At 44.0% G+C, this 143319-nt stretch overlaps 5 protein-coding genes across 11 annotated transcripts in view; 2 read left to right on the top strand and 3 right to left on the bottom strand.

Annotated features, from left to right (window-relative positions):
* Positions 1-17626, top strand: part of ME3 (malic enzyme 3) — a 117621-nt gene extending 99995 nt beyond the window's left edge. For both annotated transcript variants that reach the window (XM_077781325.2, XM_085574596.1), the window contains exons 7-14: positions 646-755; positions 11327-11424; positions 13245-13358; positions 14025-14130; positions 14698-14840; positions 15860-16033; positions 16454-16552; positions 17355-17626. In XM_077781325.2, coding sequence (XP_077637451.1) covers positions 646-755; positions 11327-11424; positions 13245-13358; positions 14025-14130; positions 14698-14840; positions 15860-16033; positions 16454-16552; positions 17355-17516 — 1006 coding nt within the window. In that variant the 3' untranslated portion in view covers positions 17517-17626. The remainder of the gene's footprint in view (positions 1-645; positions 756-11326; positions 11425-13244; positions 13359-14024; positions 14131-14697; positions 14841-15859; positions 16034-16453; positions 16553-17354) is intronic.
* Positions 17627-25571: 7945 nt separating this feature from the next.
* FAM181B (family with sequence similarity 181 member B) lies at positions 25572-27537 on the bottom strand. Its single transcript, XM_031506203.3, has one exon. It carries the CDS (start codon positions 27429-27431, stop codon positions 26406-26408), a length of 1026 nt encoding a protein of 341 aa, XP_031362063.3. The 5' UTR covers positions 27432-27537; the 3' UTR covers positions 25572-26405.
* A 23684-nt stretch (positions 27538-51221) lies between these two features.
* On the bottom strand, positions 51222-80149 carry PRCP (prolylcarboxypeptidase). The gene is made up of 9 exons (XM_021545033.4): positions 79952-80149; positions 64731-64871; positions 63539-63640; positions 63035-63216; positions 62180-62337; positions 61447-61619; positions 59912-60076; positions 58647-58834; positions 51222-54337 (listed from the first exon to the last, which is right to left on the bottom strand). The coding sequence occupies exons 1-9, from the start codon at positions 80075-80077 to the stop codon at positions 54133-54135; spliced, it is 1440 nt and encodes a 479-aa protein (XP_021400708.3). The 5' UTR covers positions 80078-80149; the 3' UTR covers positions 51222-54132.
* A 300-nt stretch (positions 80150-80449) lies between these two features.
* On the top strand, positions 80450-92071 carry DDIAS (DNA damage induced apoptosis suppressor). Of its 5 annotated transcripts, none has more exons than XM_021545037.3 (6): positions 80468-80718; positions 82630-82756; positions 83507-83668; positions 84763-84880; positions 86695-88804; positions 90681-92071. In XM_021545037.3, the coding sequence occupies exons 2-6, from the start codon at positions 82644-82646 to the stop codon at positions 90803-90805; spliced, it is 2628 nt and encodes an 875-aa protein (XP_021400712.3). In that variant the 5' UTR covers positions 80468-80718; positions 82630-82643; the 3' UTR covers positions 90806-92071. The 5 variants fall into 5 exon arrangements, with proteins under 5 accessions (XP_021400711.3, XP_021400712.3, XP_085449250.1 ...); XM_085593124.1 differs by having other exon boundaries at positions 86695-89059; XM_085593137.1 differs by having other exon boundaries at positions 86695-89059; positions 90578-92071.
* Positions 92072-93637: 1566 nt separating this feature from the next.
* Positions 93638-142018, bottom strand: RAB30 (RAB30, member RAS oncogene family). Of its 2 annotated transcripts, none has more exons than XM_021545041.4 (5): positions 141460-142018; positions 110393-110493; positions 108959-109042; positions 104067-104250; positions 93638-102148 (listed from the first exon to the last, which is right to left on the bottom strand). In XM_021545041.4, the coding sequence occupies exons 2-5, from the start codon at positions 110483-110485 to the stop codon at positions 101898-101900; spliced, it is 612 nt and encodes a 203-aa protein (XP_021400716.1). In that variant the 5' UTR covers positions 110486-110493; positions 141460-142018; the 3' UTR covers positions 93638-101897. The 2 variants fall into 2 exon arrangements, with proteins under 2 accessions (XP_021400716.1, XP_077637449.1); XM_077781323.2 differs by lacking the exon at positions 141460-142018 and adding an exon at positions 141064-141269.
* Positions 142019-143319: the final 1301 nt, after the last annotated feature.

Genomic DNA, 143319 nt, shown 5'->3' with positions numbered 1-143319 from the left:
TGGAAAGTTTGCAATTATTTCCTGCCTTTTCACTCTACAGGTCACTAGCTGTCATTGTGTGCTGGTTTCCTGCTAAACAACTCAGTGGAGAAAAACATTTCCAAACACAGAAGTGTGGCTGTGAAATCACACCATAAACCACTCAGTCCCACCATGAAACACTCACTCCATGTGATCCTACAAGCAGATTTTTTTTCATCTTTTGGCCACTTACAGCTGAAATGGGCCCCTGGTGGTGTCTCTTTAACTGGTGTCCCCTTTGCAGTCAGATTTGCTGTGATGCAGTGGGGCAGCTGCAATGCAAAGAGTGTCTCCCTTGCTTTGAGAACCTCCTCTGCAAACACACCACTGAAAACTTCTCATGCCAAAAGTCCAAAGATGCATGTACATTCTTAATATGTGTATATAAGTACACATATTAAGAAGCTACTTGAATTATGAATGCAATTTAATCCTGGTGTCCTGGTGACTCCACATTTCTCAGTGTGTGGACCTTGGGATGGGTGTGATCCTGTTTGCTGTTGCTGTTCTGCATTTCTGTCATAATACTTTTATTTCTGCACTACAGTGTCTAGCTACATTGCCTTAGTAAATGGTGTATATCTTGTCCTATTTATCCATTTTAAATTGCCCCTTAACGTGCAGGTACGGCATGAATTGTCTGATCCAGTTTGAAGATTTTGCCAATGCTAATGCTTTTCGTCTCCTCAATAAGTACCGCAACAGATACTGCACATTCAATGATGATATTCAGGGTAAGTACTGTTAGGAAAATCAAATTTAACCTTCACCTTGTCATGAGAAGCGGTGGTTAATATCACAAGACTGTTTATTATACAGTAGTCAGATGTCTGACAAATTTTAGAGTTTACACAGAAGCATTTAAAAATATAAACGAAAGCTCAGCCATCTGAGTTGAAAAGTGAGACTCCATTGTTCTTAGGAATTTAGCTGTTCATTGAAGAAACATCCAAGGGAGAAAATGGATCATATGCTTTAAATTATGCAGGTAACTTAGAGAGTTCCATTAATTTTCTATAATTTACCAAAAACAATGATGACGTTTTAACAGTTATGCAAGGCTTTTTGTTTGCATGAGCCAGGTGGTCATTAGCTGATCCTGGCATTTTCCCTCTATTGTTATACTCTTTACTACATGCACAAAAATAAAGGTAAACCAGCTTCTTTCCTCTCTGTGGATGCTAACTCTGCAGTAATCTGAGAACAGTTCTCCCCTAGTGTGGTTAACATAACTCTTCCAGCATCAAAGAGAAGTGACAGCAGCAAAGCTGGGTTATAACAAGCAAGTCTCCAGGCCCTGAGAGGCTCAGCAGTCAGCAGGATTGCTCAATGCCCACAGGGATGCACTCTGCATCCCCGTCTGATACTGACTTGAAGGGCTGTTTGCCCATTTGACAGGGACAGGATCTTCCCAAGTGTCTACAAACAACCAGTTCTTTTCTGAGTCCCTCCATCTTTTCTTTTGTCTAGTCCTGCTTGAAACATGCAGAAATTTCCAATGTTTGATTTAATTATTTGCAGTCAGTTGGGCTCATCCTCACTTGTTCTTGAAAGAGACTGAAAGAAACATCAGTGTTATTTTTCACACAATACTGGTTCTTTTGTGAGCAGACTTTACAGTGCTGTTTCTGCATCTGCTGCTTATCTAACAATATTTGGCAATGTGTATAGCAGCTTCTTCCTATCTGACACAAGGAGTAAGATCTGGTTTGGGGAAATGTGGTTGGTGTGGTGGGATGCATGGACCTGCTCAAGGACATTTTCATTAAGAGGGTTTAGAAGCACAGAATCTAAAGGCATTTCAGGGAAGGGCAGATGGATACTCCTGTACAATACGACTCATCAGGTGCTCTTGCCACCCCCAAAAACTCCCAGTGGAAAGAGAAGCACAGGAAAAGAAAATCCAGGAGACACATTTTTGTATTGAAGTATTGAATGGGGGAACCAAGCACTCAGACTTTTATGGAGATGGGCAGATAAAGGCCATAATAAGAAGCCAATGTTGTAAAGATTTCTTTAGGATTAGTTGTTCTCTCTGAAAAGTGGAAGGGGACTCAGCAGTCAAAAAGAGGCCAGGTGATGTGGCAAATCACACATCAGGGGCCTGGATGTAGCTTTTTTTGGCAGAACTGGAGTGAACAGCAAAGGTTTCTTGATGAATTTGAAAGGTTCCTTTGATAACAGGAGAAAAAGAGAATATTAAAGCTAAACTGCATATTCTGAGTGGGAAGCAGTAGACTATTTTTTATTGTTTTCTTTTGCCCATAGGTCATAGCTGAATGCCTCAGACAGTTCCTGGTAGTGACTACCCCAGAGCAGCAAACTAAATCCAGGAGGATGCTGTAAAACAGTATTATTATAAAATGGACCTTATCTGATCCTCCCCAGTTAGATACATGTCACAGTGCACAGGAGATGTCAAGTCTCCCAAAAATTCTTTGAAGTCCTGCCTTTTGAAAGAGTAGGATATTACCTCTTTGTAGTAAACCATGGTTATATTCTCAAATAAAGCATTTTGCTGGCACTGATTTCTCAGCAGTAGATAAGAAATCCTGCTGAGCTTTTGCACAACAAACAATGAGTTGAAGGAAGTAAGCACCTGTCTAGGCTTTTTTATGAAGCTGTCAGAAAGCAAGGGGAAATCCAAATTAGGGCTGTAGTCAGTAATTAGTTTGAGTACCTTTGGAATACTGAAGTAACATGGATCTACTCAGTTAATTCTGTCTTGGAGTCATTTCAGAGATAAAAGATTTGAATTAATGGGATGAGTAGTCTGATTTACCCTAATATATCCCTTTGTGTCCTCAGATATGAAAAAGGTAGAAAGTGGCATTTTCTCACTTATACCCCCCTGTTCTTTGGGTTTACACGAGACGCTCTCTTTTCTAAAGTGATGATCTTTCATGACTCACCTGCTTTAAAAAGTGTTAGAGTTCAATGTAAATGGTGTTGAAATGATTAATGAGAATTATACAAAGCCTTCTTAATGCAGGCCTGATTAATTTTACTCAAGCGAGACAGGAACAGATCTTCTGAGCCTGAATTATTCCAACTTGTGAGCTGGCAATATTTTAAGGATGTTGAATTAAAATCATCTTAGGTGCAAGCAGTGCAAGGTAGATGAGGCCTGAGCTATACTAATTAAACTCACTGACCATTGGTTAGTGGGACTGTGGATATAGTATGCTTACGCATACACATCCAGATGGGATGAGGAGAAAAGGTATAAATTGCTTCCCTTAAGATCCTTTAGGCCTCCCTGTTGCCGCCCCAGGGCCTACACAAAATGAAAAACAGTTTAAAATATTAATACCTACTTTTTTTTCCCTTTTTTTTCTCTTTTGTCTTACAAATTACTGTATTTCCAAATTCATCCTAACCCCAGAGAATGAAGGTGACTCAGACCCCTTCCAGTTGGAGCCAGCATGCTGATGCTGAGTGGGATGCCTGCCAGGTACCACCAACTGGGATGAGGTGACTGCTTGTTCTGAAAGCCATCAGCCTGGGATCTAGGCAGGAGCTGGCTCACAGTGCCCGTGTGTGGGAGCTCCCATTGAGGGAGTGCTTCTCCTTCCTCTAAGGGGGTGATGACATCAGTCCTTTCCCAGCTCTGTCTGGGTTCATGCAAGGGGCAACAGCTTCAATTACAGTTCTGAGGGAGAAAATTGATTGTCACTTTTTCCTTTTTCCCAGTAAAGTACAAGGGCAGGCTCTGAAGCACATAAGATTAGAGGTACATGAGAAGGCTTTAGCTCCTGCTCTTTCTCTTCCTTCTCTAACTTTGTTCCACTTAATTGTTCACAGTGTTAAAAGTCTTAAAAAGTTGTCAAGTCTGGTGAATCCTAGAAGCAGGCATCTCTGGATTCCTGCTTCATACAATAAATGACATAAAACCACTGAAGGCATTAGTTTGGAAGGGGCCTCTGGACATCAGCCAGCCCTCACTCAAATAAAGGGTGATTTCAAGCTTAGATCCAAGTTTTATATTATTTCAGGTTCCTCAGAGCCTTGTCCAGCCAAATACTTTGCCATATATACAAGGATGGGTATCCACAATCTCTTAGCACTACTTCTTCCAAAGTTTTCTTACCTTCCTTGTGCATTATTTTTCCTAATATCTAATTGGAAATTTACTAGATGCAACTTGTGTTCATTGTGCCTCATCTTTTTTTTGTACACCTCTAAGAAGAATCTGGCCTCTTTACAAACACTCCACAGAAATTAGATGTCCTCTTAGTCTTCTCCATCCCTTTCAAACCCAAGCTCCTCAGTCCTTTTTTGTATACCCTGGTCATATTTGTGTCCCTCCTCTGGACTTCCTCCAGTTTGTCATTGTGCTGAAAGCCCCAAATGCAACATGCTTGTCTAGGGAAGACCTCAAAAGTGCTGAAATAGAAAAGATTATAACTTTTTTTGACCTCCTGTTGATACAGTCTAGCAGGATGTTGACCTTCCGTGTCACAAGGGCTTATTCCTGGCTCATCTTCCACTTGCTGTCCACCATGACACCAAAGTTTTCTTCTGCAAAGCTGCAAGACTGCATTTGCCTTTGCTGACCCTCAGGAGGTTTCCCTGAGTCCCTTTCTCCAGCCTGCTGAGATCCCTGTGAATGACTGTCATACCACCACTGTGTCAATCACTATCCCCAGTTTGTAATCATCCATGAACTTTATGGAAGTGCACTCTGTTTTATAATCCACATTGTTATGAGAACTTAAATAGTATTGGCCTCTTTGTACCACTGACCACAAACCTTTGAGCCTACCAGACCAGCCACTTTTTCACCTGCTTGTTCAGTCTGTACCTCTCCAGTTTGGCTACAAGGATGTTTTGGGAGGTGATGTCAAAGGCCTCATGCAGATCAAGGAAAACATCCAGAGTTCTATTTCCATGATGAGAACTTTAGGCATGCAAAATTACAGCATCTCCATGGACTTTTGCCTATTTAGCAGGGATTGCTCAAGAGACAAAGTCCATGAGACCTGATGAAATGCATCTAAGGATTCATCTGAGGTATGTGGCCAACAGCATTACAAAGTCACTCTTTGAAAGGTTATGGTGATTGAGGAGATCCTAATTCCTGAAAAAAAAAGACAAATGTCACACCTAGCTTCCAGAAAAGTAAAAAGCAGGGAGTTTTAGCCCAACTAGCCTAACCACAGTGTCTGGGGATTACAAAGTTGGTCTTCTGGAAGCACACCTAAGAACATGAAGGTGAATGAGGACAGTATGGATGTCCCAAGGCAAATCATACCTGACCAACTTAGATGCTTTTTGAGATGTTTACTCAGTACTGAACAGCAGAAGTATTTCTGCAAGTGTAGTCAGAATTGCTGAAAACATAAAGAAATCTTTAATGTGTTATGTAATTAATTGTGTCAGATCATGTAATTCAAAAGTTTTTCACACATACAGGCAGGGCAAAGAGAACAGTGCACAGAAGCATAAAGCCTATCATCTAAAGTAATCTGCAGTCAATGCTCAGGGTTGCCCCTTTCACAGAACACCTCTGAGTCTTTTCCAAGTTATTGCAGCAATGATTCCCTTCGGTTGTAAGATGGGTGACTACTGATGATCCTCAAAATATCTCTTGACCTACCAACTACCTTTTCTCATTATCCTAGCAGATAACCTTTCCCTAACCTTCCCAAGATACTTCAGGAAGCAGTGCCTGGCCTGAAGCAACAGTGCTCCAGATCTCAGCTAAGGCTGGGAACCAGGCTGACTCCAGTGTCGCAAACCTGAGCAGCTTCAAACACTTGGGCAAGTTGGAAATCAATCATGTGCAAAGGAGGCCTGTTTCACAGGCACGTTTCCATGTGCTGTGAGAAACAGGCAAAGTGAGAGTCCTTGGCTCAGCAGTCAGTAATTTCAGGAGACTAAAATGGTACAGTATCTCACTTTGTTGTTTCAGCTGGCGTGGCAAATGCATGGGTAATTACCACAGGAAGCCAAGGAGAGGGAAGCACAATAGGAAGGGAGTGCGGGTCGGTACCGTGCAGTGGAACAAAGCAGGCAATGTCCTGCCAGGCAGCTCCTGAGCAGCACGCTTTCCCTGGGGATTGACCCAGCCTGGAGATAGATGTGGAGGTGTTCTCAGTCCTGCAGAGGTTCACTATTAACAGTCCCTCTAGACCTGCTGTGCTCCACAGCAGAAGAGGCTGCTGCATTTCCCCTTGCTGCTGCTGCCTTAACTATGTAAGGGCCAGCTCCTGGGTTTGTGTTGAATTCACACGCTGCTGCCATGGTCAGAACCCATCATTAAGTTTATACACAGTATAGTCCAAGCACATTACAGTGGAAAGATTAAAAGCAGGAACCTAGAGATTGCCTCACTAGGCTTCTCCATTGTCAGGCAGCTCATCTCCATGCCACCAACAATTCTGGGTCACCCTTCAGAGAGCAAGTTCCATCCCTGTATATCAGTGCTTTGCATTTTACTTCTCTTCTTGTTGACTAACTCTGCACCACTTCTAAGTTTATTTTCTTAATGTCTTACAGAAGCCCTCTGGGAAAGGGTATCACTAGCCCACAACTATGGAGGGGAAGACCCTGAGCTGCAAACACTTTGGCAGTTTTTTGCTCCAGCTTTGTTGTGTTTGACTTTTGAGTATGTATTTGGAGTGGATCTGGACAAGCTCCACTCTGCTTTCCAGTAATGGGCGGAACTGCTGCAGGGAGTTAATATGAACCAGAATTTGGAAAAGGCTTCCTCCTCATCCATAAATTTAGATATATTTCCTTGGCTGCCCTTTGCTGGAGCTGTTAAACTAGAGTTTGCTGTTCCCTGGGCCCTCATATTGGCATGGTTTTGACAGGGCAAAGCATAAGCAGGCAGGTCAAGAGTAAAACATAAAAGATCAAGCTGAATTTGGTCATCTTTTCCACCAGTGTACTGTGGAGAAGGGGGAATCACTCACACAGGTGTTGTGTGAGGAAACAGGCAGTGGTGTGGCTGCACGTTCCCATTGCTGCTGCTATTGGAAGGACTCAGCATGGTGGTGATGCTCAGCTCAGCTCAGTCAGCCCTCCAGGACAGGTGACAGGGCAGTGCCAGCCACCAGCATGAGAGGACTCCTGCCCCCAAGCACCCCCATGGTCCATGCTTTCCCCCATGTTCCCTGCTTAGCCACTGGTGCTGGCACCCACAGCACAGAGCACAGCCTTGACCTCGGCACTGGGCAGCTTTTCCCCAGGGACTCATGCAGTGCTTCCTGTAACTCCACGTGCAGAGCTGCTCACCCCTCTGCTTGCTCTCCCCACCCTGAGGAAGGGTCAGATCCCTAGGAATGGGAGTGTCTCTACTGCAGCCTTTCCCAAGCGATGCTGGGGTGCAGATCCTTTGCTCAGGTTATGCTCCAATGTACCTCCACTGACATCTACTGGGGCTTGTTCTCACTTGCAGTAGTACAAGTGGAATACCAACCCCACAGGGTTTTCCTTAATGTTTTACAATATTCTGTATTATACAATATTCTGCCCGTGTGTCAGAAATTGATTCCTGCAGAGATGGCCATGTTCCTGAGTGTGCCTTAGCTCTAAATGCCTCTTTTTTGTACTGGTTCTGTTGCTGTGGACTTCCCAGAGGGGTCCTGAGGTCTGCTTGCTATTTTGTGATATCATGTTTAGCACTCACTTTAAGTCTTGGATAGATAGGATGGTTTGCAAGCACTTTCTGTTCTTCTCTCTGTACCCCTCCATATCTCACCTCAGATACAGACCAGCCAAGCTGGCTCTTGCTAATTACTTAGGGAAGCAGTTATCTGCAATAGCAGCACTCATTCTCTTTGGAAAACAGATAGACCAACATGTTGAAGGATGGCTGGTTTTTTCTTGCCATGCTGAGGAGTTTCCTGCCCCAGTCTGACTTTCTTTCAGAACTGAAGCACAACGATTAGCCAATTATTTACATGAACCAGCTGTGAACCCTTCTCCACAGAGATACTCCATTGTTCCGTACTCAGAAATTGTAATTATCGAAGAAAAATATTGAGCTAAGGCCAAAGTACGAAAGTACAGTAACTTTATTACTTGAGTAATGGGGGTGAGATGGAATTTGGGAGACATGGAGGGATTAGAAACACGTTGGAACAAGAGAGGAGGATTAGGAGTGTCAGAGCTGAACAGAGCCCTGCTGTTAGTCAAAGCTGCAGTACAAGTGCAGGGGATGAGTAATGGCACACCCAGTCCCAGAGGTCTCTGCTCTGCAGACTGAGTCCGTGTCCCCTGTCTTTTCAGACACACCACTTGTCAAATTCCTGCTAGTGACACCTTTAAAAAGTACCTCAAGTACCTCCCTCTGTTGAATCTCTCAAGAGCATTTCCCACTTAAATGGGTTTGCAAATACCAGCATTTGTCCCATCAGACTTCTTGACAGTCGCAGGGTATAAAGCAGTTTTGCCTGGGTCAGGACCAAGAGAAACAAGATATTTCTCCAGTTACATGTCAGTCTTTTCAATGCTTTCCAGGCATCTATCAGTGCTAGTGCTATGACCTGACACACCATCACACTGTAATGGTTTCACTTCCAGTTTTTTAACTTTGATCATCCACTGAGGGATTTGGGGATTTCTGTGCAAAGTAAGCCTTGGAGATAGTGTGTGAACATGTGTGAGTGTACACACAGATGTTCATGCTCTACTGCATGTCATAAGCTTGGCATTACTGACAACTGGGGGACCCTGGTCTCTTCCCATTTCTTTGCAGTTCAGACTTTCAGGGTGGAATCTCTTCCTGCACAGATTAGATGTCTGCAACAGAAGTGCCTACATGTATTCCAGTTACCTTGTCTCTCTAAAAAACATATGGTAGTAGTGACTCTTCCAGGGTGTATTTCATTTGACCCAGTTCAGGGCTTCTTTAGCATAAGCAGGATCATACATGTTTTCTTTAGAGGAGTCCCATCCTCAGTGTCTGTCATGGCAGCACACCAAACAGTCCTACTGATTATAGACTCACCCTAACAAAGAGAATGAGGATACACTGGTTATGTGACACCCAAAAAACACAAAAGCTAAAAGTTAGGCAATTATCCAGTGTTCTTTTAAATTTCTTGGATGTTCATTATCTTCCTCTGTAATTTTCCTAGTCCAGTGGAATTTCACCAGGCAAATACACTACTCTAAAGAGATCATTAAAAGGCAGAGATGTAGTGCAGGAGGAGCAAGAGGAATTCCTTTGTACCCTTTCTTCAGTTGTGACATGTTAATACTGAAGCAACAAGGTGCTCAGTGGCTGCTTCCCTCCCCATCAAGTCCCTTTTAAACTGACTGAACTCAGATGGTCTGGGTCTGGAAATGTAATAGTAAAAACTTTTCTGAGGTGATGAAGGGAATTCATCCTTGGTGCTGAAACCAGTGTCTCAAGTGATTAATGCAAGAAAGAAGCTTACAAATTTATCAACCATCAGTCTAGTGTTTAAGGCATGAATGCTTGCAGTGCCCTCATGAAGTCATGGATGCCTCATCCCTGGGAGTGTTCAGGGACAGGTTGGATGGGGCTTGGAACAACCTGATCTAGTGGAAAATGTCCTTGCTTGTGTCAGGGAGTTGGAACTAAATGGTCTTTGAGGTCCCTTCCAACCCAAACCACTTTATGGCTCTATGAAATGATGCTGCCATTCTGTACCACTGTGCCACTGTGGACACCACATCTGTTGCAGAAGTATGGCTCCTGTCACCTATGCTAAACCAGAATCACTCTTAAGAGAGGCTAATTATTAGCTTTTGGAGACTAAATTAATCTGAGTTATAATCAGAAGTTGTTTCACATTGTACTGACAAATACTTCTGGCCTGGCCTATAAAGATTTTCTTTGTCAGAGTAGTGTATATAGATTCCCTAAACAAGGTAAGTCTTGTCAATAAAAGTACTTCTTTGACAGAGTACTTGTGCTTCCACTATACTTGCTGCTTGCTAGGAAATGATAAGAGTGTGAATCATTCCCCAGTAATATACCAGCAGATTCCTACTTGTCTGCAGCTTTTGCACTAAAGAAAAGGAGCAGGTACAGCTGAATTTGTTTTCTGGGTCCTTCGGAGATGAGGCAGCTCCATCTGCTGGTGTCACTGCTCGTGGTCATGTCTACACAGGCACTGCTGTTTCTCAACAGACTGCTGCTGATGCCCTGCAGCACTCCAGGCCTAAGGACCCTGAAGGGAACCTCAGTGAAGCATTGGCTACTTGAAACCCTGAACCATTGGCTGATTACATGGGCAGCAAAATAGGAAATGCTGTAAATTTGGTGAAATCAGGTGTATTAACTTAAAAGTGGTCATTGTTTGCCCCAGCCATGACCACCCCTGCAAGACCTCATTACTATCAGGTCTCCCTGATTTCTCACAAAGCTTCTAAAGATGAGCATGTAGAGACCAGAACTAGAGCTGGGAATAGATCAAAATTAGGACATATCCAAACTGATATTCTTTCAAATGCTAAGGAAGAATACTAATCAACTTTATGATCTTTACGGGTCCCTTCCAATTTTCCATATTCTGTGATCAAACGTCCACCTTCACTCCCAGGTCCCCTTTAATGTTGCATCCAGCTTGCCCAGGTGAGCTGACATATCACCAGTGAGTGTCTGAAACATTATTAGATTGTGCCTTATTTATTTCCACCACATTTCTTCACCTGGGACAGGACATTAGATGAATGTTGCATGTGATTTATGTGCGAGTTATGTGGGGTAAAGACAGGTTATTCAATCTGAACATTTGCCCCCCTTAATGCATGGAAAGCTGTAGATATCACAGTGGCTGTAATAGCAGGACTCTTCTCCATTTACTGCATTGTTTCTCACTAATCTGGGGCCAACTCCTGTTCTCAATGATTCCTTAGTGTTTAGCAGCAGGATGTGATGGCTGTAAGTCAGGGTATCAGGGTGTTAGAGGAGTAAAAAAATGGTGATACTGGGCTGTGAAGGTAAATAGGAGAAAAGGATGGTAATTCCGTAATCACAGAGTTTTTTGACAAAGGGACCCAAGTTCAAACCACTGCTCTGCTACAGGGGTCTTATGTGACCTTCGAGAAGTCAGATGCATCTTAAACCCTTGTAAATTAGGTATTAACTTCTTCTGACATTCTAGGATTTGGAGTCCCTTTGACTCTGCATGGAGGAAAATTTGTGTTCTCCAGCCTTGCAGGAGAATTTGAATGTTAATATTTCAGCATAGGGAAAACACTATGATCCTTCAGTGACAGAATTTAAGAGAATGATTCCTACCACAAGGTTTCTGACAGTACATCTGCAGGGTGGACATTGCATTTTCCAGGATGTCCATCTCATGGTGTTTCTCTCTTTCAGGCACAGCATCTGTTGCAGTCGCTGGCCTCATTGCAGCCTTAAGGATCACAAAGAGCAAGCTCTCTGACCAGAAGTTTGTTTTCCAGGGAGCTGGAGAGGTAGGAATGCTCCTGAGCTTGTACCTTGAAATGCTCCATCTTGAAATTTAGAGAGAGAAAAGTCATCTGTGAAACTTCCTGCAAGGCTTGGTCTCATGAGGATGAAGCACAGAAGCAGGAGTGAGCCCCATAGGTGGATCTTGCTGCTGTGTGGAAGTTACCAACAATCTTTTAGTGATTTCTTGGCCCATGAGTCCTGAGCAGACTCCATGGATACTACGAGGCTGCCCATGTGTCAGTGGGACTTCAAGTACCTTTAGGGAAGGTCCTTATGAGGCAGGAATATTAAGGAGGCTGGTTTGAGTTCTCAGGGTTGATGTCTAGGGTAAAGCAGAATTTCTTTAGCAGCAGAGTCCAAAGGATTCAAAGAGCTGTAAGAACACAACCTTTCTGTCTGGAGTCAGTCACAGTGCTCCATGGCAGAAGCCACGTCACCTGTATGGCACCTGCTCAAAGAGAGAGGAAGAAGAAGAACCCTCCAAAGCCTGGTCCATGGACTAAAGGTGTTGGTCTAGGGCCTGTCCCAGCTCTTGCCCACCTGTGAGACTTTGGGAAGGTCTGTTATTACTTGTCTATCCCTCACTGAGACAAAGATTGCTCTCTGTCTCTCCACCCCTGCTGGCAGATATGTCTGTGCTGGTCACCATCTCTGAGGCACAGAGGCCCTCCTGCCTTCTTAATCCCCATCTGGGCAGAAGGGCCAGGCATGGCTATAGGAGCACAAACACACAGAATGTCCAGGGCTGCTTTCCCAGGCAGGAATGGGAGAACACTTTCCTCATGGCCATATTTCAGATGCAGCAGTCCCACTTGGATTTGAGTTCCTCTGTACTGGTATTGCCACCAGCATTTTTTAAGTGTCTGCCCCTCTTTCTCCCCTGCAGCAGCTGGTTTAAACTATGGAAACAGCCCCTGCTTTTTCAGCCTCACCTGCTGTCGGAACTCAAAATGTCCCTCAGACATTTTTGGAGATTCCAGGCCTTGGTCAGAAGCATTTTAGACCCTGGCAGACAGCTGGAAACAGCTGTGATTTTGAGTTAGAGCCATGGAATGAGTTACCAACTTTGAAGGTGGAACAAGCAGTCACAAAGGGTTAGGTAGTATAGTAGAGGTAGTTACAAAGTAGAGGGGAAATTTTTTAGTATTGTACAGGGGGGTTTGTACTTTGTACATGGGGGTCAGTTTTAAGATGGAGAAAAGTGGGCCGATCCTGTTCTTCCTCCTTCCTTACCTCCATGTTCTTGGTGATGCTGGCACTTATGGATTGGTTTAGAGCAGAAAAGCACCTTGTAACATAGGTAGTAGGTATTGGGGAAAAACTGTAAACATATAACACGTAATATATCATATAAAAGATAGCAGCAGCCCTGGGCGGGGAGAGAGGAGAAGAAGAGGACAGCAGACAGAGAGGGTGTCAGGGTGTGTGTGTGTCTCTGCCCAGGCCGCTGACCAAGCAGCCGCAGCCCGAGAAGACAATCTGTTAGATAACTAACAATAAACTGCCTTGAGACCGAACAACAAGAGGCTGCGGAGTTTTTCTTTAGAAGCACGGGTTGGAGGAGAGACTTTACCACCACACGGAACCCCTGAACCAGGCCGGGGGTTCTGGTAACCTGCAACCTGCTCTGCTGAATGATTGTGGGGGTTTTTATTTATGGCAGCACCTACAATGCTAAAATCAGCCCCATGCCTTGGCACTGTACAACAGAAAGTCTCCCTGTTTTTACAGTGCTGGGGGATGACCCAACCCACCTGTCATTTAAAATCTTCCCCCAAAAGATAATGATATCCCAATGAAGTGTTTATATACTGTGTTCCAGGCTGCAATGGGCATAGCTCATCTCATCCTCATGGCCATGGAAAAGGAAGGAGTTTCACGAGAGGATGCTATCAAAAAAATTTGGATGGTGGACTCCAAGGGACTGATTGTGAAGGTGAATTTGTCTCCAGAGCTGAGCTCCACTCACCTCTCATCCATTGCCAGCTAGAGAAGCCAGAGGAGGCAGATACCATGGACCCCTGCTCAGCCCTGAAGTAAAGGCTGAAGTTTTATTGGTGTCAGCATTGCTGTTCCTGCTTTCAGAGGACTAGCTCTCATGGTGACAAGTGTGCCAGCAGCAGTGGCCACCCTAAAGGCAACACTTCAGGCTGGGCCTCTAAAGTGGAAGGGTACTCTGCTGGCCCTGGCCTCAAGCAGTGCTGGAAGTCTTGCACATCATATGGGGCATTATCACAGCAAAACTGTGCCCTGCTCAGTGACCCAGCCTGGCCCAGCTCCATTCTGCACTCCCTGTGTTCCCAGAGTGTCTGTCCTTGTCCCTCCTCAGACTGGAGGAGACTTGTGCTTTATGTAGAAGTGAAGGGCAGCCAGGTCCCTCCTCCACACAGTCAGAATACTTCAGTGGGTGAGAGGAGCAGAGGCCAGCCCAGTGTGACATCACACCCATTGCTCCATGCCTGGCTGGCTGGTGCTGAGCTCCTGCCATGTGGAATCTGCTTTTGGCAGAGGGCTGAGAGACGAAATGAGCTGAAGATGAGTAACTATGTTATGTGTCCACCTTTTGCCAACAGACCAAAGTTTGATTCCTTTTTCCTCACAGGGCAGGAGCCACCTGAACCATGAGAAGGAAATGTTTGCCCAGGACCACCCCAGTGTGGACACACTGGAAGAGGTTGTGGAGAAAGTGAAGCCTACAACAGTTATAGGTGGAGTTCACTTAATATGACCTTTTACTCAATTCAATTCTTAGGAAAGTTTCTGTCTTTCCTCCAGAGTCTCCTTTTGTTCTCCTAGTCAAAACAAAATGAGCTTTTTTCACTTCCATTTTGCCAGTTGAGTTCTCCATATCCTTTTTGTGTTAACTATGGGGCACAGGCTTCCTCACTTTTGGAGCTGTAGGAATTCTTTCACACAGAGCTGTAGAGGGAGTTGCTGGGGGAGGGAGGATCTGGGGCTCTCAAGCAACAGACTTGGCCCTATCATGCTGGGCAGGATGAGGATGACAACAGGCACCTCAGGAAGGTCTTTGGGAGTCAGAGTACTGCAGTCAGGCTGGCCAAAACACTTGTGCCCACTCTGCCTGGAGGAGCAGAGGACTTTATTTTGAGATAGGCTTTAAATCTCACTGTCATATGAGAAAGATGGTACCTGCATCACCAGAGATGAAGCTGTTTCCGTCCCACAGTTCATTTACCATTCCCAGAGGGACCAGCCCGATGCTCTGAAGTCGCACAGCGGGAAGGCACCGCCTCACTCTGCTGTTGCTGTTCCAGGTGTGGCGGCCGTTGCAGGCGCTTTCACTGAGAAGCTGCTGAAGGACATGGCAGCCTTCAATGAGAGGCCCATCGTGTTTGCCCTGAGCAACCCCACGAGCAAAGCAGAGTGCACAGCAGAGCAGTGCTACCGCCTCACCCAGGTACCACCTCACCCAGGTACCGCCTCACCCTGGTACTGCCTCAGCCTGGCACCTCCTCACCCTGATACCTCACCCTGGTACTGCCTCACCCAGGTATTTCACACTGGTACCTCACCCTGGTACCACCTCACCCTGGTACCTCACCCTGGTACCACAGCTCGGCACCAGGAGCTCGGGGCCTGGCTGGACCCAGGACATCACAGCAGGGCATGCTGGCAAACAAGTGACAGCCTACATAAATTGAAATAAGAGACATTTGAGCTGGGTCTAAAGAAAGACTTTGATGCTGTGAGGAAGGTCAGGAGGTGGAGCAGGGGGTGCTCATGCAGTCTCTGTCCTTGCAAGTTTTACAAGACCAGACTGGGTAAAGCTCTGAGCAACCTGGTCTGATTTCATAACTGACCTTGCTGGGAGCAGGAATTTGGATCCCTACCAGCCTGAACTACTTTGTGATCCTCTAAAGAAAGTGCTTGCCTCCTTCACCCACAGCTGTGTGAGATGTCCCATCCTCTCCAGTTTCTGTCCCCTGTGTACCCCAACCTAGTTGTTTATGTTACTATTCCATCACCCAACTTAGACTCAATGTCACTGAAGAATTACAGTCACGTGAATTGACTTGGCTTGAGAGAGGAGCCCTTGTCTCACTCTTTCCTTTGCCTTCCCCACCATCTGCCTATGGCCAGAGCAATCATACAGCCCCAGACCTTTATCCCACAAGTCTCTCTTCATATTCCATACACAGATGGTTGATAGACAGGTAGAAAGACTCCTCAGCAGAGCACTTGCAGTACAAACACATGCTCAGTACTTGGTGGCCCTTCCCATGGCCCTGATCATGGCTATGGGTGAGGTGGGCCTTCCCAAAGTGTCAGCTGGAGGTGGCTCTGGTGGAAATGCCCCTGCTGACGGAGTTTTGGCAACTTTGTCACCAGTGTCCCCAGAGCACAGGTCATGATAAGCAGCAGAAATATAAGACTTCTCTTCCAAATCTGAATGCTTTTTTCTGTCTCTTTGATCAGGGCCGGGGAATATTTGCAAGTGGAAGTCCATTCCCAAAGGTAACCCTGCCCAATGGACAGACCTTCTTCCCTGGCCAAGGAAACAACGCCTACGTCTTCCCAGGAGTGGCTTTGGGAGTCATTGCCGGCGGGGTCCGGCACATCTCTGATGAAATCTTCCTCATCACAGCAGAGGTTTCCAATTGACATTTAACTGATACTGTAAAAAAGATGATAAGAGGCACATGTATGTACTTCAGGTGTTTTAAAGAACCTGTCCCAGCACAATCAATGCGTGGAGGGGAAATAGCTCAGCAAAAAGCTGCAGCTTTCTCCTGGCTCAGGGAAAGCTCAGTTACACCTAGAGAGGTGCAGGAGCCATGACAGGGCTCTCCTCCACACCTGCTGCCCTGGCACAGCACTGCTCCACTCTGGCTCCAGTCTAAAGTCTGTGATGAAACGTGTACACATGTGTGTTTGAACAGGTCACGAGTTCCCACTCAGGACTATCCCAGCCCCGATGCTGCTGAGGTTTCAGCCACATACCATGTAATGTGAGGGAATGTGGTATGTGCTTGAGATCATCCCTAAAAACTGCCATCCTCTTCTTTCTAGACTATTGCTGCCGAGGTAACAGAGCAGAATCTTGCAGAAGGAAGACTCTATCCCCCCTTGGGCAGCATCAGAGAAGTGTCTCTCAAAATTGCTGTGAAAGTGAGTATTTCCATTCTTATTTCCACTTTTCATGATAGGAAGGGAAGGAATTGCCCTAGCATAATTTTTGATTTGTGGGGTTTTTTTAATTCAATTTATTCTAAAGTCTAAAGCAGTCATTCTCAGGAATTCTTCTGGCCATAATTGCTGCTTTGATTTCTTCCATCAATAAAACCCAGATGTGAAAAATGCATTCTGATTCTGGATGCCTCACAGCTTACAAAACTCTGCTTTATTGCTTGAAGCTGTGAATCTTCAGCACTTAAAAAAACGAGGTTTAGAGTCAAATTCAAACATGACTGAAATTGCCAAAAGATTTTAGGTTCCAAATTGCTATTTTGGAACCTTTCCTCGTATATTTAATAGGGACCTAAGTACATAAATACTATTCCAGACGTGGACTTGTCTAATTATGCGTTTGGTGCCCTGTATACATCAGATATCCAGTGAGAATCTCCTTGGGCTGCTCAGAGCTACTGCTGGATGCAGAGCATGGCCGAGGAGCTTACACGTGTGAGTGGAGCTGGCCAAAGGGCTGCTCTCCTCCTTCACCTGCACACCCCAACCATTCTTCCAGGGCAGGGGGTGCTTTTCTTACCAACCACTGCTTGCAGGCAGCTTACATTCCTTCACCCAACTGAGGGTGAAGTGCAGCTCACTCATAAAGAGAAAAATGAAAAAATCTGCGCAGATCTGAGAGGAGGAAAGAGGGAAAACACAAACGGGGCCAAACTGCAGTTGGTTTCAACTTCATAACATGCTAGCATTGTTTCAGCAGCTCATTTTGCTTATCTTTTTTCAGATTATTGACTGGGCATACAAGCATGGCCTCGCTTCTTTGTACCCCGAGCCAGCAGACAAGGAAGCCTTTGTGAAACAGCTCATGTACAGCTCTGACTACGATTCATTTGCTTTTGATGATTACAGGTGGCCCCCTGCAGCCATGCAAACACAAAGTATATAATGTTTTGTGAGAATTGTTCTCTCATTTTTGCCAGTAGTTCCTGTGGCCCATGTCATTGCTGATAAAACGCACCTCCAGGCTTGCAGAATGATAAAAGTAAATTAATCCAAGTTTTTTTTTTTTTTTACTTGCCACTGATTTTTGTCTGGGGGAGCATGTCAATGGGGAATAAAATGGAGTCTAGGGTGGGCAGTGGGTACTCCAAGAAGACTGGCTGCAGCCCATCCCAGTCAGTCAGCACTGCTGATTGCTGGTTGCTTAACATACTGCCTGCTCTCAGCTGCCTGAGATAAGCTACCTGGGCCACCTCAGAAGCACAGAATCCCATGGCTACTGGGACTGCCCATAGGAAGCTCAAATCCACATGAGCATCCCTCACACATGACAGCCACACTGCCTGTGGCTCCCTGGATGTAACGGGAAGTGTGTGCATTGCCCTGGGAGAGTTGCACACTTGGGAAGCACTACTCTTTTCTGTTTCTGGCGTCCCTGATGGTGGGGACTCTCAACCAACCCAAAGTGGTGCATGGCACTGTCATTTGCCACACCCCATGGGAGCAAACCCCAAAACCTCCTTCAGCCCCTCCCCTCTTCAATTCAGGTGGCCCTTCAAGATAACAAGAGTGAAGGAACACATAGGGGACGGCCAAGCCAGAGAGCAGGACACCCCCAAAACCACATACAGCCATCACATCGGTGCAGCTCCTGATGGACACTGCTAAGGATGCTCTGCCACCAGCCAAGGGCTCCCCTGGGAGTCTCTCTGTGTCACAGAGTTCCAGGGAGGCTTCCCCCAGCCTTGTGACATTGTCATGCCTCACCAAATATTATCCCAGCAGGATGGGTGCTCCTGAGCATAACTGGGAAAGAACAGAGGGATTGCTGACAACTCTTCCAGCACACACTCCCTGTGCTGGTGGGGCCAAGGGGAAGGTGGGCTGAAGGGAAGGTGGGATGAAGGGAAGGTGGACTGAAGGGAAGGTGGGATGAAGGGAAGGTGGGGATGAAGGGAAGGTGGGGATGAAGGGAAGGTGGGATGAAGGGAAGGTGGACTGAAGGGAAGGTGGACTGAAGGGAAGGTGGGATGAAGGGAAGGTGGAGCTGAAGGGAAGGTGGAGCTGAAGGGAAGGTGGAGCTGAAGGGAAGGTGGGATGAAGGGAAGGTGGAGCTGAAGGGAAGGTGGGATGAAGGGAAGGTGGAGCTGAAGGGAAGGTGGAGCTGAAGGGAAGGTGGGATGAAGGGAAGGTGGGATGAAGGGAAGGTGGGATGAAGGGAAGGTGGGATGAAGGGAAGGTGGGATGAAGGGAAGGTGGACTGAAGGGAAGGTGGGATGAAGGGAAGGTGGGATGAAGGGAAGGTGGGGCTGAAGGGAAGGTGGGATGAAGGGAAGGTGGGATGAAGGGAAGGTGTGCTCGGGGGAGCGCAGCAAGCTGGCTGGGAGCCTCTTAGGGCGGCAGGGCTGTGCCCGCAGCCCGGCGTTCCCACCGTGCAGGAGCCGCCAGGAGCCGCTGGAGGGCTGCAGAGGATTTCCACGAGCAGCTTCGCCCCAGGAGAGAGGTCCTGCCGGCCGTAGCTCGCATTTTACCAGGCACTTGAGCAGTGGCAGTGAATATCCTCTTCTTGTCCAGACTTGTACGAGAAAAGTCGCCCGCAGAGGGAATTCTTACTGGCGTTGGAGTTGCTGGGCATCTGCCCTACAAGGAACATCAGCTAATAAAAGAGACTAAATTGGTGTAGGAAAAACTCAAGTTGAATAGTGTGGGACTTACAGCTGCTGTGTTTTGTTTTCTAATTTAAAGCAAGGATATTTCTAGCAGATCATTTTGGATTTCTCTGTTCCCAGTTTTTCTCTCAGCAGCAGGAAAAAAATCTCAATTCTTAAATTGTTCTTTTTTCCTTCCTTTGAGAAACAAAGTAATTTGAAACCAGTGATGTAACTAGCATAAGCACAAGAAAAATATATCAATACACATCATAATTTGGCAATACTAATACCTATTTCAAGCTCAGAATCCAAACAGGAAAAACCCTCACTTCTCTTTGCCTCATCTTTAATGTATTTTCTCTTATTTAACAAAATTTCATCTTATTTATAATTCCAATTGGTCTGGATTAGCCAGGTAGCATTTGTCCTGTAGTAAAATATATTCTTCTTCCCCTGGCAGGGCCCATACATTGGCCAAGATAGCACATTACCAGTGTGTAGCTCTGACAACCCAAGGGGCTCTGGACAATGCAATAGAAATAAATTATATTGAAGTCAGGGCCCTCCTCCTCTGGCCTGACTTTTTACTTCAGCCCCTGTGCCTGGTGTTCTGTCAGCTAGCTCTAGGTGTTAAGGGTCATCTAAGCCATAAAAAATAAAAATCACAGACTTTAGGAAAAAAGTCAGGATGTCTGGTCATCACATTTGTATCACCACACCAGGTGTGTTCTTACAAGTATCCACCCCAAATTAAGCCTCTACCCTTTAAGTCATGTCCTGAGGCTTCTTCCTCACAAGCCCTGATTTGTGCAAATGGGAGACATTTGTTCTGCTGGCACTTCAAGGGTGTGATGACCTTTCCATCCTGAAAGGAAAATCTTGATAAAATCACTAATTAATGACTGAGCTTGAATCATTTGTCCCAGATATGTGGATAAACAAAGAAGCTAAAGGTCTGGCTATTAAACAGGAAAGAAAGGTTTTTCTTCATAGAGCGAGCTGTTCAAATACCTAAAATGGTGGTAATTGATTTATATGCAATTATTGGAGTGCACAGAAGCAATTATAGCTGTTATTTGAAGCCCAGTTCTACTGTGAGGTGCTTCTATGCAAACAAATATTAGTTACCCACTGATGAAAAATGGTGGTAGAAGGATGGAATTTCTCCTCATTTAAAGTTCATACCAAATTTTACCTCTCTGATCTCTGCTTTCTGTATCTTGAGAATAGCAGGGCTGTTTACTCCAGACCTAACAAATCCAGCTGACAAACCACTGGCAGAGAAGAGACTGTTGGCATGGAAGGGGATTTGATCACAGAACTGTAACGCTGCTGGTATTATTGAAACAAGATCTGTCAGAGTCTAGCTCAACTCACAGTCATCCAGGGCTGTATTCATACAGTCAGCAGTCAGAGCACTAAATGTTATTTAGTTATTTAGTCTGTAACTCCTGTAGATTGGTCTGGAAAGTCACTGAGGTGTCCAGAGGTCTCACAGACATGAACCTCCATCGCCTTTCAGGGTATTCAGCCTCAATACCCAAAGAAACATTCTGGTGAGCTTGGGAGATGAATGCGTTAAAGAGAGATAGGAAGAGAAGGAAATAAGAATGTCATGCTAAAGGAGGGTCCAGGACAGCTCTCAATGCCACCCTGGAGTGTTGTGTCCACCTGAACCCAGAGCAGAGTCCTGAGCATACCAGGCACAAGCTTAAGCTCTTCACTATAAGGTTTGGAAGACAGAAAGGGTCAGGTCTGCCACATAATTGAAATGAGTCATGGAAATCAGTCCCTGTGAATTTCTCCTTTACCCTGTGGTACAGAAGAGCTTCTATCACATTCTGCAATTAAGAAAAAAGGGACCACCACCTTTCCTGTGACACCATCCTTGGTCCAGCAGCTTCTCAGGCAGGATTCCTCTGACTGAAGAGTATTCTGGCAACATCAAATTAAATATCCTTCACTGAGCTTTCACCACAGTGGAGGTACAAAGGGTTGAAACTGTGGGCTTCTATATTTCATGAAGCCAAACAAAAATAAAATTAATAATGGTTATGGCCAGCTTCTCCAAGAAAGTGCAGTCTGTATTCCCCATCTACAGGTACCAATAAAGTGATTTGTCACACAGTGTTTTAGGTTTAACTCCCAGTCTGACAGGAGATTTGCTTCACTTAGCTGTGGCTGAAACGGCTGAGCTGAGCTCCAGCTATTCCTGAGCTAAGCCAAACTGCCCCCACCTCACTCCAAACCCTCCTTGAGGATGCTTGTGGGCACTGATCACAGGTTGTAGCAACAGACAGACAGGTACTGTTCTCTTCAGCACATAGCTAAGGGATGGCACCTATGGCAAAGAGGGCAGAAAATGGATTCAGTCATCTCTTCATCTGACACAGCAGGATTTGCCAGAATTTGTGCAGCAGAGCCCACAGACTGAATTATGATTAGCTGCTAAGGCTGAAGCAATCTAAAGTGCCCACCAGGAGACATCCTAGCACACAAAACATGCACTAGCAGGCACACTAGAATCCATTACTACAAATCCTGAATCCTCTCTTCCCTCCTTCAGTGCAGACCAGTCCACATTTTCTTATATGCCATTGCTGGGGAATACCTGAAGGGAGCACAGGGTAAATTGTGCAGTTTTAGCTGCCTCTGAAAGGGTGAAACAGATTGTATAAATAAGATGTGATTCCCCCATTTCAGAGAAGAAAAAATGAAGGCTTATTTGGGAAATGCTGCCTATTCCTCAAATCCCACACAGGCCAATTCAAGTAATAAAAAATACATTCCACTGACAGTAATGCAGTGACATTGAGTCTGCGATCTCTGGACAACCAAGGCCTGTGGACTATGATCCTAACAACCCTAAAGACACCTACTTTTCATATGGAGGGGGTCCAAAAAGCACAAAAGCCTAAAAACCTGCAGGCTGGTGAAGTAGTGCTTTGCCAGCAAGGGAGGGGAAAATCAGGTTTACAGTGAGGAATTGAAAAATATTATTAAATACCTTAATCATTCATAGTATTGCCTTTTGGCAATCTCCTGCCAATATTTACCCACATAGAACTGGGGGAAGAGCACTCATTATAACACAGTCTGGTTTTGCTGTTTTTGTAGATGCGTTACAAACACCACTGGATTTTAAGGAAGTGTTCAGCAGCCTCTTTGGCTGACACAAAGCTATCCTAAAAGCATTCCCAGCTCTCACTTCCTATAGTCAGGCTTGTAGGCTTAAACTCTCACAGTTCATCTGAATTTCTTGCACATCTCTATGGAATTGCTCCACCACCTTTTCCCTCCGGTTGCCAATAAGTGCAGAATGAGCTTCAGTTTTTGCAATGTTGCCAAAAGCAGTTCCTTTAGAAAGTCAAGAAACAAAAAGAGTTTACAATAAACTTCTGTATCTTTTTCACTTGCACACTTTGATCAACTATGTAAGCTCAACAAAGATAACTCATCATCAATGGCTAGGCTGTACTAGAGCATTCCCAAGCTCAGGCCATGAAATAGTTAATGAGCCTGTTTCAAAACACTTTTTTAAAAGGAATCTTTCTGCTTTCTGGAAGTGGCTTTGGAATAGACTCAGACCATTTAAGTCACAAAATACTGAGACACAGTAGTAATTATTCATGGTGAACCCTTACTTATTTGTCAGTAAATCACCATTAAAGAAAGGTTATGATTCCCTCATTTAAAACGAGAAGCAAGGGTTCTTGTCATCCCCCATTATCATCTTTGATTATATATAAAAAATTATTAACATGTGTATGCTTTCCCATCAAAATCTCCAGTAATATCAGGCAATATGTGTCAAATACACCAGCAGTAAAATGGAGTTTAGTGTGTCTGAAGAACTCAGTGCAGGCTTTGTAAAATGAAATAGTTTGGTAGTCCGACCTTGATCCAACCAAACAGAATCTGTTTCCTTTCAAGGAGAGACATTTCTTTTAAGAAAGAAAAGCTAAAAAGAATTAGCTTTAGTCCTTAGGGACAGACTCTTTATAGAAGTGCATTAAAAAAAATCAAAATATCTTGCGCAATTACAAAAGCTTTTATTCTTGCATATGCTTTAGATGATGATCTTCAGAGTTTCAGAGGAGAAAACAATTTCCCAAGAGTGTTTCTGAGTGAGACTGTTAGGTGATGTTTTCAGTGCCTGCACTACTCAAGCTGGGGCAAACAACCCAAGAAAAAGAGCTCATACATGCACAAAGGAGATCAAAGATGCAGCCTCACTAGATGGCAACCCCTGGGCTGTTCAGGTGCCCTCACCACCTCCACAGCATGGAGAGGGGCTCTAGTGCTCCTCAAGAGTTACACAGAAGTTCTTTGTTTGGTCTGTGTTGTGGGAAAAGCTGCTGTTAGCTGCTTTCCAGGCTCGTCATACTTCCCGTGCCAGGTACTCCTCGGATACAAATACATCCTCTGGCAGCAATGTAGCCATTCTTCAAAGAATGCTGATTTCTAGACTTTTTTTTTTTTTCTTTCAATGCAAACTCCTAGAATCTGAACTTCCCCCTTAAGGAACTGTAGAAGGGTAGAAGCTAAGCTGAAGAGACTTGTGCAGCTGCTGCTCAGTCAGTCTGATTCCCAGAGCCTGACCCAAAGCTCTTGCAAGCCCACAAAGAAACCTCCCAAACTGGCAGCACTGGGAATGAGGTGCCGGCCCAGCCTTGGATCAGCCCAGTTCTGCTGGCACCCACAGAGCTGCTTCTCCCACTGGTTATAGACAAGGTCTAACCCAAGAAGGCTGATTGATGCTCAGCTTCTGAGCAATACAGCTCACCAGCTACAAGGCAGCACAGCAGAGCACCAGATGAGTACAAAACACCAGCTGGTCACTTTCGTGGCCCTTTAGGGCTACTTAGAATAAGGTGAGGTCTGTGGGCAATCAGACTATTCAGGTTTGCAATGTCTGTCCCAGAACCAATTACTGGAAACCTTTTTTTTTACTTTTTCTGAGCAAAATCTCACTGACATCTGTGAGACAGCTGACATAATAGGCTATAAAGCCTTCAGGATTAGATCCCCAGTTAATACACATTTGCCTATTGATCTTATGAGATAAATAAATCCTCAAAAAAGTGGGTTTATTCCTTACCTGGGACCACTCCATTATCAGCTCTCCCATAATTTGCCTGGCCTGCTGAAAGCACAAATCTTAGGTACACAGCTCAGGGGAGTAAAACGGGCACTGAGATTATTAGCACAGCATCATCAAGCTGAAATAATTCCGAGCAGCTGTCAAGACACTGCAAATTCACATGCTTGAAGTAGGAGCTAAACAAACAAAATAAAAATACAACACATCTCCACCTGACGTAACTCCCCAGCTGGCCTTTCCCAGGTACTCTCAGATGCAGTTAGATGCAAGCTCTGCTGGGAGTTGGCAATGCGCAACTCACTAATGCAAGCTGGGAGGTTTGCCAAAGTGAAGAAGGCAGCACAGAACTTACAGAGCAGAACATTGTCCCATCATCAAAAACAGCAGCAGGGCAGGATTAACCTAATTTGTAGCTACCTTGGCTGCCCATTGATCCTCATACACGCTCTCGAGAAACTGAGTGAAATAAACTGCTGCAAAATTGTTCTTGAAAAGTGGATTTCCTCAGCACTCAGTTATCAAACGCTGGAGTGTTGTGGACTTTCATCCATGGTGGCTCCTTTCCGTACAGGTTGTGGACACCTTGGGCAGCTTGTGGGGAGGAAAGAGGAGGCAGCAGTTTCAGCTCTTGCCTATAAAAGTAACATTAAAATATTTGCCAAAACAAATTATCTCCATTTATCTCCAAAAGATTTTGCTTCACCTCTCCACACTTCCCAGCATGCTGACCCCAAATCTCTGAAAAGTTAAATCTGGGTAGAAGAATGAAAAAAAAAAAATTGCTTTACCTTCCACACTATCTTTTAAAACACAGAAGGCACGCAGATTTGCCACCACCACCGAGGGTAAAACCCCAGGCTGATCCCTGTGTGAATCCCGTTTAAAAAACAAACAATCCACTTGGGGCTGGCAGGGAGCCAGACTGCGGGATTGCCTTTGAAAACTTGCATCTCAATAGGAAAGCTCGGAGTATTTTGATCTGTTTTCATAACTGTAACAATCTTCATCCCTTGACTTTGTAGCATATTTTCGCTCCTTTCTTTCTACTAAGTTACAGAAACAGACAGTGCAAATGAAGGTTAAACAAGCACGGGTCGCTGTGGATAAAATACAGCATTTCAAAAGATTTAGAAAAGACAAAACCCGCTGCCTGTCTTAACTCCTGCCAAGAAACCATTACAGGAGATGGAGGCACGGTGAAAGCGCCCTGAATGCCGCGTCTCAACAGCAGTAACAACCACACATCTCGGATCTATTGTGCAGCTTTATTTTTATAGGACCTATCATAGACTCTTTTACATAACTTAAATGATTATCAAATAATCTCCTGTACACAATGAGACGGAGCCGCATCGCTTTCTGAGCTTTGACACATTCCTGGAAGAAATCCAACAGTCTCTAGGAATCACATGGCCTCAGTGGCTACAGTACATTTTTGTCCCGAACTTACACCATCAATTAACTTACGAATCGCTGCAAATTGCCGTTTTGCAAGATCCTGCTGGACGCTGTTAAAATTTCAGGACACTGAGTTTTGGTAGCAGCATTTTTGATTTTGCTTCACTTTTCTTGCCTTTGTGTCCTCAGCTGAACACCTGCCAGCATTTGTGACAAACGTGAGCCTGGGAAAAATGTTAAACGCACCTCAAGTGTTGACATGAGCTTTAGACTTAGACCGAAATAATTGAGGAGTGGTCCCCGCGGCCTCTGAGAGCGCAGCCCCTGTCCCCACGTCGCCTACAGGTACAGCAACACGTCTGCCTACAGCCAGCCAAGCCCTGGCCCCTAAGGAAGGAGATGAAAGGGGGGCACCGGCCGCTACAAAAACACCTGAAGAAACCCAAAGTTTCACATTTTATTTGCAGCGTCGCCCAAACCGCAGCAGGAGGACACTGGCAGTGCACAAGGGTGAATCCTGCGGGGGCCGCGGCCGCGGTTTCGGCCGCGGGGCTCTCAGGTGCGGCGGAGCGAGCGGAGCCCCGTGCGGCCCCCGCGCTGCCGCAGCGCCCGCCCGGCCCCGCGGGGCTCCGGGCTCCGCTCCCCGCCTCGCCGTCCCGGCGGGCCCCGAGCCGCGCCCGCCCTACAGCCCGGGGTAGCCCCCGCGGTGGTACCCGCCGCCGTAGTCGTAGGGCGGCTGCGGCGGGGGCAGCGGGCACTCGGGGAAGAAGGGGGCGAACCCCGCGGGCAGGTGCCCGCCGGGCTCCTCGCTGCCGCCGCCGCCGGGCACGGGCTCGGCGCCGCCGGGGTAGATGGGGCGCAGCGGCTCGGCCGGAGCCTTCCTGGGCGGGCTGCACGGCGCGGCCGGGCTCCAGGGCGGCTCGGGGTACAGCAGCCCGCCCAGCAGCGGGTGCGGCCCCGCGGGCAGCGGCAGCTCGTACAGCCCGGGCTCCAGCCCCAGCTCGGCGGGCAGGCGGCCGCCGAAGGCGTCGGTCGCGGCGGCGTGCTCGGGCAGCAGCGCGCCGTACTCGGGGCACAGCAGCTCGAAGAACTCGGCGGCCTCCGCGCTCCCGCCGCCCTTCTCCGGCTCCTTGGCGGGCGGCCCGCGGGCGGCGGGGCCGGGCAGCGCCGGCTCCGTGAAGAAGGAGGGCGGCAGGTTGCGGTCCCGCAGCGGCACCTTCCGCGGGCCGCCCGCCGCCTTCTCCCCGCCGCCCGCCTTGGGCTCGGCGCCGCCCGCCGCTGCCCGGCCCCGCGGCAGGGAGCCGAAGAGGGCGGCCAGGCTCCTGCTCTGCAGGCTGCTGCCGGCCGCCTGCGCGGGCTCCCGGCGCGGCGGGGGCCGGGCGGGGCAGGCGGCGGGCGGGCAGGCGGCGGGCGGCGGGGCGGCGGCGGCGATGATGCCGGTGCAGCGCTTGATCTGCTTCTGCAGGTACTTCCTATGGTTCACCTTCCGCCGGGACTTCACCGGCCGGTCCAGCGCCAGCTTGATGTTGCTGGAAGCCGAGTCGATGAAGCTCAGCAGGTCCCGGGTGGCTTCTCTAAAGTCCCCCGCGTCGCCGCCGCCGCCCTCGTAGCCCTTCTCCAGGTCGGCATAGCCCAGGAGCCCGCCGGCGGCGGGGAAGCAGAAGGAGAGGAGGTGGTGCGGGCTGAGCAGCGCGGCGGGCACGGCCATGGCCGGCGGCGAACGCCGCCGCCCCGAGGTCCGACAGAGTCCGCTGGGATGCGCCCGGCGGGCGGCGGTGGCGGCAGCGGGGAAAAGGCGGCGGGCGGGGAAGGAGGAGGAGGAGGAGGAGGAGGAGGAGGAGGAGGAGGAGGGATCAGAGCGGGGCTGGCCCGGCCCTCCCCGCCTCCCTGCCGGGAGCCCGGGGGCCGGGCTGGCTGCACCCACCAACCCACCGACCCGGGCGGGACCGCTGGCAGCGGCGGGGCGGGACGAGCATCACCCCGGGATTTGGACACGCCCGCCCTGGGACAGATACGCAGCCCCGCGGGACAGGTGTACACCCACAGCCCCTGGGACAGGTGCACAGGCATGCCCTGACCAGACACACCAGACAGGCACCCCAGAGCAGGTGCACAGCATCCTTCAGACCCCATCAGTCTTGTCCCCCACCCCGCAGCTGCTCAGCTGGCAGAAAACATGTTCCTCCGTCTCGGGTCAGTCCCGGCGCTTGCACGGCTCTGGGTGCGAGGGCACGGGGACATGCTCTTGCTCTTGACAGCCGCCAGGATACACACATTTAAATTGATTTGTAAAGGATGCTTTTTTCCAAGCTCATTGATATGCACATTACATAGCGTATTCTCTGTCTAGTCAAGTCCTAAGAAAATTCAGAGCTGTGATACAGTGATCCAGTAGGGATTTCGAATTACTGGAGTGCATGGAGTTAAAGTCACAGAATTATGTAATGGTTTGGATTGGTAGGGACTTTAAAGATCATCTAGTTCAACTCCCCTATATTAAGCACCTTCCACTAGACCACCTTGCTTGTGGTGTTGCATGAAGCAGCAGTATAAATCTTCTATAAAGAAGGTTAAAAAGTTAGTGAAGTGGCCACTTAAAGTACTGCTAGCAGCTCCTGAAGGAATTGTCTTGTCTTTTTTTAATGTCTTTTTTAAAGGTATTTCAATTTGACTTCAGAAGACTATGTTGATGCAGAACAGTCCTCAAACCAGCTCCAGATTTATGTTTAATGCTTTTATATGTCCAAATTTGAATGAAGATACATATCTGATTTGGAATTAAGTGAAGTGAGTTTTCCTGGTCTGCATCAGTTCATTAGAAATGCAGCAGATTTGTATTGAAAGGAAAAACAGAAAGCAAAACTGCAGAAGGAAAATGAGACAGGCTCCTTGGACTGTAATTGGTGGTAAAATGGAAAAACCAGCCAAGTTCACCTCACTGTGGTTTGAAACACTTGTTGAATGCAAAGCAAGTATTGCAAAAAGAAAAGAGGAGAAACACATATTTTGTGGGAGGAAAAGGAGGCTCAATATCCTCTACAAAATAAGATTGCTGATTTTCTTGATCTCTCACCAGCATCTCAGCAAGTCTCTGCAGGGTCCCAGGGGCAGGCAGAACCTCACAATCCCAGGCACAGCCTTGGTTCCAGTGCCAGCCCATCTGGACCGGGTCTCTTTTGCAAAACTTGCTCAGCTGGAGACTTCCAGAGTCTTGTATTTTGGGACTTGCTCTGAGTGTAACTGTGTAATTGAAGCAAAAAAAAACCCTGGTAGGCAGAGGGCTATGGGAAGTTTATGTATCTCTCCATGTCAGAATGAGTATGTCTACATAGACGGTGGATTTAAACTACTTAGCTCGAATACAACTGACAGGGATTAACGATCCGAGCTGCTACCCTCAGGCCCTGTCAAGCCCTGTCAAGCTTTGCAGCCCGCTCCAAGCTCCCTTATTGATGGGAAAATATAAAGAACAACATATACATCCCCTGTGTGCTCACTAGATAGTTTTGCAAACCCCGTGAGGCCACTTTGAACTGCACATGGGTCTAGAAAATGGGGGTCACTACTCTTCACGGGATGTGCAGACAGTCTGTGACTATTTCTTCTTATCTGAGCAACATGAAATTATTCAGAGTGGCAATGAAGTTGTCCTCAAATTAGTATCTGCTTCAGCATGGTAGCAGCAATATTCTGCAGCTTGTCTAAAGGGTTTGTTAATGAGTCTGGGTGGCATTATATGCAGAGTGGATAAATATCCGGTGGCTCAGATAAAAAGGAGCTGAAAGCCCCAGCTTCTCTTCTGTAAGGCTGAATTCATTCAATTAAACAGCTTTGAGAGCTCAGCTACGGTTTAGCGGGAGACTTTATTACCTCCTAAAACTTGGAGAGTATTAAAACAATTGTCAGGCATGCAAAGGAAAGTTTGCATTCAGTTGTGCTAAGCAGCTGAATTTACATATTCTCAACCAGATCTGGAGATTTAGAAAGCCTTCATAATTGCATTAAACATGCTTATTCTCTGTGTTCTCTCAGGCAGAGCTGATTACCCCAAGTTGGGCAGTGCCTGGAGGGAAATTTGCTAAGCCACATGATGTCAACAACTTGTAAAGAAACTTGATTTTTTTTCAAGGAAGTAGTAGTTTGGTTATTCCTGAAAAATATCTCTTTTCTGGCAGCTGTATGAGCCTGCTTGTCTTCTGCCTGTGCTCTTTCAGGATGCTGATGCTCAGCCCACTTGTGGTGATTCTCAGGTCCAGCTATCCACTTCAGCTCACTAGCAGGGTCTAATGTCCAGGAAATGCTGGGTTTAGACTCACAAAATAGCCCAAATCCCAGGGAAAATTTTGGACCAGATGTCCTTTTCCCTCCCCTTTACCCCTAACAGACTGGGGTGAGTAAAGTGGCTGCAGAATTGCTTCCACCACCCCAAACCTTCATCCCACAGGAGAGCGCTCAGTGCTTACTAATGGGCTCCAGGGGTTGTACTGCTATTTTTTGCCCCCCTTTGCGTAGGAAATGTATCTGGTTTTGTTTGTTTTCTTGCTTGTTATAGGGAGCAGCATCTCAACCACCTCTGGGGGTTGAACCAAGGCTTCTGAGAGTAATGCCCTTGGTATCAAGCTTGGTTTTTTTAGAAAATCAGGGGCACAGTCACTCTGAGAATCAAAGGAGGTAGGAGCATGCCCTATCACTAGCGCTTTGCTCTGGCCATAGATTGAGCTCATGGCCACATGATCAAGCCCTTCACAGGAAGAATAATTTCTTATCCTTGAAGATAAGGCTGGACAGAAAGGAGAGCAGTTTCTATAAGCAAGGAAGCCTTGCATAGGGCTGCGTTACAATACCAGCACTTCTGTGGAGCAGCTCCTCACTGGAGCCAGTCGCAGAAGCTCTGACTGCCCTCCTGATGCTCATGGCCCACCCATCTCAGTGTCCAGCCCCAGGGTAAATGCTCTGCCATGCCAGAGCAGGATCCCACTGGGATTCAGCCTGAAAGAAACATCTCACGTTGTGCCTCATCACTGAAAGGAAATAGATTCAGGCTGATAGAAGGCAGAAATGTCTTATGATGAGAGTTGTGAAACACTGGCACAAGTTGCCCAGAGAGGTGGTTGATTCCCCATCCCTGGAAGTGTTCAAGGCCAGGTTGGATGAGGCTTTGAGCAAGCTGGTCTTGTTGAAGATGTCCCCACTTACTACAGGGAGGTTGGAACCAGGTGATCTTTGCAGTCCTTTCCAACCCAGATTGTTCCATGATTTTATGACCACTAGGAAAAACTTCTCCTAGGGAAGGCAAACCAAATCCAGCACTGAGCCCAGCTCTTACAATTCGCAACACCCATTTTCCTTTCATCGTGGCATCAAGAAGGCAGCATGAAAGTAAGAAAATCTCTGCAACAAGGGAGGGAGGCCTTTTCTTCTTCCCCCCTTCCTGGTTGTATGGCCCATATGGTTATCGAGTTATGGGAAAATCTGGCTGCCCAAACAGGTGTCACCGCTCCCAACCTACAGACTCATTTCCTGATCGCGTCTTAATCGGCGAGTTGGTTGTGAAAGTTGATTTCTTGCACATTCTTATATCAGTGGGAATTTCTGCCCTTCCCTGACAAGTATTATAGGCAGCCTTTGACATACAGCCCTACAGGACCTAAATAGGCTGCTATTCTTTCCCTACACTGAAAGGGAGCTTTGTGCCAGGGATTCATTAAACTGCACTGCACAGCCCTTCATAAATGGGCTCAATAATGAACAGTCGATTTAACTGGAAAAGCTGCTGGAGCTGTTAAATTAAAGGGAAATAAAGTGCACTTCAGGCTCAGTCTGCCAGAAGAAAATGTTGACCTAAAAAAAAAAAATCTTTATTTTACTCAATCTCTTGCGAACAGGCTAAAATCTTCAGGAAGTTTGTGCTCACAACAGTGGGAACAATTTTGAAACACACTGATTTGCTTTCCTACTAATAAAGAAAGAATTGCAACAAAATACTCAATGAAATCAGGAGAAATGAAAGGTTATATTCCACTTAAGCCAAATTTAGTCCCCTTAATGTGAATTTAATATTTGTATGTAGATCCCTCATCCCATCAACTTTATATAGACAAAGTTTCCACTGGAGCTGAGTTCATAAAGTCACAAGGGAGATACTTTATTTCTGGTTTGCCAGTATTTTCTGAAATTCTGCGGTGCTGTGCAATCCAGTCCTTCAGTGTCCAGTTCTGCCATCGTGTTGCTCGTAATGCAGTGGTTGATTTGCCCATGTGAGCTGTGCAGGACTCAGCTGAAAAACAGGCACACATGGGAGACTACATTTAATCTTCTGGATGAATGCAAAAGTCCATCATTCAGCTGAGCCTGACCCAGCTCTTGGTTTTGGAGGACTGAAATTCCTTATTTCAGTGAGGTTACTCCAGTGTAAACCTGGAGCAGTGAACCAGTTCTTCCATGACAGCCCTCTCACTCTCCTTCATCTGGATAGTTTTAAATCCTGTTCCTCACTTGTGTTCTGTACTTTATACATGAAATATTGTGAAGAGAATCTATCTGTGTGAAGGTAGACTGGAAGCTTAAGGACAAGAAGATCAGAAGAAGTATGCAATGGGGAAGGGACTACGTCCAAATCTAATTCCTGGGGCAGCTCATTTGAAAAGAAACCTCAGCACCAGCTTAAAAAACTTTGTGCTGCTTTCACATTTCACTTTGTAGCTATTTTTTCCTTATGTAAACTTCCTGATTGAAGAAACCCTTATCTTCTTCATACTGTTGTGACTTTCGTTCAAATCTTGTATATACTATATAAGGTGATGGCAGCAGGCTTTAAGCTCTTTACTGAAGCTACCTTCAGTGATCTTAATATTTTTCATACTCTGAAAATATGGAGCATTCAGGAAGAATGCTGAAATTAGCTGAAATATGCCAGTCTTCCACCTAAATTGTCTAAAATTATTTAAAATTTGATTATAAATTACCTGGAGTAGATCAAAATCCTACAAGAATTGCAAAGTCATGAATTGTCTGTCAAAAAAATAGTGCATTTAATAAGTTGATAAGCCACCTCTTGTGCTGGTGACTCACCACTGCAAGAGCTGTGCAAAAAAACGCCACTGGCATCATCAGGAAATAGTTTTTGGGGGTTGAAATTATGATTTTTTTTTTTCATTAAATCCTCCTCATAATCTGGCACATAGCTACTGGTAGAAATATTCTATGAGGAAAGATTTACAAATACATAAAATTAATTAGAAAATAAACCAATTTTCATACTATTGAGATTTCTTTTTTTTATGTTCAGCTCTTTTGTATTACTCGAAATTTTCAGGGTTTTCTCTTCACTCAGAGACATTTCTGAAGGTAAATATGTAGGGGTCAGGATTGAATTCCTTCCTTTATTTCTCTAGTAGTGCAGGTTGCTGCTTGGAAGAAATGTGAAATGCTATCAGACAGCAAGTAATGTCAAGCACTGTCTTGTTTGCTGCAGACTATATTCCCTGTAATGGTTTTGTTGGGGTTTTTTTGCTTGGCAGAACCAGCTTGTTTGATCTCCTGGTCCCTGACAGGCTTTGAGGAGGTGCTACATGGCTTTGAGAAGGGGCTGCGCAGCTTTGGGGAAGACAAGAGCTCCTCAAACCTTACCTGATGCAAAGAGTGAGGGTTTAAAAATGCTGCAAAAGAGCCTTCATGTGTCTCAGGATGGCCACTGAGAGCAGAGGTGCTCGGTGTCCCTCAGAGCTCTGGCCATGCCCATCCACAGCACAGGGAAGAGCACAGGAGGGCTGTGGTCACGGCCACACACAGCTTGGCAGCACTGGTTCAGAAAGAAGCCTTCTCTTTCAGGATTTATGCTGTGAAGTAAGGACCTGGTCCCATTCCCAGTGAAACCATTTCCACTGAATTTCATTAAGTGATGAATATCTCTGGCCGATGGATCTAACGTTCACAATTGCTGGGCATCAGCAATTCTAATGACTCTGGTAAGACAGTCACTGTCCCTGCCTTCTGTTTGTGAATAATCAAATTTCTTGACCCAGGAAACCCCGTGTCAAAATCTTCATATGATTTGTGCCATCTTTGCTCCATGTAGCTGTGAGCTGAACTCTGTTTGTGCTTCCAGCTCTCCTGTGGCCTGGGATCAGCACTCTCTGCCACTCTGGGCAGCTCTCAAATGCTTCAGCCATGCTCACTTGGAGCTGACTTCTCTCTGACTTGAATGTGATTTTCAGGTACCTCTGATCACAGCAGTGTTATCATAACTTTTCCTACTCCTTTATGTCTCTCAGACAAACGTGGTGCAGCTCAGCTGATGGATCAGCCTGGAGAGGAGAAGGCTTCTGGAGAAATCTCCAAGCACCTTCCAGTACCTAAAGAGGCAACAAGGGAGACAGAGAGGGGCCTTTCACAAGTGCATGGAGTGACAAGACAAGAGGGAATGGCTTTATACTGAAAGAAGATAGGTTTAGGTTACATATAAAAAAGAAATTCTATACTGTGAGGGTGGTGAGGCTCTCAGAGAGGCTGTGGATGTCCCAACCTGGAAGTGTCCTAAGCCAGGTTGTATGAGGCTCTGAGGAATCTGCTCTAGTGGAAGGTGTCCCTGCCCATGGTAGGGGTTTGGAATTAGACTTTTAAAGTCTCTTCCAACCCAAACCATTCTGTGATTCTGTGTGACCCCATGGCAGACAAGAAGAGAGCCCAGTCCTCACAGATATTTACTCACAGGGTTTTTCTGGTGTGTTACAATTGTTATGAGATATTTGCAGGGCAAGTTCATCTGTAAAAATACCGTTCAGCAACATGTTCCAGTATTTAAATAAAAATAATTAGATAATTAATTCAAATAAATGAAAACTGGTTAAACCCTATTTCTTTACAAGAATCTTTTTCTCATAAAAAGAAAAACAACCATGGCAATTTTTATTGTTTTATTTTTAACTTAGAAAGCTATCAAAACTGTGTTCACTTTTGCCTATTAGAAAATTTAAAATCATCTTTAATAAGCTTAACTAAACAGGCAGATATGATTTTCTATTCCCAGCCTTGCCACCCATCCACTGCAGCACTGGGCTGCTCTGAGGGGCCCTCCAAGATCTGAAGCCAGACCAGGAATATGTTTTGGCCAGGGTGACATAAAGATCCATGTGAAAAATTATCAGGTGCAGGACAGCTGATGTTCCCTGTCTGAGCTGCCGCAGGGAGATCAAAATCCCAAATTAATTTCACAGTCTTCAGATACCAGGACCAATTTTATTAACTCCATATCTTTTCCCTCTTTGTTTTTCTCTCTTGCTGAGGTATGTCTGCAGGGAGTTTAATCTCATGGGGAACAGGAATTGGTCCCAAGACCCCTTTCTTACAGCAAAGATAATGTTCTCAGTGGTGCAGCACAGCCTGGAGGCTGAGATGGCCATGGTTCTGCAGGACCTGGGCACGGCAGGAGACTGCTCCTGCACAAAGAGCTTCCTTGGCCCACTCTTGGCCACGATATGTTCTCCCATGGGAAGCCCCAGACTGTAAATCACCACAACACCAGTGTCAGTCACCCAGGCAAAGCTCTGGGTTTCAATGGGTTCGTTCTACTGCTTAGCTTTGGGCATATCTTGCAGGACAAAAGACTTTGCTCACAGCAAGAGGGGTCAGAACCAGTTTGTGGGGCACAGCTGCCTTTTAAATGGTACCTGTCATAGGTTTAATTAGGAATTTAAATCCTAATATTTTATTTGCCTATAAATTGTCTAGATAAACATATAATAAAGACATATATAGCTAGAGTGGGAGTATATTGTGTTTAGGAGCTTTGCATACAGCCAATACTGTATATAGACTAAAATATAGACTAAAAATGCTGTTAAGACCTCTTTTTTTAAAGCTATAGCTGAGATAAATATTGCATTCTTGGTTACCAGAAATGTTTTCCTAACCAGATGTTTTCAGTCTTTTCATCACAGAGCCACTCACAGATTGTTCCCTGAATTATTTCATGTTTAGAAATGGTGTCTGGTTAAAAGAGAGAGGGAGATGGAGGGAGAGAGTCGCACAAACTGCCATTATCATGCAAATAGCTCCAGAGGAAAAAGGACAGTGAAAATGATAGCACTGATCTAATTATCTGCAGGCCAATATAGCTAAGTCACTGAAAGAGGCCCACAGAAAAGGCTGCCACAGAAACACAAAAAACAGCCAGAAAACAATAAGGAACTTAGCAACAGTATAAAAACGGACTTCTTTCTGTGCACAAAGACTAGTTTTATGAGCATTTTTCTTGCTTTCAGTTTGCAGAAAAGGTTAGAGCACATTTTAAATTCTATGCCAGGATATTCCCCCCCTTCAGCTCCTAAAGATCCTTTGGCACGCAGTCATATCGCGGCGTGCCCGGCGGTGGGAACGTGCTGCTCCTGCTTAGCGAGTCCGGACCGCCGGGCGTGAGGGGGCTGCGGGTCCATGCGAGGTGGGGTCTGGCAGCACCATCCTCCATGGCCTGGGCCTCCATCACCAGATTCAAGCCTTGCCCTTTTCATGTGTTGACGCTTTCATCTTCCTTCCTGCGCTCTCAGGGGTTCCCAGCTGGAGGATGGAGGGATTCTTTGCTTCCCACCCTCCCTCGGGTGAACTGTGCAAGGGTTTCTCATCGTCCCCTCTGTGTGGAGCCACAAGAGGAGCGCGGCTGTGCCAGCCTGAATGGGCACAGCCATCGCCACAGCCATCATCCAGCTCAGCAAGGGCCTCGATAAGGACCACAAGCCCCTGCCCACCAGATCGCCAAATACAGACACTGGCAACCAAACAAGAAATACTCAGAAGCCATTGATTTTGGCTGTCAAAGAGGACCCTACATGATCTCACCCCTAATCTCTTATTCCATGGGAGAAACAGGCAGCTCCAGAGTAACTTCCCTGCCCTATTTCAGTGATGCTGCTGACCTTGTTTTCCTGCTGACCATTATCAACCTAATCAAACTAATCTCAACCAGATCTGAAGAACTCAGGGCACCTGCCAACTTGTCCCAACATCCATTGGAGCTACAAGTGTCAAACCAGTGCAGGCAGTTGCCCAAAATGTCCTGGAAATGGTTTTTAGAAATTCAGAGGTCACCATTCTCTTTTTTTGAGGGGGACTGCCATCCAGTAATTACTTTTGTTCATTGCAGGTTTAAATTGGACTGGGACCAAAGCTGGAAAGGGAAAAAACAAAGAGCATCTCTCTCCAAAATCTTCAAGTCATCTAATCCCTCCTACTCCCATTTTTAGGTTTAGAAAGTCTACTGATATATCTAAATATCCATAATTAGCCTCATGCCAAGAATGTACAGACACTCCAACAAATAGTTGCCAGATGTAGTAAGCCTTGTTCATATGACTGGATGCTCAGGAAAATGAAAGTGAGGAAAGGCATTATCTTCCAAATAACTTTTAATTATTTCTTGTGGGTCTATGAAAGGGACTTTTAAAAAGGATCTGAAAGGGAATATGGAACCATCATTCAGTTTCAATGGGGAGACTCACCAATATTGACAAAATTCAATCTTCTAGTGGCATCACAGGAAGGAAGAATAGAAAAAAAATTCTTCACTGGAAAACCCTGAGGGATGAGAGGATTCAGACTACATCCTCAGACACAGGCAGGGTGGGCACTTTTGTCAATGACTCAAGCCAGTTCTGAGCCTGTCACCCTCACAAACAGCCAGACATGAAGGTATGGAAATACAAACACTATGCACTCAGTATCACCCAGAGGAAGTTATATATACCTGTTTTGAGTACATCTGGTAATATTTTTTGTGCAATACCATCTTTGAGACATCTCTGCAGTATGGAGCCTTCATCTCTGATCTTCAGGTGGGGACCATTAAGTGTGGACCACCGCAGAGTTATCACATGGCCTAGATGCACTATTTAAAGGTGGTTTTCCTTAGAAGCATGGTTTTGGTTCATGGGATGGTATGGGCTTCATCGAGGAAGAATCAGAAGGAGAAAGAGGGCAGAAGGACTGTTAACAGAATTTTGGAAGGGATGGGCAGACTCACTTGAAGAATTTCATTCTTGAGAAAGACAACTTAATTATCAGGTGCTTTAAAAAATCATTGTGGATAAAATGTTCCTGTATCTATCCAGCAAGGGCTCCATGAGATCCTGCCCAGTCTGTGTCCCAGAGGACAAACTGGGGGTTTATAATGCACATGACTTGAGTGGAGATCTATGGAAACTTGGGGCAGTTTCAGAGGGAATTGGTCCGGGCAGCAGAATCTTGTTAGATTAGAAATCTGCTGATGAGGCAGACCTGTTGTGGTCATGCCTTTTTCCCTGTCTCAATCCCAGCTCCCACTGCTGTCTGTAGCCAGCATCACACAGAGCCCCATGCTGAACTGCCCAAATTGCTGCTAAAAGATAAACCTGCCCTTTTTCAATCCTGACAGGTTCACCTGAACCCTGACCAAACTCCAGAGCTCTTTGCTACATTGCCAAACCCTTGTGCCAGCTTTTCCTACCTTACAGACCTCTTGGAAATAAAGAAAATCACAAAGGAAGCCCAGAAGTCAAGTTGGCATGAAGAGTATGGCAGGCAGCTCATTCTCCAGCATGGCCATCTAACTGCACAATGTCTCCCTGCATCTGAAGATACAACAGACAGCAGCAGAATAAAGAAATCAGATGAAGGAAACCACCACTAAAACAGAAATAACAAGCACTCAGCCCCTCCATCCAGGTCTCTGGGGCATTCATAACATCTTATTTTGATTTTGTAGTGTCTGCAAAACCAATATATTTTCTACAAGAGCTTTTTTAGTGTTTATGCTATTGTAGGGGGAGCTGTCATGTCTGTGAATAGTCAGCTAAAGTCAGAAAACAGATTTTGGTGGCAATATTGGCAGTGTCAGATAAATTTTAGTCATGGTGATTATCTGCCAGGGAATGTGAACAGGCTATAAAATGATAAGAGGAGCTGCTGGCACCAGAGATCAAGTTTAATTTTTTTTCCATGGAATTTAATTTATGCCATCTTTGCAAACAATACCTGACCACTGTGTGAGATGGTCCAGGACCAGAACAGCAGCTGCCAAACTGGTACCCAGCTGAACCCACCTCCTTGTTTGCTGCCCCAGAGAGAGACTGGAGGGGGGTTTGAGCCTTCTTCCTCACAATTCCCTGCATTCTTTGATCTTCTACATAAAAATCTCTCCCCACCTGATACTTCAGCAAGGAACTAGATCAAGCACTGCTTTGGTTAACAGGGGCCATGAAAACTAGACTTTATTGTCAATATCTAAACCACCCCCTTAACATTTCAGGAAGTGATGGGTTTAATTCCTTTCTGTGTTTCCCAGCTGCAGAATACACACCAGTAATCAGCTTGATGGAGGTGTGGAGATGAGCCTCACAGTCTGATGCTCACCATCCATTATTTGCTCCCTGACATGAAGGGTTCTGTAGAGAGGTCCAGCAATAACCCAATGGGGTATCAGTCTTTAGGGCTCTGAGACCAGAAGCAGCTTTGGGAGGATGCCCTGGGTCAGGCACCATCATTAAGAGCTGTCTGTCAAGGCGCCCTTCCCATCACCAAGAAAAAAATATGTCCTTTTAAAAAGTGTCTGGGATACACAGATCCCTTTCTTAGAGCATGGAATATATGTCTGTGTTGGTAGCCCAGGGAACCAGTTTCCAGCTACTTTGACTGATAGTCTGATATCTGACTTGCCCTTATCCTTGTCCCAGCTGATCCTGCTGGCCCTGGTCCACAGTTACTTGCCGAGGAGGGGATGGTTATACCTCTGTAATATTTGTCAAAGTTGGGCACTTGGGGCGACAGAGGCTGCCTGGGATGTTCAGACTGATGTTTAAGAAAACATTTCCAAGTCACTCTTACATGCTTTCCTCTGGGGATGGCTGAACACTTGCTTGCCTGTAGGAAGTGGGGAACAAATTCCTTATTTTGCTCTGCTTGTGTGTGCAGCTTTTTCTTCACCTATCAAACTTCATTTCTCACTTCTACCCTTCCCATTCTCTTCCCTGTGCTGCTAAGGGGGTGGGGGGAATGAATGGCTGTTGGGGGGCTGAGCTGCTGACTGGGGTTAAACCACAACAAAATTTCAGAACACAGTGCAGAATTTGACTTGCACCCCTCACACTGGTGTCCAAAAACTGAGGATCCATTGGGACAGCAAGCTGAAGAGCTCCTGTAGCTTTTGTGCCAAAGACTCCTGCATGGGTTGTGAAGCCCTGGGTGCAGGTATTGTGCTTTGTGTTCCCAGTGCTGCTTTTGTGTTTAATATGACAGATGAAGGTGCTGCCCACTTTCACTTCCATCGTGTCCATTACCTCCTTGATCAACAAAGACTGATGTACATCTTTGTATCTCCAGGAAGGACCTTCGTGTTCCCTTTAGCTGTCACAGCAACCCTCTGCCTTGAGGATGAGCCACAAAGACAAGGATGTTTGATACACTGGGGTTTTAGCTGCAGAGAAGGTGCAATTTGCTGCCCACAGGAATTTTCTTGTTAGGCCAAATCTTGAGGCTCAGATTCCTAAAAGTGTCCAACCCCTACCAGTTTTAGTATGACTCAGGGAATATTGCCTAAGGCCAGAGATGATCTGTGGTGGTAACTCTTCAGGGTTGTGAGACTTAAAGGAGAGTATGTGACACTTGGTCAGGTTCAAGCCAGCTATACTTTATAACTTTGGAATTTTATTCACATTTCCCAATTTTCCTTTTCCTTTTTCCCCAGTTTCCAGTCCATTCACCACATACATCACTGTACTTTTGCTTCTGAAAAAGAGAAAGTAAAATAGAAAAGAATGAAAAAATAGGGAAAGAGCAACCCCAGCTTAAAGAATAAAAATGTTTATTTTGCTAACACTTGGCAAAATGAATCTCATTTAGCACTCTCAGCCAACTCTTGGTAACAAGTTGCTCTAGGAGTAGTGCCATATTACTGGTTCTATTCCTCTGGCAGGCACATGGGCACACCATTCACACTGCCACTGCTGCCTTCCTCCACTGGCTACAGCCTTGCCTGGTCAGGGCCATCACAGAACCGTAGAATCATGGAATACTTTGGGTTGGAAGAGACCATTAAGGCCATCTGGCCCAACCACCCTGCAATGAGCACGAACACCTTCAACTGGATCACACTGGTCAGAGCTCCATCCAACCTGGCCTCAAATGTTTCCAAGGATGGGGCATCCACCTTCTCCCTGTGTCTCTATACCCTCATTACAAAGAACTTCTTTCTTTTACCTAATCTGACCAACACTCCTTCAACCCTTGGCTGCATGCTCTGAGAGTGTGTGGGCACGTGTAAATTCCCATTCTAAGCAAGGGGCTGCTGCAGTTGTGTCTTCTCTCAAGATGTGCCCGCATCACAGCTTGCTGCTGTCACTGTCCTCTTTTTTTTTTTTAACATAAAACCTTGCCCAAAAGCAGTGGTGTAAAGATTTAATCAGATAAGTGCTTGTACTTAGGATAACTTGGACAGAGAAAGGCTGGAGGACTGGTAATGTGGGACCCTTAACCACCTTGAGGACACAGCCTACTTATGGGGCCCAAAGCCACCAGCCCATTTTCAGGACCCAAAAATTTCCTGACAGGGCTAACCTGAGAGCAAGACCACAGTGGTCACTGTGCTGAAATCCTGCTCTTCCCACTGGATTTAAGCCCCCTGTGACCACGGTGGGAGCAGAGATACCCTGTGATAACTGATGTAACCCTGTGATAACTGATATAACCCTGTGATAGCACCAAGCCACGGGTCCCAGCCCTGCAGCAGCCACCTCCTGAGTCACTCTCCCAGGCTCTCAGGGCTGTTTCTCCAGGAGCCACTTACTGACTCGCCTCAACCCAAAACAACAACGTCCATCATCGCTCCTCTTCCCAGCTCAGTCCCTCGCCCCAGAGCAAGGAAAAGTGTGGAATAATCCTCCTCCTCCTCCTCCTCCTCCTCCTCCGTTCGTTCGGTGTGTGGTCTGCTGCTCGGTGTCGTCATGCAGACAGTGCAGAGACAGGGGGTCAGGAGGGTCATCAGAATGCTAATAAGAAATCTGATTGATGAGCCGGTGCCTCAGGGATGAATGGGATACTTAATTAATGACTTCTGCTCTATTTAAGAAAAAGTTTCCCTTAACTTCCATCTCTCTTTTTCTAGGGAAATAAAAAAAAAAAAAAAAAAAAAAAGAAGGAAAAGAAAAAAACAGAAAAAGAAAGAAGAAATCTCTATAATCCCAAGTTTTCCAAACAACATAAAGGGAACTTCAAAGACAGACATGGTCAGTTTTTATGTGTTGGGTTGGTTCAGTGATTCTTTCCTTTCTTTGTTTACAAGGGCAGCCAGGCTTGATTCCAAGGCTGAAAAATAAAAGGCCACATTGTTCAACCAGATTCTGGATTTTTACAAGAAATTTCCTCCTTCCCAGTAGGGTAATTAACTGCTTCATTTCTGGCTCTGCCAGTACCAAAACATGCCATCAGGCCTGTGAAACTCAGCAGAGGTCGGTTCCTGCCAAAACACTGCTCTGCTTTGGAAACAAGATGTACTATGGAGATGCTATTGTCCCATTAAATCCAACCAGTGATCCAGGACTGGTTGTTTCTGGGGTTTTTTGCAAGGAAATAAAAGCCCATCGGGAAAAGTACCTGGTAGGCACTTAGCTTAGGAACATTGGACTGTGTATTCAGGGCGATTTGAATGGGATTTCAAACCAGCAATTAACAATGGGAAAACAGCTACAGTTGCAAATTATCTCTTCCGGATTGATTTGGAGGGTTATTTCATGCTAAATGAATAGCAGCAGGAAAGAAGATGAAAAGGGAAGAAGGAAACCCACACAAATTATTTTTTTCCCTTTGAGGTTTTTTGGGTTTTTTTTAGGAACAAGCTCAGCTGCAGCATTGAGGGCAGAACAAACCGCTTGGTGTCAGCACCTGGGAAATGGGAAATAGCAAAGAAGGGATTGCAGGGAGTCATATTGGGTGCCACATGTTTCCCACACAAATTCATTCAGCCCCAGCAGCTGGCTCTGGTCTCCATGGGCCCAAGCACCACATGAAGCCAGGCCCACAGGCTCAGCAGATTTGTGGGCTCTTGAGCCCCTTTGTGGACCCAAGCAGGGAAGGAAGACGCATCCCTCAGTCTCACCCAGGCTTCACCAGCCCTTTGCTGGGGTTTAAGGGTGTCCCAAATGCTAGGCCCATTGCAAGCACATTTTGGTAGGCAGGAGCTGCTCATGCACCACTAGTCAGTGTGTATTTCAGTGCCTGGTTGATCTGAAACCCATGGGAGGAAGGCAAGGATCCTGACCAAGTCCATGGCTGCCCCTGGCAGTGATGCTCAGCTCAGGATCACAGCACCTGCAGGCTGCCTTTAGCTGGATTGCTAGAGCTGAATTTTGATGCTGGTATCTCATTTTTCACTTCTCCCTGTAGTAATCCTGTACATATCAAACATAACCTGTAAATATGTTCAGCTGTAGCTTTAAATACAATTAAAGGTAATTTATTTTTAAAATAGGCAAGAGATGCTGAGGACACAGAGAGTCAACATCAGACTGAAATTTGGGCGCATAATGAAATGTCCCAACTGCAGAAGAAGAAAGGGCAGGCATGGCTTTAACCTGGCAGCCTAGTGCACTATTTTCTTTTTAAAAAATTGTGCATGAATTTTCTAAGTGAGTGGGCACCTGCTTTGGCCTAAGGGTTTAGAGCACTGGTTACTCTCACCAGCCTCGCTAGTTTAAATCCCCCTTTTTCAAATTCCACTTGTGAGATATAGGAGTCACTCATTTAGGTAGTTTATTACCTAAAAATTCTGATTTATTTAAAGCAATGGGAAAGCTCAGAATCCTTCCTCCCTCTGATCTTGGGTCCCCAAAGCTGTGATTTTCTACTCATTTTTGTCCAAGGGATGAGCTGTGCAGAGCAGCAACAAAGCAGGAACATGCTGGCTCAACTGTTCTCATCTGGAACCAGTGTGGCCCATTATTTTAGGGAATTTGGGTGAGCTTTGGTTTACTTTTAGCCCTTCAGATCTTTCTACACAAAGGATTAATAAAGACACAAGTCGGGCAACAGGAGGAGGAGGAAGAGGAGAGCAGAGGTGTGGGAATGAAGCAGGTCTCTGACCCTCCTGGGGACCTCCCTTCGGACACACCAGCTAAAGGAAAAGGAGGAAAAGAAACAAGTGAGAAAAGACCTGCCAAGCAATGCTGGCCAGACAGAGTTAAAAAAACCCCAAAAACAAAACAAACAACAAACCAATGTCCCAGAGCTGATTTGCATTTGTATTGGGCACTTGGGGAATACGGATAAAACACTCTTTATTTTTCAGGGGAGTTCAGGGAATATCAGTAGCAACATCCGTGCATGAGCACAAAAGGGGAAATAGAGGTAATAGAAGTATTTTGGTAATCGTGTTCTTAGGCAGTAACAGTGATAACCTCACAAAAACATATCTCTTACCCCCTTTTCCCGGGTCTCATAAAGAGAAACAGCACAGGCACAAAATTGCAGTCACTTCTGACAGTGCTGTGTAGGAAAAGTCAAGGAAAGAGGTTAGATTGGTGGGGGGGGAGGTCACCAGCAATATATTGCTAGACTGTGAACAAAAGGAAGGGCCCAGAGTCTAAAACTAATATCAGAAGGCCCCCATACCTCCATCATCAATGCCTGCAATGCTCTGTGGACCTCCTGTCTGCCTGATGGGCACTGGCAGCACAAAAGCAAAGCAGAGCTGAAACCTGAAAAAGAGTGCTGATCTCTATTGAAATATTCTAATATTGAAAAAGATCACAGAAAGAAGTCATTTGTGGCCAGTGAACAATTTGTATGGCTTAGCTGCTTCTTAAACCTCAGGCTGTGACTGCTTACCATGGGTGTAGGACACACTATCCTACTTCCCCCTGGTTCCCAGCCAGAAATCCCATCACCACATTTCCTCAGATCAAATGAGTTGAGTTAGAAGGGACATTTAAAGACATCTACTCCATTCTCCTTGCCATGGATAGGGGCATCTTTCTTTAGATGGCTCAAAGCCCCACCCAACCCAACCTTGAACATTTCTAGGAATGAGGCATACACACAGTTATAGGGTTGTCCCTCCTTGCATTGCCCAAGTCATAAAATGCCTACCTGCTGGGATTCTCTCCAAGCCTGGTGGTTTTGCAGGTTCCTGGGCACTTCTCCTTGGCAGATGAACATTTATCAGCTGCTGGACCTCTGCTTAATTCGGATTTAGTTACACAGACATCTGGATTCTATCTATCCTATGAAAAAGCAGTGAATTGGCTGTGTTCACTCCTCACATGCCAGGTGTCCGCAGTGGAAGATAACCTTGTCCACCGCAGGGTACTGCCTGCCACTGGGCAGCTCTGCATGGCCTGCTTCTGTTTGCCACAAAATTTTGTGGAGATTTACTCATTTTGCACTTTTAAGTGGCAAAAAGGACCACTGAGTGCATTTCATACCCCAAGTCAAAGTGTTGATGCTAGAGCTCCTGTAACAGCCTGAGCCTGTGGCCAGAGATGCTCCAGGAGGGCTTTGTGCAGAGCAGGGCATCTCAGGCATGATGGCCACTTCCTGGTCAGTGGTGGTGGCCTATTCCTCACACACGTGGTGGGTGGATCAAACATGGACCCACCACCTCAGGGAGTGCCTGAGGAAACAGCCCAGCTCCATAACTGTGTTACAGGAACAGCCCTGGGGCTAAGAATCTTCTGCTGTAGGCCAATGTCTGCTATTTTATCCCTGACATAATGGCCAGGAACAGCTCTGATGCTCTAAAAGCCCTGGAGAATCACTTGCCCTCATGTTTAAATAGCCTGTGTGCTCCTCTGTGTGGGGAAGCATCAGAACCAGGAGGGCTCTGCTTGGCTGTTTATTAGCCATGTCTACCAGATCAAACATAGTAGCAAGTAGCCCTCTGCTGTCATTTCCCAGCTGTGAAAGAATTCAGGGTTACTTCAGGCTTGATTCCCTCCAGGCTTTGCCCACGTAATTCCTTATTGTGCATGCACAGTCACCTTTAGAGCACACAGAACTTTGAGTGGGAGAGGAAGGTTCAGAAAACCCAAAGTGGTTTTGTGAAATGAATTAAAAGTACAGCTGTGCCAATGCCACCCTGTTGGCACCTGCATCTCCTGGCACCTGCTTGCCAGGGTCCACACACATTGCATAAAGCACTGCCCTCTACACCCACCTGCAGGTTCCCTATACATCCTTCCTACCCAGGAATTCTCCATCCACCAAAAGGTATTTTTGCTGCCATTTCTCAACGTTCTGGAGGACAGGGGGTGGGAAGGGAAGGGAAGGGAAGGGAAGGGAAGGGAAGGGAAGGGAAGGGAAGGGAAGGGAAGGGAAGGGAAGGGAAGGGAAGGGAAGGGAAGGGAAGGGAAGGGAAGGGAAGGGAAGGGAAGGGAAGGGAAGGGAAGGGAAGGGAAGGGAAGGGAAGGGAAGGGAAGGGAAGGGAACTGAGGTAGCAGAGGTCGAGCCCCAGGCTTACTCTGCTGCTCAAATCCCGGGCTGTGGCATTACCTTCCCTTTTGGGTGACCCATTCCAAGTGCTGTAACTGCCTATTCCCACGCCACGTCAAAGGGAAGGTTTACATTGTTCACTGGATATTAATTTAAATTATTCTGGGGTGCTTGGAAACCACCTCCTCCCCCCACTCCTGCTCAGTCTCCATGGGGACTATCGCAGAGGCTGGGCGATAGACATGAGCAGCACTGACACACGGATCTTCCTCCCTTCTGTTGCAAGCTGCCATCAGCCATTTCCATTGCCACGGGGGACACATTCATATTTCGCTGAGTGAATTGCTAGGACAAGATAGATCAGTTTCTAGAGTCTGGTACAATATCCTACTAACACCATTTTCCATTTGTTCCTTAGGTTCACACGCTTGTGTTGTGGCTCTTTTCTTCACACCAACATCCTGCTGCTTGTTGATGGTATTAATAACACCCGCGGCAGGAGACTGCACCCCCCGGGGCCCGGGCTGTCGCAGTAATTATTGAATGGCATTGGGGTTGTTCTGTAAATTACTTTGTGACCCAGGAATTCAGCAGGTTACGCTATAACTCAGGCTCTCACAGTTGATTGCACTCACCTCCTGCTGCCCCGACATTTATTAGTCTCGTTTGCCTAGCAAGCACTGGCTTCATCTGTGCGCTCACGCATAGATACGTGTCCCACGGAGGGCAGCACGCTGTCCTCCCCTTAGACCAAAGGAATGGGGCTCACATCACCAGAGCCTGCCTCAGCCAAAGAGTTGAGCACAGTCAGTGGATCTGCGAGATGCTTGGAGGAACACCAAGAGACATTAGGCAGTGCAAAAAGTGGGGTTGCTCTGTATCAGACTGATGCAGGTGTGGAAGCAGAGCTCCGGACACTTTAGGAAGCCAGTGCTGGAAATAGTGAAACACTGAGCTGTGCCTACCATCACTCCTGATGACTCCTTAGCATCTCCCAGATGTACTGGATAGCTTCCCAGGGAATGCTGAGCAGCCCTGGAGCACTGCTCAAGATTTGGGCAGAGATACACATGAAAATATTTATAATTCCTTATGAAGAGAAATACTCAAGACCTAAGTGGTCTTATTCTGGTCCAAATTCCCTACTTATGAAACAGTTATGTAACACCTGTGATGAAACACTGGTGATCCTATACATAGCTCTCTCAGACTTGTTTGACCCTGTGAACAACCCTCTAAAAGAAATTCCTTACCCTTGTATGGAGGCACCCCAGACTGCTCCTCTTCCTCATCCCAGTTGCTTGGACAGTGATGAACTGTTAAACCTGCCTCACAGTCCCTCTCAGAAATGGCTGGGCCCTGTTTTCATTGCAGCATGAAGGCTGTGAGGACTGAACATCACTTCTAAAGCTTAGAGCAGCCAAAGCTTTTCCTCCCTTGTCCTGGTAGCTGGTCAGATCTCAGCTGAGAATCCATAACAGGACTGACGTAGGGATGCAGACAGCAAGAAGGTGGTCAGACTTTCAGTGCTGCAAAAGTTCTAGAGAAAAAGTGCTTTCAAAACTAGTCCAAGTGTTATCTTCTACAAGAAAGACAATGAAAAAGCTATGCTGTTCTCAGATTTCCAGTTATTTGGAATGTCTTAGCCTTGCAGATGACACCAAGTCAGAGGGAAGAATTGAAGGAAGGGTGACCATGCGTACATGTGCTGAAAGAAGGAAACAAGAACTTCATGGCATTCAGTGACAGCGAGCACAAAATCCTGTTCCTTTGGGAAGGAAGGACTCATTGCAGTGGTGCAGAATTGCTTTCCCCTCCTTCAGAATATTCAGTTTGATACAATCTGGGACTGGTTTTTTATGTGGTGCACTCAGTTCTTTAACACTGACTCTCTCCACAACAGAGAACCCAGCATCAAGTCCACACACAGTGATTTTGAGGTGTGTCCTTATCCTGTGTTGTTCTGCTGAGTGGTGAGAGGAGATTGTGTTTCATTCCAACTGGGAAAGGCAATAGCTCAATATCCTTTTCCTCCTGATGTGCTGTTTTGAGGATGCTCAGAAAACATATTAGAAAATGCAACATGTTTGTCTCTGTTGTAAAGCCAAATCCATTTGCTAAAGAGCCCCAGAGCCACTTCTTGCTTTGTTAAATGCTTCAGCAACATGGGGGGCTCTACCTATCTTGCCAACTGTTCCCAACAAGATTTCCTAATGTGTCTAAAACCCGTGCCTTCAGATGGACATGGGGAAACCAAAGAGCCACAAGCACAGGCCTATGAACAGCAGAGAAGCTGAACACCACCAGGCTGGTGCCAGACAAGATCCAGCTGTGGCTGCATCCCACAGCATCACCCTTTGGTACTGTCCTCCCTCCCCTGCTCAGGCACCACCCTGCCAAAACTTGTCAGATGGTACAAGGGGTTCATATGGAAAACTGGACCTTAGAGTCTAAAGCCCCAGATCTGCATGGGTAGGGCTGCTCACCCAAAGCACAAACCAAGGCAGAGTCTTATCATCCATGTAACTGCAGACGACTGCACCACATGCTCAGAAAGGAGAATGCATTCTTGTATTCTATGTTGCAGGGAGTGTGGTTTTGAAGGAGGGCAAAAAAGGAGGACCCTCTATTCAGGTGGCAGTCAAAGGGAGCAGAGAGTGCTCAGTCGCCTGCTGGAATTGGCCCTGTATTGGTTACACCCCCAGCTATTTGAGGTAAAACTTGGCCTCTCAAAGCTCTCTGCCTGTCTCCTGTGCCTTTGTATTCTCTAGAAGGTGAAGCGTAAGGGTATAAAAAGCTGCAAACAAGTTCCTACCTCTGGAGACCAGGCATTTACTCTAAGAAAGAAAGACCAGTTGCTTCCCAGAGCATTGTCCACCCACATTAGAGAAAGGATTAAGCAGATACATTCAGCTATTCTAACAGATTTTCTTTAAACCTTGAATACGCCTCTCACACTTGGTTAAGATAATCACATTAGTTTTGTCATTAAAAGATCCCTTTTATAGAAAGTACCTAAACCGCTTAAACCACCCAGAGAGGTCGCATACATTAGAAAACAACAAGACAAACGGAAGGGATTTGCTATTGCCGGTCTCAGTGTTTCGCTGCCCCTACTTTCTAAACTGGGGGATGGAACCAAAAGATTGTTCAAATCACCAGCGGAGGGAAAAGCCCCTGAGAGTCCCACCCGCCCAGGGGAGGCCTTGCTCCACACCCAGGAAACACTTGGGTACAGCACTGAGGACTTTGGAGAGAACATTGCTACACATGGAGATGCCCACAGGTTACACCCAAAGCACCCCCAATGCTGAATATCCCCCACCCAAAACCCAACTGCAAGATCAGCAGCAGCCGAGGCTGAGCTGATTACTGCCCTGCAGAGCACAGCTGTGAGGTGCTCCGTGCTGAAGGAGCACATCCTCACTCTTCCCTGGTGTGGGTGCTGGGGGCATTGCTGTCTCTGCATCGTGCCCCAGGACCATGGGATCCCCATACGGAGTGCAGCAAGGACAAAGCAGGTCCCCACCTCAGCAGGGCTCAGGGCAGGAGTGCCGTCAGCTGTCTCTGCTGTAAAACAATTTTTTCATTGGGCTTGTATTATTGAAAGGATACAGAGATGGACAGTGCCTTAAGGCATGTGGATCAAATGGTTTCAGATTTGCTGGTAAAATAAAGTTGGACTGGGGTGTAAAACAAGAAAGGCTTATGTTCCTGCAGCTGGAGGCAGTGCTGGGAAATTAAGGGATGCAAACAATACAGGAGCACAAGTCTGCTCCAACCAGTGGAAACTCCAATGTCCAGCATCTTTAGATGATAAATCTGGATTTTTTCTAACAATAGAAAGGGAATTAAAAAGTACTTAAGCACTGTAATTTACTGCAGACATCTTCAGTTCATATTTTTTGCCACTGTTTGACTGCATATTTTCTGCTAACCTGCACTGCCAAAACAAACGGTTTTAGTTTTTTGACAGGGACTGTCTTTAAAAAGACAGATTTTGCAGTCATCTTTATAAAACAGAGGCTTTGGTTTAAAAACACAGAGAGGTTACATTATTTTAAAAAACTCCAAAACCTAGAGGCTACAGTAGTAACACTCAGTAAGATGCCAGTTACGGCATAATATGATGCTCTGAATTAACAAGAGAGGGCTAAAAATGGAGGCTTCAAGTATGCAATCCCCTGTATTCTTTCATCCCATGTTTAGTGTCCTCCTGACTGCCAGAAAGGCAGAATGATTCCACCATTAGTCCTGAAGGAGCTAAAATATCCAAGTGTCTATGTGCTACATAAAGCTCTTTTTCACTCACTATTCCTTAGAGATTCAATTCACAACAGCTAAATATCCCTTTTAAGAGCAGAGGTAGAAAAAGAAATCCCTTTATTTAAAGCATAATGACATTTTTTGCAACATCCTTGGTGGGCAGACAGCATGGGAGACAAAACTTCTCACTTTTCCTGTGATTTAGAATCCATGCTCCATAAGGGAGTTTCCTTTCTATATACTCTTTTGATGATGAAATATTTGATCATCTTCAAAATTACAATTTTCCTACAAACAAAATGAGTTGCAGAACCTATTAACTCCTTCCCAAGAGTCTGCAGCCTTAGCTCTGCCCTGTTAACTACTTGTTTAAATCCTCCCCCTGCCAGGTCAGGGGACATTACAGATCTGTCCTCACAACCTTCCTCAGTACGGACATGTGGGAAGTGCGTGTTTGCCTGGGAAAGCTTTCAAAAGAAAAATGGACTTCTCCCATTATAGGTAGCTTGACTGCATTCATTGTGGTCACCTACAGAGAACAACCAGCTCGTACACCTGCTCCTCACCACAGCCAAAGCTCTGAAGCGAGGAACTCCCAAAGGAGTGCAGACTCACCATATGTCATCCTGACTGCCATGTGTGTGACTCAAAGATTCCTGTAACCAGCTCTCCCCCCACTCCTCAAGTCAAGTACAAACCAGACAACGTCATTTGCAGAACTTGGAATCTGCCAAAGGATGAAAATTGATGTCCCTGCAAAACAAAAGCCAGCTCCAGAAACTCATCATTATTTTAATGGATTTTTATTGATACAAAGTGCAGGCTCACCACTAAGATTCAGGCTATGGGGAAAACATTTAACTCTTTTTCCTTCTGCATTTTTCCCAGTGAGTAGGAAACATACAATCTTAAATTCCAGTAATTTCTGACACAAGTCAAGGACTTACATAAGCCTAAGATGAAGTATGGCCTATCATCATATGCCTGGAAAGATAAATCAACCATTTGTTATGGCTGAACTTGTTCTCACCTGCATGAAACACACAGGATAGCTAACATTTAGGTAAGGTAGCCAAACCACAAGGCAGTCCCTTGGTAGCATTCAGAGATGTGTATATGGATTTTAAGATGAAGTCTGAATGTTTGAGATAAATAAGACCTAAAGTTTTGACTACTCAGCTTCATGGAAAAAAAAGTAAAATTTATTAAAAATACCATAAAAGCAAGTCCCATCATTCATAAACTGGTCCAACCAATAAGAACCTGATCCAAAGTGCACTTGGATCAGTCTCACACACAGAAACTGTATGGAACATTAAAACATATTAACAACCCCTCTCCCCCCAAAAAAACAAACAAAAAACACAAACAAAACCCCTCTGAAAAAATTTTCTAAGTATCATTTCACAAAACTTAAAGCTGAAAAATTGCATGGTGTCCTAAATGTTGAAGGTAACTTTTTTTGCTTGTGAAAGGAGTGAAAAGAGAAAAAATGAAATTTTAAATTACTTATGCAGCTTGAAACTAAAAAGTGTTTTCCATACAAAGCAGCAGCTGTTTCCTAAGACAGTAAATTCACTAGCAGGGGAGAGAGAGGAGACACAAGCTGACTAATAATACAGAGTAGCTGCTAATTTGGGCTGTTCACATCTTTATCCACACAACAAGGAAATGCTTATCCCAAAATTTTCACTTAGAGTAGCACCCTGAGCAATCAGTGGACTAGTAGGAGAAATTGGACCAGGATCTTCTTTGCTCAATTAAATAATTTCTGATTCCCAAATTTATATTAAGACTTACAGGTTTCATTCCTCACCCTGCAGTAAATTGGGACATTACGACACATCAATTAATGTGCAAGATACAACAGTATTTCTAAAAACTTTTCTGTAACATAACCGATCAAAACCAAATAAATTTTGTTTCAAAATAATCGAGGATATGTGATTCTAAAGTCTATGAGTGAGAGTCTGGAGTATATTTACAGCAAAAACTGGAACTATTGGAAAAGGGGAACACCAACAGCTTTCAGTCAACAGGTTTCAGAAAATCCTACACAGCTCATCCTTTAGCCCTGGCTTTGTTCTCTGGAGTCTCTAAATTACCTTGCTCAAAAGCACAGGAATGTTCAGACTGCATAGTCTGAACATAAATACCATGTTTAACACTAGATGAGGAAAAAGATAATCTGTTGGAAAGAAGATACACAGGAGTGTTTGAAAATACAAAAATTTGTTGTTGGGTTCTCTGTTACCAGAGGACAGGAGGAAACTGGAAACATAAAAGGCCACCAGGGATCTTAGGAATATACTCAACTGTCAGGCATATCACCAAAGCTGAGAAAACTTTTCAAGAGAGATGGAATTTTAAGAGTCTGGGGACATGAAGACTTGCCCGAGTCATTCTAAAACAGAGTTGTCCTTTAAACTGCAAAAAATCCTTTCTGAAGAAGGGCTGCAGTGTGAATGAAGCTAAAGCTGGAAAACAAGGGGACTGCCCCAGCCATTTATTAATGTCAAATATGCTGTCTCATGAATCAGGGCAGTTTGTCTGGTTTGGAAGCCTTACAGAAAGCCCAGTGCACCTGGCTTGGTGAGCTCAGCATCAGGCTTTAGGCTGATCCAAGGGAATAGCTGCGTTTTGTGTTTTCAATAGTTTGTCCAGCAAACAATTTTTTTTAAAAGGCTTTTATTGAAGAGCCATCAGCAAACAGATCATGCAGAATTTGAACAATACACAGAATGGAGGGGAGGGAACAACCCACACAAGGCACAGCCCCAATTATTTGTCACTTCATAAGATGTAGCCAGCACAAGTGTCACATTTGCTCTTCAAGAGACTAGCTTCAAAAACTTCCTGATTTTAAAAAGCTAAGTATTTGTAGGGGATACACACACATACACACACAAAATATACTCAGTTTTCTTTGGTAACCATCAGCACAGGTAGTGACATCTCAGAATTAGGACTCGGAGCAAAAGAAGTAAAATTTTGATGCAGATTCTGCATCCTCAGCCAGTTATCAGCAGAGTGAGTCTGGGCCCAGCCCTGACCATTCAGTACAGCACAGAATACAAAAATCCACTGATTAATAAGCTGCTGGAAAACTAGGTAGGAAAAAATTATATATTTATTTATTTTTCAACACTGATTCCAAAGGGTAAGGGCTGCTTAGTTTCCTTACAAACAGCACAGCCACTTTCCCCTGGCCTTCCCTACCTCTCCACCAAACATCACAGTAAGATTATTATCTCCTCATTATCTCCACCAGCAGAGGATGTCTGAAATTCAATCACAGTGGAGGCAGCAGGAGTTTCATCACCAACAGCACTCCCATGTAATCCACTGCTGAATATACCAGCAGTTGGAGCAAACACTCAGTTCAGTGAGAAAAGCAACAAGCCTAGAACAAGAACCCATTACTGTCCAGGTAAGTACAGCATTTGAGAAGAGCAGAAGAGGAAAGCAAACCAGAGCAGGCAGCTCAATCCATGTACTTTGACTGGAGTTTATCATCTGAGAAGGCTCTCCATCCATCTGCTGCCTGCCTCTCTCATGGACACAAGCCATAGTGACCACTGTGGTGCAGGTGAGGAAGCAGGACGGAAATGCTCCAATGACCATATCATCACAAGGCCTGGCCCTACTCCCAGCAAAGCCAAGAGAGGTGTAGTGGCCACAGTTGCTGCACTACCACTTCAGTGGCCGTGCCTGGCCTTTTCAATCCACTCCTTCATGAGGCAGATCTCCATGGCTCGAGCTTGCTGCACAGATTTGGGGTCCAAAGGGTTGCGGCTGCGTAGGTCCAGGTGATGGGCTCCATCTGGGATCACAACTGCCACGAGGGAATTGCTGATGTTCTGGGTCACCCCACCTGCAGACCACGGATCCAGGACACCATTGCTGTAAGGAAAGACTATTTCATTAGGGCACATGGGCACAGCAGTCAGCGAGGCTGCAGTTCACATCAGCCTTTCTACTAGTTTTGCTTGCGCAGCAACAGAAACAGACCTCAACCCTGTCTTCATGTCTTGTGCCCACAAGACATTCTTCTTCTCTGCTAAGAAGCAACTTCTTGACCGAGTTATGGAGCTATCAGCAGCTTAAACAAGGCTACACTTCTCATTAATTATCTGCAAATTCAGATAATAACCTATAACAGTGCAAAAGCCTCTGAAGAGAAATCTGCTGCCACCTGTAATTGTCATTAAAGTCTCAAGTTTCCCTCTACCAAAACATGCCCAAACTCCCAAACCACAGCACTTCACTTTCCTTCTTCACAGTCTACCACAAACAAATTACTCACTGGACCTTTTAGAGCTGAATTTTTAGGAAGTTCTACCTTTAGCTGTCTCTGCTGAGTGCTGACCTGGTTTTGCAAAGAAATGCTTGGATGGTTTGTTAGTGCGCTGACTTTAATAATAATATGAAAATGAAGATTATATCCTTTAAAAAAATGTCTAACCTGACTCTTCCTCTGTCACAGGACAACTTAATACCATTTAATCCCCCTCCTTCCTCATCCTAGATCAATTTTTAAAATTCCTTACACTATAGATACTGCTCCAAAGAATAGTCCATGGAGCAGGCCAATGGCTCATCTGGGAGAGAGCTTTCCATCTCTCATTTCTAGCTTTGGACTTGACCCAATAACCCCTACTACATCTTATTTTCCTTTACTGCAATGACCTTCCCAAACGTGGCCCATTTTTCTGCACAAAGAAAGCAACATCCATATACTTGTGGAACTACACAAACTTAGATCTGTTTCTCACTTAAAACACTGGACCTGTCCACGAAAGGAAATGTCAGAGATGAGCTGTGGTATGAGAGGGTAAATTTCTAGAAGAAGCTAAGAAATTAAAACATCCTTGACACAGAGATATGCAGTTAGTAAAATGGTAGCACCAGAAAATAATAATAAAATAATGAATTTTATAAAAAGCTTTTTTAAAAATAACCAGAAGTAAAAATCTGGGGTCTAAACTAGTATTTTACTTGTTTCACCACTCAAAAAAACCAAAACAACTAAGTATCCTGAGTCTCTGTAGTTCTTTACTTTCGGTGATTCTAAATATGACTTAGGACGAGAGAAACATTTTGCATCTGCAAAACGGAAAGAATTGAGAGCTGCCCAAAAGCCAAAAGCATTGGATTTAAAAGGTCACCTGAATCAGCAGAGCACCCTGGCAACAGGGGATGAGTTGCTGAGAGACTCATCATGCACATGAACTTGGATCTTTTGGTCCCAGTCATGTGGAAGCTAAGCATGCCACAGGCTTTTCTGTGAGCTAATGGCTGCATCCACTGCATCTCCTTCCAAAGGATGGCACCAGAGGCACTGACACAGTTTGGGAAGTTAAACTTGAAGGGAAGGGGATGAAAGGCTCACCACAAAATCATAAATCTTTACGGTTTTTGCAGATTAAGATAATTCCAACTGGAATCAATTATTTATGTGTTAAAACTAACCAAGCATGTAAGTACTCAGTTGCCCATCTCACAGGACAGGAATTTCCCAGTATAAACCAAAGAAGCAAAAGAAGAGAAAGAGTAAGTCAGACATTTCTTTCTAGCAGTGGCCAAGCAAGCAGGACTTCAGAAAAAAAACGAATGCAAAAATCAGCATGCTAGTCCTGTTTTCAATTAATCTACTTCCTTGATAGCATACCTAGGGTTCTGCCTATCCCATAGCATACAGTTCCCTTTCCTATATTCTCTTCAGTCTCCTCAGTCCTCCTGCCCAGAAGTTTAGCACAATTGTAGAAGCACTGTCTGTGGATCCTTTTTTAACATGACCACCCTCCACAATTGTCATGTTTCCTGTTAACTTTTTTCTCTAACCTTTTCTCTTCAGGCACACATTGTTCTGCCTTCATTCCCTTCTTAATGCTAACAATTCTCCCTTCTGCACAGAGCACCATAATCTCTTAAAACGGAGCCTTCCCTTTCTGCTTCTCCCATGCCAGTGCAGGACTGGATATGTGGGTGCCCTGACTTAGAAGCCTACAACTTAGGTGGGATTCACTGAGATTGAAAAAAACCCTATTTTTAGACTGTGCACACCGAGTTTCATACTGTCTGATATAACCTGGACTGATTTTGACTACCACAGTATACTGATGATGAGATACTACAACTGCTACAAGCTCTCTGCCACCACATGTATGAACAGTGTTAAAATGTCACTTCCCACCACTGTGCAACACCTCCACACCAAGTACACAGCATGTTCGCATAAGAGGAGGGGACACTGCTGGAAGGGAAAGGGGAAACAGTGCTCTAAAACCCCCAATTTCCTCAGACTAGTTTTAATAAAGGTGTATGGCCCAGAACAGGCAAGTACCATCTGCTGACTGCCTATGTGACCACTTACACACCGCATAACTCCACAAAGGTACCAGAATGGCAATGGAATTCCCTACATTAATCCCACACAGTACAAACAACAGTGTGACTGTGCAGAGTGATGTACTGCTCACAGAGAGAGAAGCAACAGCACCAGTTTAGGCATCCTGGCCAAATCCCACTGTGTCTGGATAAATCCACCCTACAGTGGTTCTCTTTAGACGAAGTGCTTTTCCCTTCCTGCTCTACACTGTTGTGCAAGTTGCCTGTCACTTGAAACACAGTCCTTTTCACCCCACAGGGAGCCACATCCCCTGGTAAACACTAGGATGTTTTTTGTAAAGCACTCTGCAGTGTTTGAGGATAAAAGGCTCTTATATAAAATGTACAGTGTTGACAATGTATTTATTTGAAGAGAAACATCCCAGCTTGAGATCCAAAGGCTTTGTGTGTACAGCGCTACTTTAACATTCATTTGGTTGCTTTCAGGCTTTTCTCATTTCCAGCTCCTTCAGCTGGCATAAATTCTTAAACACTTACTTAGATTTGTTTGCTTGTCTATGGCTTACAAAGCAGATTTCTACTGTACAGAGCTGTGCAGCCTTGGAATTAAGCAACACTCTGCAGAAACTAAGTGAAACGAACAAATTTTTTTTATTAAAAATTTTCCAAAAAAGGGTAGGATTTCTCCCTCCAGAGTAGATATCCTGCTGGGACAGAAACAGCAAGAGGCAAACAACAGGAAAGCAAAAGGCCTTTGCAGCCAAACAGACCAACACTAACAGCTGTGATCCAGAAAATAATCCCTAATTCAAGTGAGACCTTCTTACTTTTAAAATTCATACCATATCCAAAAGACTAATTCTGAGCTTGGTTTGTAGAAGTGGCAAGGTGTTTTATGAAAAGGCCTTGCAAAATTTTAACCAGAACACAGAATATATATCCAGGAGCTTCCCACAGTGGGCAATGGATACATCACATCAGGACTCCTGAGGTCTCAATGGGTTTGTGGAACACCTTCTTCCTACATAAGAGCCTGATGAATAGACAATACTCACCTGGATCACCTCACAGCATAAGTAAAACATCATGAACCTCCCTTTAAAGATAGCAGAGTTCACTCTTAAAAATCAGGGGAAGTGAAGGCTGAATAGAGAGCAAGCAGCATGGACTAGTTTTTTGTGCTAGGCTAAAAGGTTTCTTTCACTTTTTGTCCACATACAAAAGTGTTTCAAACTTCTGTTGTACTACCAGTATTCCTTACTAAAATAGAAACATCTTTGTATTTGGATCTTACACAAGTTTGTTGTAACTTGCCTAAATGCCACTAATAGAAAAAGCTGCTGTCAGTAATAGAAAAACTCCCAAAGTTACTTCCCTCTCTTTTCTGTACCAAAGGGAAAAAGGAATGCCATGCCAGCCCCTTCACAAGGCTATCACTCAGAGCAGTAATTTTGGTGACCAAGATTCTGTGTTGTAGCTAGAACTCATTTAGACTTTCCTTTTGTGTGTAAGCAACAGTGCATTGGGTTCATAAAAGTAGGAATTTACCAGCATGGGAAACCTGGAATTTGGCCACAAGATAAGAAGGAATCCACATGGAAAGAAGATGTTTGGCAGAATCCCAGCTCAGATCCTTCTTTTAGAGTCACAAAGGCAGTAACACAACAGTTGGCTTCTTTGGCCACTGCAGACTGACCATTTTACTCTCAATAGCAACACAAAGCATGCCCATCATTTATTCAGCTGGAGTGCTAGAGACAGATCCCTTTGCTATTATCCCTTTGCTATTTGGAGCAGATTCTTTACACTGGAAACCCAAACTGGTGAAAGACTCTACACTATCAGTTGAAACAAGGCTCACCTGAAGATGATGTTGCTGTGTGAACTGATGTTTTTTCCTCCATACATAGAAAGAATCCAAGAGAGGCGAGGCCTCACTCCCCACATCCTGTAACACTCTTCTGAAAGGGCATCAAAGTCCCACTTCTGAGGCTCAAACATGTCATGGACACCATCTGTGCACAAGGGCATCACTATCTCAGTGCAAGCCTGAAAGAAAGGGCAGGTCAGTATATTCTGAAGAGAAGATCCAATAGTTGTTACTGCAGTATTAAAAAAGGCAGTTCAAACAGCATTTGATCAGTAATTACTACCTAACTGCTACAGAACCATTTAGGTTGAAAAAGACCTTGTAAGACTGAGTTCAACCATAAACCAAAAAGTTCCAAGTCCACCTCTAAACCATGTACCTAAGTGCATAGTATCTTTTAAAAAACTCCACGATGGTGACTCCACCATCTCCCTGTGTAGCCTGTTTCAGTGCTTGACATTTTTCCTAATATTCAATCTACATCTCCCCTGATACAGCTTCAGTCCATTTCTTCTCAATCTATTGCTTGTTAATTAAGCGAGAAAGCCACCTGCCTACAATCTCCTTTCAGGGAGTTTCTCATCAGACGTTTGCTTTAGACCCTTCCCCAGCTCTGATGCCCTTCTCTGGATACACTCCAGCCCCTCAGTGTCTCTCCTGCAGTGAGGGGCACAGAACTGAGCACAGGATTTGAGGTGAGACCTCACCAGTGCCCAGTACAGGGGACAATCCCTGCCCTGATCCTGGTGGCCACACCATTGCTGATCCAGGCCAGGATGCCATTGCCCTTCTTGGCTACCTGGGCACACTCTGGCTCAGGTTCAGCTGCTACTGAACAGCACCCCCAGGTTCTTTTCCACCAGGCAGCTTCCAGCCACTGTGCCCTCAGCCTCTAACCCCACATGGGGTTGTTGTGACCCAAGTGCAGGACCCATCACTTGGCCTTGTTAGACCTCATACAACTGACTGCCCACACAACTTACAATTGTCTGCTGTACATAATTTTCCAGCCTATATGAATAGCTGAAACTCAACAAGTAGCTAGATAATGAAAATACAGTCCAAATCTCCTGGGAAAGCTGCTTTTTTTTCCTGCCTTGCCTTCCCCACTACAATCACACTTGGTTTGTGACTATGTTTGTCATCAGTACACATCAATACTTCTGGCACAATATATTAACAGCTAAATGACAATTCTCACCACCTCTAGATCAAGAAACCACCGACTTGCAAATTATAAAGATTAGTGAGCATACCTGGTAGTACCAACCCATTTCACCCAGACTCTTTGTTGCAGTCTGCGACACATCCAAGCACAAGGCTTCTCCTGTATAATTGTAATATAAATTTACTGCCTGGAAAACATTCTGCAGCAACAATTTGTCAGAGAGACTGGGATCTTTCAAGAACTTGCAGACTTCCTGCAATGAAGAGATAAGAAGTCATCTCAATCTATAGGAATTAAATATTAATACATGACACCTGGTGGGATATTAATTTCTTTTCCAAGTACAATCAGACCACTTCAAAAAAGTGGCTATGAAGTTATATACCCCGATTATCACAAAATGCAGTATCATATGTGTGTAGTGCATGCTACTATGAGGAACCTGAAACTTTTTATTTCCTGACTAAAAAAAATTTTTAAAAACCCAACAGTTCCACCTTAATGTTTCATTCACCAAATTTTTCAATACATTTCCCATACTTTAAAATAGATGATATTTAATAGCTAGTATTTAGCACCTCTCTAAAGACAGCACATACAGATATATAATAGAGAAGCTCCAAGTATCAACTGGGGCTCCCCTTGCAGTTTGAAATAGGCAGCTCACTAGAGAGAACAGATTAAACAACATACATACATGTATACACATATATATCCAGCTACTCATTAAGATTAGAAAATACTTCCAAGATCATCAAGTCCACATTTCCCTCCCCCTTTCTTGCCCTCAGAGTCCTAACAGAGCTACTGTTTCAGAAAATAAAGTATCTTAACAGCTTATATAAATCAGATTTCATACATTAGTATTGTTCAGATGGGTAGTGGCCTTTTCTGGGTTAGATTTATAAGCAGAAATAACTTTCAAGGTGTTTATCCTTCTCTTTGTAGTCAGCCACATAGGACAGATTAACTTCCCTCTCTCCTCCATCAAGCAGCTCTACACAAGGGAAAGATTCTGTTTTATAATTAACTACTGCCTAAAATACTTATATCTTACCTACCTCACATAGGAATCCAAAGTCCTGCAGGGAAATTCAGCCAGAGTCTTAAAAGAATAAGAACATCCCAAGGACAAACAGAACTGTACAAGCAAAGGCTTGTAAGTGTAAGAAGAGGTTCTGCTTTGAGAAGAGACCCTGCAAGGAACATGTTTCTGGAGATCTACTTCTTCTCTCACTAGTTTTCCTACATCAAAAAGGACACAGGTTCAAAACTTGCTGAGTTGCAAGCTTTATCAGCTAAGTTTCACATCAGAAACTCTAATTGCATGTGCTTTTTGTATACAGCATTTCTGCTACTCAAGAACATCTCTGCAGGACAGCTGAGGTTTCTCAGTCATCCCTGGCACTTTTTTCTCCTGGGCTGTTGATATAACCTGTTAGACCTACAAGGGGCAGTTAGGCAACAAACCAGCTCATGCACAAGATATTATCTTGGTTGTCTTTTCTCAGCACATTGCTTCTATGGAGCCAAGAAAACAAAGGAGAAGGTGCAAGCTAGGAAAGGAGGAGAGAATTCATTAAGCCAAAAAGTCAATCCTATAAGATATTGATTCTAAATTACCTGTATAGGCCAAGCTGGCAGAGGTTGCAAGAAGTCAGCTTTATAGGGATAATTCACCATAGCCAAGTTTACCCATGTTTCACTCAGCCAATTTTTCAATACAGCAGCATCCTGAAGAGTTTTTAAGGGGCTGCACAAATGAAATGTGTTGGAAAGCCACTGCAAACCCGCATCTTTAATAAAAATAAATTAATAAAACAATATTTAATGTATTGTACCATTAAAACATACATCAGTTGTGCTGCTACTAAAAAATGTTTTCACTTAGACTAACTAATTTAGTGAAACCATTCCACACATATACAAGCACAGAAGATCAAATTTTAGTCAGCACCTTCCTACAACCTCTTTTGCAGAATCACTTAGGTTAGAAAAGATCCTCAAGTCTAACTTAGTCCCTATCACTGAGTTCATAGTGACTATAATGATTTTCTTTCCCTGAATGTCTTGGTTGGCAAACAAAGTACTTTTTTTATAGTAGTGACTATCTGGCCTATTTTTCAGAAGGAATATAAGCCTTGAAGTTCTGATCTTAAGTCTGTCCTTATCTGACCTTAGGAATGTTTGGACCTGGATTCTGCATCCCACCAGGCCTAAAAGAAGTTTGTGATACAACAAAACATTTAAAAGTATGAGGAGCAGAGTCTCAAACAACCAAATACATACACAGGGGAAAGCCATAACACACTCCTGATGATTACTATTCTTTGAAAAAGAACTGGTGAGGTCTTACCTGTTGAGGAAAGATGGTTAATAGCATTCCAGGAATTCCGGATGCTCTCTGAGCAGCCCTTGCCACTCTTTTTGAAATCATTGGTCACTATGTTGAAAAATGTGCCACATGGAACCAAATCAGCAAACTGCCAGATTGGGGCAGAGGCTGCCAGAGCTCTGCAAAGAGACATAAAAAGATCCTGAACTCCTGCAAAATGGGCTTCCATACCCTCCCCTCAGCCACTATCTAGGCAGCATTTATAAATCAGCTTGGACACTGTGCTCTAGGTGAACTAACCATAATGTTGCAAAATTATTCCACAGGTCTGCATGCAAAAGGCTGCTGGAGGATATGTCTTGGACACTGGTACAACAATAGCAGCAAATACAAAAGGCAGAAATTCACACTTGATTACTTTATTGTTTTTCATTCTCATCTATTAATTAGGCCTTTCTCACTAGGCATTGTATGAACCCAAATGAAGAGAGGCCTAGTCCATGAAAATATACTGTCTAGCTTGTTTTCAATCCATGTACTTTGACTGGAGTAGGGTAACTAGGGTACTGAATTGATTAAAGACCTGCCTAAAGTCTGGAGACCCTAAAAAAAAATTAGGTGCCAAGACAGTGCTCACATGTTTTCACAAATCCAGCAGATAACTCTGACAAAATACACCATCCAGTACCTGCTGACCAACAGCTGCCTTTGTCAGGCAAACAGCACCTCTTCCCAAATTCAAAGTAACTTGAATCCTTCTCCCAGTACTGAAAAATTCAAGCCAGCTTGAATTATGGTACTTCTCCCAGAGCAGTAATATTTATAGCACAGAAGTAACAAATGCCTGCTCTGTTTAAGCAGGAGGAGCACACTCACCCAACCACCACATGTGGATACTTCATCCTAAACCAGGCTGCAAGCATGCCTCCATAAGACCCTCCAATAGCTATGACTGGACTGTGCTGGGCTCCTGCAATGGTCGTCTTTAAGTACTCAACAAGTACTGCAAAGTCTGCCAGAGCTTGTTCTGATGTCAGGTAATTGAGATGCTTGGAATCCTGAGAGAAAGAAGGCAGGTTATCATGATTTTCAGCAACAGTCTTTCTATTCCCCATGGCAGCTATAGCTAAAACCAGGTCTACAGCTAAAATCACAAGTCTAAATCTGTGCCTGAGAACAAATGAAATATTCTTTGCAGGTGTCCCTTGAAGGACTAAAAAAGTCCTTCTAGTTTGGTTTTATTTTTTACCCTGTAATTGATAGTTACAAAAGAGTTACATATTACTCAAGTTAACACTCAATGCCCTGGCAAGAATTAAAATATGCAGAATTATGTTTGTTTGGAATACATTTATTAGGAGGACAAAAGATGACACTTACACTGAAAGATTCATTTCCAAAGGGCAAAGATTCTCCATAATATCTATGTTCAGCAAATACCAACATGGCATTAAGTTCTTCAGCCACATCCCACATAAAACCCTGGTCGAAGGAAAACAGACACTCAAAATAATTGATTCAACTTGTTGAAAATTCTCTAGTTTCAGTCTAGTGCATTCCAATTCTTTGATTAGGAAGATATCTCTATCAAAATGCCACTAGAAAGACAGAGTGCAATTTGGTTTTATGGTATCACTGAAGTAAGAAAACACACAAAACATGTACCAACCCAGAGAAGATATATACAAAGACAGTATGTATATTTTATGCTGCAAAATATTAAGCATCCTTGTTTTGGGACTACACACAGGCAATTCTAACAGAACTCCTATGACATGAGCTCAATCCACAGGAAATAAAAAAGGCTACAGGAGAAAACCATGCATTTGAGCTAGGACTACATTACAGAAAACACAAAACTTGTTTGGCAATAAGCAATAATCTAGAGATTGCAGTTATCTTCACCTAATAAATAAGTACAACTTGTTATTACTTGTTGATAAGAGTTTGTTACCACCAGCTATGAGAAGCAGCAGACAGAGATCATCTGCTGGCAGCACAAGCATACAAGCAGTCCTTGGTGGCTTTCAGCTCAGCACATGCCAACCTCCTGTCATGTTACTGGACTTTGTATTGAGATGGCTGATAAATACCACACACTCCATTCTGCATTGTATCATCAGGGAGATAAAAACAGGTACTGTAGAAAACAAGAATTACCTGGCTCTGATTTCCAGTTCCCTTCATATTTTTCTTAATAGAGAAACAAAAATCCAAACATGAAAACCTTCCATTTTACTTGGGGAATCCAATGTACTAGGATAATTTTAATTTGGTCCAAAATTCTGAACTGTTAGCTCAGGGCAACTATGGTGTTTCCTCTAGAAATTTTCTTCACTGCTCAAGGAATGTAATAGAAGCGTATCCCTTTATTTGTTGGGGCTTCAGATAGGACCCTGAACCCCCTTAAACTTTTTATGTACTTTTGTTCAGCTTCCTCTTATAACAATCACAGCAATCATTACAAACTTATCCTTCAATGCCCTTCTGTGACTGTCTTCTTGTCCCTCCTCACTTTTTCAGCATGCCCTTACTGGCAGGCAGGGCTGTAATGCCACAATTTCCCACGTACCGTGTTGTTGCAGAACCACTCGATGTCTCCTTCATTGCCTGTATAGAATAGTATTGGCCCATTGTCCTTCTTCCAGTGCTGATCTGCTAGCAGGTACCGCTGCTGGAATGTACGATTTTCATCAAAGCCAAAGTGATCAATCTGTAAGAACAAGCACCAGCAACATGGTCAGAAAGCTAGAACTGATCCTGGAGCCCACTGGGAGTGCTGACAGTTACTTAACAGATAAAAAGAATATGTCATTAAATTAATTTATAGTCCTAATCCATCAAATTATTTCTGCTTTGTGAAAAAAAAAATAGTCAAAATTACAGGTGTGTATATTGAAGGCATTAAGAAAAAAGATCCATGCCCCTTTTATAGCATTCTACTTAACACCAGATACTCTAAATGTATTTAGGAAGTCAGACAAATCAGCATGCTGGAAGGTCACAAAGTACCTCATGCAACAAAACTGTATCAACAAGTAAAAAGAGTCATCACAGGATGTTCTGAGTCTCAGGAAAACCTTACTAGTTATTATTAAAATGAACAGCAAACTAAACAGAAAGAACTCCAAAACTAAAACCAACAAAAATCTCACCTCTTCTTTCTCTCCTCCTTCTGGCATAAGAATTAAATTTAAACAGATTCTTGTTACAAAGTGGGTTTTATTGTTTACCACTGCTCTACAAATATTGCCAGCCTATATACATCATACCCCTTAACCCAAACCCCACAGTATTAGATTTATTCCCTCACTACAAATTCAATTCCTAAGGTCATTTTTTCCAACTTTAACTCACACTGCTTTGTATTCACCATCCATCTTGACCCTTCCCCTAGAATTCATCCAACTGGAAAGTTGTGCTTTTACAAGTAAATTGCTTTCACAAGTAACTCCCTGCATAGGCATAATCTTATTCTGGGATACCCACAAAGGCTTTTACTATGAAATATTTAAAAAAAAAAAATCTAACCAAACCACAGAATTACTCCAGAAGATCTATCCTACTTAATTACCTTGTATTCACAGTTCTTCACTATTGTTATTCATCAGCTGAAGATGACCTGTAGCTTCCCAATTTTGACTTTTATCAGTGCATCAATTAATCTTTTCCTGTCATAGTTCCTGCTAGTGGTAACAGCCTGACATCTGCTGGCTTGAGGATCTCTGCTCACCCATTAATCTGCCTTCACACACAAACTCTGCCCCACCTCTCATATGCTACGGGAAATAAATTTTCACATTCCCTGTTTTGGGAACATCTGCAAGTTAGTTAAAGCTGAAAAGCACCAGATCACACCCAAAACCAAGCACTTGGTGTTATCACAGTAACACACCTGCTAGGTGGATTCCTTTAGGCAGCTCAGAAAAGCCTAATGCTTGACCTGCAGGATCCAGCTACTCCACACCAGGTACTTGTATTTGCTTTGGGTCAAAGAGAGCACAGGAACTTATTTCAGATGTACAGTCTGCTGCAAAATGTCTTTTCTGGACTCCCTCAGAGGTTACTCACTCTTGGACTCAAGTGGGAGGATGTGTGTGCTGCAGCTTGCTGCTAAACAGCAGGAGCAGGTGGGGGTCTGTGCAGGGTGCGGACAGACATGAGACAAAGTCTTTGCCTTCAATAAGTAACTTCAGTGACTGCTTCCAGGCCCAAATAAAACTATTTTATGTACTTTCACAGTTTTCCTCAGGGAGGCCATTTGCTCCTTACTCTTAAGTACATGGTGATGCTATCATGTGCATATTTAAGGGCTCTTTCATTGAACTTCAGTACTGACAAAACATGCTGGGCTTGTTTCACACTAACAACTCACCTGTATATCTATTTTAGTTTCACCTATTAAGAGTGCTTAAATGTAGAAAGGCAGAGCAAGGTCAGCAACTGAAAAAGTCTCTGGTCATAGGAGCTTGGGACAATTAAAGAGAACAATCAGTTAAGGCACATCTAAAATGTCACTGTATAGTTTGATAAACTCCAACACTGTTAGAAAGTACAACTAGCATATCTTTTGTTCCCTGTTTGTAAGCAGAAGAAATTGTTTTTCTATTTAAAATTTCTTGTTAGGCTGCTTGCCAGAGATAGGAAAATAGGGCCATGCATCCTGCTTGCCTTTTATGAAATAATCTAAAATTAAATATTTAGATTTAAAACTTGATTCTGCATCCTTCCTGCTTGAAGCCAGAGTGCCAGCTAGAGGACTACACCCCAAAAAGTATTCAACTTCCCAAATTACAAAGATATGTACTAGCGCAGGCAACTTAACATGCAACAGACAAAAAAGAGTGCAGAGGGAAAGCCAAAGCAAAAACAACAAAAAAAAACCAGTAAAAAAAACCCAGAAAATTTTTTACATCGGGCTGAGGTATTGTGCAGAACAAATTTTAACAATTTTAAAAAATTTTAAAGCCAATCTTACTGTTCCTGTTTCACAAGAGCTAGAAAATCAGGAGTGTGATACTCCAACATGCACATCTTTTCCCAAATTATGGCGAATTTTCTTTAGATATGTGATTTACTGGAGTTTTCCTCTGATGTGATCTGCAAATCTGCTTCCCCAAAACAAACCACAATATCACAATGCTCTACTGAGTTTTTCTTTCAAAACCAAGAGGGAGAAAAATACAGGAATTAAGGTTCTCTTTTGGTGGTTTTAGTAACCATGTTGACCAGAGTTATGATTCTGTCTTGACTCTGACATGCTCTACACTCCCTCACTGCCATCAGCCATGCTATTCTTTCCCATTCCTCCCTCAGTCTGTAGAAATTTGATACTCCCACAACAGCTAAATTGCCTCTGTTCATCATACTCACAGCACATCCAACCGTGGACACATGTAACATCCCAGGCAGAACAAACAAAAATCCAGACTTCTCCAGGAAAAAAAAAAAAAAAAAAAAAAAAAAAAAAAAAAAAAAATCACAAGTAACTATGACTCAACTGAAGGGCAGAAACTCCTTCAGTTCTAGATTATGAGGATTCACACCTTGTTGTAGCTTGTCTTTGGAAGGGTGAGATATGCAACATGAGTAAAAAAATAATCCAAACCAAAACAAAACCTAATGTTTGTAAAGCAGTCAGAGAAGAAAGTGTCACAAATGCTGGTTATTGCAAAAAAAAAAAAAAAAAAAAATCAAAGAAATTCTAAATCCAGAACATCAAGACACGGTATGGAGATATCCCAAGGAGTATCTTCTCACAAGAGTAAAAACTGTGTTAAAATTTGTCAAGCCAGAGGGAAGAAGCCCAAGAATCAATATAAAACTGTGATACACAGGGAAAGCTGCAGTTGAGGAACAGCAGATGGGGCTGTTGTGTAGCCAGTGTGCAGGGCTGTGCACAGGGACTGCTCATTCAAACTACTGCTTTACCTCACCATTCTTTATGGAACAGCCATGCAAACAGGTCATAAACCCCAGCAACTGTGTGAAGCCTACTGTAGTATTCAAATCAATCAGGTGGTTTTATAGCTTTTTTTTTCCTTAAGCAGATATCATTAAAAAGTTGAACCAGAAAGATTTTTTTTCCCACTCTTACACAAATGAAGTAAGCTAAAAGCAATGACTTTTACAACCAGACCACAACAGCAAGAAGAAAAAAAAATCTCTTTAGTACACATTTAAAATACTTTAACTGTTGGTTAAAACAATGGTAATGGTATACCAGAAGATATGTGTTTTTTCCAATTAAAATTCTTAATTACAACTGTGTTCAGGATGTCAGCAGTAAGTACAAGCACTTGAGCAATTGTAAACAATTTTTAAATTTTCCCTGCTTTGTGTGGGAGGTTCGAAGAGATGATGGCAAAGATGACTTCTAAAACTAAACTATTCTAGAACTAATGCAAACCAGTTACTCAGCCCAAAGTTCTAAGCTTCTGTAAACAGGACTATCTGGCAAGTTTGGTAAAAAATAACACGGTCATCATCAGTGATGCAACAGAAATGTTTTACAGATGAAAGTATGATCTACTGACACAAGAACAGTCATTCTGATACTAATAAGAGGAAGGATAAAATCTGAAAAAGCAGCATTGAAACTCATAAGTTATTAATAAGTTTTTAAGAGAAATTCTTGTCAGTTGAGGCAGGCAGGATGGCAAAGTGAACACTTAAATTTCAGTTCCACATACAAAAACCTTTGTGAACACTGCTCAATTAAGAAAGCCCTGTATTTTCCTGCACACCTTTGAATCCAAAGACTCCCAAAGCATTTGGGAAAATAAAAGCAAGCATACAGCAGATGGCTTGTGAGGCAGGCAGCTCTGATGGAAGACTATAGGTGCTATCCAAGGCAGGGCTGCTGGGAACTGCACTCCCTGAGCTGGTGACAAACATCAGTGGGCAGCACAAGGCACTGTGATGAGACTGATGAGAGCACCAGACTGAAGGCTCAAGTCAGCAGTTTTGATCCTTCAGCTCAGAGAAACATTCTACAGAGAAGTGCAGCTGATCAGCTCAGGGTGAGGCACCTTCCCCAGACTGATTTACTGAACAAACTCACACTGGGAGGAATGGCCAAACCCCACCCTGATGCCTTCTGTTTGAACTACATAGCACCTTTTTGTATCTTTTACCTTATATGTGCAAATGCACCATGTGCTTTGGTTAAACTCTCAAAGATTACTTATCTCAAGGTGAGTTTTTTGTAATGTGTTTTTTTTGCTATTTTAGAAGTCCATTTAAAATAAAACAAATCACTCTGCTACACATCTTCCCTGGGGAGGAGACAAAAAATGCTCAACAGATGTTAATTATTGTACAGATGTTAGTCTGCTTAATGTACTTCTGGAAGTATTCAGGAACTCAGGCAATGAGTAGAGTACAAAGACAAAACAGGACATATGGGCTAAAACCCACTTCCTTCTCAACAGTACCTTAAGGTCATCAGTGACTACAGGAACAGCGCAGCAAAGCCAAGCCTTTACCAAAAAAAACTGTAATTCACAGGGCAGTTTTTAACTAAAAGCATCCAATACCATTTGAGGTGGTAAATCAGCACATGATGGTTTTATGCTTTTGGGTTTCTGGCAAGATTGTGAGCATCTGAAACCTTTCTGTGATGCCTTGAATTTCAATCCTCCATGTGATAGCTTTGTTTTCCCAAATTGGATATTCCATGTGAAATCAAGCCAGGTGTTTTACTGGTGAGAAGCCAGGGCATTTTAAATTGTTTTAAGATTTTTAAGTTTACTCTCCACATGTCCATGGAGTTGTTTTGAGGGCTCATCCTGTCTGAATTATTTCCTGAGGACAGGAAGATACAGGATAGCCTGAGGATATCCTCCTGTGTGAACAGCAGTGTGGACCTTAGCCTCCTTGGGATTTCACTGATGTGCTTCTATTCCTGCTTTTACTCCTGATGGGCTGTGGGGAACTCCAGTTTGGTCAGCTGGCCATATTAGTTTTGTTTCCTCTCATATACTTTGCTTCCTCTATTCAAATTTTAAGTTCATGAAGGCAGGGACTTTCTTGTCACGTCTGTATAACAAAAGAGGACGTGGGGGACAGATTTTATTGAGCCTGCCATGCCTGAAGTTTCATCCCACCAGTACCTGCTAGGATTCAGTTTGTCCCTGCAGGGAGATGCAAGCTGCACCTTTTTGCATCAGGCTGTTTAACCCACTAAATGGAAAGTCTTCAGTGTAAATAATACCAGAAATTGAAAAGAGATACGATCATAGATTAGAATAACAGAGCTGCTTAGGATGGAACAACACCTTTAAGACTGAGTCCAACCAGTAACCCAGTACTGACAAGCCCACCCCAAAACCACATCCACACACCTTTTGAACACTTCCAGAGATGGCAATTTCACCACTTCCCTGGACATCCCGTTGCAGTGCCTGACAAGCCCTACAGTGAAGATTTCCTACAATCCAATCTAAACCTCCCTGTTGCAACTTGAGGCCATTTCTTCTTCTATTGTTACTTAAGAGACAGAAACTTGTTACTTAAGAGACAGAAACTCACCCCGCTACAATCTCCTTTCATATAGTTGTAGAGAACATGAAGGTCTCTCAGTCTCCCTCTTGTCAGACTAAACACCTCAGCTCCCTCAGACAGCCCTCACCAGTTTTGTGCTCCAGACCCTTCCTAAGCTCCACTGTCCTTCTCTGGACACGCTCCAGCCCCTCAGTGTCCTTCTTGCAGTGAGGGGCCAGAACTGAACAGAGGATTGGAGGTGTGACCTCACCAGTGCTGAGTAAAGGGGACAATTCCTGCCCTGGTCCTGCTGGCCACACCATTGCTGATCCAGGCCAGGATGCCACTGGCCTTCTTGGCCACCTGAGCACACACTGGCTCAGGTTCAGCTGCTGTTGACCACCACTCCCAGATCCTTTTACCCTGGGCAGCTTTCCAGCCATTCTTCCCCAAGCCGGTAGCAGTGCCTGGGGTTGCTGTGACCCAAGGACAAGGACTGAGCACTTTGCATTTGTCATACAAATGGCTTCAGACAATGGATTCAGCCCGTCCAGATCCCTCTGCTGGGCCTTCCTGCCCTCCAGAAGACCAGCAGCTGGATTTAACCTCACTCACTAAGCCACTCTCTGGGCTTAGCCATCCAGACAGTTTTCCACCCAGCAAAGGGTACACTGATCCAAGCCAAGACTGACTCTGTCATTGTCATTTTCCACAAGCTTCATAATTTAGAGGTTTTGTTCACCAGATTTAATTTTGTTAATCTATCCCATTTACCAAACCATACGGATAACAATAGACATGCCTTTTTACTATAATGAGCTTCCAGCCAAGTATGTCCCCAAAGCAAATGCAGATTTAGGATCCTTGTAATAGAAAGAATCTATCATTGCAACTGTGTCCTTGAGAATACACTGGCCTTTGATAATGCACATGGGTTAGTGATAAATCTGGCAGTGTTACATTACAGATTCACTTGATGATCTTAAAGGTCTCTTCCAGCCTAAATGTGTTTATGATTCTACACTTCATGTATCTTTCTGAAGCTTGTCTTATGATGTAGAAATCACAGCACCAGCTCTTGCAATGCTGTTTAAGGAAGTCTGATTTTTAGCATTGATTTATCTCTTCAGTGATTAAAAGACTTGAACAAGGAAAACTTCAGACAGGAACTCTACTCCTGCCCTGAGTCACACAGTTTGGACAGGCATTTAAAAAGACCAAAGACAATTTAAACAGCTACAGGATATGCTGTAGGAAAGCACCAGGGTACTCAGGTCAGCCCTTGTTAGAAACAAACAGTACATGATGAAAAAAGGTTATTTTTATGTCGGAAGCCCAACCAGCTAATGAGAACACAAACAAATTGATTTCAACTTCCACAAACCATTAATAGTTTTGTGCTGCAATTGAACCTCCAGATTCTGCTTACCATGTAAAAATGAAGTCCATAAACACATACAGGCTTTTAAATCCTCCAGCAGATAGTGAAGATGCTATTCTCTGTTAAAACTCCTCCATTTGAAAGGAGAAATACCACAGGCACTCTCAGCATTTTCTGCCCCAGACTTGAGAGGCACAAAGCTCCAGCACAAGGGGAAGAATGGGTGACCAAGGCAGGAATCTCTTCAATCTGCTTTACTGCTGGCACCCCTTTGACCAGTCTCCATTCCCCTGCTACCTGGTTCTTTTCAGAGCAATGAAGAGGCTTGTGCTGCTCAGACTCCACCAGCTACATACATAACTCTGCAACTAACTACTATGGCAGTAAACACCCTAAATGTTCACATCATTGCTGCTTCCATTCAAGGTATTATCTTCCTGGTGAAATTCTTCCACAGGACAAGGGGTGGGACAAGGCATGGGGAACAACCAGCTCAGAGCCCTACTTCACAAGGTGTGATTTCTCAAGGCTGAAAAAAAGCACAAATTTGCACTACACCAGCAAGAACAAAGTTACCCTTGTGCAAGGTCTCTCAAGACCCCTAAAGGCAAAGGCCACTCATTTTTTCCATGTGCCTTCCAGACTGAATTACAAATCCATCATATTCAGAGGATTAACTTCAGAGGAGAGGAAAAAATTGGATGTGAAATGTCAGTATGTCACAGATTAAGCAACATAAAAGCATTCCAGGTCTTTTTAGATGTGACCTAAAGTTCTGTGTAGGACTAATTGTTTAAGCAAAAGAATTTGCAAAGTTTCATCTTCTCTGATGAATACGGTTCTCATTTGAAAGACTTCCTCATTTTTTTCTTTTTTTGGTATAAAGGCACAGGATATACAAGCACTTCAGATCCAACATAATATTTTTATTTAGTCATATTCAATATTTAAACCAGCTCTACCCCTACCCCAAAAAGGTCTAGAACTGTCTACTTTGCTAAATGTTTTTAAAAGGTTTAATCCAGGTTGCAATTATTTTATTTCCCAGGTTTTCAGAACTACAAATAAATTTGCTTTATCGTTCTCCCAGATGTAGTTCAGTCACTATTATTTGTATTTTATTTTCTATTGCTAATCCTACAAAAAAGGATCCAAGGAAGTAGAGATGAACAATGACAGCAAACACAAAACCTGTCCTGTCACCTATCCAGATAATCTTCTAATTAGGCAGAGCACAGACTAAATGACAGAAGCTCAGTGCAGGGATGGCAATCTATCAGTATTAAGAGGCAAAGTGTTTGACACGTGCCACTGTGGATCGTGCATTTAGCAGCCACCAATTCTGATCAGCGTCGAGGTGGGGGAGAGAAAGTTTCACAAAACAAAACAGGAAAGCAGCAATTACATCTACAGCCTTGCTGCAACAGCAAAAACACCACATCGTAACTGCTACTTTGGTACGCTTGCAACACCAAGGAACAACTTCTGCTTGCAGGGCTGCAAGATGTTGGTAGACAGGATGAAACCAGCCACATTCAGGGAAATACCATCTGCAGCTCCCTGCAGCACCAGGTGTGTCCCTGTCGGTAATCAGAGGGAAAAGACATCACACAGTATCACGGCTCCATGGCATCCCATGCAGGTAGGCTTTTCAGTGAGCCATCTCCTCTACAGGAAGGAGCCACATCTCAAATTTCACTCTATGAGCACCTTTTCCAGCTAATCTTCACATAACCACTTTGGCTTCAAGCCTGACACAAGGTTGAACCTGTACATAAGCTTTGTATCTTGGCTGCAGGTGTGAATAATGGAAAAAGCTGTTACATCAATTTAAAGTTAGAAACAACAGCCCACAAGGATCAGAAGTTTTGTTCTTTGCTGTGTGTGTTTAGAGAACAGCTACACACAGCACACCTGACAGCAGCACTAAAACAGCACCAACTATTAGAACATATTACATGCATGCTAGAGCTGAATGAAAGCACAAGACAGAAACTAGAAATTTAAAATAAAAAAATAAAATAATCCCATTATACCATAGGCAAAGGGTATCTACTGACTGTGCTTAAAAGAAATGCAATTCCCATTCTTCTGTGTATGTTTAATTCTCTGAATTGACATGCATGAGAAACAAAGAAATTAACTATTCTGCAAGTATCAGTAAGATGGCCCAGTACAGACTGGTTTACCCCACTAAATTTCTTATAAGCATCATAGCTTTAGATATAAAATCCAAATATTAAAGGATGTATGAAATAAATTAAGGTATTTGGTTTTTGAAAGCCTAAAATATAATAATCAAGTTTGACTTCTGGTCTCTTACCAACTTGAAAAAATACTACAAATTATCTGCACGATCTACAACAACTTCTTATGCTGGTGGCCGGTCTTGATTTCCTCAAAGTCAGATGAAGAAATAGATACACAACTCAGTAGCATAAAATTTCATTTTGAACTTCATTTTCCTCCATATCTCCCCACCAAAAAAAAAAAAAAATCAGCTCTAGGACTCTGCTTCAACTTGCAGAATCTCATGATTCAAGCCAAATTCAATGAAGGTAACAGAGTTCTCATGCACATCTGGCTTGGGAACAGCTTGCTACTTCAGCCATAGGCAGTTCTGCTTACTGTTTTGTTCTTTAGACTTTCTTTAATCTAGTCAGTCTATAAGAAATCTTTCAGTGGCCTATTACAGCTTTTAACGATTACAGCTAGTGAGATATGCTCATTTTCAGTGAGGGAATAGTGATCATTGATGTTTTTTGAGTCACTAGTATTAACTGCTTACTCGAAGGAAGAGGCTGCAAGTTGTGAGGAAATTGTTTCCTGATTAATTTGAGAAGCTGATGTCTGCATTGTGACCCCACAGATAAGTAGTGCATAAAAATAAAAATTCACTGACAAGCTTTAACAAGTACTTCCCCGTTTTCCTGTTCACTGAGTAAGAGCTATTGTTCCTGGTTTATAGCTTACAGTTCCCATTTTAAATCATGCTATGAAATCACAGAGTAAGAGCTGCCAAGTACTCCTGTACTACTTGATGAGTAAAACACATATTCCAAGTAATTCACCTCAGAGACAAACATCAGCATCACTTCTCTAAACACTGGCTTAACTTTTAATTGGTACCAAGGGGCTCTGTAAAAAGCACTTTGTTTTTTCCTTCACCAGAAGCCAAAAGTGCCATTGTATTATGGTGCCAGGCATGAAAAACAAACCCATCTTAACCGTTCCCGACATCTGTTACTATTCTGAGACACCAACCTGAGTCACAATAAGATGTTAACCATAATTAAAAATTATAACCTCAACCCATCTCAATGTCTTCCTAAACAAGTTTTAGACCTATGATTGAAAAGTACATTAGGTTTAAAAAGCATTTATATCCATTCTAATTTTCAATCAGGGCTTTTATCTTCTATACTTCAGAATTTCTGCCTGTAATAAAAAACAGGGTATTAAAGACTCCTGATAAAGCCAGAAAGGATCAAATTGCATTACTTTTTAAACTTAATCACTTTAAAGCTTCAACATATCTTCCTTCTATATACACACAATATGAAGTGTGGATGCATTTCAGAGCACAAAGACTTGCATGTGAATTTATTATGAGATACTAACATAGGTGTGAAAGCTAGGAAGTTATGAAATGTAATCAGAATCCTTCTTTTGGAAGGGGTGACACAACTGGCATGTATTAGTTCAAAAGACAATCTGATTGAAAGACCAGGCCAAATAAATTGCTGAACAAAAATGAATCTGTACTTGTTACATTGGTTCTTAGACAAATCCATAGCTGTTCTCAAGCAGTGATTGAGGTGAAGGGCTCCCCAGCACAGAGTCCCACACAACCATCAATTATCAACTTGAGTGAAGAGACACCACATCCACTCTCCTTCCTAAGAGGAGCTCATCCATGAGAAGCCTTCAAATATCAGGAATCTTAAGGCATCATAGTCTCAGCAGTGCTGCACATAAAACACCACAAGTCCTCAGGCTGTGTTTTTTTTAACACTGGTATGTTTGCCAAAGACAGATATAAAGGTACAAGACAAGGCTCCCCAAAGGCCAGAACTGACTCCAGAGCCTCCTCAGTGAGGTTATTTCTGCTTGGGTAAAGAGAACTAGATGGATCCTCACCAAGTCATTCCAATGAATTTGAACTGTGGTCACAGACCCAGCTGCTTACAAAGAAGGCATCCCAACAGTGGTGGTCCTAATACAGCTCTATACATTCTATACATTATTCTCTGTAAAGTTTCATTTTGTATGGATTAATTTAACCTACAAATCACAACCAACTGGGTAGCAGGCAACCAAATTACCACAGACTTGCCTACAAAAGTCACATTAATACATCAGAAAAGTTATAAAGGAGATAACCACCCCCTAAACAGGCAAAATTCGTTGAAGATGTGGCTGATGGCAGAGTTTCTCCTTCAAGGGCCATCTCCTCTCCTAGGTCTGCATGAGGTACCTTTTTACTGGGGTAATTTCACTCACACAAAGGCGGAGTAGAGGGCTGAAAGACATCAGTTACTTTTGAAGGGAGAGGAAAAAAAATCATATCTCCAAGACAAAATAATAAAAGTTATTAAATACATAACACAGGTCAACAAACAAGCTAAGATGTTAGTCACACTGACACAGGCACTGCCTGACTGATTTCTCAATATTCTAGACTTTAGCCCCATCATCATAGATGTCTGACACAAAGTGGTAAACAGGAGGAAGTTTAATGCAAATGAGCATTGAGCTTAACTCTGACCCTGTTATTTCCCCATTTTTATGAAAAGACTTAAATGTCATTGATTCACAGGAGAAGTTGACACTAGACTTCAAACAATGTTACATATCTATAGACTGTCATACCCAGAGGTTCCAATGTGCAGCAGTAATAAATTATTCACAGTCTTCAAGAAGTAACTTTTTAGGAAACAAATAATGTAAGGAATCTATTTACACTTTCAAAGTTTTCTTCTGTAGAAGTATTAAGTATTTAAAGACTCTATGTATTTTTAATAGGTATAAAACTGTTTCCTTTCTGACAGCACAGTCTTTTGCCATCTTTGGAAGTATTTTTTTATATTGAATGATTTTAGATAAATTATTTCAATTTGTGATGAAAACCACCAAAGAGAGAAACAAGAATCAAAACAGGAACCTTAGCTAAGAAGAAAGGCTTGACAGCAAAGAACAAAAGCAGATAATTCATGACATAAGAAATAAAATGTATGTAATTAAACTTCAACAATCCTGAGAGGTGGCAAAGTATCACCGCACGTTATTTAACATGCTAATCATAGCTTTTATGTTGCACTACAGAATAATAATGCAATTATAAATTCTCAGAAAACAGCACTGAGTGCATGTTTTATCAGGGCTGAATGCTATCAGTTCTACACACTGTGCTACTGAGAGTGTGTCCTATGCTCTCTGTGTGATTAGACCTCTCATGCTACCCCTCTATCTTTCAAGTGCCATGCAGCAGAATTCAAATCTTTGATGAACACACCTCTACACTCTGTTCAACAATATTAGTAAGGCTTTTGAACAAGGAAAGAAAGGATTTCCAGGCCAGTGAATGGGCTTCTTCTTTTCTGCAGCAGCCACTCTCAGCCAACATGATTTTGCTTGAAGCATGAGAGGAAGAGACAGAAGGGTGAACGAGATGTGGCATCAATATTTGCAATAGGTTCTTACTGTGACTCTTCCCTCCTGTCTCTCAACACCTATGTCCCAAAATCCACAGGTCTCAGCCACACCGCAGTTCTGCCACTTTGCTGGCAGCTGGGCTGTCAGTGCCAGAGCTGAGGAGAAAAGCCAGGTGACACCACAGCTCCGGGAGATGAGGACAGAAGTGTAACAGAGGGTGACAAAGGGTGGCTCAGACCACAGTGCAGAATTAGTATCACTGATACTATGATAGCAATGTGCAACAACCAGTGTGCCTCAACAATTAGTGTTAATTACACCACTACTGCAGGAGTGATATCCTGGCCAGCGCTGGCCACACACTGCAGAAGCTATCTGCAGTATGCTCACAATACAAGGCTGTTAGAGGAGTTAATGCAGGGACAAATATCTCAAATCATTACCCAAGTGAACATGGGGCAGAGATGTTGAGACATGGGAAATCCATGATTTATGCAGGGAGATCCCTGGAACAGGAGCATTCCCAAACCATTAACACTATCTGCAGAAGATTGTAATCTCAGTGGATGGATTTCACACTAAAATCATTCCAAATCCATCTTCCACCTCAAACGACAGGGACCTTGACCCTAAAATTATTCCATAGCTATTCAGTATAATCTTACAAACATTATCTGTTTTTTTGACATCTGTTCTCTCTGTCAGTGTAATCTTCCCATTTTGCTCACTACCACTTCACCTTGTACAAAGCTGAAACAGGAGATATTCAATCCACATATCATCCAAGATTTCCAGCCATAAGTTGCACCGAGATATTTAGATAGGATATTAAAAAAAAAAAAAAACTCACTGACAAAGTTATTAAGCATTGGAACTGGCTTCCCAGAGAAGTGGTCAAATCAACAACCCTGGAAGTTCTTAGAAGAGGTGCAAACATGGCACTGGGGGACATTGTTTAGTGGTGCATTTGGCAGTACTGAGTTAATAGATGATCTGAAAAGTCTTTTCCAACCTAAACTACTCTATGCCTGTAAATTAAGCACCTTCTTCCTACCACTCCCTATGCAGACCAGGACATGAAATTCAGATGCATGATACAAGCCTGATTCTGAACAAACCAAGAGAGTACTGGGAAAACCTCCTCCCTTACTATGCCTCCCCTAGGAAACCCAAGTACAGAACAGGGGACGATGCAGACACTGCTCAACACACCCAAGGAACTTTTGACTGTTTTTATGAAAACCTATGAACAAGGTGGGTTTCAAGTCTGATTCAAAAAAACCACACCAACACTTAAAGACACTGCAGAGCCCTCTATTCTATCCAGGTGCCATGGATTTCACCAACAAATTGCTGGAGGAGATAGGATGACAACGCTCAAGTTAGTAATAGAAATCTGTCCCATGTTTCATTTTTTGCCTTTTTTTCTAATGTAGAAATGAAACTCAAGACAATTTTACTAAGGAGGCAATTTAAAAGTGGATCTTAATGGAAGGCTTTCAGAGGCAGCTATGAAAAGATGTCCACAAAAGCCTTGTACAGGGCTGAGTACATTTTTATAGTTGATAAAAAGCACCAATTAGGAGGACAAGCGGTGACACAATTTCCCCCCCAGGTCAAGCCCCGACTCTGGAGTTCTGGCTGTACTTTGTCCATGTATCTCTAAGAGCTGTTCTCAACCTTGGTTCCCAGGAAGAACCAAGATAGGAGAGGGGCCTTGTGCCTCCTGGGGCTGGGAGCTCTGTAATTTGTTTTGTCTTTTTGCCTAGGGAAAGGCCATGGAGAATTACTGGGAAAACTATCCGCTAATACAACAGGCTACAGAGCTACAAATACGTGTGCGAAGAATACATAGAATGTATAAAAGAAAAAAATAAAAGGTAAAACCCAAAAGAGCATCACCATCCAGGGGAAAAGCATCCCTGCCCATGTCTGGGGGGAAGGTTGAATTAGACGGATCTTTAGGGTCCCTCCCGACGCAAACCATCCTGTGATTAAACAAACAAGATTCCAGGCAAGCGCTGTTTGCAGGAACGATGGTGGCGCAGCGGCGTGTGCGGGAGCGCGGACTGCAGCGCCGCGGAGCCCGGCACGTCAAACACCGGGATCCTCACGGCGTGGGACGCTTCACCCGAGACAGCCGCCGTCCAGTGTTTATTGAAAAGCTTGCGAAGGGTCGCGTCCCGCCCGAGGCTCGAGTGAGGCTAATGACAGCGAAAGTGCCCCCAGCTCCCCAAGGAAACTCCATCCCTCCCTCCGCAGCCGGCTCCCACCTGCTGGCTCAGGTAGCGCGTCAGGTAGGGGCCGACAGGCAGCGCGGCGCGCCGGTGGCGGCGGAGCGGGGCGGGCAGGGCACCGGCCGCGCCGAGCAGCGGCAGGAGCAGGAGGAGCCGCAGCATCACCACGGGAAGAGCGGCAGGAGCAGGAGCGGGAGCGGCGCCCGCCCCGCCGCTTTATGCGGGCCCGGCTCCCGGGGCTGCCCTGGGGGCGGGGCCGACCCACACGTGCAGGGGCGGGCCCCAACCAGCGGCGCCTTCCGATTGGCTGCCGGTCGGCGGTTAGCTCGCGCGCGCCTTCGCGGTTGGCCGAGGCGGCTCCCTCAGGTAATAACGGGGAGGCAGCGATTGGCTGCCCCAAGCACGTGAGCCGCCCGTCTCGGCTCTCCACGCCGCGCGGGGGTGCGACGTTCTCGCTTTGTGATTGGGCGACAGAAGCCGCTCTCCACTCGGAGCGCGTCGCGATTGGCTGAGCGCCGCCAAGCCCCGCCCCCGCCGCAGCCGCACTTCCGCCCTTCCGCTGTGCCCTCAGCCCCCGGGAGCGCCGAGCCCCGCTGCACCCCCGGCCCGGCCCGGGCGGGCCGAACCGGACCCGCCGCTCGCTGTCGGCCTCGGGGAGGCTGCGGGGCGCCAACGGGAGCGAGATGTGTTAGCGACCCGTGCTTTGGTGTTCCTCAGGGACAGAGCGAGGCGGCGGGATCACCCGGAGCCGCGCTGGGAGCCGCGCCCGGAGGGCGGCTGTGGGATTCCCCGCCGGCGCTGAGGTTTGGGATGTTTGTTTTTTTACAAAAAGTTCAAGTGAAACAGATCTATTCCTGCCGACCGCCTTCAGTCTGCGCCCCGGTAGCGAGTTGTGTGTTTCTTCGAAAGGGAAATAGAGGTGGAGATCTTGAGGCTGTTTGCTCTTGACAGAACCTGTGTGAGCACTTACACGCTGTGCTCTTTATCCCCCGTATTTCAATTCAGCACTTGCGGTATTCTCTGTTTTCTGGGGTGTGCGTTTGTGGGTTTTTGTTTGGTTTTTTTTTTTCTTTTTTTTTGTTTCAGTTGTGTGCTTTTTAATGCCTCGTAAGAAAGTACAGGTAACAAAAACTGTAAACTCTGTTTATAGAGTTCAGAGTTGAAAACAGGTGAGAAGGAAGGACCTACTAGTTTCTCCAAGCCCACCTTTTTGGGCAATAAAAATACCAGACTTAACTTTATTACTCCTTTTTTACATAGAAAAATAAATCTTTGTAACTAAAACAAAATAGTTTCCTTTTGGTAAGAGTTGAAGGTATATTGACCATTCAATATATTGAATCAAATTAGTTTCTATTAATTTGTGTGTTCTGAAGAGATGTTTTTTTACTTATTTTGTTTGGCCCCCTATTACAGCTTTTCCCTTTCCCTACCTCCATTTTCCAGATGTAGGGAATACTGTGATTTTTTTTTTTTTTTTTCTCTCATCTGAACTATTCAGAGCAATAAGTTTAGTCACTCATGTTTTTCTAGTACTCAGTGTTAAAGATCTTGTTTTTACCAGGATGCTGAGAAAGGTGTTCCAAAGGGCAAAAGAACAGCCTGTAAGTTTAACCTTCTGGTGGCAAAATATGAACAAAAGATCATTGTTGATTATAGAATGTGGGGTATTTTTAACCTGTAAAAGCCATACTTGAGTCTCCTCTATCTCTGTGTTGCCTCTTAGAGAGAGTTTTGGGATGAAGATGCGGAATTCCCTTCCTATTCTCCAGTTTATATCAAAGACAGATTTATATTTAGCTACAGCTAAAGATAAGCTATTGCAAATGCAGACTTTTAAGGAGCCATTTGATTCAGCTGTTGAGAGCATTTTGGTAATTTCAGTTGGAACTCTGTGATCTGAGGCATTGGATGAGGCTCCAAGTGGCTTGGTCTAGTAGAAGGTGTCTCTGCCCATGGCACTGGGGCTGGAACTAGGTGATGTTTAAGGTCCCTTCAAGCCCAAACCATGCCAGGACTTTATGATTGTTGTCTACATTTTTTTAACATGTGGTAAAAAAAATAGTTGTCTGAAATAGGGGAAGTTTCCTAAAGCTTGATGTTTTGGGCAGTATAGTGTAATAAAGCCAAAATAAATCTGCAGGAAAGTAATACTGAGTAAAAATAAATTCATTCCTATTTATTTAAATGCTTAGTTAATAATTTATTTGTCAAATCTGTACACCTCTGTTTGACCAGGAGCTGCTGTTTTAGCTCAAAGAGCATGATATAGGAACAAATATAGTTGCTGTTGTGAGCCTTTTTCAAGGTTTTCTGAGTAACCTCTCCAAGTTATTGGTGTTGAAACAATTGCAGAATTACAATTCAGTGTTTAACCCTATGTTGTGACTTCACTGTAAATTAAGGAATATAATTTAAAAGCTATTTACTGCAGTACTGTGCCTTAGGATAATTCTAAGATCCCTAAATGCAAGTGAGAATTGGCATAATCTGTGTGCAATGGTGTGCAAATGCCATGAACAGTTACTTCATATTGCATAACTTTATCATTTTTTAATTTTTTTTAGTATTTAATTAAAATAATTTCTATTTTCAAACAGAGACTATAATTTCCTGAACACTGCTGTTCAAAATGTTAAAATAACCCAACTGAAAGCAGTTAATATTAACATCTCATGAGAACTGTTCTAACCATTTCAACTTACTTGTTTCAGGTGACGCTGAGCACATGAATAGTGTGCAGGGACTCTTGGCTGCCTCTGTGATTTCCATCCAGAATTCCTGCTTCATCTATCCTGCCTGTCAAAACTGCTTTTCTAGGTTGATACTGGATTCCAGGAGGTATTGCTTGTTCTGGGGATCATTTTACTGATTTCTTTTAACTTGAGGATCTCTGTTAGCTGAACACTAAACGAAGTGGTGAAAATCCAGCCCCTCCAAATCAAACCCTGATTTTATTTTTTCATTTCATTCTACATGTGCAGTGCACCTGGTAGTCCTGTATGACTCTTCACTGAGTGCCTGTCCAGAAAGGGATGAGCTTTCTTTTTTAATTGCAGTGTGGGTGAAATCTCTGACACAGAGAAGAACAGTAAATCAATGAATGTCAGCGCTAAATGGAAGGAGCTGACTTTGTAGAACAAGGATATCTGTTATTTCAAATGCTGAAGTACAAGATAACAGTACTGTTTCCTAATTATTCTTTAAACCTATGTATTTATGCTTAAACTGCACGAGGAAAAATGCAAGCCAGAATGAAATGTGAGAAAAATGAGTGCAGGAAATCCAAAATTGCACCCCAACAGTCTCTCAAAACTTGCTGTCCCTTCAATTTCACAACAGGCTAGCATTTAATAAATCACTAAAAGAAACCAGAGGCATTCTGTCATAATACAGACATCTTGCTCTGAGCCTTTGTTAATATTAATGCCTCAAGGAGTAAAGAATAAGAAAAGAATCTTACAGTTTTGTATGGAATATTTGATACAGTATAGTAGTAATATTTACGGCTGCTGATAAATTCTTACCTCAGCAGTGATTAACACAAGTTCAGATATTCAATTTTTTTATCCATTTGCTGTCTTTTGTCAGGTTCAGCTGTCTAAAATGTGGCTGCACAGGTGAAGCTAAAGATGCAAGCTACAGATATAGATTGTCCCTAAAGATTGCTGACACTAACGATTTGTTTGACATCACTGTTTTTGGAAGTTGCTTAGATCCATTCTTTGGGGTCACCGCAGAGAATCTGCAGAGGTAAGGAATAGATTGTCTGACCATATAGCTGCTGCTAGTTATTCAGCCTAAAAAAACTCCAGTGAGCCTAGGTGGTGGGAAGATGAGTAGGAAGTAACTGCTACAGTGCTTCCTTCCAGCATTTCCTTGGTACCCATTACATTGAGAAAGTGTGGAAGTTTGTTTCTTCCTGAAATCTTGATGTTTAGAGATGGATTACTTCTAGGTAGTAGGAGAAATCCTCCACTTATCTGTTCAAGACAGCAACTACCTGTTAAGTAAGCCTCACTGCTTGGCTGGTTTGGCCTCTTCCTTGTGTCCTTTCTTCTTTTTTTGAGATGATTGAATTTCCTTTGTTTAAGTAAGTTGGCTTTTCCAGATAGAGCCTCTGGCTTTTCTTTTTTAACAGTTTGAATGCACCTTGTGACTATTTGGCAGTATGACCAAATTTTCCTGAAGAAAGAAGGGATTTCTAAGAAAGTCTGTTAGTCCTCAGAGCCTGACCACCCACATGATAGGCTTCAGGTTTTCTGAAATGTGAAAGTGCTGGGATGGGATATTTAGATTAATTCCCTGCTTCTTTCTCTAGTCTGTTATTTTCTCGATGCCTTGTGTTATCACTGGCTCAAAGATTAATTATTTGTTATGGCATATTAGCAGCATTAATAACATGCTTGTGACAGGCATTCTGCCCTACACTGCTGTACTGCTGTCATCTGTGAAAAGCAGTTATTTCCATGTCTTACATGGATACTATTATGCTGTAAAGGCTGGGCAGGAAGGATGTGTAAGGAATAGCAGCATCTTGACCAGCATTGCACAGTCCCTGTGTTGGCAGAAAAATCACAACCACGTGGGGAACACCTGAAAGTGGTGTGTGTATTGAACCACTTCAGAGTGGTTGTTTTGTTTACTTTATCTCACTAACAAGTTAGGTGAACTAAAGAATTGAATTTATAGGTTAATGGTTTTCCTGTTTTCATTCTGAGTTTAGTTGAAGCTAGCACAAAATCTTTACCTTAACATGTTTCCTCATTAGCACTATACTACAGCTAAGATGCTATGTAAGGCTTCTTCCTCTGTTGGTCCAATACTTCTGTGTGTTTTTATCCTAGGTATATTCAAGACTTCAATCAGCTGTCAGGAGAAACAAACACAGAGTCAACTACAAGAGCATTAGTTCAAGCAGTGCAAACCTGTTTCATTGGAAAAAGGCTTATATTTGGAGTGAAGGTAACTTTTAATCTACATTATGGCCTTTTAGTGAGTTTCTGTAGCCAGTTAGGGGTATAGACTGAGTTATCAAACCCTCATGTACAACTTCTTTCTGAGAAAATGTAAGGCTAGGACATGAGAAGGACTCTGCTTATTTTCCACAAGACTCCTGTGGTTTTTTGGTTGGTCTTTTTGTTTTGGTTTTTTTTTTTTTGGGGGGGGGGGGGTTGGTTGTTTTGTTTTTTTTTTTTGAATGAGTCACATCCAAAAATCATCTTGAATGGCAGTAGTCAGCCTAACAGCTTGTCAGGGTGCTTTTTGGAGAGCCTGAGCAATGCCAGCTCCTGTGCATATCAGTAACAGCTTGGAGCCTGTAAAAAAACCATGTACAGTTGGAGCAAGAAACAGACTCTCTTTCCAAGCACTGCCCTACCTTTCCCATGCTGCATATTTTCCTTTCCAGCCTAAAATGTAAGGAGAAGCACATCCCCTTGTACCATTTTAATATTTCTAGATTTAAGAGCATTTTCAAAATGTTAAAGTACAGCTGTTCACTGTCTGCATTGGTGGCTCTTTTAGGTGTTTAACACACTTTGAAATATTAGTTCTTAGCAATATTTCTATAGAAACAGTGTTCAAGGTTCTCTTCAAGTGGTGCTCATGTGAGTAATTAATATTATGAAATCTGAACTAAATCCTACCTGGCAGGTGTTTTGCCTCTCCCACAGGTTGTATCTGATCTGAGATTTTTCCTGATGTACAGCATTTTAAGTAATGGAAGTTGGAGGACTTATTGGATTCACTTTACTTACCTGGAACCCTTGACCAGGTCTGTTGGCCTGGTGCCTTGACAAATATAACTAATCCTAGATGTCATCAGCCTTGTGGCTGCTCCCGCACACACAAGAGCTGAACACACAATCAAAGACTTTGTGTAAAGTCCTTGGCTGTAGACATTTCTGTATAGTTGTGCTCAGCTGTGTATACGTCCCAGATAATACTCAGAATCAGCATAACATACTTTTTAAAGACTTACCTAGGAGGGTGTTGTCCTTGGCTAATAGCCTTCAGCCTTAAACCTGGCACAGACTCAGGGAGGAGGAGGGTTGTTGGAGATAACTATATCTGCTTTTTGGCCTCTCTGGCTTTGCCAGACCTTGAGGGGTAGATGAGAAAGGGTTTATCCACTTCTTAAAATAAAAGCTAATTCCCTCTCTGTTCAATGTCATTTCTCACCTGTAATTCCAGTGTAGAGAGAAGCAGGTTTTATAAAGAATTGCAGTTGAAGCTCCTTTGAAACACTGTTCTCTAGAAGAATCTGAGCAGATAAAGGTCGTAGCTTATTTCCCTTTCAGGGATGTAGTGCACAGAAAGTACCACGCTGGCTTTGGCAGCTGAGCTGCCAAGTCAAGTGTCTGGTACCAGAGTGCTTTGTTTCAAGTGCTGCCCAGTGCCTCCTGGATAAAAGCAAAGCACTGGCCTTAGGCTGCCAGCCATTCACACTGAGCTGCACTAGAGGAGGCCCGGAAGCATTCAGTGCCCTAAAGGGAGGAAGAAATATTCTGTGAAGTCCTTTCTCAGAGTTCTTGGTTGTTTTTCCAGCTCCAAAACTCTGTAATTGCAACAAGCAAAGAACCTCTCACTGTGATGCCCTTTACAGCCCTTGCCAGGGTTTATTTCCCAGGGAGGGCCTCGTGACAGACTGTTTTGTATTCTCTCCCCTGCAGATCCTGACAAGAAGGGAGATCTAAATTTACTCCTGACTTAAAAGACATGTGTTAATATTTTTTTCTCTAAGTTGGTTGGTTTTTTTGTTTCTTTTTCCCCCTCAGCATTGTGCAAAGGAAGATGGAGGGTATTCTGCTGCCAGCAGCATCTTGCAGAAGTGTTCCAGAATTAATAGAAGTACAAAAAACCTTGTGGCATGCCAGATCTTCCCGCCAAGTGCTGCTGTTACTGGCTTTACTGTTATCAGCTACTTAGATCATCTCCTGCAGTCGGCAAAATTCAGGAGCTGTAATAACAGCTCGTCTTTACCTGATGCATCATCAGCTCCCATAGATGAGCCTCTCAGTGAGCTCAGCAGCTTGTCTAGCCTGAGCAGGAGCTCCTGTTTTGTTCAGTCTAGTGGCAGGGACAGTTTTTTAGGGTGCTGGCAGCAATCCTTAAGTCTGACTTCATCTGTTGCTTGGGTAACAGCGGAAGACTTTCCCACTCTGGAAGTGGGAAATCTGGTGAGTGAACAGCATGAACAAGAGGAGAAGCCTGTCTCTACAGAATTGGGCAGTGTAAGCCTCAACAATCAAACTCTTTGGGACTCACAGTTTATGATCTCTTCTGTGAAGGAAGGGGATAAAGAGAAGAATAATGAATTAAGTTCACAGCTTAGTCGGACTGATGGTATCTCTGCAGCTGATAAATTGGAGAGAGTTTCCTCTTCAAACACCAAATGTTCACATGGAAACAGTTCCAAGTTGTTACAACATTCCTTGGAATCTGAGGTAAAAAACAATTACCCAAAAACTAATAGTAGAAACTATTGTTACGCAGAAAAATCCCACAACTCCCTTGTTTGCAAGAGAGATGCCTCAGCTCCTAATCATGTAAATGTAGCTGGAGTGTCTCAGATGGACTCTATATTCTGGGAAGAGCTCCCATTCTCAGAAAGCCTAAATGAATTGTTAGCTAGAATAGAGGATGGCAGGAGTGTTGTAACATCACCCAGCCCTGATGCAGGCAAATTTGTCCATCTTGAAAGTAACAAGTTGGGTGTAAATCTTAACAAATCATATTCCAAGCAAGCTGTACGTCATTTGCCTGCAGCCAGTGTGTCAGGGAGTCTCTTGCCACCAGCAGGGAATGATAGTTGGGAGACCACAGTGCTTGCTTGTCTTCAGTCAAATGCAAACCCTCCAGGTGATGTCTCACAATACGAGTCTGCCCCTAGTGATTTGTCTTCAACCCTCAAGGAAGGTGGAGCATCCTCTCCAGTTACACCAGAGCCTTCCATTTCTCAGAGCAGATGTGTGCAGCCCAAAGAAGCAAATAATGACAATGCAAATTCATCTTGGTCTTTTATTAGGCTGCATGGAGAAACCTCCTGTTCAAAAAAGAGCAAGACAGCCACCTGTGTGCATTCTGCATGTGAAAGCTGTTTAGCTTGTGAAAATAAAGAAAATTATTCTACACCAAGCCAAAAAAAGGATCCTACACTCACAGGGGCCCAGGTCTCTGATACACCAACTCCCAACAATGCAAGTATATATAAAAGAGAATTAAAACCATTGACAGAACTGTCAGATAATAGCTTTGGAAGTGTTAGTAGGAAAGAGCTGCAGTGGGACAGCATCTTCCCTGAAGGCAGCTACAATGCTTCTGCTGATCTCTTTGATGCAAGTGTAAGAGATGTAGCAAAACCTGTGGAATTCTTAAATAAATCATGTAATTCTTTAATACAGGAGAATACTTTGACAGGGAAGGTCACAGCTGAATCAGTACTTTCTCCTGGAGGTGTTCCTTGTAGCAGTTCAAAACTGAGCTCACCCCTACACATGTCCCCTCAGGCTTTTAGCAAGCACAGTACACCTGTAACTTACTCCTGGGAGTCAGAATGCAGTTCAGTTTGTGCTCAGGACTTTGTTCCTCATTCACAGTCAACTCCTATGACAAAACCTCTGCAGAAACTATGGCCTGTTGGGGAAAGAAGAACTTCTATCACCCTCTTCACCCCTACAAATCCCACTAAAATCCATTCCAAAGGCAAGCGACCCCGGTCTTCCTTTCAGAACACTCTGCTGCAGCAGCTTACCGGCAAGTTAGGGAAACATGAGAGACCAAGGAACAGGAAGGACAAAGAAAGTGGTAGCTGTGCTTCCCAGAAGTTCCTTAACAGCCACCTGCCTGCCAGCTTGGAGGAGTGGATCCCTCCCTCTTCAAACAAAGGTCTGAAACCAACTGCATCTTTAAATTTAAAAACAGTTAGCTGGGCTGCTGACTTGCAATCCACTTGTGGGCACACTAGCAGGGACCCTATTTCTGAAAGCAGAAAGAACATTGAAAATGATGAAAATCCCATCCAAAATGAGAGAGTAAGCCCTGGGGATAGAGCCAGGATTCTAACAACTCCTTTATCTGCAAGTGTCACCAAGACCTCGTTTTTAAATGATCCCGTCCTGAAAACTTGTTCCCCTTCAGAAGGTGAGAATCACCTCTCAGGTGGAAATTATTCAGGGGTTGTGTTGGAAGGGCCAGCTCTTTGGTCTCCTGAGCTGTTCTTCCAAGCACGGACCCGTTTTTCCAAGAAGCTGAAGTACTAGGAAAGATAACGTTTCTATGCTGTGTTCTTTTTAATTTTTTTTTAACATTTGGGAAGGATCTGGTGAAAGGAAAGAGCTATTTGAAAGTTAAATTGTTTATACACGTGTCAGCATATGTCTTGCAAAGAGGAGTTAGGTTTATATTCAGACCTTTGTACCACAGAGATGAGGGAAATTAGAATTTGTAGTTACTATATTTTCTTGAAAATTAATGAGGATGTGCAATAAACACTTTTGTAAATATGTGAGTACTGAATAGATCTCACTTCATAAAGAAGAAGTAGGTGAAGTGTTTTAATGTTCACTGTTGTCTTTTCATCACAAGAGCAGCCCTGGAATCCATGTCCACTCCAGATTCTTGCCTGATGACTCGGGAGAAGGGCCAAGTTTTTATTGAAGATTTGATGGTGCCTTTTATCTGAGCCCATTGGGATCCAGTGACAGCCTTGAGCTGGGTGAAGGGGGCCATCCTGAGAGCTTGGTAGCAGCTCCCAGTTTTCCTAAAGGCTTTTTCAAGTTAAAGACTGCCAGTGGCAGATTCCTGACAGTTTATTCCTTCTCCTTGCTTTAAGGTCTTCTGTATCCCAAATCCAAAACAGCTGCATTTAGGATCATTGAACAGAGAAATCTTGGATCTGTTGCGCGTAAGCCAGGTCCTGCAGAAGGATGTGGGAATCTGGTGACACAGGATCTGAACAGCCTGAAAATGCTGACATTTTGTTGTGAGTGAGTGTTTTAAGGTCCTGGTGTCGCCCAAGGGGGTGAAGGGGCTGCACCACATTTGTAGAACCAGAAACAGACATAAAAGTACTTGCTATGACTTTCTTTTGAGGTATAAAATAAATACGAACCATTTACATTGTGACTAGTGACAGGGAGGGGTTACTTGGTTCCTTCTCAGCTGCAAGGTGGATGTTTTTATCTTCCTCATGTTTGAGGCCTTTTATGATTTCTACAGCATCTACTTAAGCCTCCCTCTTAGTTCAGAAGAGTTTTTTAGGAATAAGGGCATTTACTATCACTGCCCTGTTCCTTATCCATGATTTTTAGCATGGATCACCATCACAGAACATAAAGGTAAACTTTTTCAGTTTCTCAGTCTCTAGCCTAACTTCTGCAATTCTTTTAATCAAACGCTTTTCCCTTTGAGGGATGGGAAGGAGAAGGGTTTTGGAATCAAACAAGCTTCTCCTGTGGCTGAGCAGGGTATAAATGAGGTACAGCCTCTCCTGCCAAGGGTGTAGATGTGCTGAGGCTGCAGGCATTTCTGTAGGCTGACCCAAGAAAAAGTTACACATGGTTATGCAGCAGGTCTGCACAAGTAAATTCCTTCTACAAAGAAGCTTTTTAAAGTCGGCATTGGTTGGTTTGGTTATGGTTTTTTCCTCCTTATTTACAGTTGGAATCTAGGCACAGGTTCAAAGACTTGCCTGGCATTGAAAGGACATGGAGCACAGCTCTGCAGATCACTGAAAGACCTTATCTCTTCTTGCTATCCACAGCAAGACACTCCAGCACACCACGAAAGTTCTGCTGGTATTTAAGGATCCTGCAACAGCAGATGGCAGTGGAAAGAGGCGCAAGATTTCTCCTGACAGGTCCAAGCCTAGAGCTTTGCAGTCCCTGAACCCTAGACATAAACAGAAGAAAAAGAAACATCTTGTTACAGCAAAGAGAGAGACAGAAAAAATAGCAGGATTAGACATCACAATTTTTAACAATGTTTATTAATAAGCTGATTATGTTTTTAAACAGAGAGAGGGGAAATTTAGGTTAGATATGCAGAAGAAAGCCTTCACCGTGAGGGTGGTGAGGCACTGGCAAAGGTTGCCCAGAGAAGCTGTGGAAGCCCCATCCCTGAAAGCATTCAAGGTCAGGCTGGATGTGGCTCTGAGCAGCCTGGGCTAGTGGAAGGTGTCCCTGCCCATGGCAGAGGTTTTGGAACAAGATCTTTCAAGTCCCTTCCAATCCAAAACCATTCTGTGGTTCTGTGACCAAGGTAACCTGTGAGTGGAGTCGCTTGCTGTCACTTGTGGTGCCAGTGACAGCAGAACACGACAGGGCTCTGCTGTAAAGGACACAGAGCTCCCTATGCAAGGTCTCCTTGCACAGCCAGAGGGACAGGACATAAGAGCAGAAGTTGTAAGGGCTTTGCAAGCTGCTGCTGAGTTGTCCAGCTGAGCTTTAGACCAGCAAATCAGTGCACCAAAACTACATCAGGGCTGCTTCAGTCAGGGTAGGGCAGGGCTCCAGGATGAGGCCAAGTGAAAAGGCCTAGACTTGTGCCTGCATTTACCAAGTGCTGTGCCTATTGAAAAGATTTTGTACATTGCAAATAAAATCCAACTTGATGAACTCTTGGGACAAGTGGAAAAGGAGTAAGAAATGTTGCCTGCCTGGAAATTACCAATCTGCATGTACAGCTTATGTAGAAGCATTGAAATGAAAGATTCATATCTAAATCACTGAGCATAGGGAAGGCAATACAGAAAAGGTTTGAAGACATCATAACACTTGAAACCAGTTTTTTCTACTACAGCACATAATAGGGTACTGCAGTTACCATTGGCTCTTTAAGCACTCCCTTGTGATGAACTGGACAGATACCCACTCAATCACCAGGAGTTAGAGCTGATCCAAGTGAGACACCAGAGACTTGAAGCAGCTGGCTATGAAACACTGCTAGAGCTTCTACATCATATACCTGATAGCATCTTGACATGAAATGTTTCGTCCAGCATGAGTGATTTTTTTTTCAGCAGACAATTCATCCATATACTGGGGTAAGTGATAGCTTTGGTGCAGGCTGATGTGATTATAATTATAAGCTTGTAAAAAAAGACTAAAGCTCGGCATGTTTAATTCTGAGGGTAATAAAACTCCTGAAAATGCACACTGGGTTTGTGATTGATTCCCTATGCATAGAAATCCATAAATCAAGACCAGATTTTAAATTGGGCAGGACTGTCTGTGCCATACCATTGAAATTAAAGCAGGGCACTCAGATCTCCTGTGCTTTGTGCGAGAGGACTGCATACTGAGTGAGAGCAAAAACTGTGGTTGTGTGACAGGCCCCTGTCAGCAAGATGACATCTTCTGGGCAGAGCTCCCCACATGCTCGGTAGGGAGACTTTGACCCTGAGAGGATGGAAGAGAGGTAGAAAAAGCTCTCTTGCTTTGGCTCCTGTAGTCAGTCAGCCTTGCATGTCTTTCCCTGGGCAGCTTGTTCCCTTTTTGCAGGGAGCCTTTGTGTGCTCCCGTTCCTTTCACCCTCAGCAAAGCCTGGCACAGGCTGTACCCTTGCTGCTACACCTGCTGAACATGAAGGTTGCACATCCCACTGGTTACATGCTCCTTGGAAGGAAGAGCACTCTTCATCTGCCCCTTTCCTTTCCCCAGGAAGAATTTCATCTGTTTTCTCCAGCCTTCATCTCCAAAAGCAATACACTCCAGCCCTTCTCTCTTTCAGTAAACATTCACTTCCCAAGAGGTCCAAGTATCTGAGGGATGTTTCCTTCCCCTCCCTTTGCCTCGTACCTACCTAGAAGCATACAGACTTTTCCCTATCCAAATACCTCTCTGTTCTCCCTGACTCCAATTGCCAGCTTCCTGGGGAAGGAAGAGCAGATGGTCCAGCCCTCGTGTCAGACACTTACCAAGGAAGGAGCTTCAAGGTCAGTGGAAAAGGCAATAAAAGACACATGGTGTCTTCAAGCTCCACAGCTCATTTCTCAGTGTTAGCAGGAGTCATCTTTGATGTGGGGCACAGCACAGGGGAGGAAACCTGATCCCAAGAGGAAGTCGGAACATAAACTGAAATGTATTTACCAAAAGACAAAAGGCTTAAAATGGGCGCTCTTGTCCAAAAGGATTTTAGGCCTTGAGGAAGGCAGGTCACTGGGACACTCCAGTGGAGTTCAGTGGAGGATGAAAACAGCAAGTTGAAGGCTGAACAGAAGGAATAGCATTAAAAAAAGCCAAAAAATGACTAGGTCAAAGAATAAAAGACAACCAAAGCATCCAACCATCATCCAACATTTATCCTACACAAATCCAGCATCTTGCATCTTGTGGCAGGTTAAACTCTTGTTTAACCTGCCACAGGTTTGCAAGGTCAGTGAGTGACGGTGCCTCTGTGAAAGGCCACCCTCTAGTGCCCGAGGAAGGCATTTTTTTGGCATTTCAAATCTCTATAATTTCTCCTATTTTGAGTATTTTTTTCTCTTTTACTGCAAAAGGACCTTGCTCCCATGGGCAGCAGCTCTACATCTGCTCTTCTTGTGAAGTCTCAGTATGCTGCAAGAGCCTCAGTATGCTCAGCCCAAGCAGAAAATCCTCAGTAGCCATTCATTTGGTGGTCTAATGTCAAATGATGTCAATTGAACGCTTTGTATTTGAGGCAATTTTGCTTTGTAGTCCAAATCACAAACCAAACAAATCAAACACTTTAGACACCAAGTGGAAAGGATTAAACGTTTATTTACATACAGATACACATGTAAGCAATTTCTAAGTATAAAAAGGACATTACAAATAAATGTGAAGCATCATACATTCATCATCTTGGTCATCCAAAACACATTCCTTTCTCAAGCCCACTGTACCACACTTGACCACAAGAACTTAAAGAAGAGACAAGCCAAATGCTTCTGACAGTGAATGAGTCACATTTTGGTGATTTGCTAACACCTATACCTTCCCCAAAGACAGCACTACCCCACCAACGAGATCAATTGTCTGACCAGCTGTAGTGCATTTTCTCCACTGAAATGGTTGTGCTTGATCAACAAAAACCACATTCTCTCCTCATCTTTCTGGCCAAATGTTTAGGAATGAGGGCTCTTGCTAAAATTCTGTACATTGTGCTAAATTCACAATTGTTGGGGAAAAGACAGCAGACCTTTGTGGGAAAAACTCCAACACTGAAAATTCCTTTAATGCTGTGAATTCCCTGGCAAGGAAATAAAAAAAAAAATGCTGCTGTTAGTGCTTAAGCAGATTTTTAAACTACAATCCAAACTATAGTTGATGGTGTACTATATACTTTGTTCATGCTGTAAAAGAAATTACGTGTTTCAATGTTGATTTTATATAATCAAAGCTGAGGGTAATTCAGGTTTTCTCCTGAGGAAAGGAAGATGCCTTTGTAGCATCTCTAAAAATTATCATAGCTTTCAGGAAAGAGGAAATGTTTTAGATTCAAAAGTCTTAAGGTAATGCAGAGCATGACAAACTTGTCAGTTAGATAACATTACAAAGGGAAACAAGCCAGTAAACATAAAATTAAAATGCCTACTCAAAGCATTAATGAATTCAAATGAGAACGGGGTGATTCTTTCTGTATAGATCAAAAGCAGTTTGAAAAAAATCTCATGATCTGCAAATTCACAGAACAGCCAAATATGTGCAGCAGAACAGAGTGAAGTGGAAATAAAAGGGTAGAAAGAGCCTTGTTCCACATTGACAGCTGAGTGACTACAGCTGCTCCAATCTCAGGGTTTGTTTTTTTTTTTTTCCTTTTGTAAACAGCTGTGGAGAATAAAATGGATGTGACATATCTGCAGTGCATCTTATTATGCTAAAAACTATGGCATATTTTAAACTACTTCCCTAATATCCAGAGATATACTTGTCACTCCCAATCAGCATAGTAACAAGCACTGGGCTTGCTCCATACTCTCATTAGAGGGCCTTCTCTCCACTAAAATGTTGGCTTCAGAAGATAGTTTTTTCCCCCTTCAGTGCTGGCTGTGGGTGGGGGTGAGTGGTAACCCTTTCTTCCCAACAGTCTGTAAGAACTGAGGCAATGGCAGTGCCTGAAATCATAGCAGCTCTCCCCACCAGAGACCAAGTATTTTATTCCCCCTCTATTAAAAAACAAAACTGGCATTTCCTCTCCTCTGCTTGCCCTTCTGTAAAGACTCAACTGCTGGGACACTGCAGGACACTGCATTTACGAAAGCTCAGTGGCAATGATGCAACCCCAGCCCCCAGAGACATTCACAGCACCCCACCTCCCAGTGACAGCTCCTCCTCCACACCACCCCAAGTCTCACTGGATGGAGAGCAGCACCCACCTACTCACTAGAAAGCAACTCATTTGCACCAAACTCCCATAAATTCTTAATGTCTGAATCTTTTTTATTTGTCCTGTAAAAAGGGAAATATTCCTTACAGGGTGTCCTGGCTGGAAAGGGCTTATTGAATTATTAACTTTATGTCCATAGTAAAAAGCTTGAGGTGGCACAAAAAATGAGTCTCTGCTGCTCTTCTTTGCAACTGAAGCAGGAGTCAGATCTAGTGTTTCATGCAATCAGACCATCCCTCCACAGTGCTTGAGGCATGAGCAGTAATTAGAGAAGAGCAGACTCATTGATTAGAGGTACTAGAGGAATCAAGCTATGAGAAGTGCCAAGGTTTGCATTCGTGTGACACCAGACACTCCAGAGCCCTTGACTGCTGCCCAGGAAAGCCTAAGAATACTTTTAACATCCCCTCTGCCCCAGGGAACTGCACAGCTAAAACCATGACTGACACAGGTTTTGGCCATATCATTTTTTGCCTGAGGACCAGGCATTCAGAAAATGCTCACCAGGGACACCACCACTGTACTCACGAGTGTGCCTGTCCTTGAGACTGTTATCCCAAGATAAGCATAAGTGGAAAAAGCAAAGGTGCAAATGTAAAACTGGCATGTGTTTTTGAGTAATACTGTAGCACTAACCAGAGCTATAATTATCTTCTGAGCTTATTGGAAAAGGATAATTTGTTCAAAAAATGTGGTCACATCCACCAAGTCCTAATTGCAAGTTATTAATGTGAAAACAGAGACAATCTCCAAGTATTCTAAACCTGGCTTCTGTTCATCCAGACAGGTAAACTGAGCTGTTGATCCTGGCTATGCTCTTAAACAAGTCTAATTTTTTTACTGACCACATGTACAGCCTAAATTACGCTCATTGTCACCCCATTTTCTGCACTGACTTATCTTCCCCTAATTATCCCACTGACTGCATTTGAAGGGGCAAGCTTTAGAAATGAGGCTTTTTTTCTTGATATGTAGTTCCCACTGGGAAAGAAACACACACCTGTAACTCACATGGCATAGTTTTTACTTGTGGTTTAAGTTACAGCTTGTTCACATGAGGGGAAAGGTTGTGATGGCATCCATGAGTGACAACAGCTGGTGATCTATCCCAGCTGGATATGGTTCATTACATCAAGGGCAGCTTTGGGTCAGGAGCGCAAGGTGGTGATTAGAAAGGTAAGTCAGAGAAGGCAGCATGCTGCTTTGGGAGCCCTGGCCCTGCTGTCTGCTTTCCCAGCCAAGACAAATCCTCAACTGAGGCAGATGTGAGGTCAGTAACATTTATGGTACATTTAGCTACAGCTCAAGTGGATGATTGCATCTCAAAGACATCACCACTTCCAGTTGAGGCTGCTCTGCTTAGGATGCACTGCATGCTCATAAGAAATCAAGCTATTGTTTCACCACCATTCATGATCATAAGACAAGACTGTCCTTCAAAATTATGATCCCTGAACAGCAGTTACAACAATTATCCACAGCAACAAGAGGATAGAACTGATGCCAGGAAAAGAGTGATGTCAAACCCAAAATTTGTTGAGATAACAAAGTTTATAAAAAGAGGAGGAAAATATGTTGATTTAACAGGGTTTTCACTAGTAGAATGAATTAGACTATTTCCTTTGGCTCCAGGGAGTTTTCTGGTGAGCCCTTTAATGTACAGAGACATTTAGAAAAGGATGGAGAGTTTCCATACTTGCTTACTTGGAATTCACAAAATATCCTCTAGAAACACCTTTTTCTAACTGAATTTCTACCTGAATTAACTCAAAAAAGGACTTCGTTGGTAGAGTTGGTAGGAGCCAATCACATAAGGATATTTGGTGCTTTGACACTAAACGTAAAATAATGCATAATTTCAGACTAAATTTCAAAGCAAACTTTATGAAAGCCCAGAGCAATCAAAATCGAATCTATAGATGCAATTTTAAAAGAGGATGGGATGGAGAAAATCCTGAACTATGGAGCCATCTCTTTACTTATATTTTCTACTCCAGAGAGTCATCTTTCCATTGCAGAAATGGCTGTAGCATTCATTTTTGTCTCACAGCCAGAAGAGGGTTTCTGTGACAGTGTCTCCAGCCATTTCTGACCCCAATGGCATCACAGGTTCCCAAAGGGCAGCATATCCTACATGTTTGCTCAGCCTGCTTCAATAGCTGGAGAATTTTACCTATTTTCCAATTGAATTCAGTCTCTGACTGCAAGAATCATGCCAGCTCAACATTTCAGACTGATTTACAGACAGTCCTTCATACTGAAAAGAGAAGACAAGTGGAAAAGCAGCTGAACAAACAGCAGTTCCTTAGGGATAACAAACAAGGCAAAACCCGGTGGAATTGACTCTAATTACATTCCTTGTCAGGAAAAGCTCTGGAAAGCCTGTTGTCCCATGTGTGTGCACCCACCGTGCTTCTGCACCACTGACTTCGACTTTCCCTCTTTTCAAATCACTGTCTCCTGTGTCAGCCCCAGTCTGCTCCTGGCATTACTGATGCAGAAGGAATTCGATAGCCATTAACTGCTCAACCTAGACTAGCAGGAGCCAACTGTTACCAACATAGCCATCTCCAAAAAAACACAAACAGCACCAGCAGGCTGACAGATTTTAGGGGCTGTTTCATGTGTTCTACAGCAAAGAACAAAGTATCTTGCCAGATAATTTGTCATGTGTGGCTTTCATTAAGTAATGATCGTAGAGCCACTTAACATTCAGCACAAACAGGTATCTGACTGCATGCTCAAGCAGCTTACCTGGAGGTCAAATCAAGACTTCAGGGTTCGAGGTAGGAAGAGGCACCCAGCATCCCCTTTCTTTACAGAGTTCATAATTTCACTTTTTCCATTTTATTTCTTTGACCTGAAGGCTTTTTTTTTTTAATTTGGGTTTTTTGTCCCCTAGCATTTTCACAGGGGAATTCAAATATGGACAGAAGGGAGTCATGGCTTGTCTCAGCAAACTCTATGTCAACACCCAATGCAAAACTTCACACCCAGTGATCTGAATCACTGAATGTTTGGTGGTTTACTCAAGATCAGCCTGACTGAATCAGTGGCTCCCACTGGAAATTGGAGTTTAGACCATCCGGTTTTCAGAGATGCTTCTATTAATCTCTGCTAACAGGCTTGCTAGATTAAGCAAACAGCTGTTGATCATCCAGTACTGGCTTCTGCTTTGACATAATCATTATCCTAAAAATGTCACAAATGGGTCTCATTACAGGACTACTACAAAAATTAACATTCAGGCAGAAATAAGATTACTCCATGGCTGTGCATATATCACCCTCAAAACACATTCAAATCCAGCAACCACACTAAAAGCTTGGCTCTTGTGACAGTAGAGAACATTCCCAGTCAAATTTGGCCCCATTATATAAATTCTGCAAAGGTTTTGGATATTTTATCCAGCAACCATCACAAGGGTCTTACTGGCATTTCTCTCAAAAATCTAGTAAGGTGTTTAGTTGGAGAACTGATTATCACATAATTGGGATTTTTTATTTTTCAAGACTCTGCAGTTGATAAACTTCCAGTTGGGAAGCCTTCAGCAGTGGATCAGACTGCAGAAGAGAAGTCCTCAGTATTACAAGGAAAGTTTGGCTGTATACACTACAGAGATATTCAGAAGTATACAAAAGTAACTCCAGGAAAGGAGTTACTACAATAAAACACCACTTCTTCAACAAGAGGCGTTTTTGCCAACAGCAGAAAGAGAGGCAAGTCTCAAACTACAGCTTTGGTTTATGACTGCATAAGAAGCGTTGCACATACCACCACTGTTTCCTTTCAACTTTATAAGTCTACACAGAATAACTAATGAAAGGAACCAGTTCAAATTTGACTGGAGGAGTCAGGTCATTTACTTGAACATCAGCCCAACCACAGCACTCCACCCCACCACAAAAGCACATCACTGTCTGGAGATGGAGTCCTTACACAAAGATCCAGTAGCAATAAAAAGAACCAGCGCTTTGAGGTTGCTAGTAGGCAGCAAGTCTCCAAAATCGTCACCTACAGATTAGGAAAGCACTGGGAAAAGATTTAGGCTTCTAAAAATCTCAAAGTAAGTATCCAAGAAAATAAAGTTAGCAGTTTGACCAGCTCAGTTTTTTCAGTCATGTTCCAGCTCCAGAAGTGATGCAGGGAGCACTTTAAAATGCATTTATAGAGCTACGTGGCAGGGATGAAGAGTACATGCCCAGCTTTGATCTTTCTGGAAAACAGGCTGAGTAACCCATGGGTGTTTTACTGGGCAGCCTCCTTCCTCCTTGATTAAACTGATCAAAGAGCCCTGCCCTATTTGTTATCAATTATATGCTGACAGGTCCAGCTTCAGGGACTAAGAGCTGCTACAAATTAAATACACATGGTATTGATTTTTAATAATTGATTTTTATTTGAGTGTTACCTGCCACAGAACACTCTGAGCCCAGCTCTAAGGAACTACCTAAGAGCTGTGCAGAATCAGCTATCTTGGAGTTGGGTGCTCTTCACAAATTCAAATGAAGCTGCATTTGGTGATCTGGGGGAATGCTCAAGGAAAAAGATACTGCTCTTCAGCACAGATCACGTGGTCCAGTACAGCAGAAGCCACCAATCCCACACATTTCCAAATCCTCCGGATTACAACATGAGCAGAGGCTGAAATGGACCAGAGCAGAGCAGCAGATGATGTATCCCCCAACATCTCACACTTACAGAAGCTCTTTGCTAAATGTTACGTAAATGACAAACAAGCTTCATACCACAGCTTCTACATCTTTCTTTTACCACTAGTCATAAAAATGACCTAAAAATAGCAAGAATATATTAAAAATGGCCATATGACAAACCAATCTCCCCTCTCTCTGACACAGAGTCAACTTCCTGTTACATATCAAAGGCACAACATGATGCAGCCCAAAAAAAATCTTTCCAGGAAACAAAAAAAGCATTTCAAAATGCCTCTTTTTTTTTTAATTGCTATTTTTTTAAATAAGTACTTACTGGCAGCTTTTTATGTCAATACAAAAGCTCTGTTATAATCTTCAGTAAAAGCCAAATAATATTAAATTGATTAACTCTAAATTGCAGCATATCACAGCCATATAATCGCCAGGAGAGATTTATCCAGATGAGCTAAACTGAACTCAAACTCCTAAATATAACTGTTTATGTGCGCATTCACTATCTTCTGATTTCGCTTCCATGCTAATGTGTGAATTTGCAATGCATTGTATGGCACTAGAGGTGGAGTAACATCACAGGCTCCAGGGTGCTCCCACTTCAGGGGTTCTGTAGGAAGAAGTTGCCTAAATGGTTACATGTACCAGGTTTGGGATTAAGGGTGCAAAGCATCAGGTAAATAAAATTACTCTATAGCCCTGAACCTAAAAGCTACCCTAGCAGAGACCAGGTACCAAGAAGAGAGCTTAAGGAGCACCTTTGAGAGCAGTTCCACAAGGTGAGAGCTGGATGGAGCAGCATGGAAGGACACCACTTGCAACCAATTACTATTTCCACTTACCATCAAACAAGCCCTTTACAAATTTGTACTCCTGCCTTCCAACAGGAGCTGTATCTACAGGCTTTGTTTTTCAGCTGCACACACTGCAGACTGCCAGTTCAGACTGTGCTTCCTTTGAACCCTGGTACGCCACCCCTGCACGCACAAGACTTTGCTCATGTCTGGTGCACTTTCGCCAGATCCACCAATCATCTTTCACAAGGTTAACTTTTTACATCAGACATGACTAATTAGAGGAGGAACGGTTAATTTATTTATTTATTTTTATTTCTGGAAAGTCTTTTCATCCTTTGTTGGATATCAAAGAAGCACAGAGTCCTTTCCCACTATGTTCAGGCCTAGAAAAAGAGGTAATGAGATTTTTTTATTTTTATGAACAGTGCTTATTAGTGTTTTTTCCTACCCAGTCTAAGTTACACATTCAGAAGACAGTAATGTGGTAAGACTACGTTTGGCCTACGGAATATTTGCTGAACTGCTAGCACCAAAGGGAGCGACTGAGCCATATCCATGTCTTCTTCAATCTTGAAAATGCTGCTAAATGTAACTTCTTTGTTTATTCCATGTTCATGAACGTGTCTGTAGATGAGAGACATAACACTGTTTCAAACACCAGAGTCCTCCATGAAGACGCAAGGGCAGACGTTATGTACACGTCCTACGAGCTCGCTCGCTGACAGCCCAGAAGATTGCCAGGGTAGTCCAAAGTCAGCGTTCTTTGTTGTGTTTCTTCTTACTTTGTTTTACTTTAAAAAGGATCAAACACATTGTTCTGTAAAAGAGATTTTGATCTCTTCAGTATCTTCCAGAAAGGCTGGTCTACTCTCCCACAGCAGGGAACAAAACAGCTCATGTTCTGCATTACATGAAGCACTTGTGCAACTCTTCCTTGTCTGACCTGCTCCACAGACTGCAAGAAAAATTAAATTTAAACCCTGTTGTATTCTGCTACATTGCCATGCAGCTGGAACCATCAGCCTGCCATGCTTCCAGGACTGTAACCTGACCCTGAGTAAGCCAGATGGGTCTGATTGGCAGGAACTACTTCAAGTAGATAAATCCCAGCATAGAAAAAAAAAATCCTCTTGGTCCATGGCAGAAGGGCAATCACATGCCAGCTCTTTAATTAAAATTACAGCAAGTCAAGTAGCTGATACTTTTCCCCTCTCCTGGTAAGGGGGATGAGACATTGTTCACAAGGGTGTTCTGTCGTGCCTCGCTGATCAACCGACAGGCCAAGTCCAGGAAGAGTTTTTCCACATTATCCGATTCTTTTGCCGACGTTTCCAGATAGTACATGTCCTGTGCTTCAGAAAACTCTGCAGCTCTTTGCTGGGAGACTTCCCTCTTATCAGCTAAATCAATCTTATTACCTGCATTGATAAAATATTTTAGAAAATGAGTTAATTTTATTTCAAAACCCAAGAGAAACTGAGGTCCATAAAGGATAAATAGGAGTTTTTGGTATATATATGGATAGTGGTTTGGAAACGTAACTCCTAGTGCTTGCTCTCCCCTCCAAATAATGTATTCCCTGAAACACCCAAGTCCATTTAATATCAGCTCATGTAATGAAATATGCCTGGGAACATCCAAGCCAGTTTGCTTTAATTTAGCACCAGTGCATCTGTTTGCTGCATTATCAACCAACATTAAAGGATTTCCATGCTAATATCTATTAAAACTTCTCCTGTGCTTGCTCTGAGGAGCACTTAAAATGTCAGTTATAGCATATGAGACACTAAATGTGATATTCATCATGTTGTTACAAGCTTTTTAAAAAGCCTGGCATGGAAGGAAGGTTCCCTATTTCAGTATTCCAGTGTAGGATTTGTCTGTGGAGGCTGGAAGAGGAATGGCCCTGCGGGGCACTTGCAGAGTGAGGTGAGGTGAGAAACCAACCCTTTGGTTCAGAGGGATCTGTCTAGCAGAGAGCTGATTAAAGCCTCAAGCCAGCATCTGATATGATTATTCGCTATTGCTAGCTGCTCAACTTCAAAAGTGATGTTTCTGCCATAAATTAATCTTACAACAACGATAACAGACCAGGACCTGCAGTAACAGGCTGCTCTGTCCACAGATTCTGAGGGTTTAGGAGGAGACCTCTCCTGGCCTCATTCCTACCAGCAATTTTATAAGAGCTCATGGGAGGAAATGTGGTGCTTCCACCAGAAAGCCTCCTCTCATTGCCTTCCCCTCATCCAAGATCTCCTTTCCCAATAAAGCAGTGTCTTGGACCTACTACCCTTCTGAAGTTACCCTTCAAAACAGATTATCACCCAACATAGGTGATTTATGGGTGTCATCATCTTCAAAGGGTGTGTTATGACTAAAATATGATTTATATGTTGTTCTGTGGATGCTAGCAATTAACCTAATGTTCACTGAAAAAAATCAATGCACATTTGTTAGTCATTTATTAATTATTTTTGCACAATTTGTACCATACTCATGGAGTATAAGCTTCTTGTATGGAAGCTCTATAAACCCCACAGCTCACTTGAAGTATCTCTGGGATATCTTAAACTCAAAAGACTTTTTTTCCTTTAAAATACACTTTTAGACACCTCTTACAATGACCTAGATTTTTTTATTTAAATAGCAAACTATTAAAGGTGACACTGTAGCATGAAACTTCTTAGCTTTTCCCAAGTTATTTTTCCACTGTTCTTTATATATTCTGGACCTTTAAAAGCCAAGTCCCAACTATCAGATGCTGAAAGCAGAGCATAGAAAAGCACTGGTAGGCAAAATAACCTTCCCCTTGCTTGTAGCAGACAGATGGCCTGAGGTCTGTTTTGCCTTGAGTTGAAGCTCTACAGATTAATATAACATTCCAGTGTTTATTTTTGGTCTCCCTAAAATCCATGCAAGAACATCCAGTTTTCGAGCTCTGCCCCACCTGTGAACACTATGATCCACAGAACCGTCATGTCCTGATGTGGTTCCCAGATCCTGACCACTTAAGACAGGACTTATCCCACACCTATGGAGTACAGCAAACTGCAGACATCACCAGCTCAAGCAGGTCCTCACTTATTTGTGGATCTGAGCTTGAAGTCACAAGGGGAAGTGCTCCATCCTTGGCTCAGTGGTAGCTGCGCCACCTACACTTCAGTTCCTTATGGTGGGAAGCATCCCTCTCCACACACAATAGCCTTAGACCCCAGACAGGACCACCCTTCAAGGGGTGGCATCCTGAACACCACTTGGAGCACCCTGGGGCCATTTGCAGAAGGAATGGTCCAAGCACTGGGCTCCAGGCACGCAGAGCTGGCCCCCTCAGCTTACCCACGAGCACGGTGATGACCTTGTTGCTGGCGTACTGCTCAATCTCGCGCAGCCACTCGGGCAGGCAGCGGAAGGACTCCTCGCAGGTGATGTCATAAGTCAGGATCAGCGCGTTGGCGCTGCGGTAGTAGCTCTGCGTGATGGATCGGAACCGCTCCTGGCCCGCCGTGTCCCAGATCTGCAGCTTTTGCCAGAGCAAGGAAGGGGGGTAAAAGGCAAAAAAATGCTTATTTAATTTTTTTTTTTTTTTTTTTTTTTTGATAGCAGCACCATTTTGACTTAACAAAATCCCCTTCAGGCTAAAACCAATGCTGGGAAAGCACTTTGCTCCTCTCCCTTTGGCTTCCCCTCCCCCAGCATTGTTTGCTTCTGTTCCTGCACTTTTAGATTGAAATGCAAGGCACAAAGTCAGCTGGCACTGCAGCCAGCAGCCCTGGAAGCCACAGGTCTGTCGGCTTCCATGCAACTTCTAGCATCTCCCTCTGCAGTGGGCACAGCTGCCAGCCTGGAGAGGCCAGAGGGAGAAATAACTTCTAGTTAAGTCAAACAACAGTAGCTTCCATTCCCAAGAAGGAATAAGGATGCCTCTCCTGTACCTCATGGAACTGGTTGCAGTTATCCAGAGACAATGCAGTGATGGGTGAAAAGCACAGGACTGGACAAGGAGCTCAGCTGAAGGCTTATCTAAGAAACGCATTTCCTCTCTACAACTTCAGCCATCTCATCCAGCTGCTCACTGTTTGCCTTCCCAACATGTAGAATTGGCTACATCACAGAATCCCAAAATGGTTTGAGTTGGAAGGGACCATCTAGCTCCATCCCCCCTGCCATGGGCAGGGACACCTTCCAGCAGACCAGGTTGTTCAAAGCCCTGTTGAGCCTGGCCTTGAACACTTCCAGGGATGGGGCATCCACAGCGTCTCTGGTCAGCCTGCTCCTGTGTCTCACCACCATCAAAGAACTCATGAACATTCACCAGACCATCTGCATCCACAAAGACAACCTACATTTCCCAATATAAACTACACTTACACTGGTTTTATATTTTGACTATCTGATAGTTTTTAGTGGGTCATCAAAACCTCAATTCTTCAAAAATGAAGTCGAAGAAAAACATCCATGATTAACATAATTTCAAGATAAAAGTATTTCTCTGCTTCAGCTTTTATTTTTTTAAAGCACCTCTCCCTGGAATTTTATATGTGGAAGGATGCTTTCCAGCCAAAATCCTGTGTATTTTGGGAAGAAAAAGGTAAAGTATTTGAGGTTTTTTTTCCATATATTCAGCAGCTTGTACAGAGAAAACCTTATCCTTGCCCAGTTCCAAAGCTGAGCTATGCCGGCCACTCATTAGAAATATGTTACTTTGAAATGAGAGCTCCCGGTAGCAGCTTTTAGATGTGGGGCACAATTTTGGTAAAAAAAAAAAACAAAACCACAACAACGCTTTTCTTGCAGAGAAAGTAATTGTGGCTGGCTCACAACTCCTGGGGCACCTTTGTGCTTTCATCTCCTGGCATAGTTGTACCTAAATGGCTGAACCTGGTGTCTGTAAAGTGACACACAAAACCATAAGTGAAATTACTTGCACATGAAAACCAGATAATGAATGAGTCCTTGTTAAAACAAACCAGTCTCCAAACTCGGGCAGATGGAGAGATACAGATAATTCTGTTGTTATTCAGCTGTTTCCCAGGAAAAACATTTAATCACTGTCTACTGGCTAACTCCAGCTTATATATATATTCTGCTTTTATTGAGAAGATCTCTAAATTGATAAAAAATTGATGTGAGTATGTTCTTCCACTGCTTTAATCTAATGAACACTGAAAGCAGAAGAGATGTGGGATCTGGGGAGAGCAGACATGAGTCTACCTGTGCGGTGGGTGCAGAAGGCAGGGCCACTGCTGTAAGACTCTTCCTGCACCCAAAATGCACATCTCCCAGTTTCCCTCACTGGTCATTTCTGTCAAAATATTTCACAGCAACAGTTTTATTTGTACAATTTCACCTGCCCCCTCACCCCACCCCACCAATAACCACAGGACAATGTCTGACTCAGCCTGCAAAAAATCTAGATGTTTATTTTCTTGGTGTCAGCTGATGCTTCCTGCCCTCTCAACATTTGCAGACACATTTACCTTTCCACCAAGTCCATATAGCGCAGCCCTCTGAGGATGCTTAGCTTTGACCAGCCCATGGTAACTGCTATCTGCTTTGCTTCAATTTGTGGCCCCTCTTGGTACAAGTGCTGCCTGTATTTTTGGAGTTTATTGGAAGAAGCCAGGCAGATCAAAATCCCCCACAACTGCACAGTGCTCTCCCAGCTCATTGGGCAGAGAGCTTTGGTAGCTGCTCATATCTGGAAAAGCTTGCACACAGCTTTCATACTAGCAAGTCCCTCTCCACTGACTTTATAATACTATTTTGAAAGCTGGAAAGTATTTTTCTCCAGAAATCCTTAACTTTTTCAAATCTGAAAACTCTTTTGGTAAACAGCTCTGCTCACTCATTCTGGATCCCAGCAGACATGCAGGGGAGGCTGCCCAGCGCAGAGGCAAGAGAGTCATGGCTTGGGCACTGCTAAATGGCTAACAGCCAAAGAGCTCTGTTCTCTGACTCATTCCTTCTTTCCCCTCTCATTAAATGTTCATTTTCACAAACACTGCTTGCTCAAAAAGTTTCTGCTGTAAGACCACTGAAAGAAATCTATTTGCCTTCCAGACGCCAGAGGGCTCATTCCAATGCCCAAATGTATCACACTAAGCTCCCACCAAGGCTTGGTCACTGAAACTGAGCTCCAGCAACTCCAACTTACTGCACTGTGGGGGCAGGAGAGGGACTTTAGAACTCAGTTTTGGCCATGTCACATATAGTGGATACACCAGCTAGCACTTGCTAAGGCTCTGTGACACACAATCCTGCCTCAAGGTGACTCAGAGAGGACACTTGTGCATTCATCAGACATTTGCAGGGCAGCAGAGACTTTTCATTTAGCTTCTAGAGCTCCCCTGAACCATCCTTGCCCCTGAGACAGCTCATACTGGCACAACTACTTCCAATAGTCTCTTAAAAACTTTGCACCCTCAGTCCAAATTAGTCTTAAAGCAGGATTATATGACAGGAGCAACACTTCAAACAGAAAAATCCTGAGGGTAAGTTCACCAGTACAAACCCCAGACCTCATACACAAGTGATGTTCTAAAGCTCCAGCAGAATTTGACAGAGAACCAGGTGTTTGAAAAGGAGTGGTATCTGCAGTGGATGGGATTCATGTCCCCTGGGACTGCTTTTCTCCCTCTAATGACCAGGACAGTCTTGAGGCTGCTGATTTAAACTATGTATATCAGAAGGAACAAATTCCACCTCCAATACAGTGATCACACCATTTACTTTCTCGATCCTCTGAGTTGCTTCACTGGAGCTGCTTTTGGCTGAGAGAAACATCTCTGCTGTCTGAGGAGCTTGGGACAAGCAGCATTCATGTCCTGGACAGCCCTGCTAATGAGCATCTCAACCAGAAAGCTGAGCACCAGCACCACCTGGGCTACATGTGATCCTCTGCTTCCCTGCCTGTTGCTCTGGCCCATTTGCACAGCCACATGCTAAGTATAACCTTGGTCTTTATCAGGTGAAGGATTTTCTACCTCTTGTCCTTCACCTGGCTCAGGTAGGAAGGTCTCCTAGTCAAGCACCACCACTTCCCATAGGTTTTTAAGCTCCTCACCCAGCAGAGTTGCAGCTTGCTGATATAACCACAACTCTCAAAATATGCCCTAAACTTAGCAACAGAACACCCCATTTTCTTCTTAAACCCCTCTGTGGTGCCATGGCATAGGTTAAAAAAAAATATAAAAATGCAGGGCTGAAAATCTGCCCAAGTCCACTATTTCCACACCATCACTTACACAAGCTTGAAAATAGGTGCCAGTGTCACACCCAACCACTGTCACACTGGTGCCACTCTTGGGTTTGATAAAGACAGCAAGGGGAAAACTGCTGGTTTTCACTTTGATGCCCCTGAATTTCATGCAGGCAGAGTAAATCCAGGAACAGCTCAGTGACAATGGATACCTTGATATTAAAGGCTCAAATAACAGTACTTTTTTCTCATCTCAGATACCCCAGCAGCTCAAGTGAAACCTCTAGCAATGAACAAAGTGATAGCAGCCAACACTTCTGGGCTCTGGAACCCAACCATGGACCTCATTAAAGCATGAGATTGATCTTCAATCTCATGCTTTGTGTGTTTTGGCCCAGGCAAAGTATCTCTCTGCCAAGTGACACTCAGGCTCATTTTGGGAGTCAGCTCAGGAAAAGGGCAGTTTCCCAGAAGTGGTTTCCATCCTATTTTAGAGGGTGAAAGAGTTAAAAATATGAAGAACTTTGCCCTTTGTTTGTGAAACACAAGTGATGAGCTCTGCTTCTCCCAAATCCATAACTTGGCAGAAGTCGTGCAGAACCACACAAGTCTAGACATCAGTTCTCCCCAATGGCCATCCTGGGAGCTCACAGGAGAAGACCTTCCTCAAGCACATCCCAGTGGGAATGCAACAAAATTCTGCTTACCAGAAACACAGAGAGCAGAGGCTGAATTGAAATGCTTTTTTGGGCTTCCTCAAGCTAAGCATGACCTCACTGTCTCCCGAGCAAGGACAAGAGTTTTGCAAGGTCTCCCTGTTCCATTTTCTCCCCTCCGGCAGGTTCACTTTTACAATTCTGATAGTAATGGTGGAGAGGGGCACACAGATTGTTAGACCCTGCATTGCCCAAGCCATGACAGACAGCCCTGACTTTCCTTGAGTGTCTTCCAGCAGAGGAAGGGCTGCAGCAAGAAATCTCAGCTATGGTACAGCCACATGAATTTAGATTTTAAATCATTAGGCTCCTACCTTTACTTTTTCACCATTTATCTCCACAGTTTTAATCATAAAGTCAACCCCAATCGTGGCTCCTTGCCCTGGTGGGAAAAGCCCCTGGAAGAAAACAAGAGTTTGATTAAACTTATTTCTACAACAAGACAAAAGTCTCACTAAGTGCCAATCCTCACCCTTTTCCATCTTCAAAACTATTCATCTGATATCCCCTTCCCATGATACTTACTTCCATCACATTTAGAGTGTGACATTTCCCCAGCATGAATGTTACCATACAGTCAACCCTGTTGTGTTCTCCCTGCCTTACACATCCCTAATTATGCAGCAAGTAATTGACTTCAGAAGTAGGAAGACAGGAAAAGAAAAGGAGGAAAAAAAGATATGGGGAGAACCCTTCTGTATAGTTGGAAGAAGCAGGGGAGGACCTTCCATCCTACTTCCCAATGCATTGAAAGGTGTGTTGACATCTGTGTGGGATGAGATGCATTTGCAACCTTTTGCAAGTTCACACCTTCCCTTTTCCCTCCACAGCACCAATAGGCATTTCTGGCAGCTCTCAGCAATGGGGTTGCATTGTTGGACAGCATTTCAGGAGTGAAGCACAGCCCCAGGCATCACCAGTGCCACAGCAATGAAAAGGGACACTGCAATGCTGCTGGTATTTGATTACAGCACCACCAGAAAGGAGCAGCAGCAAATGAAATGAGTTTTTTGATTTCTGGTCTACCAAATCATGTTGATTTTGGGGCACATCCATCCCTTACAACTGTGCTGCCAAAGAACAAGCAGCAGAAGTTGCCAAAGATTTCTGCTGTAAACCTTTTGGGTATGACTAGCTTTATTGCCACTGGCTGCCACATGTTTTTGGAGAGCATCTAAAATCACTACAGCTTCAAAACTAAAATTAACAGTGACTGGTAAAATCGCTGGTAATTCCTTGTGAAAAATCCAAAACCCCACAACTTGTACTTTATGATGCATCATGAAAAGGCTTCCCTTGCCCTGGATCACAGAGGCTTTTCTGCCACAAAAAAGGACACTGGACTGACAGCTCAGGACCCAGATTATTTATTTACTAATGACAAATAACAGGGAGCACTTTGTGCATCAAAGGGTGGGGAGAAGACCAGGAGACGTGTTGGTCTTATAACTGGTCCAGAACACCACCAAAACAGGAGGAGTTGTCCCAGGGGCTTTCAGAGTGGACTTTCCAGAGGGGAATGAGGTTTCTCCAACACAAACTCCAGAACAGGGCCAGGTGCAGCATTAGATACAGATGCACTGCTTGTGCCACTATGTCATTCTATGTGATGTGTGCACCAAGGGTGTGAGCAACAAAACGTTCTGGAGCCGTGACGCTGGCAGAGCCTCAGTGCAGAGCTGCAGGCTCCACGCTCCCATGCCAGTGCTGTCCCCATCCCAACATTCCACAACCCAAGCCAGCCTTACCTGAGTGAAGCGACGGACTAAGCAGGTCTTCCCCACCCCGGCGTTGCCAATTAAAACAATTTTGAAGAGGAAATCATAATCTTCCATACTCATTTACGCAGCTGCAAGAGAGACAGAGAGCACAACGCTGTGTGAAGCAAGGCAGTGGGGATGTGGCCTTTTATCCTGGCTGAACTTTATTACTCCAAATATTCAGAACAAAGGTCTCTTGGCACACACGTGGATCCTTGATAAGCGAGAAGAACACTTTTCACTCTGAGCCAGGGCATCCACGTAGTCAAAGTCAGCAGCTGTGAAACCTTGGCTCCATTTTGGTTATACAGTCTCACCTGGCTGCCCACAGGTTAGGGATGCTGGTTTCAGCTTTCCAAGCAGCGCTCCACAAACCAGAGACACTGGTTCCTAGATGTTCCCAAATGTTTGTTTTACTTTTAACAACATCAGCTCCAAAGGACAGCATGGACTTCATCACATTGTCTGAGGGGATCATGTAATTGACTCCTGTTTAGGGAAATATCCCAGACCCTACCATGAGCTCCTCCAGGAGCATACTGGGTGCACACAGAGCAGGACTTGGGCACACATGAGGCCAGAACAGGTAGGGGACTTCATTTTAAAACAAGAACAGCAGTGCTTGCCTTAAAAACAGAAAGAGCTCATGTGCTAAAAGTATAGTGAAAAGTGAGGTAACACTTTAGCTGAAGTATGAGAGGTTTTTAGAAGATAAGAAATAAGAGATGCTATTAGGAATATTACTGCTCTGATAGTTTTCTTTAGTTTTGTGAGGAATCTTTAGATTGCTCAAATGGGAAGTGAACAGAGAGAATTATCCACCACACTCCATGTCCCAGATCCAAGCTCCTCAGCAGGATGCAGAGACTGGTATTTCAGCAATGTCACAGGAGATGGGCAGGATTGCCTGCATGGGGGAAGATCCACATGGCTTCCTATGCCACTCACAGCATGGGGAGGTCCAAACAGACAAATGCAGAGCTGAGCTGCTGACAAATGCATTTGCTGCAGCTGAGCAAGTCATGAGAGATGAGCATCCACAGCTCCATCTCCAGTGCTCCCATGGGTGCTGCCAACACTGGGCCCAGAAAAGTAGTCTGTAACCTCCCAGGAAAGCAACAACAGCCAGAAGAGATTTGGCTGGAGACTTTAGGCAGAATGAAAAGCCCAGAGACAAGGAGGCAAAGGACAGTGTCCAAATCTAGACAAGTCCAGGAGGATTGAGGTATTACACACAGCATCAAAGATCTGCCCTCAAGATAATCAGAAAAGAGACAGATTTGCACACCATCAGTTCAGATACTATGTAAGGCAAAACCAATACATCAGTACCTAACCCACCAGTATAGGTATAGAATGAGGTGATAGAGTCAAGGATGGTAAGTGTAGCAGAAGTATGGGGCAGATTGGTGGCAAAGGGTGGGGGGAAATGTATTACAGAAGTGCTATCCTCAGTAAATCCCCAGATTGCTTAGAGGAATTTTACAGAGCTGATGAAGGGAGGAAGTGCAGGCTGGCTGAAACCAGCTTCTCACACTCAGCCCAAAGTCAGGATCCTGTCTCCCACTGCTTCCAAAAGTCCTTCCTTTGGAGGGTTCATTGTGACACACACCAGAAGGCTCCAGCTACAGACTCCAGTCCCACCAAACAGCTGTGACAGGCTTATAGTCAAACAATCAGAGAGTACAAGATAAAGCTGTCTGTTTCTGCCTGGCAGAGAACATTGAGACAGCTCTCCAACTAAGAATCTGGTGGACCTGAGGACAAAAGAGGTAGAAGACTGACTCAGCTGCTTCACATTTATGTGGCCCTTGACCTTTCCAACAGCCTAAAAAAAGGGTAAACCACACCAATTAGTGACTAATGAGCTGCATCACATCAGCAGATGGTTGGTAGGAGCACAGCTGAGTCACTGCATAGATGTTGCTTCTCCAGGGTCAGGGACACAGTGCAGCACAGTGTCACCAAACAGCAGCAGCTGGAGGTGTCCTGAGGATGCTCTGACTTCACCTTGCTCCAACACACAAGTCCTTCCTCTCTTAGTAGAGTGAAAGAGTGGGACCTTAAAAAACAGCCCAAGAAAATGTGTCCTTTTTTATTTACCAGGGTACATACTTTGTGTAATTGTTTCATATCTCTGTGACTGGCCTTCCCAGAGTGGGACTGAATAACAAAAGCAGTATTAAACACACATTGACAGTGCTCTTAAATGAAGACTAAATGTTAACATAAGGTTTCACACTAGATACTGCCATGTAGAAAAATGTGATCATCCACCAAAAGTCTATTTCAAGACTAATGATACTCACGCAGCACTGCATAATTATTCCTGAGATTCTTCATACCCCAGAGGGTATGTTCCATCCAGAGAGATTTCAGTTCCATTACATGCACCCTAAACAATCCAAAATTCAAATTTATCTTCCTAGGAAGCTTAAAAATAAACTTTCTTTGCAGATCTTTGAGGTCAGAAATGCTAAATGTCTCAGACATACCCTAGAGTTATGTCTGATCCCCTTCATTAGGCTCAAGGACTAATCATATGTGATAATGACCCCAAACAGGAACTGAAAGACGAGCCAAGACCATAAAACAAATCATGCAATGATGAGATTAAATGCCAGAACTGAAGAGATACAAGAAGTCAGGGCATGGGAAGGGAGAAAGCAAAGGAAGCAGCAAGGAGGAGTGGGCAGGTGGAGCTGCCATCGCTGCCCCATCACCCCGGCTGGTGCTCCTCCCTCCGAGTGCACACACTGCCAGTGCTGGACACACAAACACTGCACTGGCCACGTTATGAAATCCTCTCCTCCTGCACGCCAAGCCTTGCAGCCAAGTGACCTTTGCTGCTGACTCAGGCTCCCAACACCCTCCTCTCTCCCCAGAGAAGATGTGTCTCACCCTCTACCCCACTTACCACAGCTGGGGAATGTGAATTTCAGCAAGATAGCACATTGCATTATATGCTTAAAAAACCCCAAAACAAACACAGAGCACAACCTCTCTATTTGTTTTTGTTTTCTCTAGTTTTTTGGTGTGGGTTTGGGTTTTCTCTTCCCCTCTCTTTCCTTGTGCTTGTAGGTGCAAGGCTCTGCCTCGCATCCCTGCAGTGGTTTCAGGTGTTCAGGATGCAGCTGCCTGTCCCACCCTCTGGAGAAGACAAGACCCTGCAGCAAGGGCAGCAGATGGGATGCCATTCCATGCCTCAGCCACCCCTCACCATACTCATTTAAATCACAAACACTACAGCACAGTGACATGTCCTGTCATGAGGTGAAGCAGGAGGGGAGTGCAAGGCTGGCAGTAGGGCAGAAAATTTGGTTTCACAGCTGTTCTTCCCCAAGGCAGTTTATGCAGCTGGCATCCTAACCAGCCTCCATGGGCTGTTCCTGCCAGCCTCACACAGGATCAATTTTGTGGGCTTTTATTTCATTTGTGTCGCTGCTCTGCTTCACTCCATCATGTGACCCCACATCTGGCCAGATCAAGAGGCCAGGAGGGATAAATCGAAGCAGGGCTTTGATTCTACCTGGAGAGGTGATTCATTAGTGGGAATGCAGCTGAAGGAGAGCAGGACATGTTTTAGACTTAGTTTTAACAGATTCATAGAATCATTAAGGTTGGAAAAGACCTTTAAGACCATCAAGTTCAACACCGCCAAGTCCACCACTAAAGCATTTCCCTGACACATCTACATGTTTTTCAAACACTTCCAGGGATGGTGACTCCACCACTTCCCTGGGCAGTCCGTTTCAGTGCTTCATCACCCGTTTAGTTAAGAAATTTTTCCTAATCCAAATCTAATTCTCCCTTGATGCAAGTTGATGCTTCCTCTCATCCTAGTGCATTTCACATGAGAGAGGAGACCCACCCCTACTTCACTACAACCTCCTTCCAGGCAGTTGTAGAATGAGAAGGTCCCCCTGAGTCTCCTTTTCTTCAGGCTAAACACCCCCAGCTCCTTCAGCCACTCCTCATCAGACTTGAGCTCCAGACCATCAGCTCAATTGCCCTTCTCAGAACATGCTCAAGAACCTCAATGTTTCTCTACTTGGGCAAGACAGTGCAACAAATGCTTTTGATATTATCCAGTTATTAATTCCAATCCAACCAAAAGACTGGCAAGATCCACCCAAAACCACAAGCACAGGGACCAGGGACTTTCACCTCTCCTTTTCTCACCCAAGCTTGTGCAAACAAGTTCCTGCTCCCATGGAGGCACCTGAAAAGGGAAGTGGGCTGTTTTTCCCATGCTCATGTTCAGCTGCTGTTGACCAGCATGCCCAGGTCCTTTCCCACCAGGCAGCTTCCCAGCCACTCTGCCCCCAGTCTGTAATGCTGCCTGGGTTGCTGTGATCCAAGTGCAGGACCCAGCTTTGCCTTGTAGAACCTCATACACAGGTTCAGATCCAGCCTGTCCAGGTCCCTCTGCAGAGCATTCCCGGCATCCAGCAGATGAACATTCCCACTCCACCTGATGTGACCCACCCGACTGCCACCCACCACCTGAGTGAGGGTGCCCTTGATCTTCTCTCCAGATCATTGATAAAGACATTAAACAGGAGTGTCCCCCAAACTGAGCTCTTGGGAACAGCACTTGGAACCAGCTGCCAGCTGGATGTAACAGCATTCACCAACTCTCTCTGGGCTCAGCCATCCAGACGGTTTTCTACCCAGTAAGGAGCTGGATGAAAAACAAAACAGAACAAAAAACAAGCTATCCACAGCTGCAAAGGTTTCCCCCATTTAAAGATAAAGACCAAAACCATTTTAAGCCCAGAACACACCTAACTTCTATCCCACCTCAAAACCCTATTTACAATCTAGTGCTGCAATTAGGCACAGAGAAAGATCTGCAGCCTTTTCACCTGCTGGATCTAACCAGTAGGCCAGGGCAGGTTCTGATGTATTTATAGTTCTTAATAAACAAGTATTTTCTGTTCTTCAGCACCCAACAGCTATAAACAAAAATAAGTTTACCCAAACATCTCAAGTTCAAACAGTAGAAGTTATGTATACAGATATTACATTGATTGCATACGCCATATGAGCAACAAAATTCAAAGCTAAGGCTAATATTTCAAGCAGAAAATTATTCCTTGCAGGCCAGAAAATTGCAGGGAATTCAGGTCTGGACATGCTGCTACGTTACGTAACTCAGGATAAAATATTTTCATTACCGAAGCACCTGCCAACCCAAGCAGGCTCCTGCACTCAGCAAGGGGGAGCCCAGCTCATGCCCCCCTGCAAATGAGCAGGCTGCATTTCCCTCTGCTTCCTTGCCTACCTTCCTCACTCCTCATCTCCACAGGGTTTGATTTCACTTCTATTCACACTAGAAAAATTAAGGAGGACTTAATTCCCAAGAAAGTCTGGATCATGCATGCCTCTGTGCTGATGGTGGCAAAACCACAAGTACATGGGATGCATGCTCTTGGCATGGTGCAACATTAAAACTCCATTAATGTCTTTTCCAAAATCAAATGAAAAAGATTTATTGTAGGTGTTTGGGGTTGTAGAGCTTGACATCTCTCAACTCCTCCCACCACACTTGCCATTGCAGGTGAGCTAAATCCAGTTGTCTGTGCCCTGGTAATCCTAAACATACCTCTTCAAGGAAGGGAGAAGGTCCCAACAGCACTCAATAAATCCATCCAACACTTCCAGGAGGTACCAAGCAACTATGCACATAGTGCAGGTAGGTATGGACCTTCCCCATGCACAGCAGATGAAGCAACATTAGCTGATGAGCTGCTGATTATTCAGAAGTCTAGACACATTTTAAAATAAGTGCTTCTGGAAAAAAACTCCAGATTACAAAAACCTCAGCCCTACGCTATATGGAGAGGTTCATGCTCCTTAATGTTTCCTCTGGATGTTTCTCCTACAGCAACCAAGCAAGTTGAGAAGGTACAAGTTGTCATGTATCAGATATATGTTTTATGCCACAGATCTATTTCTATAAATAAAAGGAAAACTGAAGCTGAGGAGTTTTGGATCAATGGTCATTCAGAGCATACAGGCCTTCCCCTCATCCCTTTTGCCACCATGGAAAATCTGCAGGTCTCTGAACTACTTTGCTCAGGTCATGGCTCACACATGAGTTGACTTCCAGGAGCTTGTGCAGGTACTACAGAGGAAGGCAGTGGCCAGCAATTACAGCTGCTTCCCCACAGAACATGCTAGGTAAATCCAGCACCAATATCATCCCAAAGAAGAGCCTGGTGCTCCCACTTAAGACACCCCAGGCTTACCCCAGCCCATGGCTGGACATCAGAGGTAAGTGCCTGCAGACTGCCCTCTCCATCTGCCTGCTTGGCTTAACACTAGAGGTCACAGATCTCACACTCAGGAACTATCTCTGGATTTTCACACATGCCAGGCATCCCCTGATGGTGAAAAGGTTTTGTGTCCAGGCAATCCACTTCAGAGTGAAGTCTTCCGGGGGGTTTTGCTACTGCTGGTGTCAAGGCCAGCATTAACACACATCATTAATCCTTTTTGGGTGTATGGTAGAAAGATGTGTTTGGGTTGGACACCTCCTGGGGGATCTCAGTGCCACCAAAGACCCTGCATGAGAGATCAGGCAACTCACAGCTTGCCTGGTGCAGTGTGTCCCCATCTAACTTTGTCACCTCCTGGAGAGAAAGTTGTCTCACTCTGACACGGCTGCACGTCAGCATTAGGAACAGCCATGGAAGTGCTAAATATCACATGCAGACAGCAAGTTATATTCCAGCACACACATCTGAGGATTGAACTGTTAATAATAACAATTCTCCTTGCACAGATAAACTAATCAGATTTCTCCATTATGTAAGAATAATGAGGTACATGCAGTAGTTACAAAATGATAAGTAGAAAATTTCTTTAGGATTAAACAAAAAACCTGCTGACATGCACAGCCACAATGCCTCAATGGTGTCTGACCAGACCACATACCAGCACCCCCAGGACACACACCATCTTTGGAAGCATGAGAGCAGCCTGACACTCCATTTACTGTCAGAATCTGGGTTTTCACTGCAAAAAGTTAGTGCAATACTCATACTTGCTTTTATAAACATCTTTTAAGACATGCCTGGGGTTGGGGACAATACTGCATGCTCAAAACAACACTCCATTGGTCTTGGCTGCATTTTAGCACATCCTGTGACCACCAAGCTGTACACTCTGCAGCAACATGTTTTTGTGTGTTGAAGCATTTACAGCCAGCACAGCAGACAGGCTGACTTCCAAGTGTGGAAAAAACTCCATTGCCAGAAATCCAGCGAAAAAATGCTGTTTCATCCACTCAAAAACAACAGCCTCTTCCCAAAGGGGAAAAAAAAACCCAACAAAATTATTTTTTAAAATACAGCCAGGAGGTAAGTGAAACATATCTTGCATGGAAAAGCCAAGAAAGCTTACGGAGTCCAGCTCTCTGGGTGAAATAAAGCTCCACACCAAGACCTGATCCACTAAAATGGGGAAACGCATCAGCAACTTAGCTGAGATTTTGTGTGTTTAGAAACCAGGTGCAGGATCAGGCTGAGCCCCAGGAGTCTCCCACGAGGTTTCTGGGGACAGTGCTACTCCAAGCAGTGAAGTGCAGGCTGCCCACCTCACGAGGAAGCAAAACCAGTGGAGAAACACATCCTTGGTTTAGAGTAAAGGCTTGTGCATGTCAAACACGTAAAAAGCAAAGAAGTCTCCAGATGCATTAGTTTGCTGGGCTGGCAGGGGTTTGAGTGGCGTCATGATTGTAATTGGAAAAGTTTTGAAACTGGGTGACAAGGTTCTGCTAAAAACTTGGAAGATTAGACAGCTTGACACCACCATTTTTGAGAATATACAAGAAAAGCTATCATAACTAAAGAATTTCAATAAAGTATTTACAGGAACATCGTGACTCAAATGAGGTCGCAAGTGCCAAATTAGCACAAGTGTAACTGTGCCATTTAGCAGTAGACATAATCATAAATGTATTGTGAAATATGAATATGTGCCTTCGACACAGTTTCCTAACCCAGACTATCCAAGAAAATTTTCTTGAGTTTTAACTGCAATGACATGTCTTAATGCTGTTGACCATCTTGTTTTCATTGTGTCAGAATCTGTGGTATGAACAAAATAAAAAAAAAATCTAATAAGGTTTTGTTTAGCAAAAATGCTTTCTAATTGAAAAAATAAGCTGTTATTTCCAACTCTTTACTTCTGCTTAAGTAAGCCTGTGATTTACTGGGATTTATATAATTTCACCATCAAACCTACTAGAAGTAATAAGTAATTAAAGCTCAGCTAATTGCACTTTCAGGTGCCTGAGGTCTGGGCAGTGCCTGGTACCGCACAGCTTGGGCTGTGGGCTCCGTGCAGCCTGGTGAATGATGCTCCTCTGCCATGGCATGTCAATGTCATGCCACTGGTGAAAGCCAGGCTGTGTCAAATGATCAGTGTCCTGGATTAGCAATCAAAAAGCTAAAAAAAAATGCTATTGGCTCAGGACAGATATATTATACCTGAAGTCTAAATATAGAATATATAAATATATTCAAAAATACATTTTAACATATAAAGAAATATGTATTTAAATACATAATACATATTTTATATATATTATAAATATGCAATTTAAATATTATAATAGCAATAAATTAGCAATACCAGAAGCAGAGGAAGAGATAAAGATAAAAATCATAGATCTATACAATAGTTTGGGTTGGAAGGGACCCAGGAAAACCATCCCTGGAAGTGTTCGAGTGCATGAGACACTGAATAATCTGATCTAGAGGAAGGTTCCCTGCCCATAACAGGGGAGATTGAACCAGGTGATCTTTAATGTCCCTTCCAACCCAAGCCACTCTAGGATTCTGCAGTAACATTTCATTGAGAGGAGCTCAGTCCCTGACCAGCTCCTCTTGTACATTTTGTTACAGCCTGAAGTGCAGTGAAGCAGCCTCCTCAAGACAATTGCTTAAAAATACTTTAACCAGGAACAAGCACAAAATTATCAGGGCATTAATTTGCAAAGTTCAAGCAACCCATCTTCAGCCTGCCATTTGTATTTGGGTTACAGGGGCAGTTTCTTCCTGGTGACTCAGGAAGGTGGCAGTCACTCCCAGGCAAAACTTTCAGGCATGCCCCCTAAATGAAGGGCAACCTACTACTCCAGAGGTGGATTGTTAAGACAAAAGACTTCTTTGTTGTGCGTATTTTTCAGCTAACACAAGGAAATAAAGAAGTGACACTGTGTTTCAGCTGGAGGCTCCCTCTTCACAAGCACACATGCAACATCTTATGTGAGCCACATGTGAGCTGTGCATCACATCTGGGCCAACACAATAGGACAGGCAGCACTTTGCCACAGCAGGTTTTCATTTCAGAAGGATTTCTGGCTCAGTTACACCTTCTAAGAGAAGGTTTCTTATCTAGACAGCATTTTTGAGCATGAAGCAATAGGATAGGAGAAATAAAATACAGTTGAATGTTACAGGCTTTTGCCTCCAAAGATGGGCTTGGAATCCCAAACCAGGGGGCTCTCTCTGCCACTGAAGTCAAGTTTGGGGTGATAAGTTCTGACCTACTCCTAAACTGATTATTGCCCCAGTGGCCCCCAGATTACCATCTCCTATTTCCAGCACATTTTACCTGTACTAGGCATGCTCATGCACACAATGCTTCAGCTTCCTAATGGACCTACACTACCAGCTCAAGCGTTGTATGTGCCCTCTAAGAAGTTCTCCTCTCTAAAAATGGTCTCATCTGATGAAACCCCTCAGCTGGAATCAACCATCCTGTCTGGCAAGTGACTGATCTGGCAGGGAATATTCTTTGCATTTCTGCAAAGAAACACTGCAGTACAGCTTTAACTGTGGGTATCTGCCAGAGCAGCAGATGTTTCATGAAAACAAATTGTTCAGAGAGGGAAGAAGTAGAAACAATAGAGACTTGGGTGTAGCTTCAGGACTGGCTTAAGAAGATGTTTCCAAAGGGAAGGCTTCCAACCCTGCCTGCTCCAGACAGCTGCAGGAGGGACCCAGTCCAGACAGGAAAAAAAAACTGAGGGTGGGACAGCAGAATTAGAATTTATAGCCTGGATTACAGAATTTAATTTTGCAAAGAAGTATGTTTACTATCTTGAGTATCTCAATAACAGTAACATTATACCATAGCTCTCAAGTAAGATTTTTATAAGGATACCACAGGTCTCTTTAGAAGGTAAGGAACAGTATTCATGCTTTGGTTACCTTTCAGGTCACACACTAACACACAGCCTATTTTCAGCTGCCCTTATAGTTTCAGGTGGTTACAGCAAGTTTTATTTACCCTAAACCACTGCAAATGTACAGTTAGTCTGCTAGGGCAGCTATCCGCTGTTAAAACCTCATCTCAACTTTGGACCAGTCGCAATTCAAGAAACTGCATGGGGTAAATTTGGCACTAAAACAAATCCTTAAACACAAAAAGGCAGCTCTTTAGCAGAAGCTTTCTGCTCCAGGCCTCCTCCTACTGCAGGGACATTAGTCAAACAGCTCACCTAGAAATACAAAGCCTGAAAACGTAATTTTAAAAATTGTGTTCCAGGGTCGTGGAGATTTATTGTTTAGAGCTGATACAGCAAGCAGCACCTTGAGGACTAAGCAGGCAGGGCCCTACAAAACCAAGCATTGCATGTGCAGGCACACACACATTAAAAGATGGCACTGACCACAGCCACTCTCCAGCCCAGATAAATCATGTCTCCACCTCTGCACACCTCTACACCCAGCTCAACTACTCCCTATCTCCAGCCACATGGGTTAATAAATTATTACAGAGATCTGCAGAGTAAGATTTGCATTTGGAGAGAAGGTGAAGGCACAACTGCAGCTTCTGCGGCACCAATACTCACCCTTTTGATGTCATCAATGACCAGCTACTCTGTGACATAGCCCAAGATCTCCCAAAGAATGGTGATTTTGTACAAAAATATGTTCCTATCTCTCAGGGCTCTTCCACTACAGACATTGCTGTAGTATAGATATAAGCACACTAAAATATTTTTTTTTCCTCTATTACCACTATGTCCTGGCAGCGGCCCTCTGAAGTTTATACCTCTTTGGGACTAAGATGAGGAAACAGAAAGTTACTTCCCTTCTTGCTTACTTAAAGCAAGCAGCAGCCAGTCCTTCATAGGCACTGATGCCAACGTGAGGAGTGCAGCCTGGGCAGTGCTGCCACTGGACAGGGACCTTCGCACTCGCAGCTGCACAGTCATGGGGACACAACTTGGCACGTCAGCACCCTGTTTGTGACATCTATTTTTATTCCTTAGCAACAGAGCGGCTTTTGGGGTTGAGCTTTGAGCTTATGGGGCTTTCTCTCTTGTGTTGAATCTATATTTGGCACCCTGAGGAAATTCCTAAATAGAAGACAGCAGTTTTTAAAAGAGAGGATAAGTGCTGACACCCAGCTTTGCTGACAGCAACATCACCACCAGGCTCTTGGTTAGTGTGAAGTGCTCAGACCTAGAGCCAAGGGAAGTTCTCACATGGACCAAGCATCAAGAGTCACATCCCTCATACTTTCTGTCTTTGCAAAACCTTGCCCTGGCATTGGAACAGGAAAAGATTTATTGGCTTATAAAGTCTCTAAGCCATTTGTATCCTGTGTAAACCAACATTTCCAAGGCTCTGAACCTCATCACTGCTCAGCAGCACTTATGGGTCCATGATAATTTTTGTCCTGTGGGAGACAGTGCTGAGTGGTCCTGTTTCAAAGGAGGAGAGGGGCAGAGGGGGGAAGACTTCAGTACAATACAGCAATTCTGAACTAAGATTGTATCCTTATCACAAATCATGGAAATATCAATAACCCCCAGCTCTCTACAGCTCTTAAATAAAAACATGCAAATTAAATCCTGACTAATCTACATGAGAAAGCAAACAACACCTGATGTTTCCCAACTGTTAGCAACATGGCCTTAATTTTTTTTAAAAAAAACTATTTAATCATAGGAAGGATAAAGATATCACATGGCTTGGCAGTTCCATCGGTTGTCATGGCAAATGAAAATCCCTGACTCTCCAACTTGCCTGTTTTAGAGGAAAGGAAACAGCAAAAATGTCCTTTTTTATGACTGGAAATCAATGTTTTCCTAATAATCATTCATGAACCTACTGCATACTCTATATAAACAGCTGCTCCTTCCCAGGGAAAATGTTTGCTGTTTCTTACTGAGCAGCTCTTGGGGATCCAGGCAATTCAGCCCCAGCAGACATTCAGGCACGGGTAGTGAAAATCACGTGCTCTCGGATGTGGTGACTTCTTGCCTGCCAAAGGGAGCCCAAATGAGCTGCAAGGGGGGTCTCAGCTCCACGAAGGCTCAGCCATCAGCTCCCAGGGGAGGCTGCCAGCACAGCATGGCCAGGAGAAGCTGGCAGCAGCGTGAGCCCCACACTCAGCATCACCGTGCCATTTCTTGCCACACGTCCAACAATGGGTGTGTTTTCCTGTGTTCTCAAAGCCAGAACCATGGATGTTTGCTTGAGTTTTAATCTGCCAGACAGGTAACAGCAGCAAAGACACCCCAGTGTTTGCTCCCACCCAGGCAATCCAAAGCACCTTGCACCCTGCCTGCATGACCAGCACCACACATTTTTCATTACAGTAGATTTTCTAAATATAGGGAAATAATTTGTCTGTAACTTCAAAAGCAGGTCCTCAGAGAGCCTGCTCCTTCCAGTCACACTGCTTTTTATTTTTGGCTGCAGGATAAAAATCTGGGAAGCTGAGGATACCCCCACAGTAGATTTACATCCCATTTCACTAGCAGGTTTTAGTTCATCTGTTTGTCTCCAGCCCTTCCCCTCCTGCAAATCACTCTCCACTTCTGGACTTCAATGCAATACTCTTGTCTAGAAGGAACAAGAGGACCCTAAGGAATAATGTTTATTGTACAGTGTGGCAAGCAGTGCTCCTCTGTAGGTTACGTTTTTTCCAACACTCCCAGCCACTGTGATTGCTTGGGGGAAGCAGAAGTTGCACCACCAGGGATGGGCAGCTGCCTGGAAAGCAGCCCCTTCTCTAAGGAAAGCCACAAGCTCTTTCCCTTATCTTCCTGAAAAAGCAGCTGCATACCAAACTGCACCACTGCAACATTGGCTGTGTCTGTACACCAAGGCCCAGGTCCTCCCAAAGGCTCACTGAGTTTGCACTGCAGAACCTTCATCCCAACAGTAAAACCATGCTCCTGCACAAACATCCCCCATCATCAGGGATGCCCATACAGATTTGCTAAAGATAATGGGATAACACATGGATAACTAATTTGGATCCTTTATCTTTCAAATATGAGGCAGAAGGAAGGCAAGTCACTGTCCCTCTGTGGCCAGGCTGTGCCTGCAGGACTGCGGGTGATACACCACCTTCACTTCCAGGCAGAATGTGCCAAAGCCAGGTCACTTTGTATCAAGTACAAGATAAATAGATTCCCACAATAACTTCAGCTGCAACACTGAATTGTATTGCAAACCTCACCCATTAACCCTTACCCTCACCAAGGAGATGGAACACTAAGGTTACTGAAGTCACTAGGAGAACTTGGCTCTTTCACCCATCCAATAAGCCAAATACATAGAAAACATGATTTTTCTATGGAGGATTCCAAACTGGACTACCCCTTGTCACACTGGTCCTGCAGCATGCCCTCCCTGCAAGTGTTGCTGGCTGGCACACTCAGCACCCTCAGTTCAGGGTCCTGAGTGTTTCTGGATTGCTGTGCATGTACGTGGCCACGGGAAGGAATGGGCAAGGGAAAGAGCATGGGCCAAAGGGGAATTTGAAGGCATGCTGCAAAAGAAAAGGGGAAAATGAGAGAACCAAAACCAAGCAAGAGTAGTTTTCATTGGATATTACAGAAGAACAAGCTGCCACCTTTGAACACCACACAGTTCTACAGCTTTAAGTTGAAAGGATGTGACAGAGCAAATATTTTCCATCCTGACTAGGAGACCTAGTAGTAGTCTCAAGGCTACAGCTAGTTACACTCAGGTGTTCAAGATCTTGACACAGAATACAGGAAGAAAAGTGTTTCAGTCACAAAAAAAGACTGCATTTTCAGCTTCTCAAATACATATTTACTTAAACATTTGCCTTTAGGATAGAGTTCGACAATTGAGATGGTATGAGGCAGACAGACTGTGCTTATGGGGGTAAGGCACATTTCACATTTGTTCATCCCTTGCATTTTCCCAATTTTGCACAAAACTATTTAGACTAGCACCATTTGTTCTTTAATAAAATGGGCAGTCTACCCAAAAATACTGCTTGTAATTCAAAACTCAACATAAGGCATTTTTATTTAGGGAAATAAATAATTCCCTCACATTGTGTTTCAGTTTGCCATTTATCCCCTCAAACACAAGCACAGCCTTGCTGCCCTCCAGCACAGCATGCTCCCACCAAGTATAAAACCATGTACCAACAACAGCTCCTATTGCACAGCAAATTGTCATGAGTTCTAAAGAGAATGCATGTCTAACAGAGCCTGTGTAAAGCAAAAACTAGATTTCTGTAGAAGCTCCATATTTATTTCCTTCTGCATGGATTTCTATACTACACGTGACTGAAATTGGATATCCAGAGAACAGAATAGGGGTTTTTTTCCTATTTCGGTGCATTTTTATCCTCTTAGCAGGTAAAAGAGGTGAAGACCAAAACCACAAGTCAGAATATAAGAAGATATTTAGCTGACTGCTTGCAGGACATGTGCTATATAGCACTTTAGATTTTATTCTTTCCACTGCCGTGAAATGGCACTGCAAGCCCAAATCCACCCATCCTGCAAAGCTCTGTGCAGTGAACTTGAATGACAGCATTTTCTTAAATCTTAATTTTAAAAGCAGATTTATAATAAGTCACTGGTTTTCTCTCTGAAAACAGAGGGATTACAATGACTTGCACAATTTTATTGCAGTCAGCTAACTCCAGCAAGAACATAAGGATACCAGCTTTGAACCACCTTTTCAAACTACTCTTTCCTCCAATCTATTGAGCTTCTCTCCAAAAGAGAAAAACCTCCCTCTTAACATGTGCTGCTGCTCCCTTGCAGCCTAAGCTCCTCAGTGTCTATGCAACTGTCATGTGCAGAACAACTGAAAATGAGGCAACTTGAACTACTAGATGCATATATGACAAAAAGCAAAAGAGAAGCTACTGTGATGGTGAAGAATCCAGGCAGAGTAACAAGGCTTGTAAAACTGGCTTCATCTGGACAGGATATTTGCTTTGCTGGCAGTACTCTCAATTGCTACAGATGATGGTGAACGGAAATACGTTACAGCTGTAAAAATCTAGATTTAAATAGGGAGAAAAAAAGTGTTTTTAAAGAAACTATGAGGCAGTTTTAGGTTATCATTATAAAAGGAAGAAATAAGATTTACAGGTTGAAGAGACAGGGGAAACAGGAAGAACAGAAGAATAGGGAATGGATCTGGGCTAAGGATGTCTAGGCAGATGCTGCTGGAGCACCAAGGCATGAGCCCAGCCAGCCGCACTGCGGAAAGGAGCATCCCTGCTCAGCACAGCAAAAAAGGGCAGGAAAAACACTGCCCAGAGGGGAAGATGGGGAAAACAAATGGCAAAAAACTATCTCTAACCTGGAACAACACCTGCCAGCTACCTACAGAGATAAAAGCCATGAGGTTATCTTTGCCAAAAGTTAGAACATGCTCTGTTTTTAAAATTGCACAGGAAGTGCATAAGCTGGCAAGATTGTATGCTGGATCTGGAAATCTGAATTCAAACCTTGAGAATAAATCAGGTTCCAGTGCCAGCCTGAACAACAGTCACTACAGCCTCAGCATCCACCTGTAACAGACCATGCCTTTGTAAGTCACAAACAGGCTTTTGGTTCACTGTCAAAAGCACCAAACAGCCCACAACAATCAGGGAATATTAGGCTTTAAAGGTCAAGTATCCCATTTGTGGTGCAATGCAAGGGGACAGGTTTGAGTATGGTTTTGGCATAGCAATGTAGGTGGGCTTGGGGCAAAGCCAAGTGTTCCACAGCCAAAAAAAGTCTATGTAGAATTTGGAGTGAAGAACTTCACCTCCAGTGGAGAGATACAAGTTTTCACTGTGGGCTTGCTAACTCCATGCTTTTGTTCACAGCCCTACTCAGCAGAACCCTCACATACTGCCTGAAGTTACATTCAGAAGTTCCAAGCACTCTCTGAAACTCATTTGGGTCTCTTTTTTTGGCAACTGATAACCTCTTCTTTCCCTTCCCACAAAATTGAACAAGCACCAAGTGAGAGTTCCCAGATACAACACAAGGGTTGCAAATAATGGGGGTCACACAGAAAGCACTGTGCTTCGGTGTTTTTTGGATTTTTGGGGGGAGGGGTTTGTTTTTTTGTATATTTATTACACGTAAGCAGTCAGCAAATGTTTTTTAAGAAGTCAGTGCATGTTTTTTGGAGCAGGTCTGTGTCTACTCATGTTTGCCTCAAAGCCAGCAAAATAAAGTCTCAGCATGGTTACCAATATCATTCCCTTTACCCTCAACATAAATACACTCATGGACAGATCCAGAGCCTGGTAGTGATAAGCACATACAATTAGGAAACCATGATTAAATATGTAATATATAATAGAAGTAAATTATTACTTCATTCATTACAACAGCCAACACTCAACACGAAACTAAGTCAAACATTAGCTGGGTTATGTAAGAACACCAGAGAAGTATTGCAGACCTTATATGGGTGGTGTCTCTGGTTTACACACTTGTTGGACTCTTCTTCGTTTTGTTATTTTCTCCTTGTTTGTACTCCATGTGGATGACAAGAATTTTCTTTACACCAGATTGTGCAGAAGGTTGTATGGGCTCCAACAACATGTGAGTTGTGCTTTGAGATAATGTATCCCTTTTTTTGGTCTATCACATTGAAAGTAGCCTGTGGCATTTTTAAATGTTGGAGTAAGAAGTCAAAAGCTTCACTCAACATTTAACTACTGTGAGCTGACTTTCCACCTCACACCTACCCCCTTGTATATCCTTTAAATTTTAAAGGAGAGCAAGTTGCTCGTAAACAGTATGTACATATTCCCCTTTCCTCATCACTAACAGTAACTTCAAGCCTGTATCATGATAAACTTGAATTTGAGGGTGATGGCCTGACTATATACTATACGAACTATATGTACTATAGAAAAATTACTAAGAATTATTGTCCATCTTTGAGCACTCTGTACACAGAGGCAAAATGGGGGAAAATAACAGAACAGATAACTTGTTCAAAGAGAGAAACTCATAAATAACCCCATGTAAACCAGACCTATCCCTCATATTATCTTTGTTGAACTATTTTACCTCTCCAGCCTCACTTTCCCTGCTGATGTTCCCAACTCTGCTTTGCTTTTCTTTACTATCATTGATGAGTATCTTTCCATTCTGCAGTCTCAATACCCACCTTCCACTGCCCTGGTATCATGCTCTCTATGTGCATTTTTGTCTTTGTCTGCCAAGAAAGTTGTAATAGGGCTGGTGTTTTTCTATGGGAAATATTTTTACACCATTTTCAGAAAATTTTCCCTTTTGACTAAGTTTTGTATAAAAGCTATAGCTGCCAAAATGGGGAAGATAATACTTCTGCATTCTCTTCCCACTCACTCCTAGGTTCTAGAAGACAGGCTATTCATGATGGCCCAGCCTTTCCTGGGGTCTTCACCATTTCTCCATGCAGAGAGGCCACATCCCATTACTCTGCAACTGTCCAAATTCTCTCCTAGACACTAGTGCCTCTGTCCCCAGACTCTAACAGAAATAGTCTATCCTGATTTATTGTTCTATGTGCAGTAACTGAACTGGCTGATGCAGCTCTCAAGTAGCTGATACTTACCCAACAAGATTTCAGATTTCCAGCCTAAAACAGACACCACCCAGCTTCCTTTAAATCCTCTCCTCCCTTTTCTCACAGAACAGCCCTACTCTTCCCAACCAAACCTTACCAACCTGCACCTTTGCTGTTCACATAGATCATTCATATGAAGAACTAGGTTACTTTCAGATGGCAAGAGAGTTATTTCCTGCAGAAGTACAGCAGCAAAGCCTCCTTAAAAAAAAAAGTCATCCCTTCAGGATTAATCCAACCCAGCATTTTCTCACATCTCAGTTATTGCAATTGTACCTCTCTAGCCTTGGCAGATCTCATCTTGGATCACTGGCATCCTCACACAAACAAACAAAAAAAAAGGTATCCTGTTAAAGCACAATTTGCCCAATTTGTATCCTCAGGGTTTCCAGTTTTTCTTCTTTCTCTGGCTCCAACTCCTTGTTATTACTTTTCACATTAATTTTACAGCCTAGCCTACATCCCCACTAATTATCCTTAAAGCAAAAGCAGCCCTGTCAACTATGCTCTCCCTCTCAGCTGGTCAGTTCTCCTTGAAAACACTCACTGAGCTTTCCCTGCAAAAATACTGCTATTATATGGCCTTTCCCTGCCTCTTAGTGACCACAACCTGTAGTCACCCACCAGAAAGCACTGAGCTCTGACATTTTTCCATTGACAGTTACTGTGGATGCAGTGATGGATCACGGGATACTGCAGCAATGTACAGTGGCAGGAGGCAGAAGGAATCTCATTTGAGTGGTCACTCTTAATTTAAAGCAGCAGGTCTCCCCTCTTGAGGCTCATTCAACTGTTCCTAAATGGAAATGTTAGGCTGTTATGCCCATGTTACTCATTTTCCTCCAGGTCTGACCTATAGTGAATGGCAATTCCTCTTGGATCCATCAGGCTGAGAGGTGATGGTCAGATGAAAGCATGCGGCTTGGGTTTCTTGCAAACAGCAGGAGAGTAGGGAATTATGAAGGATTTGAAATGTGACACAAGATGCATTTTTGATATTTACAGGGATTTCTGTGCCTTCAGAGGGAGCCCTTCCCACACAAAGCAGAAGTGTGATGGAGAGTCTACTTTCCCAGGAACAACTAAAATAGCCTTTATGAGCCTGTTCTTTGCAAGAGGACAAACAACCTCAATCACACACTGAAGCACACTGGGACCCACTTCAGGCTTAGGATAAAATCACAGACGTTCCTTTTTAAAACTACAAGCTGGAGAGCAAAATGTCAGAGCTTTGGACAAAGCCCTCAAATGCCAAACAAGCCTCACATCTCACACATGAGAAAGCCAGTGAGTTTCATCACACAGCTTTTCCCAACGTATCTTCATGTATCACAACACATATAAAGACTTAGTTAATACATTCTCCCTTTCAAAAAGGCACGTAAGTTTAAGCACTTTCTTCTTTCCTAAGAAGAGACAGATGCTGATTACAGGAAGTTCTCTGTAACAATTCTCTTTCTAAACCACACCAATTGTCTTGCCCATTTGAAAGATGCATTTGCTGTATAAGAAAAAAGACCCTTATTATTACCAATGTCTGAACCACTAAGCATCAAAATTGTTCACTTACTGGGCATGTTACTTCTTCTGCATAGCACTGCTTGAATCCCTGTAGCACCTTCCAGACAAAGTGCCATTAACATGCAAATGAAAAGTTCACACTCCTGCTTGAGATGGTACACAATTATAGTCATAAGCGAAGGTAATGAAAGGCTCAAAACAAGACAGGTTGGTTACACATGTCACAGCACTGCTTGCAAAGAATTCTCTCCTCTAATTACCACAGCATTTCCAGGAGGAATCGATTACAGCAATATGGATGAATGGGATCCTAAAACTGAAAAATGTACTGAATGAAACATTAATGCACTCATTGACTCTTATCAATATACATATATTTAATGGTATGGCCTAGGAAAATACTGAACTAAATATCTAGAAAGACCAGAATCCTGCACACTGAGGCTTTAAAATAGTCCCAGTAACAGAATATATCAAAAATATAAATTCATCCATCAGGCTATAATTACACTTCGTGTTTTGTTTTTGCTGTAAAGATGGCTGTAAGCCTATAGCCAGGCAGAATGCCAAACCACAAACTCTGCTCTATTGACTGCTGAGGTCTCCATTAGGTGCTCCAAAAGAAATACTCGTTTGCCCACACCAAGCCTAAACATGATACAATGCAACTCTACTCCATGCCAGGCAATCTTTGTATGAGCACTGCCAAACAAGCATCTGAATTCAACAAGCTCCCTGCTTCTCAGTGCATTATACACACTTTAGCCCTGTTTTCTAAGAAAAACAAGCTTTTACAATCATCTAACCTGGTCAACAGGCTCAGAATTTACTGAAGGAAAGAGTGTATCATTGCTACAATTCTTTTGCTATTGCTATAATTCTTCTAGGTGGCTGGGATGAGCCCAAAATCAGCATCCACACTGTCACTATTGGGCTGACCTCTGCTCTTGCCATTTTTTGTTTGGTTACAGCTGGCTGGTAGTTCAGGACACTGGTGCCTGTCAACCAAGAGCGCACTAAGCAGCCATGCATTTCTTCTCCAGCTGTTCCAATCACAGTTTCAGTTCTAGCTATTCATTTCTGCTATCTGGTTTCTGGACCTCCATCTACTGCTTCTGAGCCCTTGAAGCTGCAGCACTCAGTTACCAGAGTTGACAGTGCTCAAACCCTTCTAAAAGAGGTGCTCCTGCATGGGACAGAAAAGCCAAACCACTCCTTTATTAATAAGGGATCTGACACCTTGAGCCCTGTGCCTAGTTCCATTAAAACACTAACTGGTCTGGTGGATTACATAGTACATGGTGGCACTGTTTTATCTTACCCACCTCGGAGGAATTAACCAAAATGACCCACTTCTGACTCTGCTATCTCTCTGCAATGATGGTGTCTGGAACCTACAATACCAACGTTATTTAGACAATGTAACTTGGGCACCTATGATTCAGGGGAAAAAGCCAAGGCTACACCATTCAGTGAACAAACCCAACTGAACGCTATAAATTTTACGCTAACATATTTGTAAAATTATTTAAACTTCTAAAAGGATTTAGGGTTAATGGGACATTAATAGTAAAGAGGGTATGCTTTCAAGTCTTTTGGATCATATACAGGGCAAACTCCAAGCAACCATGCCTTTTGCCTCTGCAAGAGGCAAAACGCCACATCACAGAGCCAACCACACCAGCCCCAGGAACCACTGAAAACACATTGCTGCAGCCCAGCATTTAAATTAAGACATCCAGAAACACACAAGCTCTGCATGAAAAGAAAACCCTGGTTGTTAGCAGGGTTTGTTCTGCTTGACTTCAACTGAACCACTACCACACATCTTGAGGCTGTGACAAAAATGCCACCTTTCGTCTGAGAGTCACTTGATCTGTAACAATCAATCATGTCAAAGATAAAAGTCAGAATTCAGGTAGTGCTGCTTGTTTTCTTACTTATTTCCTTATGTCACCTCCAATGCTTGCAGAACTCTTTTTTTTTTCCTTGCTATCCCCTCACATCCAGCTGCACTGCAATATCCATCACACAGCACCTCCCTGATAGCTGGTGGCTGCTAAGGCAATATTTACACTATGGCTTGCATTGCATTTTATACAATTCTTTGGAACTCTTCCAAAGGGAAAGCCCCACATAAATCAAAGTTATTAGTGTCAGCTACAGGCTAAGTCCAGTCAAGAATTTGCTAGAGCTCACTGTGGAGACTGCAGATCTTTGAAATACCAATAAATGTATAGCAGAGGGGCTGAGTAATAAACTTCATTAGCATTGCTGGTAACATCTCTTCAGTGGCATACAATAAATCACTGATGAATATTCAAGGTAGCCCTCTGAGGTTATCTCAATTTTATGCATGCAGGCAACCAAGAAACAAAGTTTAGAAGCAACTTACCTGTAAACACAAGAGAGATGCAGAATTCAATTGTCTTGCCTTCAAAGTACAAAAGATGCAATTGTGAATTATATAAATTGATTTGCAAATGAAATTAAGGAGACTGTTTCCCCAAAACTACTAATGGCTATTCCCACCCCAGTTACAGCGCTGATTACTCATATTACAGTAACACCTACAGACTGTAGAAAACTGCAGATTTTTCACTGTAGAAAGTGGGGACTAACAGACAGAAGTTCTATCCCAAAGACCTTATAATGGATAATAAAACTCAATCCATACACAAAATACAGGAGCAGCCATAAAGAGATTAATGACTCAAAAACTGCATCAGAGGAAAAACGAGAAATGGATCAACCCTCCGGAGTATCAGGCAGACATCAATAAATTCATTAGCTAAGCATCACCCAGCATTGCCCAGGAGGTATTTTTAAAACCTTCCTCTGGATCTCCAAGAACTGATGTCATCAAGCAAAACGAGAAATATTGTGAGAAATGTGCTAAGAAGACGGAAAGAATATTTATGTAGTTTCACACATTTTCCAGCAAGAAGCCTGACATTTAAGCAGGATGACCTGGTTACTAGTGGCTACTCCACAAACTGATGCACCACGCTCTCCCCTGCAATGACTGACAGCTGCAGTAAACAAACAATCATTCACGCCAGGTTCTTCCTCCCCGTGGCGACAGCTTTTGCAAAACTGCGGAACTTAATGAGATGCTTTATTTAATATTTATTTCACAATCAGCCTCATTTATTCTAACAGAATTAGCTTCAGCCCACAATGAATGTTTTCCTTGGTTATTTCATTGTGCAAATCAATACTCAATTTATTTTCAATTTCTTCAGTTGTGAATTCTTAACTAGGGGGGATTTGTTTTAAACGTGCCTTTATTTATTATTATTAAATACTGGCTGACTACCCACATGGCTGCAAAATGAAACAACCTGAGAATGCTATCCCAAAAAGGTAACCTAGGAAAAAAAATTAATTTTAAGACAGACTAATCCAAGCAGTTTCCCAATTCAGAGGCACAACAGATCAGAGACAACACTGATAAATGTGATGGCCTTTGACAAAAGACTGAATATTCACAATGAGCAAGGTGAAGTTACTCATGATGGAAGCACGCATGAAGGCCAGGTAGCAGCTTGAAAAGGAGCTTTAGAAGTTCCCCATATTACATTCACATCTGCAGTAGAAAATTCAGGAATGATCCATAATAACCACGAATAATGGCACAGGACAGGGCAATCTCGAGCATCTCCAGCACAGGGATGTGACCCAGCAGACCCTTCTCACAAGCCATGCTTTTGAAGACATTTTTGTCAGTGCTTCCTACTGACACATAGGGACCAGTGACACGCAAAGCTAATACAAGTGCACCAAGATACAGCTTTCCTGCAGAACTGTGACAACAGAACTGCTACTTAAAAGGAAAAAAAAATTTCCTAGTAGAGTAGCAAAAGTCATTTACAAACATAATTTACAAACTGAGAAGTACCTCAGAATCACAATATGGATATATTTAAGTTTATTTTCCAGTTTTGTGTGATAGGCAAAGAGACACAATTTGGAGTTAACAACTGCTAAAAGACACTGATTGTGTCTCCACTGAACATACACTACATCCCTGCACGAGGTGTTCAGGGCATGCCAACCACAGGTCACAACACAAGACAAGACTTGACTCCTACAGATCCCACAAAGCTGTTTCCATCCAAGTCCTGTGCTCATGCTTCCTTCCCCTAAATAGGCTGAGCAGAAATCCATTAGCATGGAGTTAAGAGCTCAACTTTAGACTCCTGTTTGCCTGCTGAAATTAAAGAGTTAATAGAAACCTGTGTTTATCTGAGGGTTTTCTATGTGTGCACAAACACATCAATACAAGCAAAATGCTATTACCACATTTTAGAAATGTGAATACTGCTGACTTGAAGGGAATGGGCACATTTCCCTTTTTAGAAGGAACAAATTGTTCAGAACAAGGACAAATGCAATAGAGAAATCAGGCACCTACTCTGCTTCTACAGTTTCAAGCTGCTGGTACACGTAACTCTGACACAGTCTTCACACGTTTGGTTTTTTCAGTAGACCCAACATTGTTCAAGAACCCCCTAAGTACCTACCACTCTCAAGAGCAAATACTTACAGTAGGGATTCTTATATGTGAGAAATTAGAGGGTACCACAATATTCTGTTGGCTACAGACAGAAGACAGCTACTGCCAACAAGGCTGGAGTAATTGCAATGATGCAGAGACTCACTGCACTTGAGTGTATTTTAGACAAAAAATATGGAATTAGCTGCAAACTGTGTCAAATCATCCCCTTTAGAGTAAAAGCACTCTCACAGAAAATGGGATTACAGAGAAGAACAGCAGAGCCCAAAGCCATCAGCACACAGGTTGAACTTGCTGCTACATCTCCAGTGAACCAGATGCTGACTATTCTGATGTCCTCAGCAGTCCACAGAAACACAGAAATCCCAAACCTTCCTTTACCTTTTTGTGACAGCTAGAGATTTCTCTAATCTTTGCTGGAGTTTAAATAAACTCATTACCACAGGTTTATTTGAATTTATACCTTTTCTCCACAGGACACGTTGCACCGTGAACTTCAGAGGGATGCAAGAATAAAAAAGCTAAAGTTAATTCTCTTAACCTTCTTCTACATATGCAAAAATGAACTGACACCCCCACAGCAATTTCAGGCTACCTGACTCTCACCTCTAAAGATTACTCGTCTCAGGATGGAATAATCTGATATCTCCAGATGACTAGCAGGGATACCAAATGAGCTAGGAAAGCTTTTTCAAGCCTATATTTACTTTTCAGGTATTTGTGTTAATAGCTGTAAAGCAAGAACAACAGAAAAATAATTATTTTCTCAAATGGCAGTTGTCCTGTCAGTTAATCAAGTTCAATAGGTATTATAATAAAGTCTCAATCTCCAGTGTTGGAGAAGAAGGAATTTACAACTCCCTTCTACCATCAGAAAGCAACAGGAAAATATGACCACGCAGTATGGAGATGCCAGAGAGGATTTCTTGATGTCAATTCAGGTTATACAAGGTTGTCTTACCATGTTTTTAAGTAACCATGTTATTTTCAGTAAATATTCCCATGCAGCCCCAACTGTCATGAAAACACCACTCTTCAGGCCCTTGAAGCACCATGAAGAAATTTTCACTAATTAAACACAAATCTGGCTTTCTTTAAAAACTCGTTAGATGAAAAGACTTGACTGATCTATTTTCCATTTCTCCAAGTTCAGGCAATGAAATTTAAATCACAGAGAAGTGCTAATGATTATTTTTCAAGTCCGCTTTTCATTACTGAAAGTACTCTTTGCAATATAGCAAGCCCAAAATCTCTTTTCTAATCCTGGCAATCCTTTAAGTTTTCTTTGATTGGTTGTAAATCTGAATGTTGATGTTCACATCTCAACTAATGGCCTATATCCCAAACATGGATCTGGGATTTTTCTGGATCTCTCATCATACTCATATTTACAGAAAAATTACTATTTGGAGCAAAAGAATGAGCATTGAAAAGACAGGAGGGTTTGATAAGTTCCTGTGCCTTAAGTTTCAAGTCTCATGTAGGGTGAGACTGCTCTGACAGATGGAAAACAAACAGGGAGAAAGCAGGTGGGAACAAGGACATTAGCAGCTCCCCTGGAGCTGGTGCTGTCTCTCCAGCAATACCCCACTAAGTAGAAACATCCTGCACAACTCCACACAGCTTTGTCAGGGCTGGAAGAGCACTGTGGGGAGCAGGGAAGGCTTTGGGTTCTCTGGTTTGGAGAAAAGAGGTGACCTTATTGCTCCCTGAGGAATGGACGTGGAGAGAGAAATGCTGATCTCTTCCCCCTGGTACCCAGTGACAGGATGCATAGGAATGGTTCAAAACTGCACCAGAGAAGGTTCAGACTGGACATAAAGTATTTCTTGACCAAGAGCGTGGTGAAACACTGCAACAGGCTTCCTAGAGAGGGGGTCCAGGTCCAGACCCCAGCCTGTCAGTGTTCAAGAGATATTTGGGCAATGCCCTTAGCATGTTTATGGTCAGCACTGAACTAGATAATCTTTGTAGTTTCCTTCCAACTGAAAATATTAAATTCTAAGTGCTTGATTACTCTGGAGAGGGGTCTCACCCTTCCAGAGCCAGGTGACAGGGTAATCCCTCCTGCCAAAGCTCTTTTTTTTTTTTTTTTTTTTTTTTTGGCTGTAAGGATTTTGGTCTAAAACACTCAGGAAAGCACATGCAAATGATTGTTACTGTGGGGGATGATGCGAGACTCTCATACGCAGTCAGATTCATTTTCTGCACTGTTCCAAAAAAAATGGCATCAAGGCTCAGCACCAGCCTACAGGATGGTAGTTCCATGACAATTCTCTTTTACAAACAACAGCCTGGATTTATATCAAGAAATACTCCCACTTTAAATGCACACATGCTGCCCTTTGAGAAACTGAGTTTTTGCTTAATCAAAACCAGCAGAGTTTAGTTTTTGGAACCTTCATTGCAGAGGAGAAGCAGCACAGTGGGTTGGGCTGCTGGGGCCCTGCATGAAGTCCCTCTCTCTATGGAGGGCATCTTTAGCAGGACACAGTAACCCAAGCACTGCTTGACTTCTGTACTTTGGCATCTCTAACACCTCTTTTTTTTCCTCCCCTTTTAAATTCAGCCTGCAGGATACAGTCTTTTAAGAAACCATGCACAAGCTCATCTTTTTTCATGCCAGCACAGCCTTTCCTCTTCTCTCTTCCTTTTTCTCATTACTCTTTTCAAGGTCTAAAAGAAAACACTATTCAGATACTTAAAGGCTGCAGTTAACTTTTTAGTTCAGCAGTACTCAAAAGAGAGTATTTCTGCTAAAAGGAAAGAAAATAAACAGCGGATCCTGTGATGCTTAAAAGGACAGCAACAGATCTGTGAGACCTTACTGAAGGTTTTCTCCTCTTTTTGTACAAGTATTCCCTAATTATCTCAGGAAACTAATAGCTAGGTTAAATAGGTTTTAAATAGGTTTAAATTTTGCCTTAAGTATATTAGGGAAGGGTGCACCTCTGCAGTGTAGTGAAAGCAGTAACTCCAGGAGAGGCGAGATGACAAACAGCAAATGAATCTCAAGCTGTTCACAACCTAAATATCTCTGCTCAGCTCAAAGCAGCAAAGCTCTCTAATTATTTTTATCTATGCAAGGTGAAATCAAATGACATTACAACACAAATCTCACTAATACCTTATGCAGGGCCAATGTTTAATAGCACAGATTAGTTATGAAACTACTGCAACAGCAACAGACTTCAGTGTGGTCTTGACTGTTTAAAGGCTGATAATGATTTTAAGGGACAAGTTTTATCCTTGTTCTGCCCTAATTATTTCAACATATTAGCACCTGAGGAGTATTTGACCCCTTCCTTCCCCCCACTTTAAATTTATGATTTATACAGAGGCCAAAACCAGGATTATATGACAAACATGACAGACCACTTCTTTCCCACTGTAAGAGAGCCATTAAAAATAAAATGAGAATTTAGTTAGTTATTGACAGAAGCACTGGGAGGGAGTGGGAAGCTAAATGACTTGCTGCAAAATGAAATTGTGGAAACTAGAAAGTCAATCAAAACACTGCCTCAGGTCATCTCATCTGCCCTCCAGCCAAAGCAGAGCTGCTGCTGAGCATCTCTGCCTCAAGACTTCTCCGACTGCCCCAAGACCTCTCCAACTGGGCCAGTGTTTTTGGTGTCAGAAAGCCATCTGTAATATAGGAAATTATTTTACTGCTTCCTAAATCTCCTGTTCCAAAGTTTTGCAAACCTCCATACAAGCATCAGTATCTAAAGAGCTTCACCACTGCAAGGTATGCCCATCTTGTGCTACTTTCTGCACTCCTTCATGCCATCCACACAGTTGCAATTAATCTCTCTAATCAACATGCACAAAATAGCATCTATCATGTTCCCCACTCCTCCTTCTGTACTCACAGAGAGCAAGGCTTGCACTCAAATTGCTGGTCCTGTCCTTAAAAAAAAAAAGGCAATAAGCCTTAAAATGAGAAATTGAATCGATCTAGATCCCAGCTACTATAATTTCTTGTTTGGCTATATTTTGTGTAAAAATAAAAAAATGCCAACAATCCTATGCCTCCCACAAAAAGCCAGCTGCAAATACACCTCTCTGGGACACACCACAAAACCCGGAGCAAGTGTCTCCATTTGCCAGTTGATGGATGCCAGCTTGGCTGTCCCAGCGAGGACACAAAGCAAGGCAGCTCCAGAGCTGAAACCACACGCTCTCTACAGCTTGCATTAGAGCCACCACACTCCAGCTCAGGCTGTGAGCAACACCTACCACCTGCAGCTGGGTCTGGGAACATGGGGGAGCACACAGCACAGCCAACAGAGAAAAGCTCCTTCACAGCAGGGTGACAAATGGGGGTCGTTTGCCTGCAGACGCCGTTCTCCCCTTGCTTTTTTGGGAAGCGACTCCACGGTTCCTCCCTGAAGAGCAGCCTTCAGCCATCCACCTCTGGCTTCAGGAACTTCAGCTGTCTCACCAGATTCCAGCTCCAGGCTACAGAAATCCCAGTCCTCTCATAGCTCATCTCTGGACCAAAGAGGAAAGCTAAGCTGAAAAGTCAGCAAGGCTAGCCCAGCTCTGGCTAGTCCCAGTTCCCCTCATCTCAGCAGAATTTGGGTTCCCCTGTACATGAGGGTGGGTGACACACAAGCATCCCAGGGCAGCAACACTTCTGGGACAGGCAATTTAACACAGTTCAGGGCACACAGATGATGCTCATAAAACAAATTTGCAAGCATGCGATTTCTGACTTCACTAGGAAGCCAATAATTGGCATTATGCTCAATTTCATGAGGAACAGGACTAAAATACAAGAAAACTCTGGAGGGTATGACCATGAGACCACCTAATCCTAAATTTCCCTTCAGAAACTTGCCATGAGTAAGAAACGGGGGGAAAAAAGGTAAAGACACAAGGAAATGTTTAGTGCTGCCTTCCTGGGATATTTTCTTTGCTTCCAGCAACTGGCATTTTTGAGAATTCTTGACTCAGAGTAAACACATACACTGCATTTAGGTCTTTGTGGGACAAGAGGAAGGGTCCCCTAGCTCATCTGGGTTGATCCACAGCAATCATTGAGTGATTTTCAGCTTTTTGTCCCTTTTTATGTGTCTGTATTTCAGTTTCTGAAAAGCAAAATTTTAGCTGATTAATACAATAGTGTATATTTCTGAGGTACATTTTTAATCCACCTCCTGATATAGCTAATATAGCTTGAAAATGCTAGCATGCATTGTCACAAGTCTTTCTGAATCAAACAAATGTAATAAATTTTGAAAAACATACAAGTATGTACTGCTATTTATGCTTGTTTTGTTCAAGATATATACATATAGAAAGATGAAAACAGAATTTTAAAAGATCAGCATCAGAAAAATTGTATTATTCAAATGCAAAATCCCTGGCCATGGAGTCTTTGCTTGTTCTCACCAACTTCTAAATCAGTATCTCCCAGAACAATTCCCAGGCTACACTTTCAAATTATCACTTCATAGCCAGGGCCTTCTATCCCAAGCTAACAAAATCACTGCTATAAAACTCCTTTTACAGCCAAGATGGGAAACACTCTATTAGATTATCTGCTCCTTGCCTTGTAAAATAAAGGGGTAAACGCCATTCCAGGAAACAAAAATGTTAAAAAAAGACCAACCAAAGGCAACGCCTGCGTGCACTGTTGTTCTTCCCCTTTGAGTCAATAGTAAAGAGGAAGGAAGGAAAAAACACAGTTAAAATAAATGCAAGGAGGTGTGGATGCAGCATGGAGCATGGACCACTGGAAAAAGGGAAACTAAAGCACCATCCCTTGCATACGGACACCCCAACACCGCCTGGGTGTTTACAAACACTTTGAGCAAAGCAAACAGGGCGTTTCATTGTCCCCACTGCACTCATGTCACCCTCTCCCCAGCACTGCAATTCCAGGGAGAGCCCTGCCAGAGGACACACAGTGCCAGTTACACAAGAGAAGCGCAGAAGCAAACATGCAGCAGAGGGCAGGAAAAAAATTTAAATATCAGCTCAGCTGCACAGTCTCTTGCTGCTCTCAGAACAGCCACCAAGTGGGGCTTTGGTGAGGATTAACTTTAAAAGGCACTGGAACATAGTGATGCACTTGAAGCGAGCAGGACTCCCCTGTGTGCACACGTTTCATTGCCACCAGCACAAAATGAGGTGTCTGGGGTCCACTGGCAATTGCAGAAGTAATTTAGTTATTATAAGGGGATAAAACCTTCTGATGTCACATAATAACAAAAAACATCTTTTATGTTGTACTAATACCTTAGCACTGTTCAAGAAAACATCCAAATTGCACCTAACAAACAGCAAGGAACAGAGAAACAAATAAAAAGCCGCACTAAAATGAAGCTCTGCTGGACCACAAAGTTTTTACAAAGTTTAAAATAGAGGCACTTCTTGTATTTACTATAAAAGTGAAAAAGATCAGAACAGTAGTTTGGAAGTTGAAATAACACATCAGACTCTCCAGCCAAGAATTTTTAAGATCCTAACTCATTATGTGACTTGGAAAAGAAACATGGACCAACTGCACACAGCCAGGACTGAGTCAGTTGGAATCAAATCTCCCCCGTTTCCCTGAAAGAGCGGAGGAATAGCGGTGTCATCAAAGCAACGAAGCCGCACGACAGCAAACCAACGCCCCCAAAACCACCCTAAAGCACACCTCGTATTTATTCTGTCCTCAGGAGCCCGGCTCTCGCAGGCTCCGCAGCGCTTAACGACAGCAATTCAAAATCCATCTTATTTTCCACTCTTACCCAGCGAGGGAGACAAACGAGCCAGGGCTCCCCGCCGGCCCGGGACCGCGCAGCTCCGGGGCGCCCGGAGCATCCCGGAGTTGCGGGAGTTTCCCGGGGGCTGCGGGACGCGCAGCGCGGCGGCGGAGCAGCCGCCGGGCCCGGAGAGCAGCGACAGGCACTCATCTCCGCGGCATCAGACCCGGCAGCGGGCTAGGGCTTTTCCCCCTTCCCGTCCCTCCGCCCCTCCTTCTTCAGCAGGACCAGGGAACGACAGCGCAGTCCCGCCCGGCTGCGCTGCTCGCCGCTGAGGAACACGCAGCGCGGCGAAGGGCACCGGGAGATGGGGGCCTGGGAGGGAGGAGGTAACGGGACAAGGAAAAGCACGCAAAAAGAGAAGAGGAGCGCAGAACTCACCTGGTTTGGGATTTTTCCTCCCTCTCCACGACCATAAAACGAGGCGGGAGCCAGGAGCCGGTCAGCGGCGATGGGAAGAAGCGGCAGCCCCGGGCGGCCGCACGCCGGGGATAGCGGGGCTGGGCGCTGCAGCCCCCGCACGCCGGGCTGGCTGCGGACCCCGGAGCTGAGCGCGGGGCAGCCCCCTTCCACTGGGATGGGTGCTGGCCGCCCTCCCGGCGCAGGGCAGCTCCCGGGATGGGTGCAGCGGGGCTGGGCGCAAGGCAGTCCCGCTCGGGGATGGGTGTTCAGTCCCCACCGCCCGTGCAGCGCAGCGCAGCCCTCCGGAACGCTGTCGAGCCACGCTGGGGCCAGGACGGCCAGGACGACTGGGACAGGAGCTGCAGGGCTGGGCGCAGGGCAGCGGTGTGCGGGATGCGAGCAGGGCCGCCCAGCGCAGGAGCGGCAGCGCGGCCCCCCCGCCGGTCCGGCCGCGGCACCGGCCCAGCACAATGAGCGGCGGCGCGCGGCGCGCCCCCGCGGCCCCCGCTGGGCAATGACATCACCCCTCTCGCTCGCCGGGGCGGGGCCGCTGCCCGCGCCGCCGCCTCGCCATTGGCTGGCGCCCCTTGGCAGCGGAGGCTTCCGGGGCTTGTAGTTTCTTTACCGTTGCCACATGGCGGCAGCGTGCAGGGCGTGGACTCCATTTCCCGGCAGGTCCCGCGCCTCGTGGCTGCGCTGGGAAGCGGGGCCGGGAAGGAGGCGGTGGCCGCCGCCATGTTGATGGCGTGGGACGCTTAGCTCTGGAGGAGCGGTCGGGGAGCCGGGTTAAGATGTCGGAAAAGGGGCAAGGGTGGGAGTCCTGTCTTGGTTTAAGGGGCAAGAAAGAGCTTGTGCGAGCGGATAAAAAAAAAGGGGAGGCTGAGGAATAGCCGGGAGGGCGCGGCGGGTAGGAGAGGGGCGCCCTGAAGGACACGGCCGATTGTCACTGGGTGGCTGCCGGCCGTGGGTGAGGCAGCGGGTGTCTGTGGTGGGAGCGTGGCCCGGGGTTGGAGGCTCGGCCGCGGTGGGTGCGTGGCGGTGGGGCGGCGGCGGGCAGGGCGCGATCGGACGGGCAGGCCGCTCTGTGCGGCGGGGGAGCCGGGCGGGCCCGGCGGCGCTCGGGGGTGTGCCCCCCGCGCCTTGCGGGGAGAGGGGCCGCGTGGGCTGCACCAGCCGCCGTGCTTGGCCCTTGGATCAAGTACGGGCTGTGGGTTAAAGGGCAGGCCTGGGCGGCCGCAGGGAGCAGGTTGGAACGTGCCCTTGTCGCACACCGGGTGACAGCCTGTGCATCGCTGGTTTGAGGGGTTTTTTGAGGGTTCTGGCTCTGTCTGATGCCTGATAAGTGCACTAATGGTGTCTGGTTGTTAGAGACATACGGCTTGGTGTGACCAGCAGGAGGAGCTTTGCTTCCTTTTAAAGTCCTTAGTGCGTCTGGAAGGTTGAGATTACATATAAGGCAGAAATTCTTTACTGTGAGGGTGGTGAGGCACTGGCACATGCTGCCCAGAGAAGTGTGGATGCCCTATCCCTGGAGCTATTCAAGGCCAGGCTGAATGGGGCAGTGGGCAACCTGCTCTACTGGAGGGTGTCCCTGCCCATGGCAGGAGAGGGTTGTAACCAGATGGTGTTTTAGGTCACTGTCAACCCAAATGTATAATTCTATGTCCATAGACAGGTGAATCATGCTTGAAAAAAAGCTGAGAGAGCAGATGAGATGGTGTAAGACATCTCAGCATTGTATGGGAGCAGCCAAGCTGACTTGCTTCACCACTGTTTTGCCTGTGCTTGCTGTCTCACGTTGTTGTGGTTTAGCCAGCTGACAAAGTGCTGTCTTAGTTT

The sequence above is a fragment of the Lonchura striata genome, chromosome 1 (assembly GCF_050655825.1).
Source record: "Lonchura striata isolate lonStrDom1 chromosome 1, ASM5065582v1, whole genome shotgun sequence".
Classification (NCBI taxonomy): Eukaryota; Metazoa; Chordata; class Aves; order Passeriformes; family Estrildidae; genus Lonchura; species Lonchura striata.
Note: the sequence above shows the minus strand (reverse complement) of the source record. Positions and strands in the feature narration are given on the sequence as shown.

What these genes read in the sequence shown, in the direction of transcription:
- FAM181B (XM_031506203.3), bottom strand. Translation starts at nt 27,431, where the DNA reads ATGGCCGTGCCCGCCGCGCTGCTCAGCCCGCACCACCTCCTCTCCTTC.
- PRCP (XM_021545033.4), bottom strand. Translation starts at nt 80,077, where the DNA reads ATGCTGCGGCTCCTCCTGCTCCTGCCGCTGCTCGGCGCGGCCGGTGCC. An exon ending in CGCGCTACCTGAGCCAGCAG is followed by an intron (nt 64,872 to 79,951) that starts GTGGGAGCCGGC and finishes TTGTTCTTACAG; the next exon opens with ATTGATCACTTTGGCTTTGA. An exon ending in TTGGAAATGAATCTTTCAGT is followed by an intron (nt 63,217 to 63,538) that starts GTAAGTGTCATC and finishes TCTTTCTCTCAG; the next exon opens with GATTCCAAGCATCTCAATTA.
- DDIAS (XM_085593124.1), top strand. Translation starts at nt 82,644, where the DNA reads ATGAATAGTGTGCAGGGACTCTTGGCTGCCTCTGTGATTTCCATCCAG. An exon ending in ACCGCAGAGAATCTGCAGAG is followed by an intron (nt 83,669 to 84,762) that starts GTAAGGAATAGA and finishes TTTTTATCCTAG; the next exon opens with GTATATTCAAGACTTCAATC. An exon ending in GGCTTATATTTGGAGTGAAG is followed by an intron (nt 84,881 to 86,694) that starts GTAACTTTTAAT and finishes TTTCCCCCTCAG; the next exon opens with CATTGTGCAAAGGAAGATGG.
- RAB30 (XM_021545041.4), bottom strand. Translation starts at nt 110,485, where the DNA reads ATGAGTATGGAAGATTATGATTTCCTCTTCAAAATTGTTTTAATTGGC. An exon ending in TAGTCCGTCGCTTCACTCAG is followed by an intron (nt 109,043 to 110,392) that starts GTAAGGCTGGCT and finishes GTTTTCTTCCAG; the next exon opens with GGGCTTTTCCCACCAGGGCA. An exon ending in GGTCATCACCGTGCTCGTGG is followed by an intron (nt 102,149 to 104,066) that starts GTAAGCTGAGGG and finishes TTATCAATGCAG; the next exon opens with GTAATAAGATTGATTTAGCT.